Raw genomic sequence first — 144,179 nt, forward strand, 5'->3', positions numbered from 1 at the left:
CACACACATGCATATATACAAAAATAACAATGTTCGATACCATCACCAGACCATGTGCTTAGATACATTGAAAACATTTACAAACAGTCTAGAACCTAAATTAATTTCTTCAAAGGAACAGATGAACCACAACAGGTTTCGATTCCTTTTTATTTTGAACCTTCTTCAGGGGGAATATTTGTGGTAGACACGGATGCTATCAAGGCCATGTGATGTTGCTTTGTGTTCAGTTCCAATCTGCGGTGACTGTAACCTTTTTCTTCCTGCAATTAATCATTAGGCAATTCATATATATATATATTATATATATCAGGAGGAAGCATGTATCTGTTAAATATACTTCGAAACTCTTGTAAGTAGAGACTCGTTCACCTTACGTAGAGTTTAAATCTTGCATATTCTCAGCCCCGTAAAATATAAGGCTTTGGCTTGTGAGACAAATAGCCCATTTGGAAGAATAGCTCTTTTTTTCAGAGACAGTGTTCCCCCTTATGTATATTTTGATGAATTTGCCAAGGGAGATTGTGTACAGTAAAGTAGCCAGAGGTTTGTGCATGTGGAACTGGATGACCTAAGCACAGTATATACAGAGCTGGAGAACCCCTAAAAGTAAAGAATGATGATAGGCATGTATGAGTTTCAAGGGATGCGTTTCTGATTAGTGAAACACTGTTGATCTTAGTATTTCAGTGAATTAGTTCCTCGCTCATCTGTTGATGGTCCTAGTCACCGTAAAAAGTGTTGTGCCTTCCGGACTTGAATGGGTTGTGTGACTAATCAAGGCTATTTGTCCCTTCTTCCCAAGGGGATCCTCCCCCTTTGAGGCGAGGGAGGTGATCCCGCTCTGCAAGACCCCTCTCCCTAGGGGTGTGGGCAAATGGGACCTCACTGGGAGATACTCCCTCTTCAGGAACAAGGACTCCCGGTCCTCTGAGGAACTCCCTAGACCATCCACTATAGCAGCATATATGGGACTACCTGTTGTGAATAGCACTGTAATACCTGAATGTTTGGCTGAACACAAAACTGAAATACATTACTCTGCACAAGGAAAATAACCTGTCTCTTTAAGGAGAGATGCACATTTAACTGAGGAGGGAAAGCATCATAATCAGGTGAAGCCCCCTGACATCATCACTCCTTGGAGAGGCTGGGCAAAAGGAGAGCCACAGAACTCATGACTTTTAGAGAAGTCCCGAAATTCCAGAAGAAAACGCTGGAGGCTCAGCCTTTTTACGAGGACGGAGAAAAAGCAGAGAAGGGAATCATAGCCCCGGTGGTGGCATGACCACGACGACAAGATTTCTGAATTGCTGATCAAGTGGGTGAAATATAATTTTGGGTCCGGATCATTTAACCATCTTGTCTAGTGGTCCCTGCCAAATGATGAGCACGTCATCAATGTAACATTTCCATAGTTTAATATGACTTTGAGATTGATTGTGAATCGTGCAAATGTGTTGCTCTTCAAAGTGATTGACATATAAATTAGGCTAAATTGGGGACATGTAGCCCATAGTTTTACCCTCTATTTGTATGTACAATGTGTCCTAGAAAGGGAAAACCTTCTTAATCTTTGTACATCAAGTGAAAAATTATCTCTTTTTCGCTTGTAAGGATGAAAAGTGCAGTTCTAAATGTTCACTTACAATTTCCAGACATTTTTGTTGAGGAATATTGGTGTATAGAGATTCAATACCCATGCTGTTTAATACCTTATTGTCTGGATGAAAACAAGGATCTTCGACCACAGAAATAATTTGGGTGGTGTCTTTAGTGTAAGATCTCATTCTAGGTATCTTTTGTTTAAGAAACAAATCTGCATATTGTGACAGGGTGTTCTAGGACAGAGCTGTTCCCTGCCAATATTTACTTTCCAGTTTCCCCAGTTCTGAATACATTCTGCTGCTCTCCTCCAGTTCTACACCCAGAAATCTCTGGTTACTTTATCGTACACGATCTGCCATGACGATTTGATAATAATATATGTAAGTGTGTACACACTCTCTGAAAAAGAGCTACGTACTCAATACATGAGTATGTAAAATATTTTAAGTGCTGTCATTCTCCGTAATCGGATACAAGTCTCACAAGCCAAAACGTTATATTTTAGGGGGCCGAGAATACACAAGATTAATCTCCACATAAAGTAACACGAGTCTGTACTTAGAAGAGTTTAGAAGTATATTTAACACATATGTGCTTCCTCCTGATATATTAATTACATAATGATTATTTGCAGGAAGTTACCGCCCCCCACATTAGAATGAAGCACAAAGCCTCATGCCCTTCATAGCATCCGTGTCTACCACAAATAATCCCCCTGAAAAAGGTTAAAAATAAAAAGAAATCGAAACATGTTGGGGCTCATGTGTTCCTTTGAAGAAATAGTTTAGGCAATAAACTGTTTTCCAGTGTTTTTAATGTATCGAAGCACATGGTGTGATGATGATATTGAACCTTGTTACTTTGCATATGTTCATGTGTGTGATACATGTGAATTCCAGAGACCATTTACATATATTGGGGTTCATTAAGACCCAGGCATTAAGGGGTTAACGGCGCCGTGAAAGGTTGCAGCGCCGATAACCCCTTAATGCCTTACTACAAGGTCCCTTTGCGGCTCCCGACCTTAACGGCTGGTCTGGACCAGCCGTTAAGGTAGGGACGCGCAAAGGGACCTTGAAGCTAATTACGGTACCGCAATTTGCGGTACCGTAATTACCGCCTTCCCCTTTCTCATTGAGCCCTATGGGGCAAAAATGGGAATGGGGAAGGGCCAATGGTAAATGGGGAATTACCACCCCGCCAACCTTGGAATGAGGTGGTAATTCCCCATTTCACCATGGCGGAATCGGTAAATTACCAGCGTTAACCATGGCGCTAATAGCGCCATTGGTTAACGCCTGGGTTGCAATGAGGGCCATTGTATGTTAGCACAATGAATACGAATTGATCACTTTCCACATTATATGGTGATATGTGTTTTTTTGTTTGTGTGCCTTTTTACGATTAAATACACTTTATAAAAATAAATATGGACTATTGCAAGTCCACACAGAAAATTGAGTATTAGAAACACTGGGCCTCATTACAAGTCTGCCGGTCTGGAAATAAGGGTGCCCGTAGGAACATACCGGCACGGTTTCCGGACTGGCACCTTTTCCGGACTGGCAGACTATAACTGTGCCTGCTGAGGCCGTTGCACATGGCAGCTCTGACCTGCCGGACGCAACGGCCCCGGTAGGCACAGTTGGCATGGAAGCACCAGCACCGGGTCCACATTCCCATGGAGTCCTCTGGGACTGCACAGGAATGGAGACTAACGTTCTCTGGCGCCTGACATCCCGGCCCACTGAGACTCATCAGAAATTGTCTTACAGTCCGGCGGCAACCCGCCGGTAGCACTGGTGGGTTACCAGCAGGCATTTAATGAGTACTATTGTCTGGTGTACTTATATACATTGGAGGAATATAATTAAGGGTGATTTTGATAGTTTTTTAGGTTGATTGCACACCCGGTATAATCTCCCTCACAGATCCTTCAACTAGGTTTATAGGGATCATGAGGCATCAGTGTGATTGTTTAGGATCTTTGTATTCCTATCAGTATGATTGAGCCAATGTTACTGCATCCATCATTTGACATGCACCCATTTCTTTTTAGAGGTGGTTGGGTTCTGTAGATCATCCATTCAAATTGAAGCTTATTTGGGTGTTATTTGCTTACTTGTGATAACCGATACGAAAGGTGTCAAGTACATGTGGTCAAAGGGACAGTTGCCCCCATTCTCCTGGAACAATGGGGACAAGAGTGTCATTTTGCCCCATGGAGATTCTGCAACGAAAACAATAAATACAATTTTGACTGACTGACATGCTCAATTTTGCCCGAACAAACAACTTACAACCTTCTAAATACATCAGCAATGCAGGGCTTTTGTCTTCTCTCTTTCTGGGTTCAGGGCTAATGAAGTGTTAGCATGAATCTTGTAAAATTAGCAAGGGCTGCTCACTCCAAAGTAGGAAGGCCGCCTCATTAACGGATCACCTTAGCCTTCATTTGGGAGATAGTGTGGGGAAATGCGGAAGCTGTTGCGGTCACCAGAGAAGTTGGGAATCCTAAAGCAGAATTCTGCATAGACAGCTCAGCGGATTAAGTGACTTTTAATGAGATGTTTAGACTTTTCTGTAAATCCTATATTATTTTTTCCAATCACTACAGCTAAATGTGCTGTACAACCCACAGGATGGATATGGCACCCTCACCTCGCTGTGTGTGGGAATGCATGCCCGCTAGCAAAAAGAAAAAGTTGGTTCTGCCCATTCAGCGTACATCAAACGCTGGCACCACCCCGCCTGGCGATCATCATGATTTAAGGAAGAATGGATCCTTATTTGACTTGATGGATGTGATTATGCAAGATGGAATGGAAAAAGTTTAAGGGAGACCCACGCACTGCTACTGAAAAAGGTTGAGTGAACCTCTGCACAGCTCCGCTCGCTGCTCAGTGCCAAATAGAAGCCTTTGCATTCAGTGCTCCAGTGGGATCTTGCAGGACTTGCAGAAATCCAGTTATGGTGCAGAACCCATCCCATGGGTTTCGCCAGACAGGATTCTGTTTGTCAGACCAACCAAAATCATTGAATCTTCTGGAGACATTTGTTGTACTTTGGGAGGTTTGTGAGCCCAATGAGAGGACCGGATCACTTTCACTTTCTGTTTGTAGGTTTTGTTAGGCTGTAGAAGGAGCTAGAGGGCAAGCCTACAACCTAGAGGGATGTAATGGTTTTTGGTTCTTTCTTGCCAGTGCTTTAGATTTAAGTGCTTTTTGTTCTATGTATACCTTTGTTTGCCCATTTGTTTATTCATGTTTTTCCATGACTTTCCCTTATTAAAACACACCCACAAATTCCTGTCCTTTCCACTGCAACGTTCCTCTATTTGTCTCCTCAAAAAATGTAAAAAAGCTGAAGGAAATAACCTCTACCTATGACATTGCTATTCATTCTTTACTATATGTTTGTCCTATTAGACCGTATGTGATATCTTCAATTTATTTCCCTATGTGCTGACCGTGACACCCCAAAGAATAAGAAAAGAAAAACTCCTATCTGTTGTCTTCCCACTTTTTTGTGAAACCATAGAAACCTTCCCATTTGTGTGCGGACAAGATGATACTTCCTGTTTGTTTTCTTGCATTGTGTGTTGGAGCACCATACATGAATCCATTTGTAGTTTTGAGGTATTCACTGGTCGCCATTGTTATTGTCTAATCATGAAGTTGGGCAGGAATTTGGAGAAGGTTTAATAAGCTGAGGATGTTCATGTGTTTTATTTTATTTATTGGACATGTGCATGGCACCTATACACAGGAGTTTCAAGGTGCAACAAGACAATGTGGGGGGGGGGGGCAGAGGAGAAACAATAACAGTGAGGGACAGTCTTACTAGGACTTGTGACATTCGGATCGTGCAAGTGCAGTGACAATAAGTTGGGAGGTGGCAGGTCAGGGAGGAAGGCAAGGGGATGGGGAAAGGGGGTAGAAGTGCAAGGAGGAAGGGAGCTCAAGGCTGGACAAGTGCTGATGGGGGCCTGGGAGGCCAAAGAGCCAGGGGGAGAAAGGGTAAGGGTAAGATAGTTCAGGGAGACGGTAGACGAAATACAGACTGGTTGGGGAAGGGAGCCTGAGGGCAGGTATTGTTGGAGGTACTATGATAGACTGGGTTAGGAGGGCCTCGCCCCAGTAAAGGCACATAAGGGGCCAGGTGCCAGTCACAGCAGCAGTGGGATGGAGTAGCAGGGGAGGGGGAGAGAGAAGGAAGATGTGAAAAGGAAAGTCTTGAGAAGTTTCCGGAACCTGAGGAGATCCGGCTCAAGTCTGAGAGGGGCAGGTATTCCATTCCAGAGGGAGGCTCCTGCCAAAGAAAGAGATCTACCCTCCACTCTCTGCTTGGAGTAGCGTCTGAGCAGCGGAGAATTGAGCTAGAGGACTGAATGACTCTAGCAGGGGGGGATTTAGGAAGAGACAGTTGGATGTAGCGGGGTCCCAGTCCACAGTAAGCCTTATGGATGATGCAGAGTGTCTTGAATTTGATCCTAGCAGCAATCGGGAACCAGTGGAAAGATATTATGGCAGGAGAGATGTGGTCCCTGGGTAGAGGTAGAGCACTTGGAGATTAATAGTGCTCTACTAATGTTGTAGCCGTCAGACACTAACAGCCAGAGCAGGTATTGAGTGGGGTGAGTGAGGTGAGTGAGGTGGGGACTCAGAAAGAAGAGATGATGCAGGCTTAACACACATTTTGCCACAGCCACAAGAGGTGGAAATGGAGAAGACAGGGTTGACAACAACTGAGAGGGTGACACTGCCACGGGAGGAGGTGACCATGCAGGAGGCAGGTTTAGTGAATCCTCATGCACGAAGTCTTGAATTTGTCTGGGGAGGACAGGCAGACAGTACTTGACTTAATGAAGGAGAAGGGCATCATAGATGGGCTTACACTAAAGGGTTGCAAGTACTGGGTGCCATGGAGGGGCATTTGTTCCACCACCAATCTACCCTCCCTAAGTGACTGACTGGGCATTGGTCAAGAGGGAAGGAAAATTGCCAGTGGACTGAAGGCCCTCAGAGGTCCACAGAAAGTCCCCACATGTTGTGGGAGTGGCTCTCCCAGTGATCAAGAGAGTCAGAATGAGTTGCAAACGCTGCTAAATTGCACCACTGTTTGCAGCATTGAACAGATAAAGAACCATTTGAGAAAGGAATACATTGGCGTGAATGGAGGTAATCCAGACCATAATACATATACTGGACCAAATGTTGTTCCACGTCATTCTTTTTTTTCGGACTCTAGTTGCTGCAGCTCTGCCCTAAAGCCCCCAGACAACAGAAAACAACAGAAATCAAATTAATCATTTTCTTGCTGCTTTTACTCTTTTTGTTTGAATTTCGAATCCACAGCATTAAAAACACTTTAAGCCAGGAATGGATCCCTTGCATTATTGAATTCTCTTCCATGGCTGGAAGAAAGGACTGTGTTTATTTGACATTGTCGAGTCATAGGAAACATGTCTTAAGTCACCACAGATTTCAATGTTACAATTATCCAGGTTAAATGAAATAGAATCCACAAATTAAATTCTTAGGAAAAAAGTCAGGTTATGTTATGTATCAGACTAGTTGGACAGGCTAGTAGGAATGCTTGGACATCCTACTTCGTTGGTTCTACACACTTTCCACCTTGTTTTAAATGCTGGCCTTGGGCTGATGGTGTGTTTTTCTAAAGCAACTGTTCAGATGTTTGCAATTTTGGAAAAGCACAAGAAAATCGTTGATGCCATTCATTGAACATGAACATAAACCAGAGCATGTTATTAAATTTGAAACTCGGATCACGTTTTTTTCCAGCTATTGTGGTCTCATGTCTAGCAGGGACTGGACTCAAGAAAACATGTTAATCTTTGCAGCTCTCATTTCATATGGAGAAATGGAAGAAAAATGCCTGGAACGCTGCTATGTGCCCTGTTAGAAAGTGTTCATCTATCCATTAGTGTGGTTATAAAGTAGCAGGAGCAGAGGCCAACTTACAAAATAGTAGTAGCCCAAATGCTAATGTCATCTAAAACTAGTCAGTCACCATCATTTTCATCAGACACTAAAATAATGGTACCGCACCAGCACAATTTTCTGAGGGAAAGTCTGAAATAGGTGGCATGGTGACTAACTACTGGTGAGAGGGCCCGGATTTGTAGCAGAGAATTCACTTTGCTCAATGGAAAGTTTTGAAGAGTTGGATCGCTGCACTAAGTGCAAAAGAAACTACTATCTCTGATCACTGAAAAGGTGTTCTTTTGAACAGAACCGTTTTTTTGGGTCTACCCTTGGTGCCTTCTGGAACACATTCATATTACCATTGTGTGACTGATTAGATTTCATGTTAATGATAACTTCCATACACAGTTTTATCACGAAAGCAACACACATTTACAGTTGCTATATAGAGCTTGTTATGCTATTAGAAACATGCTAAGAATGCTCTCACTCCTTTGTTTAGCATTTGTATATTTTTATATTCTTGTACAGATTATGTATGAGCATTAAAAATAGTATTATCAAATAATATTCCCTCTCCAATATTAGAAATAATGCAGTTGTCCCTCTCCCCATGGTACTCAAAATTGCCACTTATCATTTGCATTGTGAACTTAGTTACAGTTACTGACTACTCTCTAGTGACTCAAAAGAATTCTAAGATTTGTTATTCACCATTTTTCCATCAACAGGCCTTTGGTCTGGTCACTAAAAAAACACAGTCACTTGCAACAATAACACATAATCATCCTCATTTCACCGGAAAATGTTACCGTTTCCGGGAAACCCGGTCTGACGGCATTGCTGCCGGATTACGGGTGCTGGAGGATGATGTTAATCCTCATTCATGGAGTCCCATTGGACTGCAGAGAGGATTTGCCGTCATTACCGGCACTGCCAGTGCCGGTGCCGGTAATTAGGGCTTTTTGTGCCTTACATCCAGCTTTGGTAACCCAGGTGCCCCAACGGCAAACCCGTAGTAGGACGGTCCAGTAAGGTGCTGGTATTTATGAATACTGGCACTTGTTTGCCGAACCGGCCGACTTAGAATGCGGCCTATTGTCCTCCTGCCTATTGAAGTGGGAGAATGGAAAACCAGACTCCCGTCCTTCACCTCTCGCGCTTGGCCTAGAGGGTCGCGGCCCAGACACCCGCCACGAGAAGAGTTTGCCCATTTACCAGATGACCAAATACCCTGGTACAGAAACATACGGATGTGTCCATCTGCCTGCCCAACAGCCCGCACTGGCCATGCCGACACCTGCGGCACGGACCAACTAGACTGAAATCTACACATCGTTAGAGATGCCATGACGACCTAGATAACGGGAAGCACCGCTGAACTATTATACACGCTGACCATTTCCACACCAATCTACACGAAGAACATACTCAGTGCTCTGACGTAGGCGACAGGCTTATTCACGGACGTGCATCTTTATTATTTTTACATAGGCTTTCAGAATGCAGAAACGCAAGACGCACCATGAGCTCATTTATAACGCTTGCTCACGCTTCTCTTGAAACCCGTTACCATCATGAGAGATATAATGGAAACACGATACTGGCCATGAAACTGTATGCCACTATAACCTAAAGCATCCATGCACTAAATGGATTACTCGTGCACCAGGCCCAAGTAGGCCTCAAGCAAGAGTTCCCGTGGACATTAACAAAGCAAAAGTCAGGTTGCTGAGCCTGCAGAAAGAACCCAGTGGAGCAACCAGCCAAGGTCGTAATGTTGCAAACCCACAGTCAAGAAACAAATCTTCAAAGGCACGATGTTGCAACCTCGCACTCCACGTACCAATGTTAAAATCATATCTGCAAATTAAACCAGACATACAGTGGAAAAACAATATTAATTGTGCAGAATTATGCCTCAAACACGGTCCCTCCCCACGTGACCAAGCCGAACCTGACGAGATGCCAAAACCCAGGAGAGAAAAGGCGTCTGGGTACCTCGCTACGAGACGCAGGCCGACACACTTGAAAGGCTCAATGGACACCTGCTACAGTGGGAACGGTCAGTCTCCCACCTATGAATAAATCCTCACATTGCCTGCACGTACCCATATTGAAACACTGTTGCAACCACAGGTGCACCGTGTGCTGGGAACAACGGTGGTCCCAGGCTGGGGAGCTCACGGATGCACCAATCAGAACATGAGGTTCTTATCTCAGACGTCAGTAACGTTAGCCAATCCTCAGGGGTCTTCATGTAACAATTCTTATGTATCTAATTGTAGGGACAACCCAGATATACCACCTGACTACATCTTAACCACTAATATCATTCTCTATATGCGTACTATACTAACCCCACCACTCGAGCAACCAATCAAGAGTGGCGATAGGTTCTTTTGGTAACTTTTTGGAATGACGCAAGTAGCGCGTCATAATGTAGTAAAAAGGGCCTGCGAGCCCCACTATTGTGTGTGTCAGGACGAACGCGTACGCTCCTTGACCCATCCCTGCCGTTTGCATAATAAACGGCAGAAGTTGCCTTGCTCCTTGTGTGTGCCTCATACTCTGTCTCGATCCGAGATATACACGGGAGGAGTTGGGGCCTCCCTGCCCGGAGGTCTGCGGACGGCCCGGCCGACCCCGGCAGAATCCCCCCCCGACAAGTTGGAGGCACTGCTGAGATCTGTTTAAGATCGACTTTTATTTTTTATTTTTCCAGGCACTCCCGTTGCGGGGAGGCCCGGCGGCGCGGCCCCCTCTGCCGTTGCCCCCTTCTGAGGACTACAGGACCATCGCGGAGCTGCGAGAGGACCGGACAGCGCAATCCGGATATTGGCCCTCGGGAGCCGGTTGAGAAGTATCCCGCCCGCGGTCGGCGAGTGTCCAGACGTGGTCCAGACGAGGGGAGGTGGCGAGCCGCTTGGAGGGGTGCACGCAGTCGAGCGGCCCTGCATCGAGGGAACTTGGTGAGCATGACACGCACAACAAGCAATGCGAAATTGTGAGGGAGGGGGCGGAAGTAAATAAGGGAGGAGGGAGGTATTGTAAAAAGGTGGGGTGAAGGTTTAATTGAGTGATGATAATGGAATGAATGGTAGTGAATTGAGTGCGAGAGAAGGCGGCTAACGTTACGCGAAAGAGGGGGGCAGGGCACGAGAACAACACGTGCAGACGCTCGCAACAAAAAGCTAACGTTACGCGAAAGAGGGGGGCGGGGCACGAAAACATCACGTGCAGCCGCTCGAAAGACACTGATTGGCCTAAATCGCGACTACGTGTGAGGGTGGGTGTGTGTGGTTTCCTACGATTTGACATTTATCATTCAATGAGTAGATGAGGTTCCCTATTGTTCGAGCAAGAAACTCGATAGGTAGATGAGGTTCCCTATTGTTCGAGCAAGAAACTCGATAGGTAGATGACGTTTCCCTGTGGGCGGTGGCTAGTTACGTAGTTGCCCAAAACGGAAGATAATTGGCTGGTTAAGCCCTCCTGTTGAGGGGCGTATCACACGCGAGGCGACGCAGCGTGCGCAGTCCGGTTATAGTATTGATGAGATTACCTTGTTCCAGGAGAGACAGGAAGACAGCTGTAGGGTTAGCGGGGTAGATTGCAAGTGTATTTTGAATTTAAAGAACATAACACGAATATACCAGTAGTTCGAAGAAATAGGTGACGTCACCAGTAGGGATTTAGTAAGATATCGTGAACACAAGAAGCTTTGGGTTTGACATTGGTGGGGAAGAGAAACATGATAAAGGAGCGGACACGGAGATAAACGATAAACGAGTGGATCAAAGAGGAGAAGGGGAAGGGGGCGTGGCTGCGCACGGAGAACGCCGGCCACGGCAAGTGTAAAGGTGGGAGGAGAACGGGGAAAAAGGACGACTGTGTAAGATCGTCGTAAGGGGTACGCAGCTGCAGGGGGCTGCGTGCGCTTCGGCCGCAGGGGGCCGTAGGGGAAGGAATATAATATAACATCATAAATATATTTGTTTTATAATTTTTTTTTTTTGTGATTATTATCATTGCATAATTTGTCAAAGGATTGTCGTAAGTCCCCACACTTGCGGGGCAAGGTAAGCAATAAAAGGTTGTATGTTGCAAACTGGTAGCAAGGGGAAGGGTAAGAAAGGGTGCGCTAGTATGTCATACGGGAGAGGGTTGGGAGGGTGGGGGAATACCCTCACTACCCCACTACAACATATATGCACCACACTGCCACCACATAGGGAGAAGTTAATTAAGTACAGCATAGAGTGGACCCAGGGGACGGACAACAAAATGTTGACACCATGGCCGCCTAAATGGTAGCTTTGACCCATATGCCCAACATTCACTATTAAACCATCTGCACAATACATACAAGGGGAAGAAGTTGGCAAACCATGTGGAGGTGTTTAACTTATGGAGGATGTTCCAGGGGTCTAGACCAGGACCAAATGGAATGTTCACTATGGGGGAAAAACCGGAAGAAAAGGAGATTAAGAAAGAAGGAACGGATGGGGAAAAGGAGAGTGAAGGAACAAAGAATATGGGGAATGAAAAACTGGGTGGAGGAAAGGTTGATAAATTAGCTGACATAAAACAGGAACCGAGCAATGAGATACCCTTAACACCGGGAGTGAAAACAGAGGGAGGAGGGTTGTACCCTTTAAGAGAATTAGGAGAAATAAAAGGACAGTTAAGGGCGGCTGAAGGATACTCAAACCCGGCATACAGCCCTCCACCATATGTGGCTCATGGAAAGATACCAATGGGGGACGGGAGGAGAGAAGAGCAGACTGTAGAGATAGGAAACGATGAGTGGGTAGCTGCACAGATATTGTTGAAATTACGAGGATCACTAACTGGAGAGGAAAGGGAGGCGGTAAAGAGAACAAACGAGGATAGTGAAAGAGAGAGTGAAATGAGGGGAGAGGAGCTGCTACGGCAGAAGGAAGAGATTTTGGAGGAAAGATTAGCTAAACTAAGGGATGAGCAGAATGAACTGATAAAACAACTTGAGGGGGAGGAAAGAGAGAGAGTGAGGAAAAGGAAAGAAGGTAAGGACGAATTGGAAAAATTAAGGGAGCAAAGTGAGGAGAGAAAGAGGGAAGCTGTAAGGGTAAAAGCAGCAGCAGAAAGGGTATCAAGAGTAGTGATGAGGGAGAAGAAGAAGGAAGAAGAAGAAAATGAAAAAGAAATGGAAATATGGAGGAGGAGGATAATATCAGAGACAGCTAAAAAATATGAAGAGGGGAAGGTAATAGAGAGTATAGTAGAAAGAGAAAGGGTGAAATGGGAAAGGAGGAGAGAGGATGAAAGGATATTGGAACAGATGAGCAACGAAGTAATGGAGGAATTAAAAAGGAAAAGAGAGGAAAATAGTAGGGAGATGGAGGAGAGGAGTGAAGGGGAGAGAGAAGAGAGTAAGAGGGAGAGTGAAAGATGGGGAGAAGTATATAAAAATAGAGAGGTAGCAACAACGTCAGCACTAAGGGGAACAGGTGGTAACAACGGAAAGGAAGAGGGAGACCTAATAGACTTAAAAACTGTAACAATAAAAGGAAAAAAGGCAGAGTGGGGGGCGCAATTTATGAATGATTTTTGTAGTGAGGATGGAAGGAAGAGTGAAAGGGAAAGCTTAGATAAGCTATACCTCACTAGAACAAACATAGATTCGCCATGGGTGAGTAGAAGATGGGAGGAGCTGGAGAGAAGTAAGGAGGAAGTGAAAAGAATGGGAGAAACACAAACTAACGAACACACGCCACCGACGCTCACCAACCAACACACGCCACCCACATCACCATCACGCTCTCTAACGCCACACCCCACATGTTCAACAACTGCACGCTCTCTGCACAGAATAAAGCTCGCACCCTTCATGGACGAAGTTACACCTTATGCATGTCGGCTTAGGGACCTCCCTAGTCGCAGGCAAGACAGGCAAACAGACGTGCCCATATTGAACACAGGAAAGGATGAAAAAAGGGGAAAGGAAGAAGAGGGAGGTAGGAGAAGAGGTAGTAAGGAAGGATTTGAAGTAGTAAAAGGAATGGGGGAAGAGGAGGGGTGTGAAGAGTTAACATCATGGAGCATAAAGGATGACACAAGACAGAATGTAATGCCACTGCTGGAGAGAGGAGGGGTTAGACCACAGTATGTACCTTGGAAACATACGGATAAGGAAAACATAAAATGTAGGCTCCCATCATTAAGTGGAGGTGCGGGTAAATGGATATATGAAATGGAAAAACACACCGCAGGACAGAAACTAGCAGTGGGAGATGTTAAGGGCCTGTTAATATCAATATTAGGGGATAGAGCGGATGACATTTGGAAAAGAGCGGGATTCCATGGGGTAACAATAACAAACACATCGCATGATGGGGCACCATTTGCAAACTGCAGACATGCGCTATGGCAGGCACTAAGAGTGCAGTACCCAGACACATCAGACATAGGAGCCATTACTTCCCGTAAGATGGGTGAGAACGAGGATCCTGTTGATTATATCCAGGATATTCAAGAGAAGTGGCGCATGGAAACTAGAGAACAATGGGACAAAACACCAGCCATATTTTATCATATACTAGTACAAGGGCTCCCAGAAGGAGTTCAGAGACAATTAAAGAAAGTAGTGGGGATGGAAGCAAAACCATGGCCGGAAATACAACTGACTATAGTACATCACTGTAGAACATGGCAAGGAAAAATGAAACAAAAGGAAGAGGACAGGAAAACAGAAGAGGCCAAATTAGTACAGAAAAAACTTACTAAATATACCATGGAAGGGGCACTAATAACTGCGCCAACACCAATGGCCCAAAGCCCAACGCAAGTAGTGGCTGCACAAAATCCAGCTCAAATAGCGCCTCCACAAGAGGTAATAGAGCAAGTGCTGCCTCTGCAATCACACGCACAGAACATGGGAGGAGGGTACCCAATGCAAGGAGCTGGGTATTATAATTATAATAGAGGGAGAGGAGGGTTTATGAGGGGAAGAGGATACGGATATAATACCCAACAACAGGCTGGGGGACTCAGAAATAACTACCAGACAGGGCAACCAGTATACCAGGACAACACAGGGAACTTCCCATGGCAAAACAGGGAACCACCCGTGTGTTGGAGCTGCGGACTATTAGGACACATGTCACGTACATGCAGGGTCAGGCCAGGAACACCAGCATGGAACGAACAAGCACAACATAGGACATCACAAGAACAGCAGGGCATACAACCACAGCAGATGTCACCACAAGGGAGTGACCAACACTATTCCCTACCACAACAACAAATAAAACAATACCTGCCACAAGTAACTGGTGCAGCGTTAATACAACCACCACCACAACCTGAACGAACGCAATTGGGTGGGGTGACGGTGTTGGGACACAACCCTTACACAGGGAATGGCCAGTCATTGTACCCCCAATAGGACAGCCCACAGACGGCCTTGGTGTGTCCCATCCTGTCAGTAACACCTAATAGTGCGGAGGAGCCACGCATAGAGGTAACGATAGGTGACAAAAAATTATCATTCCTTGTTGACACCGGGGCAACCCGGTCTTGCATAAGGGAAGGTAAGTTTAAGATGTCAGGCGAAGCCATGAACACACAAGGGTTTTCTGGGGCTAAAGGGTTGGTTCCATTTACTGATAACGTTCCGCTATCTATTGGAGATTACGATCTGTCAGTACCACTTTTGTATTATAGTGCCTCACCAGTAAACATACTGGGGAGGGACATAATGAACAGATTAAATATGACGATCTCCTTTACAGAGGATGGCATAATTTGCTCTACTCCAGGGATTAACATGCTTGCAGCACGACAGATTTTGCAAGCATACTGTGGACAGATAGCGATCAGGGCGGAGCCGGTAGACGGCGAGCTATTCCAGTACGGAACAGACATGGCATTTGCATGGATGCCAGGGATAGGAGGGAAAATATGGAGGAGACCAGCAGCCTATCTATTCCGACCAGAAACACCAGCTAATGAACTGGAAGGGAAGGTCCTTGCAGTGGACATTGAGAGCATTATTGCAACAGCTGATTATGTTGCTGTGCACGCCCAAGATAAAGAAGGGAGAGCATGGAGGGCGGTGATAGCACTAGCAGAAGGATGTAGGCTGACCCAGGTGTCAGATGAAGAGTTGTTTTCAGAAGAAAAGGAGGAAAATGAAATGGTGTTCATGATGAGTGTAGAAATGTGGCTAACAGTGGCTCACAAACAAGTGGCACAGAAAATTGCAATGGCACTTGAGGCACCCGCTGGCACACCAGTCCCATTTTTTAAAGAAGATATGTCAAAGGTGCCAAAATCATTATGGACTATTAGCCCTTATGATGTAGGATGCATTAAAAGCATAGGGGGTGTAAGGATAAAATTAAAAAAGGGTGCCATACTACCAAGAGTGAAACAATACCCATTGTCAAGAGAGGCAGATGAGGGCATATACGAAACCATAACAGCCCTTATAAACAATGGCATATTGGTCCCCTCAGAATCCCCATGCAACACAGCTGTGTACCCGGTGCGCAAGGCTAAAGGAGGGTCTTGGCGGTTCATACAGGACCTCAGACCGTTGAACAACATAGTAGAAGCAGAGTATCCAGTAACAGCAAACCCGGCCACAATTTTGTGTGGCATTCCAGCAGAAGCATCACGGTTTACAGTGATTGACCTTAAAAATGCTTTTTTCTCAATACCATTACACCCAGACTCACAAGACTTGACAAGCTTCACTTACCGAAATAGGAAGTGGAAACATACCAGATTACCACAGGGATATTGTGAATCACCTTCAATTTTCAATAGGGTAATACAGATGGATTTGGGTAACGTTGAGTTGGAAAGCACAGTGTTACAGTATGTGGATGACATAATAATTTGCAGTACAAATGAAGATAAATGTAGAGAGGACTCATTAAAAATGTTGACGATATTGGCTGAAAAGGGGTACAAGGTAGACATGGAAAAGATACAATACTGTCAGGAACAGGTACTTTACATTGGCCAACTGATATCACAACATGGAAGAAGGATTGCACCACAAAGAGCACAGGCAATATCAGGCACTCCCGTGCCACAGACTGTAAGAGAACTGCAGCAATTTCTGGGACTGTGCAACTACTGTAGAGCATGGGTATTTGATTACAGCTCTTACATAGGACCCCTGCTTGAGGGTTTGAAGGAAGCAAATAAAGGGGAGAAAAAGTTGGGATGGACTATGGAAATGAAGGAGGCATTTGATGAATTAAAAGAAGCAATATCAACTGCTCCAGTACTAGCATCCCCAGACTATGAGCGACGATTTTTTATATTTTCACATTGCGACTCAGCAGTAATGAAAGCAGTATTGGCCCAAAAGACTAGCATGGGCTATAAACCAGTAGCATTTTACAGCGGTCACTTAGATCCAATAATGTTAGGACAATTCTCTTGCGAACAAGGTCTTGCTGCAGCTGCATTTGCAGTAGAAAAGCATCATCAATAACTATGGGGTGTCCAACTACACTATTTGTAGAACATGCACTATTTGCGATATTGAATAAACCTAAGTCCACACTGACGACACAGAGGGCAACAGGTTATGAGATTATTTTGTCCAAAGCTGAACTGGCAATTGTTAGATGTAGCACGGTTAACCCTGCAAGGTTCCTAGCAGAAGTAATTGAAGAGGGAGATTACGCCCACGACTGCACCCAAGTAACTGAGATGTACTCATGTACTAGGAAAGTTGAAGAAAACGCACTAGAGGGAGGTGAGCTTTTGTTTATTGATGGGTCATCAACTATTGATCAAGGAGACGGGATAAGGAGGACTGGGGCAGCAGTAGTACAAATGATGGAAGCGCCAGTGTGTGTGGCTATTAAGTGTGTACAATTACCACAGCATTACTCTGCTCAAGCGGCGGAACTGGTTGCACTCATATTGGCACTAAAGGAAAGTTTTGATAAAAAAGTTACTATATATTCCGACAGTGCATATGTTACATCCACTGTCCACTCAGGGCTATCAAAGTGGAGAAGAAGAGGGTTTAGGAGAGCTGACGGCACTCCAGTACAACATGCCCTCTTGTTGGCTGAACTAATTGAAGTAATAAACGATCCCCAAGAACTAGCCCTAGTAAAATGCACCGCACACACCAATGGAGAAGACTATATATCAAAAGGAAATGCAGCAGCAGACGCACATGCAAAATATGCTGCATATTTTGGTGAGATATGGAACCCCACAGACTCACAGAGAGGGAGAGGGAGGGGAATAGCGAGGGAGATGTTAATAAAAGAAGGGTACACCCATCTCCCAGCCACCCAGATTATGGAGTTACAAGCGGCTGCACCAATGGCCGAAAAAGAAGTATGGGTGAAAAGAGGATGCACAATGTCACCAACCGACGCACTATGGCGCCAGGGTGGCACTGGGAAAGTTGTAATACCATTGGCATTGTTAAATACCGCCTTGAACCAATTACATCACCCTGCCCATACAGGCAAAGAAATAATAGCAGCACGAATTAGAGAAGATTGGTTCTGTCCCGAGTTAACATCCCATGTGTCAAATTTTATCAGCAATTGCCTTACATGTCAACAGTTCACGGCCGGTCATACTTTAAAGGTGATAAGAGGTACCATACCCCGACCAGAAGGACCTTTTCGGCACCTCCACATTGACTATGTTGATATGATCAACATTTGTCAAGGCAATAGATACATGATAGTAGTAGTATGCCCATTTTCTAGGTGGATCGAAGCAGGGCCCTGTTCACACCCTGATGCGTTTAGAGCAGCCAAATTTATAGTAAGGGAGGTATTCCCCAGGTGGGGAGTGTGCGAGGTGTTAAGATCAGACAACGGACCCCATCTCGCAAATGAAATGTTCCAGCATATCACATCCCTACTGAACATTAAACACAAATTTGCATGTGCGTACCACCCACAGGCTAATGGTGTATGTGAACGCCTGAATGGCCTATTGAAGGAGGCAATTGCTAAAATACAGCAAACAACAAAGAAAAGTTGGTTGTATTGCCTTCCGTTAGCACTGTTCGAACTTAGAAACAGGCCAGGGTCCGACCACCACCTCACCCCACACGAGGTGGTTACTGGACGCCAAATGCGCCTTCCCCTAACACCAACGTCAAGGGCATTCACCGACCAAGAAAGTTCTGCGAATGTGTTAGGTGATGAAATGTATCAATATGTGTCTTCTTTGATTACTAGCGTTGTGTTTGTGTCTCAACAGCTCGAGCGCACACGGGGCGGGTCCACCAGCAACCAAGAAATAGACGAAAATACAGAATTGGGAAAGGAGAACTTGTGCCAACTTGCCAAAGGTGACCACGTACTACTTCGAAATTTTAATAGAAAGTGGAACCAGCAGAGGTTCACTGGCCCCCATTTAGTAGAGGACGTATCAACAAGAGCAGTAAAACTAAAGGATAAGCGTGCGTGGAACCACCTGCATGATGTAAAAATTTACAAACTGCAGACCCGCCCCAGCGCCAACGACAGGTCCATTGGAAAAACGCCAACAACATCCCCGGCAGCGGAAGAAAACACAACCACAGACAACGACCCAATTGTTCCCTCGGAGAGAATAACGGACGAAGAAGGGGGTGATCCCCACACTGCCCACCCCATGGTCACACGTTCAAAGAGTAAAACTGCTCCCGCCATCTGAGCAAACCCCCCCCCCCATTGACTACTAAATACAATTGTAATAAAAACTAAGGACTTCGCTTGCACCAATACACATGTAAACACGTGAATGTTCTCTTTTTCTCTCGCACATACAGGAGCTGCGTAATATTGTATTGTTAAGAAAAGTTATCTAACAAATTCAGTGTGCAGGCGTAGATGGTGCTGCCAGACGATAGTTACCCAGAAGAATTGTCACACCAATTTGTATACGAAATAAAAAGGCCAACATACTTAAAAAAGAAAAGGGTACGTGTATACTACACGGCCTTCCTCCTGGCCATAGAAAATTACATGCCCCACCTCCGCCCATACTTGCCGGTCTTGAGAGACCGATCACTTAGAGTAGCGTGGGAGCAACTCTTCACCTGGGCACTGAATGACTATTTGATAGGGAGAGCTTAATGAAACAAAACTAACATTTAATAACAAGCACTTTTTGAGAATTTTTAGGCGGGCAACTTTAACGTCGCAAGAATACGCTGCCAGGACTGCAGCAAGGTAAGAGCAAAAATGTCGGTGAGGTTAGCATATGTAATAAAAATAATAGGGATTTTTATGATCACCGGAGTTTTGGCTGCCTCTGTATGGCAGTACAGCTATGCTATGAGTTTTTTTGCTGCACCCAAACCTAATGTACCCCACCTCCCTGCTGCAACAGGTGTTACGTCAGGTGGTAACAGTAACAATGAACAAAAGCGAAATAAAGTTAAACGCAGCACATACTCAGACAATAAAGGTATTGATAATTATGTACAAGATTCAGCACACGTCACAAACAACATATGGTACCAGCACATGACCCGCATTGGTAAGCAGACAACTGAGGATAGCTGTTACGTTTGCTCATTAATACCATACGCCATGAGCGCTTCACGAACATTTGTTGCCACAGAAATAGATGAAAAAACAGCACAGTGCATAATATATTTGGCCCTGTTCCAAACGAAAGGAAGATTCCAAGGAACAGTAGTGCACATGACATGGAAAACACGAGACTCATACCCATATGAAAACAACTTCCTCAAGACCTATCTGAGTTATCACAAGACCAGTTTACATGCTGAAGCATTCAGATACATAACAAGTGGCCCTGAAAAAGGAGAAACAAAGAAGGTAACACTGCAGTATCTACCATGTGATTGGTACGCCACGGAAGTTCCGGGTAAACAAGGATGCTGGGAGAGGCCATTACTGACGATAACAGGAAAGGTGTTCCTGGGTACCAGCTGGGAGATAGGAGTGGTTGGCAGCAACATGGTAACAAAAGAAACTATCTCAACCATCGAGACACACAATCATCGATGTTGGACGACATGGATCAAGTATGTACCAATGCTCACGTGGGTAGAAGAAGATGAAGACCCGATAACTATATTACCATTGACTGCGCCCAAAGTATGTTACCAGCATAAAGGAGAGGTGGACGTGGGATATAACACCAATTGTGCAAGTGTGATGGAGTTACCTGAGGGGGGAGCGGGAACAGCAGTAATAATGGACCATTATTGGGCCTGTGGAGAAAAGGCATATCATACACTGCCTCCCCTGTGGAGTGGTGTGTGCACAATGGTACACGTCAATGTACCATCACTAGTGGTACCTAAGAAGCATGTCGATGTGGCGAAATTTCCGAAAATGGATGAAGGAGACAGGAGAAGAAAGAGATCTGCACCACTCCAGAAGGAGCAAGAAAACAGGACCAACAGCAATGATACTGTCCTAAACAGGAGAAAAAGACAAGGAGAGCCATTAACAGGAAATTATCTGTGGGGAAGGTCGGAAACGGAACTAACATCAATACCGCCAGAACACAGACTATTCAGCAGAGCAGCAATGTTCTTCTCCTCAATAATACATCCGCGACTGCAGGCATACGCAAACGCAAAATGGCTGCAAATAACCAGATGGGAACTAATGATGACCATAAATTCGACAGTAAATGGGTTTAACGCAATTAAAGAGGAGCTGCGAGCTGTAAGGATGGTAGCACTACAGAACAGATATGTATTGGACCTTCTCACAGCAATGGAAGGAGGAGTTTGTGCAAAGATAGGACAATCATGCTGCACGTTCATACCTGCCAACGATGCCGACAATGGTACACTAACAGAAGCAGTTTCACAATTGGCCCAGATGCACTCCAAAATGATGGACGAAAGTAACGGCGTAAACAAGGATAAAAGCTGGTTTTCACTATTATGGTCATGGATGCCATCTTGGCTGTCAGATGGACTGAAAATAATAGTGGGATGTGCTATTTTGGCTGGAGCTGCACTGATAATAATTAGATTTTGGAAAGCCCGGAAGGCGCGCTCAACTGATGAGTTGCTGGAAATGGTGGGAATGCACCCCTTGATGCCAGCGGATGACGGCCAGCACACAGGTGTGATAATACACGAAAGGGAGAAGTTGCGCACCCAAATCATCGCCAATCATCTAGACCCACCATCAGTGAAGATCGAGAACCCAAGGAACCCTAGGAGCTACATAGGAAGATGGGTGTACTGTACTCCTGGAGGAACATGCGAATACATGTATTGGTCATTTGAAGATCACGTAAACCATTATGGACATCTCGGAGGGATAACCAAGATATGGAGAGTAAGAGGAGATAACGAGAAGGATATGTTTGTGGTCGACAAGTCGACCAGAGGGGGGACTGAAGTGGGAGAATGGAAAACCAGACTCCCGTCCTTCACCTCTCGCGCTTGGCCTAGAGGGTCGCGGCCCAGACACCCGCCACGAGAAGAGTTTGCCCATTTACCAGATGACCAAATACCCTGGTACAGAAACATACGGATGTGTCCATCTGCCTGCCCAACAGCCCGCACTGGCCATGCCGACACCTGCGGCACGGACCAACTAGACTGAAATCTACACATCGTTAGAGATGCCATGACGACCTAGATAACGGGAAGCACCGCTGAACTATTATACACGCTGACCATTTCCACACCAATCTACACGAAGAACATACTCAGTGCTCTGACGTAGGCGACAGGCTTATTCACGGACGTGCATCTTTATTATTTTTACATAGGCTTTCAGAATGCAGAAACGCAAGACGCACCATGAGCTCATTTATAACGCTTGCTCACGCTTCTCTTGAAACCCGTTACCATCATGAGAGATATAATGGAAACACGATACTGGCCATGAAACTGTATGCCACTATAACCTAAAGCATCCATGCACTAAATGGATTACTCGTGCACCAGGCCCAAGTAGGCCTCAAGCAAGAGTTCCCGTGGACATTAACAAAGCAAAAGTCAGGTTGCTGAGCCTGCAGAAAGAACCCAGTGGAGCAACCAGCCAAGGTCGTAATGTTGCAAACCCACAGTCAAGAAACAAATCTTCAAAGGCACGATGTTGCAACCTCGCACTCCACGTACCAATGTTAAAATCATATCTGCAAATTAAACCAGACATACAGTGGAAAAACAATATTAATTGTGCAGAATTATGCCTCAAACACGGTCCCTCCCCACGTGACCAAGCCGAACCTGACGAGATGCCAAAACCCAGGAGAGAAAAGGCGTCTGGGTACCTCGCTACGAGACGCAGGCCGACACACTTGAAAGGCTCAATGGACACCTGCTACAGTGGGAACGGTCAGTCTCCCACCTATGAATAAATCCTCACATTGCCTGCACGTACCCATATTGAAACACTGTTGCAACCACAGGTGCACCGTGTGCTGGGAACAACGGTGGTCCCAGGCTGGGGAGCTCACGGATGCACCAATCAGAACATGAGGTTCTTATCTCAGACGTCAGTAACGTTAGCCAATCCTCAGGGGTCTTCATGTAACAATTCTTATGTATCTAATTGTAGGGACAACCCAGATATACCACCTGACTACATCTTAACCACTAATATCATTCTCTATATGCGTACTATACTAACCCCACCACTCGAGCAACCAATCAAGAGTGGCGATAGGTTCTTTTGGTAACTTTTTGGAATGACGCAAGTAGCGCGTCATAATGTAGTAAAAAGGGCCTGCGAGCCCCACTATTGTGTGTGTCAGGACGAACGCGTACGCTCCTTGACCCATCCCTGCCGTTTGCATAATAAACGGCAGAAGTTGCCTTGCTCCTTGTGTGTGCCTCATACTCTGTCTCGATCCGAGATATACACGGGAGGAGTTGGGGCCTCCCTGCCCGGAGGTCTGCGGACGGCCCGGCCGACCCCGGCAGAATCCCCCCCCGACACTATGTATAAATATAGACCTTTGTTTCTGTAACTAGTATTTGACACAGCCACTAAAAGATGACTGCACTAAGTTACAGCCACTGTATATGACCACCTCCTGCATACCAAGAATTGTAAAATGTTTTTTGAAGCTGTATTTGACATGGCCACTAGTAAACAGCAAACTCAGTTACAGGGTCCAAAATATTCTCCTGCTACCTAATAAGAAATATAAGACTTTTTCCCTGCAACTAGTTGCTGCCAGCGAATGTGCTCTCCTAGCTCAAACGTTTCTACGATTTATCATTCACAACTGTGCAAGGGAAAAGTATTTGGTCTGGTCTCTAGAAGATGGCGCACTGGTTTTCAGGTGCAGGAGTACATTTACTCTCCTGCCTGCCTCCAAGCTAGGCACGTTGTGCTCCGCGCACGGACAAAAGATGTCATGTAAGTTGGACTTTGGGGTGTAGTGGAGTCAGTAGTAGTAAAATAAAATGTGGGCTAATCTAATTCAGTGCCCTACCTGTCCCGGGACAGAATTCTATTTTAGTTTTCTATTCCTCATCCTATTAATTGTCTACCTCTCAGTCCACTAAAGCCTAATTCCTCTCCCAACATTCATGAGTTTCAGTTTATGTCCATACAGTTTTACCCCGGTTAAAAGTGCTTAGTATTCTCTCCACATGTATCTATATAAAATAAGCTCCTTTGATAGAGAAAAAAAACAGCACAGTCATTATCTCACAGAGAAAGCACCACTTGATATTGAAAGCAGTGGTCACCAGGATGGGTGGACAAGTTCTAAACTTAGAATACATTTGCAGCTGTGCATTTCATTGCAATGCATATACAAGTCAGGATCTTGGAACATTTAGTTCGGCTTCAGTCAGGGGTGGAGCTCAAATTACAATCATTAGGGGTCGTTGCGAGGTCGGCGGTGGCTGTGCTGGTAAATACCGGCAGGACTGCCACCGGAGTCATGAATGGGCCCCAGTGGACCTGGTATTTATTAGTTCCTATGGGAATGGGGAGGACGGATGCACCGGCACCATTCATAAATGGTGCCGGTGCATCCGTCAAGGTATGCGAGCGGGTGCCGTTCAGCCCGCTAGGTCAGACCTGTCAGACTGAAAGGCACCTGCTCGCAGAACTCGTAGTTTACCAGTCAGGAAACAACGGTACCGGCACGCTTACTGGTACCGTTGTTTCCGGACCGGCAAACTTGTAATGAGGTCCATTAACTTTCTTAGGAGAAAGGGTAGTTCAAGTCACTTATTGGTTAGCTAGAATAGGTAGATGTTTCCCTGATTCTGATTGGTTTACTGCCACTGATTGCATGCCTTGAGCAAGGATGTCAACTCACACCATCCTATCAAGGTCACCCTAAGTCAGTTCTGACTTTCTTTTAACCAATCAACAATGTGTATGCTGGGGCTTGCAGGCTCATACTTTTATTATGGTGGTCTGCAAACTGCGGAACTTCAGATGGTTTCAATTATGATTCCGAGGATCCCTTCCCACTGACTGTGAAGGATTGGGTTGTTGGGAGTTGTGGTCCAAAACATCTACAAAGCCAAATGTTGCAGAGTTCTGTGCTGTTGTAATTATTGAATCTACAAGCCACAGCCCATTGTCATTTGCTTTGAAGTCAAGTGGATTAAGATGTACCCCCTGGTCACACTGGCCTATGGGGCAATAGGCCCATGGCCGAACCAAAAACACAAAATGCTGGGTGGGCCAGTTTTATTGGTCAAAGGGGGCCACTTTTTTGGCCAATGTGGCCCAGTTTTATGAGTAACTTCACTATGCAGCTTTGACCACTCTTACTGAGTAAATATTCTTTAAAATGCACAATTTGCATCGCGTTTTATCAAATAACTCCCCCTTGGGTACTATTCAGTGTCACAATAGGAATGTATAGCCATTTACAACTGTGTGCCACTTTTTAATTGGTGCACGAGACAATTCTATGGCCCAGTCCAACCCTGCCTGATAACATGAACTCAGTTGCCAATTGTGGCCTAAGTGCCCCCATTCCTGCAATTAGAAAGACAGACTTCAAAGAGTTCATTATCTGAATCCACTTTTCCAATTCAAACCTATAAGTATTGAAACATTTTATAAGGCACCACTCTTAAGAACTTCATTTTGCAAAGTTCCTTCCCATTCATTTATGTGCCACCTTAATTCTCAAAGTATGACGATAACTCAGGGGCAATGTGCTCGCCTTGGAAGCAAGACGACACGGAGCACCACAGGTTCGATCCGCGGGCGAGCGCTTAGAAACCTCTGTGTATTAAACGCGTTATAAGTAACATATCATATCACTGTACATGACACAATCGATTGATCATTACAAAAAAACTATGCATACAGGTAAAAAGCAACAAAAGGATTTGAAGCGGTAATTAATGTTTTTGAAACATAGCATAATTTGAAACGGTAACATGCTGGATGGCCTTGTATTTTGGCATGTTACCCTGATGAATAAACAGGCTGGTTATCAGTCGCCTAGAGTCCATTAACTACGTGACAAGAATTAGAGAGTATCCCCGAAAATAGTTCTCGCCAGCAGTTAGTAATTAAGTCAACACATTTTTATCACAGACTTTTGACTAAAATAAAAGACTAGGTAATGTTTTAACCTGCTATAGAAAGGGACGCTTAATTACTGAACAACATGAAAACACATGCAGTAAGTTCATCCGTACAGAAAGTGTGACCTGTGTGAAATTAACAGTTTAATACCCAGAGTAGAGCTCTATCTTAATACACAGGCATAACATGGTAAACAACTAATCTCTTGAGAGTAAATTAGACCCAGTGAATCTCATTGCATCTCTGTATCTCGGTATCTGGTCATTCCATCTAATGCCATTCCATCAAAACGTTTCCATCTAAAAAAATGTGCATCAAATGCATGTTTTTGGGGAGTAAAGGGTTAATTTTCTGTCTAGGAGGGTTTTAAAAGAAAAAAAAATGCATTCGATGCAAATTTTTAAGATGGAAAAAATGAAATGCAAGTGCATTTAGATGCAAGGAATTCGATGCAATGACCATAAACCATTAACCTCTATTGTACAGTTAAGTGTTCCATCGCCTGCTAAGTACATTATACATACATCCCTGTACATGCATGTAAAGCTTCGACCTACAGGTGTGTATTTTTACAAAGGCAGAGGAGGCGTCTGAAAACATGACGACGAACTGTCTCTGAATGAATGCCCAATTCATCTATTTGGAGAAGGTTTTTAAGTGAGACATTGTGAGTTAAAAACAGTTTATTACACCCTTATGCTGGTCACGTCATTTATGGGGGTAGGGCAGTAAGTCCAATGCCCCTTTAAAGGGTTATTTTGTTATCCACCTGAATAATAATTATAATGGTTTATTTATAACACTCTTAATACCAGAGATAGGGTCTGGATAACTTCTCGTTTGACCAAATGTGGGCCCTACTTTTTTCTGGGAACTGTACAGTGTTACATGTTTTCTATGTATCATATCTAGATGGAAATCAGTACATTGTTAAAAGAAGCAATTAACATTCCAGATAATTATAGTTTTGAACTTTTATTGCACAGTTGCATTGAAGATGATTACATTATTAGATATTTATGATGATTATTATTTTAATGTGATGTCTGATATGTATATTTTGTATTCTGTATATTTTTCTAATTTAGTTAGTGTTAAAAGGTTTGGTATTAACCAAATCACTATGAATAAAAATAAATAAATGGGGCAGTGGTCAGGTGATAAAAAGTTTCATAGGTCACCTTTGGATGCGAGGATGTTCCATATTTTGGATATACTGAAATGCAGGCCTGGGTTTCTCAGTCTCTTTACAATTATTTTTGCTCTAGGACCTTAAAATCCTCCTGAACATAGCTGTGCATTGTGGAGTCTTCTGGATCCACTTGCTCTCGAAGGATCTAGTTCAGAGTGTTCTCGGACATCATAAATCAGCTGCCTTTTCTTCCCACTAATCTCCCGCAAATAACTCTACCAGCTCTTAGGTCTGCTTTTAGGTAATGCCGTCTATTATAAATGTCCCACAGTGCCTGACAGTGGGAGGCACTGGGTGTCCATCGTTGATCTCTGTAACTTAAAACAGTTCAGAAGTGGGTTTCCCCAGCCTACATAGGTCTGAATGACAACATCACTGATTGCCGGCTGATCTAGGTTGCCACACTCATCAAATACTCTCCCTTGTCTTTCTCTGCACAAATGCAAACAATCCCATTTGCTAGCGAAGGGGTTGCCCTGGAGCATCTTGATTTCTGCCACTCACCATGACACGCGTGTGTGTGTGTGTGCATATGTGTGCGATTTCCATCTGCAATTTACTAAACGGCACAGCTGGAAGGATCCCTGTGTATATCAGAAGTTTACACCATAGTTAATGTGGAACAGTATTCTTTTAGCTCCATCATAGGTTATAAAAATCATTTGGTTTATCCATACAACACCTTGAAAGAGCCATACCTAAACTAGTAGGGAAACTGGCCTTGCTTGGCATGTACTCCTGCAAACTAGCTCCACAATGACCCCTTATTAAGCAATATCTACCGGCCGTAGAGGAGCCACCAGCACTGGTGAGCAGCCTGAACGAGCACGGCAGACACGCATCAGGACACAGGGACCGCAAGACTGCTGGGACCATGAATCACACATGGTGAAATAGCATCATCACAATGTTTCTGCAACAGGATACTGCTGTCAATCTCATTTTAGGAAAGTCCAAACAGCCTTGATATCTTTCAGTGCAAATAATTGCTCACGCTCTCTAGACCTGACGTTACTCTACTTGACAGCACAGTATTGTGCTGCATCTGTTATGATTGATTTGATCCATTCTCCCTTTCCTTCACAAAGGAGGTCAGGCCTCCCCCAAACTAACCCATCTTTGTCTTCCTTGGAGAATGTCTAAGGTCTTCTTGTGTGCTTCGCCTAGTGCATCGCCCACCAACCAAAATTAAAACCTTCTTGGCTACCGTCACCTCTGTTTCCTGGCTTTGCCTATTGTCTGTAATTTACTACCCAACAATCTTTTGCCTTTATTCACAAATTTATTTCCACAGTCAAAACCTATTCACCAGGCCCGGTGACTAAATAGGCTGTCAGATGCCATTTCCCATTGCAATGTTTTGAAGATAACACCCTGTCCTATGTGGTTTCATTAACCACACTTACCTCATTGACTTTTAGTTTGACTCCTGTTCATCGTACAATTGTAATTTTATTTTAATAGAGAGGCCCACCAAATCCCCTCTCTCATGCCTCCCGCCACTCCACATCCATAACATCAGACACAGACATATATATCTGCATCGGTCATAAGACCAAAATAAGTCGAGCTAAAAGTCAACGAGGTAAGTGTGGTTGACAAAAACACAGAATACATTTTTAACAACTGCAAGTACGACTGTAGTTCTAGCTTCTCTAAAAGAGACAGGATATGGGAGGCTGGGAGGTTAGCTCAGGGGCAACATGTTTCGCTTAGACGCAAGAGCACTCAGAGCAACACAGAATCAGTCCCGCGCTCAGAGACTGGTCTCCGGTATTGAGCGCATTATAAAAGATGAATTCATTAATTAATACAAGCACTGAGCCCTGGTTCTTATAGATTTGTCCTGGAAATATTTGACAGATGAACTGCCCAAGTCTACACTCCTTGCTTGCTGTGTAACACATGCATAATGCTTCTCACTGGATCAGATCTGAAGAGGTCCAGAACATTTCAGCATGCACTTTAGCAAAATGAATTCCATGAGCACGTGGACAATGATGATCCAGGCACCTCTAAATTGGATCTAACAAACTATTAAAGCTGCATGAGACGACAGGCACAGTTATGTATGTGATCATTGACTACTTGGGGATCTCCAGGTTCGGTCCTTAAGAACTGAATTCCTCCATGTCTTAGGATATCAAAAGCAAATGCAGCGGAATAAAGCAAAACGAAATGAGAGTTGTTTAACATCAACAAGGAATTCTCTACTCAGCATGTCTGACACCCACAAACAAGAAATGCACTGTTAAGCATTTGATGTTTGATCCTCTTTAAACTGCAGGTGTTGTGTAGCTAAGGCAGTGGCTTTTCTGGTGAATCAGAACCACAACAGAAGCAAGGCCTCTTAGTAAATGTATTCTTTCCGTAATCACAATATGAAAACTAAGTTGGATAAAATATAAAAGAAAATGAGATCCAAGTTAACAGTTTAAAGATGTGTGCTCGTGAGATGTATTCGCCATGTACATCGAATACAAGCATCCTAATATCACTTGCCAACATGGTGTTTTTCTTCTTTGCATTACAGTCTGAGCATTCCCTCAGAGGAGTTGGGAGCAGAATAATCAGGGAAAAGGTCATTCGTTAGGATTATGGGTTGGAATGTATTATGTAAATATCTGAACATTGATCTGAAACGAATTCAAGACCATGTACTTCATTTCGAGCCAATAACCGAGATGCTTGATGAAGCCATCCATCTTGCATTTATAATAACAGATTGGCTCCTGACATAAACCTACTCATGCCTTCTATATAGGTGGTAACCTCAACTCCTATGCATTCTCTTAATCATGCAGCACCCAAATAATTCATTAATGGTACACCCCTGGTATTAATAATACTCAAAGCGTTGATTCTCTTGGCCCAGTCAATGTGGCCGCTTTAAAACGAAATCAATACATGATCTCTGACCTAATGTCGACAAAACGCACATACTTTACAAATTGCAATCTGCAATCATAAGTTAAAACAAATGCTCGTGCTTAAAGTGCAATAACATGAAGACAGAAACTGCAAAGGATACAGAAATTGACAAAATGAGGAAAGAAAAAATGCGCAATCAAAGAAAACAAAAAAATAGATTGAGTAATGCCTAAAAAATACATATGCGTCACTTACTAAAATCACCAATGGTAATAGTTAAATACACCAAAGAATTACAAATGCAGCAAAAAAAGAAAGTATTTTTCGGTGTTACCTGACAAATACTCATACAACTTTCAGAATGAATTGGTCTGGGAACTGCTAACTTATGTACTCTCTTTTTCTCTTCCACCCTCAATTCAAATGACCAGGGTCCATGCCCTACTGATAAAGCCACCCCCCATGCATTGGGCAGCAGGTGGCAGTGCATTCCTCTGATTAGAATAAAAAATAAATAACTGTTTCTCTCTTTCAAGTCAGAATCGAACTCGGGCATTTCTTCTGCCCCCAAAGCGGTGTGTTTGGCATGCATCCAGGAGATGACGTTTCTTCCCACTTGTCTTCAGTGACTGTTGCAGCCACTATCCAAGATATTGACTCAACAATCTGCAAGCACATTCCTTACGCAGGTGATGAGTGGGGAGATATGACTTATGGGTCCGATAGCAACGTTTGTGGAGAATAAAATATCAGGCTTTGAGATTGCTAATGATGGGTAGGAAACACGGGAAGCACTAAACACATCGATAAGATTATGTTTTGGGAGGTAATCATAAAACAGGGAAGCCTAGATTTTCAATATAGCAACCTGTATATCATTGTCCCACTACAGTCTGCCCGTGACAGCACTGGTCCTCTGTAAAGAGAACATTACACAAATCATCAGTCTGTAATCATGTATTACAGTTGGCGGTCATGTCTCTGGGTCTCCTGTTAGATCCTGAACAAGAATCCAGCAGCCGACTTCTCTTTTTGATTGGATGCGAGAGATGGCAACCAGCTTCCATATGCCGCGCCGTTTTCTGCACACAATAATCTCTAGTTAGGAAAGGCATAGAGGAAGGGGAGCGGTGAAGGAAAATACAGAATAATAGCATAACAGAAGAGCTGGAAACCAGACAGAAAATCAGAGAGTGGAAAAGAGAACTAGAATTAAAGAAATGGCTAAAGCGGCGGAAGAAACAGGAAGGGTGGGGGAAACGAAAAGGGGAACGGGTTACATTAAGAAAGAAAACTGCATAGATAGAAATGAAAGCGAGAAAAGAAAAGCACGGTGCCTGCAGATGGAAGATACTAAAAGGTGCAAAGGCATAACAAAGACGAAATAGCGGGATGGGTAAGGACAGACAGAATATGACCCTTCCTGTACGCCCTTCCTCCCACTCTGAACCATTCTCCAGGCTGAAGTTTGTCATATATTGTCATACTCGTTGGAACATTGGGTATGTATGTGTTGTTATGACTGTGCCAGAATGCTTAGGGTGGAACCCGAGAATTTTGGGTTAAGATCCAGAACGAGGGAGTCAGTTGGCCCTAATGTTGGAGGATTAATGATGTTACTGCAGTCACTACAATGTGTACATTATGTTATTAAATACTTCTGAATTACCTGAGATGGGCTACTACTTTACTATACAGTTCCGGCATAGAGATGCTCGGTTAACATACATCATTTTAAGGCCTTTGAGTGCTCTTTTCTTTCTGACCCAGGATAGTCTTGCCATCTCATTATGATCAGGATGCATTGATGCTCCCCTCATAACAGTAAGAATTTAACAGCAGCTGCACTACTCACCTTTACAACCTATGCCCCCGGACAAGTGCTACAGAGCCAGTGGTTGGCTCCCAGATTCCCTGCAAGCTGCACTGTCTACTCCGGCATGTATGGGCTCTGTGCATCTTGGATTACACAACAGCACATTATGTTCCTTATTTATTTATTTTATTTTTTACATTTGTAAAGTGCTTAAACCCTGAGGCACCAGGGTGCTGTTGCAAGACCAGGTACATGATACAATCTTAGCAAACTAAATAGTACTTATGTAAATTCAATGTTGTTCCATTGCCCCTCTTTCCCTAATTTCTTGCTGCTACCAGACTCAGAATTCTAATCCTTACTAACACTGTGTGGATACTGCTTCCTTTCAATGTCCCCTCTTCCTTAGCATCCACTATTTCACTCTCTCTCCCACATTCTGATCTATAATGTGGCCCCCTGGACTTTGTTGTGACTGTCCTCTGACCTTTTCCTCGCTCCTTCCCTATCCCTCTCTTTCCTCATATCCAGTCACAATCTGGAATTTAGCCCTCAGCTCAGCTGCCCAAGTCCTCTGGCCTTTACTTCACTTCCCTCTTTCATTCCCTCGTTCTTTGACAGTGCAGATCAGCATAGCTGTAAACATCCCCTGAGCTTTTACTCTCTCCTTTCTCTACTCTATCCCTCTCTTTCCTCATATGCAGTGGGGATCTGGAATGCAGCCCCAGCTTAGCTGTGAACATCCCCTGAGCTTTTACTCTCTCCTTCCTCTACTCTAGCCCCCCGCCCGAGCTTTTCCTCTTCTTCTCCCTGCTCTAACCTTCACTTTCCTCATATCCAGTGCGGATTTGGAATGCAGCCCCCAGCCTATCTGTGAACATCCCCTGAGCTTTTACTCTCTCCTTTCTCTACTCTATCCCTCTCTTTCCTCATATGCAGTGGGGATCTGGAATGCAGCCCCCAGCCTATCTCTGAACACCCCCTGAGCTTTTCCTCTTCTTCTCCCCGCTCTATCCCTCTCTTTCCTCATATCCAGTGCGGATCTGGAATCCAGCTCCCAGTTTAGATGTGAACACCCCATGAGCCTTTCATTTTCTTCTCCCCACTCTATCCCTCTCTTTCCTCATATCCAGTGGGGATATGGAATGCAGCCCCTGGCTTAGCTGTGAACATCCCCTGAGCGTTTACTCTCTCCTTTCTCTACTTTATCCCTCTCGTTCCTCATATCCAGTCACTGGAATTTAGCCCTCAGCTCAGCTGCCCAAGTCATCTGCCCTTTACCTCACACCCCTCTTTCATTCCCTTGTTCTTTGACATCATGTTTCTACTGCCACATTGCTTGCTACAACAACAAATAATTATCTAAATAATTGAAAAGTAGGAAAGGAAAAAGGAAACCACACAAGTTTGCTGGTGGGGCCATTGATTTAACAGGCCCCCCACTGCAGAAAAATGCTGCAATTAACGGCACCGGTATTACCAGTGCCGGTAATTGCGACAATCTCCTCCATGGAGTCCTATGGGAGTACCTGGAATGGGGATTTACTGGCGTTTCTGCCACTTGAAATATCCCGGTAATACCGGGACTTCAGGTGGTGGAAAAGGTAGGGTCAGTTTGCCAGTATCCTGCCAGAATTACTGATGGGATACCAAACTCATAATGATCCCAAATGTATGATACAAAACACCTAAATAACTAAATAAATAAAAAATGAAGGAAAAGCAAAGAAACAAAACATGAAATTAGGTACTAAACAAACGGTAGCAGGTTTTTGTGAGTGGGTAGAGGGAGTCATTATGCATTATATGCAATAAAATACCCCATACCATGCAAATGAAGAGTATTGCAAGTCACCTCTGATGTTCTCATGCAAACCCTCAGTTGCTTTACCACTCTGATTGTATTACACTTTGGGCCTCATTACGCCCCTGGTGGTACGGTATGGATGGTGTCGGTATGGCACCGGCACCATCCATACCGTACCGTCTTATTCCGAGTTTCCCTCGCGGGTCCCTGACAGTCCGCCAGGTCTGACATGGCAGACCGTGCGGCACCCGCGAGGGAAACACATGGATGCACCGGCACCGTAACGGTGCCGTTGCATCCATGCTCCTCAACCCCATTCTGCCGTATGGGGTAGAATGGGGATGAGGAGCCCGGCATTACCGCCACCCGCGAATGGGCAATTACCGGCCCATACAACTGATAATGGGCCGGTAAGTGCCCATTTGCGGGTGGCGGTGCCGGATGCGAGTTCGGCGGTAGCCGTGCGTGTAATGCAGGCAGGGCTACCGCCGAACTCGTAATGAGGCCCTTTGTCTGTTTTACACATGGCAAGAAAAGGCAATGTTGATATCATATGTTAACTATAACGAGATTGTCAGTCTTTACATTCCTGGAACCAATAACTATTTTGCACCGGTCATATTTAGCCTTCAATTTCTTACTGAGGACTCCAAAACTCTACAATAAATTTTAACACACATTTCTTTGTGTTTTCTTTTTCCTGTAATCAACGTGCAAGCTGAATGCCTGGACATTCTGAATCCTTTCTATATCACCGCTGGCAATGAAGCAGAAAGTAATAATCTAAAATTGGCAATAATTTCCAGCCATGTTTGCTCAATAAAATATTCTCTCCCCATTCCTTTGTGAACTAATGTTTTGCAGGCCTGGGTTGATTCTCTCCCACATTGACATGACAGTACAGTGCTCACAAGCATCCTCGTCACCACTCCTGTTACACAAAAATCATGGAATATTCCAAAGGTTCACCTCAGGATTGGTTCAAGGAGATACAGTCACACCCCCAGCACTAAAAGAGCCACTTGAACACTACCTGCATCCACCCATCATACAGAGAGGCACCTGCTCAGCCTAGAAAGTTCTAGATCTGCACTCCCCACTTCTACGAGATTGCCACAAACATCTCCGATTCAAGAATCCATATTCCGGACTCAACACATCCTCAAGAATTCTTACTCAGACACGGCTACCTCTGCAATGAAGGAACTTTCTTAAACTGGAACTCGGAACTCAACCCACTTTCCTGGACTTTCCTAAACCTTCTTAAATTGTGCCTTCCTCTGATAATGAGCTCCATCTCCCTTGCCCTGGATATAAATACCCACAACACTTCAGGACCCTTACTTCTCCCCTTGCCTGGTGTTCCACCGTCATCATTTTGGTACCCCTCTATTCCCGCCTCTGGCTCCCGCCCACCCACCAGGATTGTTTACGATCACCTACACTTTATAATGTGGGGAATATGCTTCTTCTCAGTTTGGAGTGATATATTTAGCATTCCAAACTTTAAAAAACTCTATTTTTGCGCTAGGTTTTGCTAGCTGTGTACTAAAAGGTAGATTCAAAACATATTACTGTGAGTGACTGTGACTTAACCCTGACTTAAATCTGGCTAAGTCAATTCGAATCACAGCCAAGTTTCTGTGACTAAATCTAGCTTGCTCCTAACTCACAAGGAGTCATTCAGAGTTGCTCATAGTCACTTCTTTGTGATTCAAACAACCCTCTGTAGCTCCATCATAAAATTCATAGTAACTTCTTTGTTAACAAGCCCCACAAACTACAACGGAACAAATCAATCTGTGACAGTCAAGCATTTATCATTAATTCATTGTTGCTGTAAATGGAAGATGTCAGCTGATTAAGGCGGACTCATTTGGACTCTGCTGAGCAAGACTCTTTGAAATCAAAGATGAGAAATCATTAAAACAAGATTAGATTGCATCATTCTGATTGAGGAACACTGGAATCAAATTCTGTTATGAACAGGTGAAGTACAGTTGCTTCTAAGCCGAATGTAATATGTCCTCAATCTGCTCTTAAAGATGTGTATTGCTTAATGATTGCAGTAATAACATTTATCAACCGTCAAGAATGCCATTAACTGGGATTTTCGGCGGCGGATAGACTTTCTCATCAGAAAATCTGATGAAAGGGTTTTGGAGTTGGTGGAATGCAAATCATCCACTCTTGACATTTCCTGAGTGAGATTAACTTAGAGTCATTGTGAAAGAAGACAGTCTTTGTATAATGACATCAAGGTATTCAGAAGGGAAGGCGCTCTGATATATCGCAAACAATTAGAAACCTGCTTCCCCGAAGTCCAATTTTGAAAACTGAAAAGATTTCAGAGGAGTAATCTAAAACATGTGGTTTTATCAGTCATGATTAAATGTATAGCATTAGGGCAGAAATATATATGTTTCAAATCCAAGTTACTGAAATTAGTTACAGAGTCTGGACTAGTGTTGAATAGCTGGGCTGACCTTTTAGGCTGGCAGTAACCACTTTGTCCCACTGATTTACAGTATTGTATGATGACAAACAAATTACTGTTTCGCCAATGGGCAGTGGGAGCATAGAGGGGCTGCAGAGTTGTAGAAGTAGGGCTGAGTAGAGTGACCCCTTCTCCGGCAGAGCCCCGTTTTCAGATGTCTGGATCTCTTGGTAATGTTAATGTCAAAGGACATTTTTACCACGCCCTATCACCACCAGAGTGGTCCCCTGGCACTCTGGCAGCTCTGAAAAGGGGAAGGGGAGGGGTGAGTTATTGGAAATAAGCTGGAAAAGTGCAAGAGAGCAGTGATGTGATGTTGGCAGCCTCAGCCCGGTGGGTCAGTTTGTTGGGCTTGGGGTGTTTTATGGTCGGTAGTCGTTGTGTGCTGTTGTACAAGTGGTGAAGTTTGAGAGGTGTATGCGGAGGGGTGAAATTGTTAGTGGATTGGTTAGTTGGCATTGCTGTGCTTGCAAGTATGTCTAGGTGTGATGTTTGCTATCATTCACTATTCCATCTGAGTGTGGCACTTGCTAATCTTCAATATCCTATTTAGATGTGAGGCAGGCTAGTGATCATGATTCCATCTAAGTGTGGCGCATGCTAACATTCACATTTCTATCTAGATGGGATGCAGGCTAAAGCCAAGAATTCCATCTAAGTGTGACACATGCTAACATTCGCATTTCTATGTAGATGTGACGCAGGCTAAGGTTAAGAATGCCATCTAAGTGTGGCACATGCTAACATTCACATTTCTATGTAGTTGCGATGCAGGCTAAGGTTAAGAATTCCATCTAAGTGTGGCGCATGCTAACATTCACAATCCTATCTAGATGCGACGCAGGCTAAAGCTAAGAATTCCATCTAAGTTTGGCGCATGCTAACATTCACAATCCTATCTAGATGTGACGGAGACTAATCTTCATAGTTCTCTCTAGGTATGGCACGAGTTAACATTGGCAAGTATGTTAGTATGTAATACAGGCAACATTTACAGTCCACCCATGATTAGATTTAGACTGGTGGTCACAAATCTCTCTAAGTATGCAAGGTGTAAGTCTATGGCAGTCTACGTTATGGAAAGCTATGGTAGAGTGGCGGGGGCTTTCTGGAGTACAGTAATTGCTCTAGGCCCCACCCATGCCACACTTACAGTTTTTGTCGGTGTCTGTTGACTGCTGGCTTCATTGGCCTCCCCTGCTGACACCTGTAGACACGTCTTGGAGCCGCCAATGTAGGAGCCGCCCTTTTCCTTGGGGCCCTTACTTTACTTTATCACATTTATATAGCACACCATAAACCCGGAGGTGTGAGGGCGCATACAGTACATACAACATAAAGCATAAAGTTACAACTATCAGCATATGTAGGACATGTCATATGGTAGTCCTAAAAAAATGGAGTACACAGGAATAGAAACCCAACACAGAGATACACATCACATTATATGTTACACAGGGCAGAACCTCTGGGGAGATATTTGCATCTTCTTAAGAAAATGAGGAAAGGATCTACTCCCACAACCCACTAGGACACAGTCACTGTTGGGTTGTGTACACCAGTCACCCAAGACTAGTCTACGCATGATCTTCAAATCCGACAGTCCGACAACACCCGGTCCTCTGTCGAAACCAATGCAAGGACTGTATAGCGTAGTGCTTGTCTTGACTCTGTGATTTCAGCCTTCGGAATGTTAGTAATGATCAAGTTCCTATCATCCATGATGAAGTCATGGGAGCTATTGGCTTGAATTCTAGGCATATGTGATTTCCTCAGATGCAGGTTTCGCAAAGCTACCCTTTTGAAGTTGGCATTCACTTCTATTAGAGGTTTAACTGTTTTGACATCAGAAAGGGTAGTCATTAATGTGAGGGGTTTTTCTTGTCTTAACCCTTTAATTTTAGAACTGGATGTTTTCACCCTCTCCTTGGCTGCAGATGTTAACCCCTTGGATACCGGAAACATCTCAATAAGATGGACCGTTTGTGAAGCTTGGTCTCTCTGTTTCTTTTCCATGCTGACTTGACAAGAATTATCCAGTTTCCTCAATTGTGGCCAAACAGCAGGACTGTCATGCACTTTAGTCTGTGACACAACGTTCGTACCAGATTGGCGTAAATCTGCTACCCAATCATTCAAAGAGTCAACCAATAGACCCAAATCAAAAGGGCTGGTACATAATAACAGCTCTTTAGCAATACTGGTCATAAGAATAGGCCATTGTGGGGATGGGACACACACTAGCTGTGTCAACGTAGCTGGCAGAGAAGTTACATTTGTTGAATCCAAAGTATCAGATTCAGCATTAATATCCACAGAAAGAGAACCACTCACACCAGTCTTCAGTGACGGACTACTCCCACCCCCACCCTTCTCATCTAGCTCCATAGCTTTGGCTGCAGTCCTCCAATGCAGAAGGGAAATTTGCAGGTGCGAGGCAAAGCTGACACAAATCCAGAATAAGCACAAGTGGAATACCGTGAAATATTCCACTCGCAGGAGCAGAATGCCTTCAACTCCAGAGACCGACGTAAAAGCCCAGTGCTTCCTGCGGTCCCACTAGATAAACGAAGAGTGACACAGGCTTTCTGCCCACATGTGTTTAGTCCTTACCTCACAAGCCACGACCACCCGACCTCCCGGCCAAGCAATGGGGTAGCTGAAGGACTTTCTGAACAATGGGCAGAAAGCGCGGGCGGGTCCGTATGATTCTGACACAGAGCCCAAGCAACCAGCCCATACGCTGGCTCCGTGAGAAAGCTTAGAAGAAAGGCCCTATCCTATCCGACGTCAAGCCGCACAGCACCCGAATGATGCCGCCGCCTCCGACGTTCAGGTCTGATCCAACATCAACAACCAGTTTGCATAGGCAAGGGCTGCCCTGGGGGGGGGTGCTAAGAAGGGGCGAATAACCAATCATGGTTGATAGGTGGGAGGGGAGGAGGGTACCGGCCAGGGCCGGTACAGGTTGTGTTTCGAGCTGGATGAGCCAATCACAGGGGGGGGTGGGAGAGCTGGGAGGCGAATCGAGGGAGGGAAGGGTAGCCAGGAAACGGGTCTGCAAGCCGGGCCAGGTGGCCCCAATCTAGCACCAAAACGGTGCGTCCAGAAGCCCAGGAGGGTCTTTTCATGCCCCAACTCACCTGCAGCACTGATAGAATGGCGGCTGTAGGGAGTGGGGCTCCATAAGAGCCTAGCAAGGCTCAGCATTCGGCTGTCCAATCAGGGATCAGGGGCTTGGCTGGGAGGCGGGTCAAGGGAAGGAAGGGAAGCCAGGAAACAGGGCTGCAGGCCGGGGCAGAGGGCCCCAACCATGTGCCAAAATGGTGCATCCAAGAGACCAGGAGGGTCTTCTCATGCCCCAACTTTACCTGCAGTGCCTGATGGAATGGCGGCTGCAGGGAGTGGGGCACCATACGCGCCTAGCGAGGCTCAGCATTTGGCTGCCCAATCAGGGGCTGGGCTGGGAGGCGGGTCAAGGGAGGGAAGGGAAGCCAGAAAATGGGGCTCCGGGGCAGAGGGCCCCAACCACGTGCCAAAATGGTGCGTCCAGGAGCCCAGGAGGGTCTTCTCGTGCCCCAACTCACCTGCAGTGTCTGATGGGATGGCGGCTGCTGAGAGCGGGGCTCCATACGCGCCTAGTGAGGCTCAGCATTTGGCCTCCCAATCAGGGATCAGGGCTGGGCCGAGAGGTGGGACAAGGGAGGGAAGGGAAGCCAGGATACGAGGCTGCAGGCCAGGGCTGAGGGCCCCAACCACGTGTCAAAATGGTGCGTCCAGGAGCCCAGGAAGGTCTTCTCGTGCCCCAACTCACCTGCAGCGTCCGATGGAATGGCGGCTGCAGGGAGTGGCGCTCCATATGAGCCTAGCGAGGCTAATCAGAGGATGGGGCTTGGAGGCGGGTCGAGGGAGGGAAGGGAAGCTCTTCAAAGCTCGGTTTAAACTTCAGTTACTTGCTAAAAAGGAAGCTCCTTTTGCCCGCCCACATCCTCCCTACCCAACTTCACCACTCACTCCAGTGATGCTAAATAATGTCACTTTCTAGTACTTCATAAGCTCCTCTTTAGTTTGAAGTGTTGTCTCTCTTAGGTACATATTACCTTTGCAACTCAACTGTTTCTTATATATATATTAGTTTGTTTTTTTTGTCCTAGTATATATCCCACTTTTTTACACCCCCTCATAAACTGTCACACCAGTTGTTGTCATCCTTGTGCTGTTGTACAGGCACCATTCAGTGTAATGCCTATGCCATCTGTAAATGCTTCATTGTAAGTCATTTTTAATTGAAATTGACATCTCTGTTCTTCAAATAAATATAAATATAAAATATGTTTTATGTATGGGACGCGTGTATGTATGGAATTTATAAAGCACACCTAGCTGGCACGCCACATAGGGGATGCACCCATGCACTTTCAAGCAAGGCGCTCTGCTAGCCGGGGAAATTGGATGAGTAGGGAGAGCAATGGTGGCTCCAGAGGTGTAGAAATATGGCCAAGTAGAGTGATCGCCTTTCCCGCTGCCTTATGCTGATAAAACTCTGTGATCAGCTGCATGGTCATTTGCCACTGTATTCACAGAAGGAGGTCTGCTGTATCTGAATAACTTGAATACTGAATTGTGACACTAGGCAGGTTGCACTCCTTTGTTGCTGTGAAGTAGGGACAGTATTATCGATGATGTTCCTTCTGCTTATTTTCTCTATGCCCAAGGAATGCGTCTGTGCATATTATGCAAACTAGTGCAACATGCTACATGACTTCCTGAGCACAAGTGCAGCCTCAAAGAACAGTGTTGTCACCAGCCTTTTCTGGTGGCCTACGCCACTGTCCTGAGCCAACAGGGGCTTCAAGGTGGTGTGAATGGCTGCCGGTTTTCTTTTGGTGGCCACTCAATCGCAACCCACAGAAGGTCCCTGGCATAGAGCCAGGCTGCATGGTCCCATCCTGGTTTTGGAAGGGTTCCACTTAGAAGTCCAGTGGACTTTCATTGCCTCTTCAATGTCTCTTTATGTGAGGGGGTGGGGCTCAAGGCAGTAGGCCACACCCCAGTACAGCATATTAAGCTCCTCCTTCATGAGATGCTTGACCTTGCTGCATACCCCCTCATTTTTGAGTGGAACGACCCCGTGCACACGAGGAAATGCCCCTGTGGGAATGCGTCTGCACCCGTTTGTCACTGGAGCGTTAAGCGTTCTGTCATGCCAAATCACCCATGTGTCATAAAACGCGACTGATTTTATAAGCTTTTCACTAATCAACCCGTTGCTCCACAGGCGCATATTGCATAGCATAGCCCAAGCAGTTGCATCATGGGCTCCCGCTAGGATTGAATGCTGTAGGGACACTAAGCATTTATGGTCTGAGCGTGACGCAGATACTTATAACACCGAAGGCTCACTTCTGAAATGCACTTCATGAGGGTCTGCCTAAAAACCTTCTGTAAACATTCCAGTTTCTGCCTAGCAATACTGCACTTTTGGTTCTTGTAAGATACCAATATTTTAAACAACTCTTTTTTTAAACTACAATAGCTATGTGTTTGAGACGAACGTCAGTTCAAAGTGCGCACACGGACGAATCTAATGCTAATTGGAAAAGCATTTTTATGTCTAAAACAAGGCTTTCACCGTTCAGTCCATCTAGGCAACCATGGTATCCCTTATAGGTTCCTGTTATCACATCACTATAGCAATCACCCCCATGCCTAAGGGCCTACCGGGATGGTAACGGCCTGCCATCTGACGGTAGGTAGGTCCGAGCAAAGCGAGAGTCTCGGTGAGGGAGCAGGGTCATTACTGGCCCAGTGTGCTGCCGACAAGGGGGTGATAGCTATCACATCCCGGAGCTCCGTCTGGGGAGCCACTAGTCTTCCTTTTCAAGGGGGACGCGCGATCCACATATTATGGAAGCCCAGCCTCCCATAAAAAAACAAGATGGCCACCTCAATATGCATAGAAAAGGGACAATATCCCTTTTCTATTTTTCAGTTTCTATGGTGGCACCTCAAGACAGGATCCGGGAGCCGGAAACCCCAGCAAGAAAGTGTGGTTGAGTGATTGGGTGATGGCAGGCATAAGGGGGGCAGGGAGAAGGTGGGAAGTGGACTGGGGCCAAGGTGCCGAGGTACTGAAAAAGAAATAGGAGCAATGAGCAAAGGGTCTTAGGTAGTTGATAGAAAGCAGGACGGGGCACTGGCATTTCTTGTTCGAGTTTCCTGATTGGCTGAGCGCTCTTCCGCAAGTGCATATACATATTTGCAACTCCCAAAGAAAGATCCATAGGCAACATGTGGCTCTCTAATGTTCTGGCTTGCAACACCCAACAGCCAATGCCAGTGTGGCCAATTGTGAGGGATCATGGGAGTCATAGGTCAAAACATTGGAAGAGTCAAAGGTTGTCTATAACCGCAGCATACTATAGAATTCGACCCCCAAGGCTTGCACGAGATTTCAGTGCTATTGCCAGCCCTAAATATAACATTAGGCCTAATTTAAGGTGATCTGTAGTATGCAACATTGAAATAAACATATAAAGCTGCGAGAAAGGAGTTGTAGAGCAATGTCTGTCAAAATGATGGGCAGCATTTAATTTGGCAGGGAGGCAAACTGCACCACACACTACCAGGACATTTTGAAATCCAGAAGATTTACGCACTAAAGGTCCAGCTCTCGGGACTGTATTATATAGAAAAAACGGTTTAACTGAAGGGAAGCTGCTTTTTAATTTACTTTCTCGCTCATCTTGTCCGGGCTCGCCCTTGTTTTATGTCCTAACTTTATTGCGATGGTGCAGTCCCCTTTTGGCTTAGCCTCTGTAATTCCATCAAGATTACAGATAATAACTTCAGGTATTAAGGTAATCGTTCATAGGAGACGCTAGTGAATCGAGGGTCATTTTTTGAAAAGGATTCCTCCCATTTGGAAGCAAGAGAGAAGGACTAGAGTAAATGCATTCATCGCTCAAATATATATATAACAGGGCTAATTTCTTAGGGAGAGAATGTATCTAACTGTGAAAAGGGGGGACATGGGAGAAAAAACAATAACGGTCCTACTAAGCTTTGTGTCTTTCGGATCAATCAAGTGCAGTAAGAAGAAGCCCAGGGGGTGCCTGGGGCTAGGCGAGTGCTAAGGGAGGGCAAGTGGCAGGGAAAGCAGTTAGTGCAGGGAGTTAAGGTTCACTTACTAAGGGCAGGGCTGGACCGGGTTCCGTAGGGGTGCAGGCACCATCAGTCTAGTCCAGGGGAAGGGGGTCTTAGAGGGCAGTGCAGGTGGGGGGGTGGGTCAGTGGAGACCAAAGTGCTGGGGTAGACTGGGCCAGGGGGGCCTGGTGCCCTGTAGGGCTCATAAGGGGCCAGGCAGCCAATACAGAAAAGGGGGGGCATTAGCAGGGGAGGGAGAAGGAAGAAGAGAAGGGGAGGGTCTTGAGAAGCTTCGGAACTTCAGGAGATCTGGCTCAAGCCTGAGCGGGGCAGGGAGGCCATTGCAGAGGGAAGCTCCTGTGGAAGAGAGAGATCTACCCCCTACTCTCTGATTGGAAAAACGTCTGATCTGCAGGGAGTTGGAGCTAGAAAACTGAAGGGCTCTAGCAGGGAGGTATTTAGGGAGAGAGAGTTGGATGTAGCGGGGTCCCACACCCCAGAAAGCCTTGTGGATGATGCAGAGGGTTTTGAACTTGATCCTTGCAGCAACCAAGAGCCAGTGGAGAGATTTTGGGGCTGAAGAGATGCGGTCCCTGGGCTGGAGGCCAAGGATAAGTCTCACAGTGCTATTCTGGATTAGTTGAAGGGGGCTAAGACAGGATAAAGGCAGATTGAGGAAGAGGCTATTGCAGTAGTCCAGTCTAGAGAGGACCAGAGCTCTGGAGATGATTTGTTTCTGGGGGAAGGTGAGGAAAGGGAGAATGCCTCTGAGGAGGTGCAGCTGAAAGTGGGCCTTCTTGGCAAGGTACGCGATGTGAGGAGAGAAGGAGAGAGAGGAGTTGAAGATGACACCAAGATTTTTTGCCTCACAAGAGGGTGAGGGGAGTGGACCCATGGAGGGAGGCCAGACAGTAGGAGGGAAAGAGGTCAGCTGCGGTACCCATAAGAAGGATCTCAGTCTAACTGGCATTAGGGTAGAGATAATTAGCAGCGCACCATGCTTGAATGGCAGCCAGGCAGTCATGAATGAGAGGAGGCAGTGAAGGGAAGTTTGAAGGAGAGCTGTCTGTCGACTGCATAACACCGGAAGTGAGGAGAAAAGGCAGTGATCAGGTGTGCCAGAGGAGCAAGGTAGATGTTGAAGAGCCACGGCGCAACGATAGAGCCCTGAGCAATGTCGCAGGAAAAGAGTGTGTAGAGGAGGAGCCAAGTCCCTCCACCAGAAGTCCCGCCCCCGTTCTGCCTATATGTTGGCAGCCGGAAATTGCGACATGCGCAATGCCAGTAGTGGTGCCTTTATCGCGAAGAGTCCTCGAAAAAAAGGTATCCATTGAGAAAACCCTATATGATGTATCCCTGAAGAAATGACGGTGTTCTGAAGGAAGTTCCGGAAGAAGTGTGAAGATTACTGAAAGAGAAGAGTGGTGATGTCACATGAAGCAGAAATGATGCACCCAGAAGAGATGTCAATGAAGAGAGTTCATAGACCTTATAGAATTTGATGGTGAAGTAAAGAATTGAGCAACATTTTGGGAGCAAAGTGAAGATTGTACGTACGGAGAAGCACTGAAGACAATGCAAAGCTGTTTTATAATTGTACAGATGCAGTAACGCAATGTAGACCAAGAAATCATAAGGCTGGCTATAAGCAGTGAATAGACTGTAGGTGGTGCCGCCAATATATATGTATGTGTGTATAGAATCTGGATGTTCCACGACGCATTTTAGCAAACTTGGACCCCGTGAACAGAAGGGTTGAAAGTGTGGCGCTTTTGAATAAAACAGCTGATGGCGAAGGATGATTTGAAAAGGCTTGCCTGGCCCAGTGTCAAGAGTCAGGGCCGCCAAAAGCCTGGTTATCTACTTGAGGAGATACAATAAACGTGGGAAACGAGCCAAGCTCCTGTTTGAGGTGCAATGGGAAAACAGTAGAAGTGCCAGGTTTTGACTTTGCATTAAAAGATTCACTGGGAGGGGGCGCAAAGGCCATGGCTGCCTCAAGACGCTGCTCCCGCTGTAGCTGGGCTGTGCAGAGGGATTGAGCCCCCCCGCCACTCCCCCATGGGACAACCACGGTCCGTTAATGCAGTGAACCCCCAGGGGTCCCCCCCGGGCGAAGGAGCGATGTCAAAGGACCCCCGGGTGCCCGATATTGATGCCTCGCGGCCCAACAGGAAGAACCACGAGCAGCCTGAACGGTCCCAGGGCTGCCTGAGGAGACGCGGTGCACTGGAGCCGCGGAAGCCTGCAGGCGCGCCCAGCCTCTCCCCCGGCCCCCACTTGCATGGACACTGGTGAACTGGTGAGTAATCCGCTGGTGGGGGCCCGCAGTGCTGGAAGACGGCACCGGTGTGAAGCGGGTGCCCCTCCCCCTGGATGGCGGCGCTCTGCGCCACAGGTCCGGACCTAGCGACAGAGAGGCAGCCCGCCCAGCATGGGCCCCGAGCGCAGAATTGAGTGGCAGGGACACCAAGGCCCCATCTAGCGGACCCTGTGGAGATCCACTCGAACATAGACACGGTTGGAGCTTGCGAAGATCAGGAAGGTGAGAGGGACCCGCCCCAGGCCCAGACACTGGTGCGGCTCCGGCGGGAGGAGGCTTGAGCCCGCAAGACCCTCTAGGACACAGGAGGGCCTGCAGAGGGATACTGCGGCTGCTGGGCGATCGCCCCCCCTTCCCCTCCTGCGGGCAATTAAAGGGTGCAATACCCCAGACCCCCTGAACAGCAAGACCTCAAAGGCTGGGGGCCCCGAGCATAGACCCCTGCACTGGTGGTGGCCCCTGGAATCCTTCCCAGGGTGTGTGCCCGCCAGGAGGCGAACCCGGAAGGGGACACGGTCAGCAGGAACAGACTAACGCGCCGCGGGCGCTGAGCCCCCCCGGGGGCTCAACCTGGAGCTCTGCCCGGGCAGAACCCGGTACACATTGTCTCCCCCCACCCCCACCGCAGGAGCAGCGGGGGGTACCTGATGACCCCAGACAGAAATAAAAGGGCGCGAGGCCCCCACCTGAGGCCGGTGGGGCGTGTGCCCGCCCTAAGGCCACCCCACTGGAAACGGTCTTGTCTGAAGGTGAGAGGGTGGACTCTCAACTGGGTCCTCGCACTTGCCCCCTGGGGGGCGCCGGCCGGAGGAGGGAGAGGGGAGGCCTGATGAGCTGGCACAATACTCTGCAGGAATATCGATACCAGGAGACCAGAGGGGAGAGCAGCGGCCCGGAACAAAAAAGCAGAATGGCCCAGTCAGAGACCTCATCCCCGCCTATCTTCACAATGGAAAAGGGTTTTGCCTCGGTCCTGCAGGAGATCAGGGACATGCGAGCGGACATTGTCCAGAAAATGGAGCAAATGGACCATAGGGTGGACAAGGTTGAAGATAGATTGCTACAACTAGAGACCAACCAATCCTCATCAACGACCCAAGAGATGGAAATGGCCCTGAGACTGTCCGCCCTAGAAAAGAGGGACGAGGAGAGGGCCAGGCAAATGGATGACTTTGAAAATAGGGAACGGAGGAACAACCTCAGGATTTTTGGGGTTCCGGAGTCGGAGGGAGAAACGGAAAGAGATTTGACCCGGGTGGTGAGAGACATCATCACCCTCCTCTTCTCGGATGAGATGACGACCGAACCAACGTTTGATCGGGTGCACAGAGCGGGAGGCAGGGCAGGGGGCCCCCGATCCATATTGGTCCGTTTCCACTACTATACCGAAAGAGCGAAGGTGCTGGAGGAGGCCAGGAAGGCGTGGGAGATAACTTATAATAATGCACAGGTGTCCATTTTCCAGGACCTCTCCTCATATACGCTGGCCAAACGCAGGATGTGCCGCCCTCTGACACAATTGCTAAAAGGGAAGGGGGTGCGCTATAGATGGGGGTACCCCTTCTCCCTCAACTTTGAATACATGGGCCAGTGAACAACCCTGATCACAGAGGAGGACATAAGGGGGGGCCATCCAAGATTACATATCAGACCCAACCCTGCGGAGGGAACCCACAGGGATGGCCGCGGAGGGTGCAAGAGGGTGCGGGCCGAAGGGAGAAAGGAGAAAAAAGACGGGCCCGTGGAAATTCAAAGAGCTGAACCCGCCGTCCCCCGCGACGGACAGGGAGGGAAACGACCCCGAGCACGGAGGGGTGGGCCGGCCCGACCCGGGGGGGGACTGGGAGCTGACAACCAAACCGGAAGTGAAGAGAGGTTTGGGGGAACCAGGTGAGGATCTCAGATTGAGAACATAAGGACCGACCTGGCCTGAAAGCAAGTTGGCATTAAGGACCAGGGGGTCCAAGAACATACAGGCCCTCCTTGAACAGAATGTATGTAGGTTCTCTGGGGAAAGGGGCTCGGGGGGGGGCTCAAGGAGGAGTGTATTTCGACATCAGCCCAGCCGGAGGCGGCAGGCTGGTGGTCCGGCCAGTTACCAGCAATGGTGGAACTATTTGGCTGGACGCCGGGTGGTGGCGAGGGGGTTGAAGGAATAGTTGGGGTTGTTAAACTTGGAGGGGGGCCAGGGGGCAGTTGGGGACAGGTTTCAGGCCCACCTGGGGGGTGGAGGGAGGGGTCACAGGGGATCACAATACAGTACAAACGGACCTGGGAAGGAACGGTGCAGAGAGGATGCTAACCGGTAGGAAGTTGGTCCTAGACAATGGCTGAGTATCTGCCGGCCATGGGTGTGGGTTCCCTTAATGTGCGGGGGCTGAACACCCCAACCAAGAGGTCCTTAGTCTGCAGGGAATTTAGGAGGGCAAAACTTGACCTGCTCTTTCTCCAGGAAACTCATTGGGCTCGGGGGAAGGAACCAAAGCTGCGGGGGGTGGGATCGGGGAGGTCATCAGCGCATCCCACAAAACCAAGAAAAGGGGGTGGCCATATTGCTAGCAAGGGACATTGGCTTTGAAGTAGAAGCCACGTTGAAGGACCCAGAGGACCGATACCTATTGGTAAAGGGCTCCCTGCGGGCCTCCCCCATGATTCTGGCGGTGGTGTATAGCCCCAAAGAAGGCTAGGCGCAATTCTGGGAGGAAGTGAAGGATAGATTGAAACTTTTTGTCCACGGGATGATGGTGGTGGGGGGGGATTTCAACATGGTCCTGGACCCAATCACTGATAGGAGACGCTTGGGGCCCCAGCCCACTAGGGCTGCAGACAAAGCCATGGCCCGCACCTTCCAGAGGGTCAACACAGAGCTGGGCCTGGTGGACACCATTCCGAAGCCCAGGGATGGGATCCCCTCTTTCACATACTACTCAGCAATCCACACATCATACTCCCGCATAGACTACATCTTAGTCGACGAACCCCTACTTCCATATGTCTCTGGCCATAGGGTCGACCCAGTCCCTTGGTCTGACCATGACCTGGTCCGCACAACCATAGTGGGAGGGTGGCGGAGTGGTAGTAAGGGGCGGTGGAAATGTTACGACTCCCTGTTGAAAGACGAAGTCCTGGCACAGGAAGTGCTGGACGCCATCATGGAGTATTTCAAGCTAAATGACAATGGCGAGGTGGACACGCATGTGCTGTGGGATGCCTTCAAGGTGACCATGCGAGGAGTTCTCATTAGAATGGCAGCCCAGAAAAAGAGGGAGAGAGAGGCCCAAGAAAAGTCCCTGAGAGATAAAATAGCCCAGCTCCAGCCTGGTGGCCCCCCAGAGGAGCCCCTAGAGAGGGAACAAATTGCCTCCCTGGAAGACTATAAACTCCAGCTGAAAGACCTCCTGCTGCATAAGACTGAGCGGAGTCTCCAAATGGTGAAACAAAAGTATTATGAGAAGGGGGACAGAGCCGACAGAATCCTGGCTTGGAAGTTTAGGGAGGTCCAGAGAAGCAGAACGGTGAAGGCAGTGAAGAATGAACGGGGATCACTAGATCATGGCACCCCAAACATTGGAGCGGCCTTCCGCCGTTACTATGAACAGCTATACTCGTCAGAATATGACAGGGATGATGCTCGGATTGAGGGTTTCCTGGACTCCATCCGGGTACCGGCCTTGACAAGTGAAATGGCAGAGGGTCTGGAGGGTAGGGTGACGGAGGAAGAGGTGGAGCATGCGATTAGTGGGATGAAGGTGGGGACGTCCCCTGGAGAGGACGGCTTCTCAGTATACTTTTACAGGAGATTTCGGTCCACCCTAGCTCGACACCTGGTAAGGGTTTTCAACGCGGTCCTTGAGGGGGGCACTTTACCGGAGACCATGATGAGGGCCATAATAGTGGTACTGCCCAAAGAGGGCAAAGACCCCACTGAATGCTCCTCCTATCGCCCGATATCCCTTCTCAAATTAGATGTCAAGATCCTGGCCAAGGTGGTGGGTAAGCGGATGGAGGGGATAATGTCCAAACTGGTCCACGGGGATCAAGTGGGATTCATAGGGGGCAGGCAAGGCTCGGACAACATCAGGAAGACGATAGACCTAATCCACCATGCCCAAGAGTCAGATCTCGAGGCAAGTCTGCTTTCCCTGGACTCCGAGAAAGCTTTCGATGGGGTAGAGTGGAGGTACATGGAACTCCTCCTCCGGAAAATGGGTTTCGGGGCTCACATCAGGAACTGGGTATTCGCCCTATATCGGGCCCCAACAGCGAGAGTACAGATGAATGGAGAACTATCCGATTCATTCCCCCTTATGCGGGGGACACGACAGGGATGCCCACTCTCCCCTTTGATATATGTCCTGACGATGAAGCCCCTTGCCATAGCGGTGCGTGCCCACCCCGATATTAAAGGGATTAAAAGAGGTGAGGTGGTGTTCAAGCTCTCCCTGTTTGCCTACGAAATCCTGGCATATTTGGTGGAGCCCAGCTCCTCGCTCCCCCCTCCTGTTCCTGATGACGACCTTTGGGCAATTCTCGGGGCTAAAAATAAACACATCAAAGTCAGTGTTACTCCCTATGAGGGTCCGGGACCCGGGGCTGGATCACCTGGATAGGTGTGGGGGGATTGTGGTGGGGAGGGACTCCATTAGATACTTGGGGGTGCTCCTAACCCGAGACCTTTCAAAACTGGCCTCGGCGAACTATGGCCCCATTATGGCGGGGATTACATCGGACCTGAGGTGGTGGGGTGGAATGATCCTATCCTGGTATGGGCGCATGACGGCGGTGAAGATGAACATCCTGCCGAGACTGCTGTACCTTTTTACGGCACTCCCAATGGGGGTCCCCGACCAAACATTTCGAGACCTACACAAGGCAGTTTGTGAGTTCATATGGCAGCGGAGGACCCCGAGGATGGGGAGGGCCACTCTAACGTTACCAAGAGAGGAGGGTGGTTTCGGGCTGCCGGACTTTCTTGTCTACTACCGGGCCGCCCAGCTGCAGGTCCTGATGGAGCACATGAGGGAGGGGATGGGCACCTACTCGTCTTATCTGGAGGACATGGATGCCCACCCCCTAAAAGTGCACGACCTTCTGTGGATGCCGTGTAAACTCATCCCGAGCAGACTGAAGGCCCACCCAACCTTGGGAGTACTTTGGTCAATCTGGAGGGAAGGGCCCACGACCGCACACCTCACTTCATGGCCCTCCCCGATGTCCTCCCTCTGGGGCCACCCACTCAAACTTGGAAGCAGGGGATTCAGGAATGCCCAGTCCTGGTCAGATGGTGGGTTGGAATGGGCAGGGCAACTGTTCAAGGAGGGCGAGTTTCTCGACTACGAGGAATTGTGTGATGCTCTGGGGCCGGGGTCTCTCTCAGTTTTCGAATATCTGTGCCTGAATGGCATCCTCTGCGACCAGACATGGGGCCAGAACTTGCGGAGACAGCTGACCCCCTTTGAAAAGTTATTGGACGCGGCTACAACAAGGAAGGGGCCAGTGTCCAAGATGTACCAAATATTGAATACCGTTAACTTGGAGGGGAGGAGAGGGTTTCACGGGTTTTGGAATGACTTAGCGGGAGAGGCGCTCACAGAGGATGCATGGTCCAGAATATTCAAAATAGCATTTCACGGGAACCTATTCACGTCAGACATGGAGCATAACTTTAAGATCTTACAGGGATGGCACAGAGACCCGCTGAAACTATCAAAGATGTTCCCAGGGGTGTCCTCCAGATGCCCGAGAGGATGCGGCCAAGTGGGGACAAGGGGCCACATGTGGTGGTTCTGTCCTAAGGTACAGGAGCTCTGGGAGAAGATAAGGGGGTGGATGGCGGAGGTCACCGAGGAACTACTCCCACTGAACCCGTTGACGATGTTGTTGGGCCTCCCACAGGAGGACGCAGAAATATACAGGTACCCTAGAATGTGGGAAACAATGTTGTGAGCAGGAAGAGTGGCCCTAGCACAGAGGTGGAAGAGCCCGGAGGCCCCCTCTAAGGAAGACTGGCTAAAAAAACTTAAGAATATGTTCCTCCTGGACAAACTGACGCCCATGGTCAATAATGAATCGAGTACCTTCCAGGCAAATTGGTGTGGGATTTACCAGGCATGGGGGTTGTACGCCCACTGATGCTAAGAAGTCGCCCAGATGTGTGAGGGGTGGGTAGTTCAGGGAGCGCCACTCAAGGACAAGGGCGCAATCCATGGCCCAAGGGTCAGCGGAAGCAACTCAGCCAACACTGACGCGAATGTACAGTACAGCTCCCAGGCACCGAACGAATGAGTACAGATGACAGCTCCTGTGGTTGGATTTTTGATGGGACACTGATCGGGGGGGAGGGTCGGAGTTGGGGTGGGGGGAACGGGTGGGTGGGAGGGGGGGTGTTCCGCGGATTTGACGACGGTGTTAAAAGCTATATTCATAATGTTCCCAGCTTTGTTATACTAGAAAAATGCTAATAAAACCAAAGTTTAAAAAAAAAAGAAGCGCCAGGTTTTATTCATCTAATAGTATTAAATGCAACGAAAGAGCGCAAAACACGGTCTCCTGTCACATGGTCAAGTTGGAAATAGACTTTGGGGCGAGCTACACCGAGGCCAGAAGATAAGGCCATGATCACACTCCCTTTTATTCCCAGAGACAAGGGGCTATTGCAAGGCTGAGTTCAAAGACTAATTGACTGGCCCACAGCAAGAGTGATGATTGATGTTGGGCTAATTGGGAGGGAGGCATGACCAAGCCAACCCTCCAGCACCTGGGATACAAGCTTGTGTTCTGCTAGCGAGTGGAATATTCCAGAAATGTACAAGCGTGCCAACCAATTGTAGAAGGCCACGTATCAAGGAGCCCAATAGTTTGAGAAGCCAATATAACATTGTTTATTAGTATGACACAGAAGATTACTTGCGCTTTCAGTGGGCATAACCATCCACCTGACCTTAGAGATCCAATCACAATCCCATACCCCATAGAAAGTATACTTAGATGTTCTCTTTAAGCCTATCATAAACCCCTGTAGGTTTTCTTTTTTAGCCACGTCGTATGAAGTCAGCGATGATGTAAGTAAGTTATTAGGGGCTGTGGGGTTGAATGATTGCTTTTTTAGGAGAGGGAGAACCCAGGCCTCTTTAAGACTAGTGTGCATTATGCCTGAGGCAAAGGAGGCATTGACGAGGGAGTGATGAGTGGTGTCAGAGCTTCGGTGCAGTCCTTGATGGTAGGGGCGGGGCATACATCCCCTTTGCACTTGGGTGGCTTAAGGCTTTTTAAGATGGCCATGACTTGTGGTTCTTTGACTGGTTGGAAGTGACATTTGGGGAAGGTGGGATGGGAGTGGAGAGAACAGTAATGGGCGAAGGGGTTGTGCTTAGTTTAGCACAGATTTATTCTTGTATAGTGGCCAGATTGCTGATCCTGCATTGTGTATATTTAGGCACCATGCGTTATCCTTGATGGTAGGGGAGTGGGGGCGGATGTTTCGAGGTCTCTGAGGATGGTGAAGATTTCCTTTGAGTCTTATTTTGCATTGGCAATTATGAGGTTGAATGAGGTGGATGTTTCAGGGTTGATGGCTAGTTTGCAGGCTTTGAAGGCTGAAAGAAACTCTAGTTTAGTGGGGTCTGAGTTTTTTCCCCCAGCATGATTCTGCTGTCCGTTTTTGTCTTTGAGACATAGTAGGTGAGGGGTATACCAGGAGTTAGGTTGTCGTACAGATTTGGCCTTTCGTTGGGTCAGAGGGTCAGCAGTGTCTACTGCTGAGGTTAAGATTGTGTTGTAGAGATCTGCAAAGAGATGTGGGTGTTCCATGTGGGAAGGTTCCAATGTTATTGTGGGCAGCAGTGGCATGGTGTGGTCTTTAGAGAGCTCATGTGAAATGCTATGTGAAACTATTATTCATCTAATAGTATTAAATGCAACGAAAGAGCTCAAAACACGGTCTCCTGTCACATGGTCAAGTTGGAAATAGACTTTGGGGCGAGCTACACCGAGGCCAGAAGATAAGGCCATGATCACACTCCCTTTTATTCCCAGAGACAAGGGGCTATTGCAAGGCTGAGTTCAAAGACTAATTGACTGGCCCACAGCAAGAGTGATGATTGATGTTGGGCTAATTGGGAGGGAGGCATGACCAAGCCAACCCTCCAGCACCTGGGATACAAGCTTGTGTTCTGCTAGCGAGTGGAATATTCTAGAAATGTACAAGCATGCCAACCAATTGTAGAGGGCCACGTATCAAGGAGCCCAATAGTTTGAGAAGCCAATATAACATTGTTTATTAGTATGACACAGAAGATTACTTGCGCTTTCGGTGGGCATAACCATCCACCTGACCTTAGAGATCCAATCACAATCCCATACCCCATAGAAAGTATACTTAGATGTTCTCTTTAAGCCTATCATAAACCCCTATAGGTTTTCTTTTTTTAGCCACGTCGTATGAAGTCAGCGATGATGTAAGTAAGTTATTAGGGGCTGTGGGGTTGAATGATTGCTTTTTTAGGAGAGGGAGAACCCAGGCTTCTTTAAGACTAGTGTGCATTATGCCTGAGGCAAAGGAGGCATTGACGAGGGAGTGATGAGTGGTGTCAGAGCTTCGGTGCAGTCCTTGATGGTAGAGGCGGGGCATACATCCCCTTTGCACTTGGGTGGCTTAAGGCTTTTTAAGATGGCCATGACTTGTGGTTCTGTGACTGGTTGGAAGTGACATTTGGGGAAGGTGGGATGGGAGTGGAGAGAACAGTAATGGGCGAAGGGGTTGTGCTTAGTTTAGCACAGATTTATTCTTGTATAGTGGCCAGATTGCTGATCCTGCATTGTGTATATTTAGGCACCATGTGTTATCCTTGATGATAGGGGAGTGGGGGTGGATGTTTCGAGCTCTCTGAGGATGGTGAAGATTTCCTTTGAGTCTTATTTTGCATTGGCAATTCTGAGGTTGAATGAGGTGGATGTTTCAGGGTTGATGGCTAGTTTGCAGGCTTTGAAGGCTGAAAGAAACTCTAGTTTAGTGGGGTCTGAGTTTTTTTCCCCAGCATGATTCTGCTGTTCGTTTTTGTCTTTGAGAAATAGTAGGTGAGGGGTATACCAGGAGTTAGGTTGTCGTACAGATTTGGCCTTTCGTTGGGTCAGAGGGTCAGCAGTGTCTACTGCTGATGTTAAGATTGTGTTGTAGAGATCTGCAAAGAGATGTGGGTGTTCCATGTGGGAAGGTTCCAATGTTATTGTGGGCAGCAGTGGCATGGTGTGGTCTTTAGAGAGCTTATGTGAAATGCGGGTTAGGGATGGATGTAGAATGTGAGTAGTGGTTTTGGTTTTTCTGAGGTAAGCGATGGTGAATGTAATGATGTGGTGGTCTGTCCACAGACATGGGGAATTGGATTTGATGGTGATTTGACAGTTGAGGGCGGTGACCCAGTTCAGGGTGAAGCCCTTTGAGTGGGTAGGATCATTCATCAGTTGTTGGAAGTTCATTACTATTAAGGAGTTGGATATGGAGATGGCTGGGAGGTCAGAGGGGTCATTGAGGCCTAGCTTGAGGTCGCAAGGAAAGTGGTCTTGATATTGTCCGCAAGGATATGGATAAGATTTTCTTCCAAAGAGAGTATGGGTCTTGGTGAATGGTAGATTATGTGGATGGCGATGCTGCTGGTGGGCAAGGTGGTACTTTTGAGTGAGAGGATGTCTCAATTTTCCTCAATGGATGTGTAGAACGGCCTTATGGACAGGGAGTCTTTGGCCAGTAGAGCTACTCCACCTTCTCCAGTGTTTGGTCTAGCTTTGTGAAAGAGTGTGTAACTTGGGAGGATGGCTAGGTGTAGAGCTGGGCCAGAAGATTCAAGAAGCCATGTTTCTGAGATGGCTAGGTCGTCAAGGTTGTGAGAAATAAGGAGGTCGTAGATGTCTCGGGTGTGGGCAGTCACAGAGTGTGCATTGATCAATGTGCACTTCAGTGATGGGGTTTTACCATTCAAGTGGCTGTGAGGCCATTTAGATCTATGGTTGGCGTGAGTAGGCATTTTCCCTGATGGTGGTGTAAATTACAGTTAATTATAATTGGTTATTTATAACACACTTAATACCCAGAGGTTTCTTAGTGTGGACCCGGGGATCAACCCTGTTTTGCTCTGCGTCGTCTTGCTTTCGAGGCTAGCGTGTTGCCCCTGAGCTATCCTCCCGAGATGAGTATAGGGTCAGTATCATTAGGGACAGGGGGGTGGGTGACTGATTATTTGATTGCTGCCCTAATCGTGTTCATAAGGTCTTCCTGAGTGCTGAGAGTAGTTTGTAAGGGGAGTGAGGGTGGTATAATGTGGGGGCACAATCATCAGCAACAGCATCAATATGTATGGGGACATGAACAGTGGGGGCATCAACAGTGGAAGCAACACCAATATGCAAGAGGGCATCAGCAGTGGAAGCAGCACCAATATACATGGGAGCATCAACAATGGAAGCAGTGCCAATATGAATGGGGGTATCAACAGTGGAAGCAGAACCAATATGAAGGGGGCATCAACAGTGGAAGCAGCACCAATATGCAAGAGGGTATCAGCAGTGGAAGCAGCACCAATATACATGGGAGCATCAACAATGGAAGCAGTGCCAATATGAATGGGGGTATCAACAGTGGAAGCAGAACCAATATGAAGGGGGCATCAACATTGGAAGCAGCACCAATATACTTGGGGGCATCAACAGTGGAAGCAGCACCAATATACATGGGGCATCGACAGTGGAAGCAGTACCAATATGCGTGGGGGCATTAACAGTGGAAGCAGCACCAATATGCAAGGGGGCATCAACAGTGGAAGCTGCACCAATATGCATGGGGGCATCAACAGTGGAAGCAGCACCATATACATGGGGGCATCCCTGTTAAGATGGATTTCTGAACTCTGTCCTGGAGGGGCAGAGGTTCAGAAGGCCAGCCTAGTTTCTTGGAACAGGGTAACCTCTGGACAAGCCAGACCAATCAGAGTAGCGATCGCGGAGGTCAAGACTAGGTCTCAAGAGGGGTGAGGGTGACTGAAAGCCCGCAATGAGCACACAAAGCAAGGACACTTACAAATTACTCCAAGCAGGTGTTATATTAAAAATATATACACATTGATTACAAGGCCTTTGTAATATTGACCGTAGCGAGAAATCACAATAAAACTCAAGTAAACCAACACATACCAAACCAATACAATATATATACAAATACAAACGAGTCTAACGAGTTAGATGCACGAAATGTGTAGACTACCTAGATGGGGAGGAAAACAGGCAGTGCGAATAATAATTAGACCCAGTCCGCCTTCAGAAACTAAACTAAAAGGAAGTCTAAGCCCTACGAAGAGTGGAGCCTTGTGCTCAAAAGTACCTGCACACGCTGGTGCCAACAGGCAAAAAAGCTGGGTCTCTTCGAGGGAATCAGGCAGTTTAGTTCGGTGAACAAATGAAGATGAACCGAGCTCCGCGACTCAAGCACAGCCTCCACTGTGGGCAGAAGCAGAGCGCGAGCATGGAAAGGCGTGCTGTTAGACACAGCGGGTAAAAGCTATGGGCTCCTGCAGGAGTGCGACCAGTTCGTAGCGATGCTACTTACCGGTCCCCGATGCAAGCAGACCCAGGCTTCTCCGCATCAGTTTCAGTGCTGGCAGGTTCAGATACGAGCAGGGGACATCTCGGAGTCGTGTAGATTCCGCAGCAGCAGAAGTTGAGTTGAGGACGTCCCAAACGCAGTGAACCCGCACAGTTTGTTACCACAGCAGGGCAAAGGAGCGGCTGTGTGTATTTCAGCCAAATGTACACTACTCACTTCAGACCTGGGAATGCCAAGTGTACGAATCGTGTGAGAGTGACAAGGACTCGTAATACAACACAACCTGACGGCGGTTACACAGCAAGACTCCTGAGTAGGCTGATCAGTCTGCTGAATGGCCCAGAGACACTTCCAAAGGCTTACGTGCAGGAGATGGTGAAGATGCCGAGAATAGTTGTTCCCACTATTCCAACGGTCGAAGTACCAGTACAGGCCTTCTCGTTCGATCCGAGGTAGAAATGGTTTCACAAAGAGACAGCAGTGCAGAGGAGCAGTCCTTCAGCGGGTCACCAGCGATTCCTTGGTTCAGCCTCATGGTTGCAGGATACTTGGCTCCTGTATTCCTTCATTCGTGAGAACTCAGGAGATCGACATGGTAGTGGTGTTTCCAGCCCCCTCTTATCCACGGTTCTCTTCACGCCAAAACGGAGGGGACCCAATGGAAGATCTGCTCACAAAACACTCACACCATACGTGGACCTATCACGGACCACGGAGGTCCCAGGCATTCACACCACCCTAGACCCTCTGGCACCCAGGATGTGTATTGGGATCAGACATCCCACCCCACATCCTGGAGGCACACACAATGCCTGTAGAAGCCAGCAAAAGCATCTGTGTTTCGCGGGAAAGTACATGCCCAAATAAGGAAGGCCCCGGGTCGGCTCGACCTGGGGAAGGTGAAGGGGGCAAGATGGTCAGCGGACAGGACAACGAGCCTCGTGGTCTGGCCATTTTGGGAGCCAGGCCACCATTTTGGGCTAAGCGCGAGAAACGCGCTTAAACGCCAAAAGGAGCTCAAAAACACAAAGAAACGATCGCTGCCACCAGTCCCGTCCGTGATTCGCTTGCACCGTTCGTTAACAATCCCAAGAGAGTATCTAGGGCCTGTAGTAGACTAGAGACCCAAGAGAGCAGTAACTTAGCTTACAGTGCCCTCTTGTGTCACGTTGCGCGAAAGCTGCAACATGATAAAAGAACTACGGAAAACGACATTTCCCGGTACTGACTGTCTTAAGGGCATGTCAGTTTCCCCATAAGAATGGAGCGAAAGCCCAGAGGAGTGCGGCAGAAGGCTGCACTTCTCTGGCAAAGTCTAGATCCTGGTGAAAACAACAGCAAAATGTTTAGGGGTTGCCACATGGAAGGAAAATTACCCACAATTAAGAAATCTTTCCTAACACTCGCCCCTCCCAGACTATGGACAGGGGGAATTTATCCACCCCTGGATGAGTCTCTTGTTCAGGTCGGTTAAACATTCTGGACAACCCATCAGCATTGCTATGTTGGACACCTGGCCTATGCTCAATAGTGAAGTCGAAGCCTTGTAGACTTATGGAACACCTAAGCAACTTTGGATTCTCTCCCTTCATGTTCATTAGCCACTTTAAGGGCTTATGGTCAGTTTGCACAGTGCAGTGGGTCCCATAGAGGTAGGGCCTCAGCTTCCATAGGGCCCACACAACAGAGAAACATTCTTTCTCCACTGTGGACCATCTGAGCTCTATGTCCTTAAGCTGGCGACTAATAAAACCAATAGGGTGTTCCTTACCCTTCTCATCTACTTGTGATAGTACAGCTCCTATCCCAGTGTCAGAGGCGTCCGACTGCACAATAAAAGGTTGTTGATAATCAGGGGCCCTGAGGACAGGGGCCTGGCACAAGGAGTCTTTTAAGCCATTGAAGGCCTTCTCACACTCGTCGCTCCAAGTTACCTTCTTGGGTTTCTTCGGAGTAGTGAGGGCAGTCAGAGGGGCAGCTATGGTGCCATAGTCTGCCATGAAGTTGCGGTAATACCCCGTGAGTCCTAAGAAGGCTCTCACTTGGGTCTGTGTAGTGGGGGTAGGCCAGTCTTGTACTGCTTGTACTTTACTGGGAAGAGGCTGTATCCTCCCTCCACGTACTTCATGTCCAAGGTAAACCACTGAGCCTTGTCCAATCTGGCATTTACTAGCCTTTATGGTCAAGTGTGCTTTCTGAAGAGCCTGGAGCACAATCCCGAGGTGTTTCACATGGTCTTCCCAGGTGGCACTGAAAACTGCTATATCGTCCAGATATGCAAGACAGAATTCGTCCAACCCATTCAACACATGATTCACAAACCTCTGGAAAGTGGCAGGTGCATTTTTCAACCCGAACGGTATTACCCTGAACTGGTAAAGGCCGTCTGGAGTAGAAAACGCTGTCTTCTCCTTGGCATGTTCTGCTAAAGCTATTTGCCAATAGCCCGCAGTGAGGTCAAACGTGCTGAGGTACTTGGAGGCACCCAAAGTATCCACCAGCTCATCTGTCCGAGGCAGGGGGGGTGCATCTGTCTTGGTGACAGCATTCAGAGCCCTGTAATCCACGCAGAACCTCAATTCATAAGTGCCTGCCTTTGGAACCAAAACCACAGGGCTGGACCAAGGACTACTAGAGGGTTCAATCACCCCAAGGTCTAACCTGTTGTTGACCTCGGTCTTAATGTAAGACCGTACTTTGTCTGACATCCTGTATCCCCTACTCTCGGTAGGTACACTGTCTCTTGTGTCTATGTTATGTTTGCACCAAGGTGTCAAACCAGGCGACTGTGAAAACAGGGGGGAAAACTGCCTAAGCAAACTTTTCACCTCAGCCTGCTGATTAGAAGTCAGGTGAGGGGCCACTCGGACACCCTCAAAGGAGCTATCTGAAGGACTGCTTTGGAACAGGTCGGGGAGAGGTTCAGACTTCTCTTCCTCAACATCTGAAGCCAATAGCAGTGCTGCGATTTCGACTCTTGGGACGAAAGCCTTCAGCCTATTTACATGGAACACTTTTGGAGCCTGTCCAGGCCTTCCAAGGTCCACTAAATTGTTAACCTCACCCAGGGGCTCCACCACTGTGTAAGGGCCTGACCATTTGTCCTGTAAAGCTCGAGGCCTTATGGGATTCATGATCAGGACTTGCTGACCAGGTGTAAAGTTGATGAGGGAAGCTTTCTGGTCGTACCAATGTTTCACCAGCGCTTGTCCTGCCTTCAATTTATCACTAGCCAAGCCCATCAGAAGTACCATCCATTTTCTGAGCCCCAGCAAATAATCTACTATGTTGGTAGTAACAGGGGGAGTGGGCATCTCCCATCCCTCTTTGACTATGGCTAAGGGTCCCCGTACAGGATGACCGAACAGAAGTTCGAAGGGGCTGAAGCCAACACCCTCCTGTGGTACCTCTCGGTAGGCAAACAGTAAGCATAGTAAAAGAAGATCCCATTTTCTTCTCTGAGGTTCTTCCAGAGCCCCAATCATGCTCTTTAACGTCCTGTTGAAACGTTCCACCAGACCATTGGTCTGGGGGTGGTATGCAGAAGAGAACTTGTAGGTGACCCCACATTCTTTCCACATAGCCTGCATATACTTTGACATAAAGTTGCTGCCTCTGTCAGACACAGCTTCTTTAGGGAAGGCAACCCTAGTAAAGATGCCAAGTAATGCTTTTGCAACTGACTTGGCAGTTACAGTTTTCAATGGGATGGCCTCAGGATATCTGGTAGCATAGTCGACTAGCACCAAGATAAACCTATTGCCTGAGGATGTCTGTGGGTCAAGGGGACCAACGATGTCGATCCCTACCCTTTCGAATGGTATTCCCACAACTGGGAGTGGTACCAATGGAGATGGCCTCAGGATATCTGGTAGCATAGTTGACTAGCACCAAGATAAACCTATTGCCTGAGGAAGTCTGTGGGTCAAGGGGACCAACGATGTCGATCCCTACCCTTTCGAATGGTATTCCCACAACTGGGAGTGGTACCAATGGAGCTTGGATTGTTGAGTGTCATGATGCCCGCTCCCGGGGAGCCGGTTAAAGCCCTGCGTCCCCGAAAGCGGACATCCAGTCCCCAAGGAAGGACCCAGCAACCCCATATAGGGGCCCTTTGGACAGTGTCCTGGCACCTATGGCGCCAGTCTCATAAAAGACATCAGTCCTGGCGCCATAGGTGCCAGGCTCATTATGCGAGTGCTTGGGTGCACTTACCTGATGCAGACCATGCTGCAGGATCCCGGCCTCCTAGAGGCCTGAAAGGAACTACTTTACCTGTGGGACTAATTTACCATCCGGGCGTGGTCGGGGAAGGATACATACCTGATTGGAGGAAGGATAAATACCTGGAACTTCTTCCAAGGCTATTTAAACCCCACCCGAACAGCCACACGTGCTTTGCGTTGTTCTGCATCTAGCAGCTGGACGCTCACCGTGTCTGCTCCTGCATCCTGATTTCTGCCATGCCTGCCAGCATCCTGGATCACCTGCAAAGGAAGAGAAGAAGAGAACAGAAGAAGGAAAAGTCCTTACCTGCTAAATCCGCATCCCGGAGACATCTCGCCGACAATCCTGAAAAGGAAGACTTTTATTTAAAAGCTCATCGCGTCGATCGCTGCAGCGCCGCATTCCACTCACCTTTACAGGGCGCCTCAATGTTCAGCAGCGATCATCCGGATTCGCAGTCACGCCCCAGCGCCTAGGGAGAAAAAGACCAGAACAAAAGGTGAGAGAGAGAAGGGAATAAGGAAAGCTAAATCTCCATGTTAAGACTTACCTGTTGATTCATTCCCTCTTCATTTCGGGTCCGCGCCGCATCCTGGCATTTCCGGACCCCGGCCCCTAAGGGGAAAAAGAGACATCAGCGTTAATGAGCGAATGAAAAGACATTACCAAAAAACGCTCATTAAAGACTTACCTGATTTCTACAAGGATTTCATCTCTCATCTCGGGTCGGTGCCTGTTCCCCAGCATTCCGTACCCCGGCCCCTATGGGGAAAAAGACACTAGCATTAGTACATTAATGCATGGACACAAGGGGAACCTCTTATCAAAAAACTTACCTGGAAGCCAAGCAAGTTTGGTTCTCACCAATCTGAAAATCCAGTGAAGTAACTGGATACCAACGCGCCCCTGCATCAGAAGCAGGATGGAGAGCTCGTCCTTCCAGACCCTAAGGTGAGACGCTACGAGGAATCACAGAAGGGTTTCGAGGAGGGTGTGAGGGGAAAGTGGGAGGCCGATTGCATTACCCCGCAGACAGTTAATCCCCTTTTTTCGCCTACAGAAGGATACTTCTGCGAGCAAGACAAGCCAGATTTGGGGGGCCCGGTCCAGTCCGTCTTCCGAACCCTGTGCATCACCTTAGAAGATGTCACAGCAGCGCGAACCAGGCCAGCGCCTCTGTGGGAGTCAGGTGAGCGTTACAGAACGCGAAGCCTTCCTACAAATTCCCACCCAGGCGCTATGGAAAGTTCTGAGACTGATCAGTAGGCCCAATTACTGGGGGAATTACGGGCCGAAGTACATGCCGCTCGTCAAGAGACTAATGCCCTCAGGAGGGAATTAATAATATCAAAGGAAAGAACTGATGACCTGGCCAGACAGCTTTTGCAAGGTCAAGCTGGGCAAACTCCTCTACCCGGTTACAGAGGGAACCCCGCTCCTGTGGTTTCCAGTAACCCTGTGCAGATTAATCTACCTGGAAACATGCCGCTGGCCCCACCCGAACGCTTTGCTGGGGACCCCAAACGATTCGCCGTATTCATGAATCAGTGTCGTTTGCACTTCCTATGCAGACCTGGGGCCTTCCCTAATGATCAGACCAAGGTAGCCTTTGTATTGTCATATCTCAGTGGCTGCGCTGCCGATTGGTCAGTTCCACTGGTTACTCAAGATGACCCGATTCTCCGTGATTTTCAAAGGTTTCAAGCAAGCATGGAAAGGTTATTTGCTCGACACTCTCAGGGGCAGGCTCTGGAACGAACTTCTATCCCTGCGACAGGGCAATCAGGACCTCCTATCCTATATTGCAACCTTTAATAGACTAATTGTGGAAACGGGATGGCCAGAGGATAAAAGAGTCACGTTGTTTTATCGAGGCCTACGCGGAGAACTTAAAGATGTCTTGGCCCAAGTTGTAAATCCGCCCAAGAATGCACAGAGTATATAGACTTAGTGGTCCAATTGGATCACAGACTTCAAAACAGAAAAGCAGATCGGTCCAGGTTTGAGACCCGGGTGTTGGTCAAGACCCATGCTAATCCCAAGGGAGTTGATGTCTCTGACCCTATGCAAATTGGAGGGGTTAAAGGACCGTTAACTCAAAAGGAACGTGAAAGGAGGCGGCAGTTATTATTATGTCTTTATTGTGGGAATTCTGGACACTTTCTACGAGATTGCCCGGCAAAACCGCCCCGAAAGGCGGTAGGAGCCGCTGATAAAAACCATGAAGACTCTGTTTCGGGAAACGACTGTCATGATCTCTGCTTCCAAAAGGTCAGGGTTTTCCCAACTCCCTTGGAAGCAGATCCATAACCCAGGTTCCGAGTGCCAACCAGTCCCAATTGGGACGTTTTGGACCCAGTCCTGGCGCCAGTGGCACCATGCTCATAAATATGCCCAGTCCCAGCGCTGGAAGCGCCGGGCTCATAATGCTTGGGTGGACTTACCCACCCTGCTGCTTACTTGCCTGCCAGTTGAGTCTCTGATCCTCTTCTGTTTGGAACTACTTTTCCTGTTGGGTGGGGCAGGAGCCACTCCCTAGATTCAGAACACTGGAACTCTTCTGGAAAGCAGGAACTCTTTTCTTACCTAGGCGTGGCTGTGGAAGGAGACACCTAAGCACTACAGGAGGCTATTTAAACCACACCCGATGGATGAATCTTGCTTTGCGTTATTCTGCATCCTCAGCAGCAGAACGCTCATCGTGTCTTCTGCATCTGATCCTGGGCCTAAGGAAAAAGGCTTACCATTCTGAATCCAGTCTTCAGCAACACCTATAAAGACAAGAAAGAACAGGTTAGCATTACGGTCTTCAGTGACAGCTCTTCACTTACCTGGTCCATCGGCTGTCACCAACGCCCCGCGCTGCATTCCGGCATCTGAAAGACAAAGGCTTACCTACTCTTCGTGCGCTCCGGAAGTCTTCACACTGCATTCCAGCATCTAAAAGACAAAAGCTTACCAACTCTTTGCACGCTCCGGAGGCCTTCGGCGCTGCATCCCGCATCTGAAAGACAAAACAAGGTGCTTTTAAAGACATTGGGGAACTTTAATACTCACGTGCCATTACCCCTTTCCACATCTAACCCAGTGGGTATTCCGGCACCCTGCAGCCGCCCCGAACTTGTACCTGCAAAATAAAAAGACAGTTAGAGCGCATCGTGAAGCAGACAACACGCGCTTACTTACGTGCTTCCAGGCGCTTCTATTCATCACACGGGCTCCATCTTCAACTCACTTCAGCCCGCCATCCGCCATCGCCGGAACCCTGCAAAACAAGAGACATCATTACTAAAGACTTTAAAGACATTAGAATTACTCGAAGTTTACCGTTCGTGCAGTAAACGACGGACAGCAGTCCTCTGAAGTCAAGAGGCCTGCTCCCCTTATCCAGTGAAGAAACTGGTTACAGCACCCTGCCTCGAGGCAGATGGAGAGCACGGCGTTCACTTACCTAAGGTGAGAGCGTTAACCTTTGGGGTTCTACAGGAGAAGAGAAAGGGAAGAAGAGAGAGACATTCAATAACCCAGTTCATTAATCCCACATTTTCTATCTGCAGACATCTTACCCTTCAAGCCAGACATACAGTGCACAGAGGTCCAGCCCAAAGAGCCAGCCGTGTGTTACACATCACCTTTGAAGATACGGTATACGCCCAGTCAAGACCGGCGCCTCTACGGGAATCAGGTGAGCGTTACAGAACGCAAAGCCTACCACAAAACTCCCGTCCAGGCGCTATGGAAACCTCAGATACCGACCAGCTAGCCCAGTTACTTGGGGAACTAAGGGCAGAAGTGCATGCATCCCGTCAGGAAACGAACGCTCTAAGAAGGGAACTGATTATTTCCAAGGAGCGAACAGATGATCTCGCTAGACAATTGCTACAGTCACAAGCCGGACAGATCCCGTTACCCGCATCTGGGGGAAATCTTCCTTCTACATCCTCTATGAATCCAGTGCAGATCAACCAACCTGGGAATGTACCTCTGGCTCCGCCCGAACGATTTTCTGGTGACCCAAAGAGGTTTGCAGTATTTATCAATCAGTGCCGGTTGCATTTCTTATGCCGGCCAGCAGCCTTTCCAACTGATCAAGCTAAAGTAGCTTTCGTGCTTTCGTACCTTAGTGGCAATGCGGCAGACTGGTCGATCCCTCTAGTAAATCAAGATGATCCGGTCCTCCATGATTTTCAAGCTTTTCAGCTCAGTATGGAAAAACTGTTCGCAAGACATTCACAGGGGCAGGCCTTGGACAATGAGCTTCTTTCGTTGCGACAAGGTAATCAAGACCTTTTGGCTTATATTGCGTCTTTCAACAGACTGATAGTGGAAACTCACTGGCCTGAGGACAAAAGGATTACGCTGTTTTATAGAGGTCTACGCGGAGAGCTCAAAGATGTGTTAGCCCAAGTAGTGAATCCCCCACAAGATTTTTCGGACTATATAGACTTAGTCGTTCAAATAGATCACAGACTGCAGAACAGGAAGGCTGATCGTTCCAAGTTTGATGCTCAAGTATTTTCCAAACCGCCAACGCCTTCCAAAGGAGTAGACTCCGGGGAACCCATGCAAATAGGGGGTCTGAAAGGTCCTCTAACACAAAAGGAGCGGGAAAGGAGAAAACAGTTGCAATTATGCCTCTATTGCGGAAACTCAGGGCACTTTCTTCGAGACTGTCCGGTGAAACCTGCCAAGAAGGCAGTAGGAGCTGCAGTTACCAAAGTTACAAACTCTGAGCAGGGAAACGACCTTGCCCGACAAGAATAGAGGTCCTCTTGCCGAGCGTGAAAACCAGTTCCGTGACCTCGCATTTCGTGATACCTATGGTCCTCATTAGCCCTGATAATCCAGATCGATTACATGCAATTGAAGCTTACGTCGACAGCGGTGCCATCGGCAATTATGTGGATCATGAAATGGTTTTGAGGATGAATCTAACTCTTTGTCCCAAGGCTGTAAAGGACGTCATTACTACGGTGGATGGTACGGAGATAGCCTCCGGGCCAGTTACGCATACCACTCAAGAAGTGACGCTAGTAAGTCAAGATGGACACCATGAGAAGATCGTGTTCGATGTGATCAAGGCCCCTCAGTTTCAGATTATTCTAGGAATACCTTGGTTAGAGAAACACAATCCTCTGATCGATTGGCGAGCAAGAACGGTCCAGTTTCCAGAATGTGTCTCTATTTGTCACCCTCCACCTGGTGTTGCACTGGCAGCAATTTCTTCAGAGACTCCCCAGTTACCTCCCGAATACCTAGAATACCAAGATGTTTTCCGGAAGGATCAGGCTAACTCTCTACCTCCTCATAGGTCTTATGACTGCCAGATCGACCTGATACCTGGATCTACTCCTCCTTGTAGTAGAATTTATGCCCTCACCGAGCCTGAGAACCTAAACCTTCGACAATACCTGGATCAATACCTGGCAAATGGGTTTATTCGTCCTTCCAAGTCCCCTGCTTCTTCAGCTTTGTTCTTCGTTCCAAAAAAGGAAGGAGACCTTAGAACTTGTATAGATTATCGCTCCCTGAACCAGATCACCGTTAAGAATAGATATCCGTTACCTTTGATCCCTGAACTCCTGGACCAAGTCAGAAAAGCATGCATATATACAAAGCTGGATCTTAGAGGAGCTTACCACTTGGTACGAGTAAAAGAGGGCGATGAATGGAAGACGGCCTTCCGCACCAAGTATGGGCTATTTGAATATCAGGTCATGCCCTTCGGACTTTGTAATGCCCCGGCCGCCTTTCAATATTTTATGAACGATGTCCTCAGAGAGCTCATAGATGTGTGTGTTGTTGTTTACATTGACGACATCCTCGTTTATTCTTCATCGGAATCTGAACATCGGAAACACGTGAAAATGGTCCTCGAAAGATTGCGTCAACACAAACTTTTCGCTAAGTTGGAAAAATGTGTTTTCAACGTGACTGAAGTTGAATTCTTGGGATTCATATTATCACCTGGCGGAGTGCGTATGGATTCAAAGAAGGTCGATGCAGTTCTCAAATGGCCATCACCATCCTCCGTAAAAGGTGTTCAAAGCATGTTAGGCTTCGCTAACTTTTACCGCAGGTTTATCCCCGAATTCTCTCGAATAGTCCAGCCCATCACTGCCTTGTTAAAGAAAAACAAACGTTTTGAATGGTCTACCGAGGCGGAACAAGCTTTCCAGGATTTGAAGACTAAATTTATCTCTGCACCAATCTTAAAACACCCTCACCCTGAACTCCCCTACATCGTGGAAACTGATGCTTCAAGCCTTGCCATGGGGGCAGTTCTATCACAAAAGGACCCGGTAACCAATCAGTTGCATCCCGTGGCATTTTGGTCCCGCAAATTCTCGCCTCCTGAAATCAATTACACGATTACTGACAAGGAACTTCTGGCTATCAAGTCTGCCTTTAAGGCTTGGCGGCATTATCTGCTGGGGGCCCGACACACCGTTACTGTGATTACGGATCACCGAAACCTGCAATGTTTGAAAACCGCAAAAGCCCAATCCTCTAGACAACTCCGTTGGGCATTATTCTTTGCCGAGTTTGACTTCATAATTACCTATCGACCTGGTACAAGAAACGGTAAAGCTGATGCCCTTTCTCGGATGGGAGTGGAAGAACACTTGATCAACCCTAAACCTGTACCAATCATTCCCGAACAAAGAATTCTGGGTGTAATCGCCACAGAATCCATAGAGGAAGTTAAGGATAAAGCCAGGCAACTTGTAACTCCAGCAGACATACAGAATTGGCATCTGCAGGGAAAGGACTTGGCAGTAAAGGACAACTTATTGTATTTCCAAGAACGATTATACCTACCCAGCACAGATTTACAGAAAAAAGTAATCTCTTGTTATCACGATTCTTTAATGGAAGGACATCCCGGTATGGCCAAGACCTCAGAAAAGATCAAGCGCTACTTCTGGTGGCCGTCTTGGAAAAAAGATATCAGAGACTTTATAATGTCCTGTGGAGTATGCGCCCAAAACAAGAGTCAAAAGGAAAGACCAGCAGGCCTCTTACGCCCTATTGACATCCCACCTCGCCCTTGGCATACGCTTTCTATGGACTTCATCACCGATCTACCTCCATGCTCCGGATACAATACGATTCTAGTAATCGTGGACTTATTCTCCAAGATGGCGCATTTCATTCCGCTCAAAGGCTTGCCAACAGCAGCAACTCTGGCCTGAGAATTTCTCGAAAACATCGTCCGACTGCACGGTTTTCCTTCGGTTCTAATTTCGGATCGAGGTAGTCAATTTATTTCTCATTTTTGGCGAAGTTGCTGTCGGTCGGCTCAAATTGATGTGAGACTATCGACCAGTCACCACCCTCAGACCGACGGACAAACCGAGAGGACCAATCAAACTCTGGAACAGTATTTACGCTGCATGCTGCAACAAACTGAAAAAACTTGGAAAGACATCCTTTGGATAGCCGAATATGCCTACAATATCTCTGTCCATTCGGGAACTGGGAAAACCCTGTTTTTTCTTTTGTACGGCAGTCACCCTCGAACCTCGGAGTTGGATCCCCTCCAAGATCTTGAAACACCAGCAGTAGACTACCTGCATTCTACAATCACCCAAGCCTTTAAGGAAGCTGTTTCTCACCTTCAAAGGGCTAAAGAACAATACAAGAAAGGAGCAGATCAACATCGGAAGGAAGCCCCTCAATATCAAGTAGGGGATCAAGTCTGGTTATCCACCAAATATCTACCTCTAAAAGGGCCATACACATTCAACCCAAGATACCTTGGTCCCTATTCCATCACTACCATAGTAAACCCAGTAGCGGTCAAGTTGGACTTGCCCCCGCACATGAAGATACATCCGGTCTTCCACGTCTCTCTATTAAAACCTGTGCAACCTCAAACCCGACTAACCAAATCTCCAAAACCTATCCTAGTTGATGGAGAACTCGAGTTTGAAGTCAAAAGCATTCTGGACTCCAAGATCTCCAAATCTAAACTATTCTACCTAATTGACTGGAAAGGCTACGGTCCTCAAGAGAGATCCTGGGAACCTGCTGAATATGTCCACGCTCCTCACCTAATCAAAAGATTTCACCGAACATTTCCTGACAAGCCAAAACCCCCGGAGAAGCCTGGTTTGGGAGGGGCCTTGAGGGGGGGTACTGTCATGATCTCTGCTTCCAAAAGGTCAGGGTTTTCCCAACTCCCTTGGAAGCAGATCCATAACCCAGGTTCCGAGTGCCAACCAGTCCCAATTGGGACCTTTTGGACCCAGTCCTGGCGCCAGTGGCACCGCTCATAAATATGCCCAGTCCCAGCGCTGGAAGCGCCGGGCTCATAATGCTTGGGTGGACTTACCTGCAGCAGACCATGCTGCTTACTTGCCTGCCAGTTGAGTCTCTGATCCTCTTCTGTTTGGAACTACTTTTCCTGTTGGGTGGGGCAGGAGCCACTCCCTAGATTCAGAACACTGGAACTCTTCTGGAAAGCAGGAACTCTTTTCTTACCTAGGCGTGGCTGTGGAAGGAGACACCTAAGCACTACAGGAGGCTATTTAAACCACACCCGATGGATGAATCTTGCTTTGCGTTATTCTGCATCCTCAGCAGCAGAACGCTCATCGTGTCTTCTGCATCTGATCCTGGGCCTAAGGAAAAAGGCTTACCATTCTGAATCCAGTCTTCAGCAACACCTATAAAGACAAGAAAGAACAGGTTAGCATTACGGTCTTCAGTGACAGCTCTTCACTTACCTGGTCCATTGGCTGTCACCAACGCCTCGCGCTGCATTCCGGCATCTGAAAGACAAAGGCTTACCTACTCTTCGTGCGCTCCGGAAGTCTTCACACTGCATTCCGGCATCTGAAAGACAAAAGCTTACCAACTCTTCGCACGCTCCGGAGGCCTTCGGCGCTGCATCCCGCATCTGAAAGACAAAACAAGGTGCGTTTAAAGACATTGGGGAACTTTAATACTCACGTGCCATTACCCCTTTCCACATCTAACCCAGTGGGTATTCCGGCACCCTGCAGCCGCCCCGAACTTGTACCTGCAAAATAAAAAGACAGTTAGAGCGCATCGTGAAGCAGACAACAAGCGCTTACTTACGTGCTTCCAGGCGCTTCTATTCATCACACGGGCTCCATATTCAACTCACTTCAGCCCGCCATCCGCCATCGCCGGAACCCTGCAAAACAAGAGACATCATTACTAAAGACTTTAAAGACATTAGAATTACTCGAAGTTTACCGTTCGTGCAGTAAACGACGGACAGCAGTCCTCTGAAGTCAAGAGGCCTGCTCCCCTTATCCAGTGAAGAAACTGGTTACAGCACCCTGCCTCGAGGCAGATGGAGAGCACGGCGTTCACTTACCTAAGGTGAGAGCGTTAACCTTTGGGGTTCTACAGGAGAAGAGAAAGGGAAGAAGAGAGAGACATTCAACAACCCAGTTCATTAATCCCACATTTTCTATCTGCAGACATCTTACCCTTCAAGCCAGACATACAGTGCACAGAGGTCCAGCCCAAAGAGCCAGCCGTGTGTTACACATCACCTTTGAAGATACGGTATACGCCCAGTCAAGACCGGCGCCTCTACGGGAATCAGGTGAGCGTTACAACGACTCCACCCAACAAGTGTAGGGGTCTGCTTACCGAGCTTGAAAACTAACTCTCAGACCTCGCATTTCATTGTGCCAATGGTTCTCGTAGATCCAGAACAGCCTAAGCGGTTGCATGCAATAAAGGCATACATCGATAGTGGGGCTATTGGAAAATATGTGGATCGTGAATTGGTCTCTAGGATTAACCTCCCTCTCCGTCCTAAAACCAGCAAAGATGTCATCACCACAGTCGATGGAACTGAAATTGCCTCTGGACCGGTAACACATTCCACTACTGAGGTGATTCTTATTGGTCCCGACGGCCATCGGGAGGGTATTGTGTTTGATGTAATCAAGGCTCCACAGTTTCAGGTTATTCTTGGAATCCCTTTGTTAGAGACACATAATCCTCGAATTGATTGGCGAGCTAAGAGAATAACCTTCCCGGATTGTACACAAACCTGCTACCCAGAAAACCTGAAGATTAATCTAGCATCTGTAACCTCTGCCTCCATGCAACTACCTCCGGAATACCAAGACTTTCAGGACGTCTTCCAAAAGGAACAGGCCAACACAGATCATACGATTGCCAAATCGATCTGGTGCCCGGTGCACAACCCCCTTGTAGAAGGATTTATCCCCTTACCGAACCTGAGAATCTGCATTTGAGACAATATTTGGATCAATACCTAGCTAATGGTTTTATTCGCCCGTCAAAGTCCCCGGCATCCTCGGCTTTGTTCTTCGTGCCCAAAAAAGAAGGCGACCTTAGAACTTGTATCGATTACCGCGCATTGAACCAGATAACGGTTAAAAACTGTTATCCTCTGCCTCTGATCACTGAACTCCTTGACCAGGTGAAGGACGCTTGCATATACACCAAGTTAGATCTCCGGGGGGCTTATCATCTGGTACGAGTTAAAGAAGGCGACGAATGGAAAACTGCCTTCCGTACTAAATACGGATTATTCGAGTATCAGGTGATGCCTTTCGGATTGTGTAACGCGCCGGCTGCCTTCCAATACTTCATGAATGATGTCCTTCAGGAACTCATCGATGTTTGTGTTGTCGTATATATCGATGACATTCTGGTGTACTCCTCTTCGGAATCTGATCACAGAAAACACGTCAGGGCAGTACTTGAAAAACTGTGCCAACACAAACTATTTTCTAAATTGGAGAAATGTGTTTTCCATACCACAGAAGTCGAGTTTCTAGGTTTCATCCTGACACCCAAAGGAGTCCGAATGGACTCAAGAAAAGTGGATGCCATCCTCAAATGGCCATCACCTAGCTCTGTAAAAGGGGTTCAAAGCATGCTCGGCTTTGCAAATTTCTATCGCAGGTTTATCCCGGAATTTTCACGCATGGTACAACCCATTACTGCACTCTTGAGGAAAAATAAACATTTTGAATGGTCTGAAAAAGCCGAGCAGGCCTTTCAGGATTTAAAAGCTAAGTTTACCTCTGCACCTATATTGAAACACCCGCGTCCAGATCTCCCTTATGTCGTCGGGACTAACGCATCCAGCCTAGCCATGGGAGCTGTCCTGTCCCAAAGAGATCCCGAAACCAACCAACTGCATCCCGTAGCATTTTGGTCCAGAAAATTCTCGGCACCCGAGGTTAATTATGCAATCACGGACAAAGAACTGTTAGCCATTAAGTCCGCTTTTAAAGCCTGGCGGCATTATCTGCTTGGCGCTCGACATACCATCACAGTGATCACCGGAATTTACAGTATTTGAAAACCGCCAAGGCTCAGTCATCATGGCAGCTCCGATGGGCTTTGTTTTTCGCTGAATTTGATTTCGTGATTACCTATCGACCTGGCTGCAAGAATGGCAAAGCAGACGCCTTATCCCGAATTGGAATGGGAGAATCTGATACAAACTCAGAACCAGTACCAATAATTCCCAAACAGAGGATTCTAGGCATGACTTCGTTACAGACGCTTGAAGACATTCAAGCCAGAGTGAAACAACTCCTGGACCCTACAACCTTACAGGATTGGATACAAAAGGGATAAGACTTTACCATAGATAATGGTTTACCTTATTTCCAAGGACGCTTATTCCTGCCACATAAGGAATTACACAAACTAGTTATTTCTGGGTATCATGATACATTAATAGAGGGACACCCCGGTATTGCCAAGACAGAGGAAAAGGTGAAACGACAATTTTGGTGGCACTCTTGGCGAAAAGATGTTAAATCTTTTGTGATGTCCTGTGATGTTTGCGCCCAAAATAAAAGTCAAAAGAAAAGACCAGCCGGTCTCCTTCAACCTCTAGACATACCGCCAGCACCCTGGCACACCCTATCAATGGATTTTATTACGGACCTGCCTCCTTGTTCGGGGTACAATACTATTCTGGTAATTGTGGATTTGTTTTCCAAAATGGCCCACTTTATTCCTTTGAAAGGTTTACCTTCAGCTTCTGTCCTAGCCAAAGAATTCCTCGAAAATATTGTTCGGCTACATGGATTCCCATCTATACTAATCTCTGACCGGGGAAGCCAATTCATTTCCCACTTCTGGTGCAAATGTTGTCAAATGGCGCAGATCGACTTAAGATTATCGACCAGTCACCACCCTCAGACCGATGGTCAGACCGAGAGGACAAATCAGACCCTTGAGCAGTACTTACGGTGTATGTTACAGCAATCTGAAAGCAACTGGAAAGACATTCTTTGGATAGCCGAATACGCATATAATAATTCGGTACACTCTGGAACTGGCCAAAGTCCTTTTTATACTTTGTTTGCGCATCACCCTCGAACCTCAAACCTTGACTCACCTCAGAACCTCGGAATGCCTGCAGTAGAACATCTGCATTCTACAATTACCCAAGCCTTCAAAGAGGCAACTACGCATTTACAACAAGCCAAGAGAAAATACAAGGAGAATGCTGATCTACATCGGAGTGAAGCACCTCCGTATCAGATTGGGGATCAAGTGTGGTTCGCTACCAGACATTTACCACTCAAAGGGCCTTGAACTTTTAACCCAAAATATCTGGGACCTTATTCTATTACGGCAATAATTAACCCAGTGGCCGTTAAACTTGATTTACCAGCTAGTATGCGAATTCACCCTGTTTTTCATGTGTCACTTCTGAAACCAGTGGTACCCGGAACCCGACTACTCAAACCTCCAGAACCTATTCTAATAGATGGGGAGCCCGAATTCGAAGTGAAGAACATTTTAGACTCAAAAATGTTTAGGTCAAAACTGTTCTACCTAATTGATTGGAAGGGGTACGGACCTCAGGAGAGGTCGTGGGAACCCAGCGACCATGTGCATGCACCTCGATTAGTCAGGAAATTCCACCGACTCTTCCCAGACAAACCAAAACCCCCAGAGGGAACAACCTTGAGAGGGGCCTTGGGGGGGAGTGCTGTCATGATGCCCGCTCCCGGGGAGCCGGTTCAAGCCCTGCGTCCCCGAAAGCGGACATCCAGTCCCCAAGGAAGGACCCAGCAACCCCTTATAGGGGCCCTTTGGACAGTGTCCTGGCGCCATAGGCACCAGGCTCATTATGGGAGTGCTTGGGTGCACTTACCTGATGCAGACCATCCTGCAGGATCCCGGCCTCCTTGAGGCCTGAAAGGAACTACTTTACCTGTGGGACTAATTTACCATCCGGGCGTGGTCGGGGAAGGATACATACCTGATTGGAGGAAGGATACATACCTGGAACTTCTTCCAAGGCTATTTAAACCCCACCCGAACAGCCACACGTGCTTCGCGTTGTTCTGCATCTAGCAGCTGGACGCTCACCGTGTCTGCTCCTGCATCCTGACTTCTGCCACGCCTGCCAGCATCCTGGATCACCTGCAAAGGAAGAGAAGAAGAGAACAGAAGAAGGAAAAGTCCTTACCTGCTAAATCCGCATCCCGGAGACATCTCGCCGACAATCCTGAAAAGGAAGCCTTTTATTTAAAAGCTCATTGCGTCGATCGCTGCAGCGCCGCATTCCACTCACCTTTACAGGGCGCCTCCATGTTCAGCAGCGATCATCCGGATTCGCAGTCACGCCCCAGCGCCTAGGGAGAAAAAGACCAGAACAAAAGGTGAGAGAGAGAAGGGAATAAGGAAAGCTAAATCTCCATGTTAAGACTTACCTGTTGATTCATTCCCTCTTCATTTCGGGTCCGCGCCGCATCCTGGCATTTCCGGACCCCGGCCCCTAAGGGGAAAAAGAGACATCAGCGTTAATGAGCGAATGAAAAGACATTACCAAAAAACGCTCATTAAAGACTTACCTGATTTCTACAAGGATTTCACCTCTCATCTCGGGTCGGTGCCTGTTCCCCGGCATTCCGTACCCCGGCCCCTATGTGGAAAAAGACACTAGCATTAGTACATTAATGCATGGACACAAGGGGAACCTCTTATCAAAAAACTTACCTGGAAGCCAAGCAAGTTTGGTTCTCACCAATCCGAAAATCCAGTTAAGTAACTGGATACCAACGCGCCCCTGCATCAGAAGCAGGATGGAGAGCTCGTCCTTCCAGACCCTAAGGTGAGACGCTACGAGGAATCACAGAAGGGTTTCGAGGAGGGTGTGAGTGGAAAGTGGGAGGCCGATTGCATTACCTTGCAGACAGTTAATCCCCTATTTTTGCCTACAGAAGGATACTTCTGCGAGCCAGACAAGCCAGATTTGGGGGGCCCGGTCCAGTACGTCTTCCGAACCCTGCGCATCACCTTAGAAGAGGTCACATCAGCGCGAACCAGGCCAGCGCCTCCGTGGGAGTCAGGTGAGCGTTACATTGAGCCACTCTTACCAGATAACTGGCAGGAGGCACAACTCCTGCAGTGACTTTCTACTTGCACCCCCATCTTGGGCCAGTAGAAGTGCATGGATAACCTTTGCTTGGTCCTCTTAATACCAAGGTGACCAGCAAGGGGCACTTCATGTGCCAGCTGCAGGAGGAAGGGTGTTACAGCAAGGGGAACCACCAACCTCCTATGGTCTCCTTCTGTAGACTCTGTGGGCTCACTATACAGGAGTCCACATTCCCAATAAATCCGATGCGTCCCAGAAGGTTCACCCTCAAGCTGGGAGCAGGCCTGTCTCCTTAGGCCTTCCAGAGATGGGCACTCACGTTGGCCTTTACTGAATTCTTCCCTGTCAGGACCACCTTCTACTAACAAGTCTTTTAGTTCAGGATAGTCGTTGGGGTCAAATACTTCAGGCATCGCCACCTCCTCGTCAGGCCCGGGCGATTGACCAACTTCCTCCACCGCAGTGGTAGGCGAGCTCGGGGGAATGTTCTCTTTCCCTCGTCTTCACTTGCTTACTCCTTTCGCCTTGGGTTTCCCCTTCGGCTGGGGCGGCGTATTAGTCTTAGCCAATGCTGCCTGTGTGTGAGAACGTGTGCAGGGTCTGTCGGCAGTGTCTCCTACGAACCCTAAAGCTCTGAGATCATTGCCTAACAAGACCTTTCCTGGGACGTTTCTCTGAATGCTCACTGGAATCCTAACTGCTGTACCATTTAAAGTAAGATTTACAGGTATTACTGGAAACATGCGAGGTGGGCCGTCAGCCAACTTAGTGGGCATCAGAGTAGCTCTGGCAACTTCCTCTGAGTCTACCAAGGTAGAATCCACTACAGTTCGACTGCATCCACTAACCCTACGAGCTGGAGTATCCACTCCATTGATCAGCACACTGTCTTTAAAGTAGTGCTTGGTATTATCTGGAATCCTAGCATAAGCCTCTGCGACTTTAGGCTCCCAGGAACCCAGGGAAACTAAAACTACCTCATCTTCTATCCCGCTGGGGAAGGAGTCTGAGGAGAAGGATGCTCCTGTAATCTCTTCTTCCTCGTAGGAGGAGAAGGCCAGATTAGCGGAGTGGACCCCCAAAGGTTTAACCTTACACCGGGGATCCCCCTTCACATGGTCAGTTGCTCCACAAGCAAAACAAGATCCATTGGGTCTGTTTACATAGGGAGGCTTATGTAACCAGAGTTCTGTTTCGGAGGTTGACCTCCACTACCCTGTGAGTTCTCTTGTGTCTTAGCCTTATTTTTCTTTTCGTGGCCCTTTTGAGAAGAAGATTTATCAGATTCTCCACCCTCCTTATCTTTGGACTTTTTCCCTTCCTCCTGCTCACCAGGATGAGTTTTGTCCTTATGGGATACTCAATGTGACACCCATAAATCTGCGGCAATGGCCAGCTTCTTAGGATCTATCTCCTTCGAATTGGCCAAATGCTGCTTAAGCTCCGGGGAAGAAGATGCAAAAATATGTTACAGCATGACAAGACTTATCATGCCTTCAAAGGTAGAAACCTTATAACCTTCGACCCAGCCAGTCAAGTTTTTTAAGGATTCGGTTACATAAGATACCCAAGTACCACCTTCTTTCTTCTTATACTCTCAGAATCGTTTTAAATATTGGGCAGGAGTCTTTCCAAACTTTAAAATGAGAGTTTGCTTTAACATTGCGAAATCCGCTCGCTCAGCCTTCGACATTTCCATAATGGCACTACAGCCAGAATGGGGCAGTCTGCTGAGTAATCAGGCAATCTTATCAGCATTATCAACTTGTTGAACTTCGCATGCATACTCAAATGTATTCAGCCAGTCCATAAAGTCATTCTTTTCCTCATACACACTGAGCAGATCTTTTGGAAACCGTGGATGAGAGGAGGCCCAGACCCATGTCCAGGACCCTTGGATCTATTTGCAACCTGAAGCTTGGCCAGTTCCAACTGGTGATCCCTGTCTTTCTGTTTTTCGGCCTGTTCGATTTTTAGTTTGGTCATGTTGAAGCTCCTTCTGCCTAAATACCAGTTCTTGCTTCTTGAATTCAAGCATGGCCTCCCCATCAACACTGGCAGAGGAAACATTAGACATCTCATGCTCCCTTTCCTCGTGGTCGCGGTGGACCAGTGCAGCGGCAGAACCATCGGTTCTACCAGTGAGAGCAGCCCCACCTCCTTCTGCACTGTCCTCAGAAGTTATAGCGTCAAGCTGTGCTTCTTGCCACGCCACGATTCTTTGGATCGTATCCATTTTGGTGCCTTGAGAGGAGACACCTCTCTCCGCACACATCTTTTTCAATGTTTCGGATTTAGAAGCATTTAAAGTTAACAAGGTATTTGTTTCCATACTGTACGATAGGACTATGGCCTTTTAAAAGCTATACTATGACAATTCACTACGTGTCCTGGTAGGAATAACTTGAAATGCCTTTGCTCGTGCGCAACACTGGATACCTTCAGTCGTATCCCACCACTGTACACCAATTTGTTAAGATGGATTTCTGAACTCTGTCCTGGAGGGGCAGAGGTTCAGAAGGCCAGCCTAGTTTCTTGGAAAAGGGTAACCTCTGGACAAGCCAGATCAATCAGGGTAGCGATCGCGGCGGTCAAGACTAGGTCTCTAGAGAGGTGAGGGGGACTGAAAGCCCGCAATGAGCACACAAAGCAAGGACACTTACAAATTACTCCAAGCAGGTGTTATATTAAAAATATATACACATTTATTACAAGGCCTTTGTAATATTGACCGTAGCGAGAAATCACAATAAAACTCAAGTAAACCAGCACATACCAAACCAATACATATACAAATACAAACGAGTATAATGAGTCAGACACACGAAATGTGTAGACCACCTAGATGGGGAGGAAAACAGGCAGTGCGAATAATAATTATACCCAGTCCGCCTTCAGAGGCACCTAACTAAAAGGAAGTCCAAGCCCTACGTAGAGCGGAGCCTTGTGCTCAAAAGTACCTGCACACGCTGGTGCCAACGGGCAAAAAAGGGCGGTCTCTTCGAGGGAATCAGGCAGTTTAGTTCGGTGAACAAATGAAGATGAACAGAGCTCCGCGACTCAAGCGCAGATTCCACTGTGGGCAGAATCAGAGCACGAGTACGGAAAGGCGTGCTGTTAGACACAGCAGTGAAAAGCTATGGGCTCCTGCAGGAGGGCGACCAGTTCCTAGCGATGCTACTCACCGGTCCCCGATGCAAGCATACCCAGGCTTCTCCGCGTCAGTTTCAGTGATGGCAGGTTCAGATACGAGCAGGGGACGTCTCAGCAGCAGAAGTTGAGTTGAGGATATCCCAAACGCAGTGAACCCGCACAGGTTGTTACCACAGCAGGGCAACAGAGCGGCCGTGTGTATTTCAGCCAAATGTACACTACTCACTTCAGACCTGGGAATGCCAAGTGTACAAATCGTGTGAGAGTGACAAGGACTCGTAATACAACACAACCTGACGGCGGTTACAGAGCAAGACTCCTGGGCAGGCTGGTCAGTCTGCTGGATGGCCCAGAGACACTTCTGAAGGCTTACGTGCAGGAGATGGTGAAGATGCCGAGAATAGTTGTTCCCACTATTCCAACGGTCGAAGTACCAGTACAGGCCTTCTCGTTCGATCCGAGGTAGAAAGGGTTTCACAAAGCGACAGCAGTGCAGAGGAGCAGTCCTTCAGCGGATCACCAGTGATTCCTGGGTTCAGCCTCGTGGTTGCAGGATACTTGGCTCCTGTATTCCTTCGTTCATGAGAACTCAGGAGATCGACATGGTAGTGGTGTTTCCAGCCCCCTTTTATCCACGGTTCCCTTCGCGCCAAAACGGAGGGGACCCAATGGGAGATCTGCTCACAAAACACTCACACCATACGTGGACCTATGACGGACCACGGAGGTCCCAGGCATTCACATCACCCTAGACTCTCTGCCACCCAGGATGTGTATTGGGACCAGACATCCCAGCCCACATCCTGGAGGCACACACAAGGCCTGTAGAAGCCCGCGAAAGCATCTGTGTTTCGCGGGAAAGTACATGCCAAAATAAGGAAGGCCCCGGGTCGGCTCGACCTGGGGAAGGTGAAGTGGGCAAGACGGTCAGCGGACAGGACAACGAGCCTCGTGGTCTGGCCATTTTGGGAGCCAGGCCACCATTTTGGGCTAAGCGCGAGAAACGCGCTTAAACACCAAAAGGAGCTCAAAAACACAAAGAAACGATCGCTGCCACCAGTCCTGTCCGTGATTCACTTGCACCGTTCGTTAACAATCCCAAGAGAGTATCTAGGGCCTGTAGTAGACTAGAGACCCAAGAGAGCAGTAACTTAGCTTACAGTGCCATCTTGTGTCACGTTGCGCGAAAGCTGCAACATGATAAAAGAACTAAGGAAAACAACGTTTCCCGGTACTGACTGTCTTAAGGGCATGTCAGTTTCCCCGTAAGAATGGAGCCAAAGCCCAGAGGAGTGCGGCAGAAGGCTGCACGTCTCTGGCAAAGTCTAGATCCTGGTGAAAACAACAGCAAAAAGTTTAGAGGTTGCCACATGGAAGGAACATTACCCACAATTAAGAAATCTTTCCTAACAATCACAACAATGGTAGCAGCAACAATATGCATGGGGGCATCAACAGTGGAAGCAGCACCAATATGCTTGGGGGTATCAACATTGGAAGCAGCACCAATATGCAGGGGCGTCGACAGTGGAAGCAGCCTCAATATGCATGGGGGTATCAACAACGGAAGCAGCACCAATATACATGGGGGTATCAGCAGCAACAAATTAACAGTTTTTTTGACTGACAGGCAATCTATTAAGCAAATTGCATGTGCAGTGACATTTCTGGCAGGTATGCAAATGCTACACTTGTATAATGTTACATTTAATAAAAGTCTCATAGTAAATGTTGACAGACGTTGTTGGTGATAGTATCGTACTTAACTGCATGTTGGATCGACAGGGAACAGACGATGGCAGGTAGTCTTTTGAGTAGTCATCATTGTTCTTAATGAACGTGCTATGGGCGGCTTGTGACTTTGTGTTGCGCACCATTAGAAACAGGTTCAAGAGGGTGTGGGTGGGCGTATATCGGCTGTGAAGTGTTTACCTCCAAAGTCGGTGTGTAGTACTTGTATGACTGCAAACAGTATGCCCACTTGCAGCTGCATTCCGGGGGGGACTGACACCTGTTACCAGAGTGCATGTTGTACTCTGCTATTAATGTTTCCATCCGTGCCAGTGATTTCTCTGTTGGTGAGTTTTGAAATGGTTTGTTGACAGTTGAGGATGCTTGGTTTGTTGTACTTCCAGACGTTGACACTGGATGGTTCATATCTATTTCCTTGTTCCATATGCGAGATGACATGCTGAACATTGTCTTTACATTAATGCAATGCATGTCTTTGCAAGTTCAGATTGTTGCTTTAGGTGTGATGCTGTGGTTGCCAGACAGGTGGGTACCTTGTCCAGGGAAGTCGAATGCACTCACGATGGCACTTGTCGTGGTGTATTTGGTGGCAGGGAGTCTGGCACTGTTTATGGTGTGTTTTTTCCCTTGTCCTGTTGTGAGCAGGTCTGGCTTCATGGGTGAGTGGTTGTATGCTTGCTGTTTTTGCATGTCAATCAGGGGGGCACTAGTTGAAGTGGGGATTGTTGTGAGGGAGGCTGTCACTCTAGGGCATTTATTGGTGAGCTGTCATGATGGTGCCCATCCTGCTGCATGGGTGTAGGGACACATAGTGGTGGGAGTCTAGTGTGTGATTGCTTGCAGTTTTTGCATGTGTTTGTTTATTTTATTTATAATGTTTTGCCTGCTGCATTGCTTTCCAATTCATGTCATGTCTACCCACTCTGGCAATCCATGTTTGGTACTTCTGCCCCTTCTGGGGCTGGTGTCCAAAGAGAAATCCACACTCAGTACAGCATTGCAGGCCATGTGGGGGATGCCATGTACATCACAGACACCAGGCACACGCCATGGGCTTGGTGTTGTTGTTTCCCATGGGGCACGACAGCAGATATACTCTTGACTGCTTCTCAGAGCATCTGAATACCCCCTTCAGTTTTCAGCACAATCGTTACCATTCAGTCCAGTCCATGTGAACTCTGCCTTGCCTTCCTCTTGCCGTTCCCTACTCCCTTTTGTGTGGCAGTCTCCTTGGCCTCCTTTTCTCATGTCTTTCTCTTGTCTGCTTGTCTCTTTTATTCCAGTTGCATGGGTGCCTTGCCTTCCTGTATGACTGCTGCCTCTTTGACCAGCTGCCTTGTACCAGATCCTCTCTTCACTGCAATCGATGAGATGTTTGCATTCCATCTTCTTGGAATTTCCATCATCGGCTCCCCTGCCAGTGTTTACTGCACTGTCCTGTTGCCACGTTAATCAGGGGAGACCATTGTGGCATTGGGAGTGCTTCCAAGGGGATCCTGGGTTTCCAATCTCTCAGTGATCTCTATTTGGGAGTCCTCTCAGTGTCATTCTGACTCAAGCCACATCAGTGTGTTCACAATGTCCCGTCACCAGGACATGGGGTAGGTGGTGCCTGCTCCTTCACTGCATGGCACTCTGGGGGGCAGGCAGTGTGGGTGTTGTGGGTGGGGAAGGTGTCACTGTGTGGGGTGATTGTATTGCATGTGACAGAGGTGTGTGGATATGAGTGCATGGGTGCGGTGACACGCGGTGATGCATGACACTCAGTGGGGCACATGTTGGAGTGGTCAGGGATTTTGTTGCTTGTGTTGTGGGCTTTGTTGTGGATAATGTAGGGTGACTTCAAAACAGACATTGAATTGACAGCCCACTTTTTCGGGAAGTGCATAAGCTTTGTTTTGTGTACAAAATATGGAAATGGTGACAGGGTATTATTAGTCCACTGCCACAAAGCTCTCTTTCTTATTCTTAGGAAGCAACGCTTTATGACCATGTAAGTCATCATGTGTGACACATTTCATGTACATTGTTCATACACCACCCTCATTGTATACCGCCTATTTACATTCTCATATTCACATATTGTCCATTCTCCCATTGACTGTGTTATCTTGTCCTCCAGCTTTTTCACACATGGGTGATTGCCTCTTCACCTTGGGTCACTATGAAATTATTGTTTACTCTTTCAGTTACTCCCCCCTACCTTGGGATCTACCCACGTGATGTGCACACGACCGTCAACAAGAAATCAGTAGACTACTTCAGGGTCAGCCTGGTCCTTGAAAACAAGGAGACAGTTTTGTCATCCCAGACACATGAGCTCCCCCATGAGGCCTCCCCACTGCAATCTTATTGACGTTGGCATCACCCTTTGCTCTCCCTGGTACGAATAATGGGCCTTGTTGTTCTCTGTTTCCCCCTTTGTCTGGTACTCCTCCCAAGGTGTAGTTCTGGGGTTCCTATATGTCCCAATGATCCATCTGATTCATGATGTATTTATGTTCTTTATCCATGGTCGTCTGGTGATTGAAATGGGATGAGCATTAACCTGGGGGGCACTGGTGTCCTAAATCACAGCTCATGTTTTGGCAACTCTGGACCTCTGCCCTGGCTCCGGTGGGTATGAATGTCATAATTGGCAACAGCCCTACTCCCTTTTGACTGCTTACATTCTTGTAACTTGATATATTTGTATGTGTGTGTACGTGCGTGTTCACACACTTGCCTGGGGGTTTTGATGTGATAGTCAAGCTAGAGAAGAGGCCTTGTTCTGTGTTTCACACGCAGCTTTCTGTATATCATCCACAGGCAATGTATTGTACTTGACACTTTGGCATAGCAAGTGGTTCTTTCCACCTACATATGTATGTGCTTCTGCAATAAATGTCTCTACTGCAAGTCACCTCTACAGACATTATTCCACCTCCCCCTATATGCACTCCTGTGCATTCCCCACATGGTAGTGTTCATTCCACAATGTTATTCATTTGGGTGAGGCTGGGATCTGAAAGTGCTTCCCAACAAAATAATTGATTCTGTTGTTTCCATTTGCTATTATTATTTCATTTATTTATTGGAAATGTGTACGGCAAATGGTGTTTCAAGGCGCCACAAGACAAAAAAGGGGGGGGGGGACAAGGGAGAACAATAACAATAATGGCCCTACTAGGCCTTGTGGCATTTGGATCATGCAAGTGCAGTAACAAGAAGTACGAGGGAGAGGGCAGGGGGGATGCCGGTCCGCACGAAATGTGAAGTGATAAGGTGGGAAGGGAAGTGCAGGTTAAAGAGGAGAGAGTGCAAGTGAAAAAGAGGGTTTGGGGGAGGCAGGGGGTGCCACAGTGGCTAGGCGATTGCAATGGGGAGGCCAGGAGGGCAAGTGCCAGGGATTGCATGGGGTGCAGCGGTTGAAGGTACACATGCTAAGTGCGAGAAAGGGGTAGACTGTGTGGGTTGGGGCTGGTGCCCTGTAGAAGCCAGAGGGATCTTGGCAGCCAGTTACTGCAGCAGACAGGGGTGTTAGCAGAGGAGGAGGAGATAAGGGAAGCAAGAAGAGAAAAGGAGGGTCTTCAGGACTTCCAGAACTTAAGGAGATCTGGCTCAAGCCTGAGAGGGGCAGGGAGACCATTCCAGAGGGAGGCTCCTCCGCAGGAGAGAGATCTACCCCCCAATCTCTGCTTAGAGAAGTGTCATATCTGCAGAGAGTTGGAGCTAGAAGACTGAAGGGCTCTGGCAGGGAGGTATACAGAGAGAGGTGGGCACAGCAGGGTCTAATGCCCAAAAAAGCCTTGTGGATGATGCAGAGGGTCTTGTACATGATTGTAGCAGCAACCAGGAACCAGTGGAGAGATTTTAGGGCTAGAGAGATGCAGTCCCCTGGCTTGAGGACAAGGATAAGTCTTGCAGTCCTATTCTGGATTAGTTGAAGGTGGCGAAGGGAGGATAAAGGAAGACTGAGGAAGAAATTGTTACAGAAGTCCAGTCTAAAGAGGACCAGCGCTCTGGAGACATTGAGTTTCTGAGGGAAGGTGAGGAAAGGGAGATGCCTCTGAGGATGTGCAGCTGATATTGGGCCTTCTTTTCAAGGCCGCAATGTGAGGCGAGAAGGAGAGAGAGGAGTCAAAGATGGATTACCAGGAATTAACTGATTCCGAAATGTCCGAAGGAGAAAAAAAATGATAGTTATTTTACCAAAAATGTTGTCTCCCCCGGACATTTCTGACAACCCACTTCCCCTATGGCTTTACTCACCTGTGGGTGGCACACCTCCTTGTGGCTGCCATCCCCTGCATCCCTCTGCAACGCCGGATCCCTTCACTTGTGTGCATGGGAACCGGTATGGCAAGTTCCTCTTTTCTTTTCTTTACTTCATATCTTTATTCCAATGGGTGCTGGGGACACCACAGCAACCTCCGCTGACATTATAGTGAGCAAGGGTGCTGGGGACAATCCCGCAGCCCCTGCTGCCCTTGCTCACTATGAGGCCACCGAATGGGGCACTTGTTAAAAAATGTCCGACTGTACACAATTCTAACAAATCTCCAATTTGTTTTTTGTTTTTTTTACAATGATATGGATCCCGTCAAAGATGAAACCAAGGTTTTTTGCATCAAAAGAGGGTGATGGGAGAGGACCCATAGAGGGTGGCTAGAGGTTAGGAGGGAAGGAGGGAGCTCTGGTCCCAATAAGAAGGATCTTAATCTTACTGGCATTAAGGCAGGGATTATTGGTAGCACACCACGACTGAATAGCAGTCAGACAGTCAGGGATGAGAGAGGAGAAAGAGGAGGCAGGAGAGGGAAGCTTGAAGGAGAGCTGCATGTCATCTGCGTAACACTGGAAGTTAGGAGCAAAGGAGGAGATCAGATGGCCAGTGGGGCAAGGTATTGAAGAGCCACGGTGAGAGGATACATCCTTTAGGGACACTGCAGTTGGAAAGTGTGATAGGGGAGAGAGAAGTTGAATCTGGGGAGGTCAGTCGGAGAGCAATGAAGTCAACCAGTCCAGTGCTAGGCCCATGACGCCAGGGGTGGCACAGTGCCAATTTGTCAGGGTGGCATGATTGACCATGTCGAAGGCAGAGCAAAGATCCTGAAGGATAAGAAGGGATAGAGAGTTGGAATCAAGATTTGAGAGCAAGTCTTCACGGGTCTTTAGTAGAGCAGTTGCCGTGTCACTGGCTGCTCTCAAGCCAGACTGGTGTTCATGGTGACAACCAACAGATTCATTGTTTTGGATTAGTTGGGAGATGACCAGCTTCTCCAGGAGTTTGCCCAGGAAGAAGGTAATGACGATAGGGCAGTAGTTAGCCAGGCAGGAGGGGTCGGCAGAGGGCTTTTTGAGGAGAGGATGCGCAAGGGAGTGCTTGAGGGATAGCGGGAATGATCCAGTGGCAAATGACTGACTACAGAAATCAGCCAAGGCTGGTTCAAGGGAGGCAATGTTGTTCTTGATAGTTCTAAAGGAGCAGGGAGCACCTGTTTGGAGGAGACTTTCATAGAGAAGACTTGTCTAGAGACCTCATCCGGTGCTAAAGGAGAGTAAGAGGGAAGGGGAGAGGGAGGACAAGGGAGGCCTGAGTGCCGAGGAGTGAGGAGGGAGGGGAGTAAAGGATAGTGAGGACAAGATGTCCTGAGTTTTGGTTAAGAAGTGGGAGGCCAGTGAAGTACAGAAGGTCAGGGATGGCAGGGGAGAAGTGGAGACTGCAGTAGGATTCACAAGTTTATTGCAGATTTTAAATAGTTTGCCTGTGTTGTTAGTGGCTTCAGAGATGCATGCTTGGATATGGGCCCTCTTCTTGGAGCAGATGGAGAGTCTGTATTGCCTTTGCAGAGGCCAGTCTGTCAGATGATGTGCCTGATGCTTGCCACTTCTGCTCAGCAACTCTACACGTTAATTTCAGAAAGGCTAGATCAGAGGCATAACAGGTGTTGCGCTTGGAGGCAGACTTCATATAGATCCTCATGACAAGGGCAAAGATGTCCAGGGTGTTGGTGATAGAGAGGTGAAGATTAGCAAAGGCAGAGTCAGTGTGGGAGTCCATGGCAGGAGTGGGAGGGGGTATGAAAGTGGAGGCAAAAGCAGCAACTGACACTTGCTTCATCGATCGAATGATGGAGAAGGAGACTGTCAGAGCAGGCAGAGGCTTAGCCGGGGAACCTAAGAGATCCATCTGAGAGGACAGGAGAGCATGGTCAGACCAGGAGAGAGGTGTCGTGAGAGGATTGGAGATGGGGATGTCTGCTGAGATAAGAGCATCCACGGTATATCTGACTGAGTGCATTAGATCATAGGGATGAATGGTAAGGGCAAGAAAGTCACAGAGGCTGAGGAAGAGTGCTGTAGCTGAATCAGGACAGTCAAGGTGAATATTGAAGTCTCAGAGGAGGAGCAGCTTGGAGGTGGAGGCAAGAAGAGAAGAAATGAGGTAAGACCACTCCAAGGGGAAGAGGGTGACCAGACCAGGGGTCCTGTAGATGGTGGTGAGAGTCAAGGAGAGGGTTGGAGAGATGCCAAGCCTGCAGACTAGGCATTCGAAAGGAAGAGTAGGTGTGAGTGGGATTTATAGTAGCATGGACCCATTCATGGAAGATCAAGGCCATTCCGTCTCCAGACCGGTTAGGTCTGGGCTTAGAGAGGGTCTTGTAGCCCTCAGTGAGGAGTGTGTCAAAAGCAGTGACAGAGCTGGCAGTGAACCACATCTCAGTGCGAGCGAGAACATTAAGGTCAAAGTCTTCACTAAGGAGACAGATATCAGAGGAGTGTTTAACAGAAGAGAGTTAAGGGGAGCTTGGTGAAGCTGGGTTCCAGCTCTGAAGGTCTTCCCAGGAGGAGTACAGGGATGTGGTATGCCCGTCAGTGTTGGAGAAGGGGCAAGAGGAGTGGCAGACAGAGGAGTGGCAGGAGAAAGAAGGAAGTTGTTGAGAGACGGAAGACACCTATCAAGAAGGCAGAGGTTGGGCTGAGAGCCCTGGGCCATGACAGTGCCATTCTGATAGACATTAATGATGCACCTAGAGGATGAGAAGCATGCAAAGTGTACTTCCCATCTGGTGACACCATTAATGGGCAATGAAGCAAAAGGGGAGAGGACAGAGACCATGTGGGGAGTCTATAGGTCTGGAGAGCGAGCGACAAAGAGGATGTCTGTGAGAGTATGCCTGGAAGAAACATTGACATAGGAGTCAGTGTTGGGCAGGCCTGAATCTGACACCAGGAAATCTTTTTTGAATGTTTTCCTTCCAGGCTTTCAGAGAAAGTTAGGGTAGGTGACAGAGTAGCAGTTAGCGTAAATAGGAGGGATGGATAGCACCATGGAGGGAGAGAGCAGCGAGATGGAAAGTGGGAGAGAGAAACAGAGAAACAGCAATGCGCAGAGAAACTGCACAATGCATAACAAACTCACCAGGGGGCCTAGGAGCAAGACAGTTGCAGACAAGTCAGGTGCACCAGACATCCCAGGTTGCCAAACACATAATGGGTAGCTTGATACATGGACAGTCTCCACTTATTAGATGCTTGGGATGCTTCCCCTGACCGAGAATCTAGCTGCTGCTCTCTGCTAAATTAACAGCAGCTCTCCAAGGTAATACCTCATCCAAGCCACCTCTGTGCTCTGTGGCATGGCACTAGGTTCACCATACCCCCCTCCTTCCTGGTATATGCCTCCATTACAGTTTGCTTAGCCTTTCCCTTATTTTGCCTACCAGGCATAAATGACTGCACCTAAGGGAGCCAAGAAGCAGGCGCCCCACTTACCGAGTCTTGCAGGGGTTCCCATTATCAGGGCAGCACCAGGGGATGCAGTACTTGCCCCCATACCTCACAGAGCCCGCAGTGCATCTGGGGCCTCACACAGCTTGCCCCAACAGAGCAGGCACCATCTTGCTTTTTCGGTGCGCTCCGTGGTGTTCACGCTAGGAGTGCCAAATGAAGGGCAGCTGGTATCAGAGCTGCAGTGCTTCAGTGCTACATAGACTCAGATCCTCAAATCTCGGCCACCATAAGTTCTTCTTTCAACAGTTTGGTAAAGGTGGTGTGCCTTGGCTCATAAACTGCTTTCCTACTTGTCCTATTATGATGGCTGCACTGTTCCAGTTATTTGCCAAATCATGTGGTTTCTGCAGCTGTCAAACCGTTAATGCAGCCCTTCTATGTAGCACAATCCCTCGATACTTTGCTAAGCCCAAAATATTCATCCAAAATGGCCACTGCTCTTGCCCATAGGGACTTGACCCATGTGTTAATCTATGTCACAAGTGGCCCAGCTGCTTTGCTCTCAGACAGCGTTCCGAGCACATATTAAACGAGAGCATTTGTAACGCAAATGACAAATTCAATTTGAGGCAGAGCGTGCCATGCTAGGCTGTTCAGGTCTTTCCTGAAGGAGAAGTGATCCAGTATCCCACTGGCGCACTGCTATCACAGTGCTGTGCCGGGATCAAATCGCAGAGTGCAGCGAAGGCAACAGGAAAACGTGACGTGGTGAATGAACACAAGAACCGACAAGCCACATGCAATCCACAGAAGGGACCGAAAGGAGAAAGCTTGCAATTATCTGCACAAAAATTTAAGGCAATATTTTGTTTCTTTTTTAATCAAATGTTGAAATGGTCTGGGGATTTCCCTGATCGAACCTGGCAGACTTTTCCCATGCGGACCATTCCTTTTCTCCCTTGAACAGTGTGTGCCTTTTAATCAGAGAGATATGTCTGTGAGGGAGATGCAGGTCATGGTAAGGTTAGAGACGTTTATTTCCTGGTGTCTGTGTGTTAACACCACACATGCCTTCACCCATGCCCCACCCTAGTGATTGCACTGGATTGACTCGGCTGTTATGACTGTGCTGGCGTTTGGTGCATGTTATTTTATGTTGAGTGGACACACACACTTTGCCTCTGGCAGACACACATTCTCAGGGAATTGTAATGGACACAGAGGATATGCCCCAATTCATCATTGAATGGCACCATGTCTGTGGCCTCACTGTGTGCACTCCACAGGGACAAGTTTTCATGTAAAGTATGATTGCACCTGCTGGTCCAGCTGGTTGCATGCAGCCTCTCTCTGTGCCCTTTGGCCAACCAAGGGCAAGGATGGTGCCTGTGGCTGAGGGTGATGCCCCACCTGCATATCAACTGGTACGCCGCACCGTTACATTGTGCAGGACACATGCTGTGACAATGACTTTACAGACTATTGATGGGGCATATTGCAATACCCCACCAGAGTGGTCTAGGGAGTGGAAACGTGACTTCAGCACCCTCAATGTGTGGTCCACTATACTCCTTTTGGCCACATGTGCAGCATTGTATCTTACCTGAGCTGGTGTCACGTCTGGGTTCTAGTCAGGAATCTGGTCTCGGTTGCAGATTATCATTTATAATTGTATTTCTGAATAATATAATCATTATCCTGGGGTAAGGGCACTAGTTTGTTGGTTTGTTCCTTAACTACCTTGTTTCCAGAAGGAGAGTTCCCCAATCCATCATGGTGGAGATGGAGCTGGTTGCTGATTGGTGCAGATTGACACTTGAAGTATAAACAGGCATTCTAAACTGCCTTTCATTGTCCAGGAAGATGAACATAGGAATCTGAGAAGATGTACTAAGCGGACATCTGTGTGGGACAAGACATCCAGTAAAATTGGTGGGAGCGAAACATATCTAATGAAAACAGTGTGTGAAGCATTCATTAAGAAAGGACTTCCAGTGCTTATTTTTGGAATCTAAAAGTATAATATAGTTTAGGTTATTAGATAGAGATATCAGTAATTTGAATTTGAAAAGTAATTCTCTTCATGTTAAGGCATTGTTACAAGCAAGCACGGTTACGTATTTTTGCTTGTTTTCTTTCGACGCGCGTTCCTCACGCCACAGTTAAATTCACGGTTCAGACTGTGAGGTAGTGTCTGAAGTGTGTCATTTCAACACTGTTTTTTCTGGTGAATTTCAATCGTCTTCAAAAGGCAATCATTTAGTGCGTGCCGATTAGAAGTGAGTCTTGGAACGCTTACCCATAAAGTAAGAGAATTTTTGTTTTCTGAATCAATAAGCATGCATGCACGAAGACGGAACAGGGCTCATATCTCATATTTTTTTCTAGTCATTGGACAGTGTTTCGCAGCAAAGACAATTTTCTTGCGCACATGCGCAAAGGTTTTGTGAGTAGCATTACAACGAGAAGAGATCTTGGAAGTGATTCTCTTGCTACGCTAGTATTTGAAAGTGAAAAAACAGTGATTACGCCTTTAGCGTTTAATGACAAAGGTACTCTTCAAGTTCTAAAGAGCTCCAGCAGAGAAATACAGTTTAAAGACTGGTGAACCAGTTTACAGGTTTTTGTTCATTTAGATATAAAGCTGCAAATAGTTTGATCTCAAGTAAAAGGAGTTCAGTCTTGGAATTGAATGGGAGTACCTATTAGCAAGATAGCACGCTCACTGCTAAAGTTAGAAGGAACTATTTAGTAACTTCTGATACAAGGTTGGAAGTTACACATTCCTGTGAAGTTTTTTCTTCAACTACTCAAACAACTTATTCATACCTCCTCTCGCCCTCTGCATATCCGTGCCTAGACATAGACCAGAATCTGTGTTTCTTTTTTATTTTCTTCACTTCCCCTTTCCCCTGGAGAAGTAGGGACTTCAGCTGTTCCATAAGTCAACCGTTGACCACACTCTACTGGGGGTCTGCAGGGTTCAGCAGCTTCTGTGGACAAAAACATTCAGGAACAGACAGCTGATGTGGCAGGATTCCCGTATGGCGTAATTATGAACATTGATAGAGGGTGGGCACTGTCCCCTGAAAATATTTACACAATTGTTATTGGCACTTATTGTCATGGCCTCTTGGTCAGTGTGTGACCCACATGCATCCATGCATGTGCGTGCCAGTTCATACTCACCAATGGCAGTAAATGTAGCTGCCTTGCATGCTGCCAAGGAAATTGGCATTTACTTGCATGATCACTCAATTTGCATCACAGACGACCTGCACATTGACGGAATGCCGGTGCTTGCGATTGTGGTATATGTGGTCTATCATTTGCGGGGCTCTAGTGCAAAATGTGTACAGTCTATGGCTCCAAGTACACGTGGGAAGTGTGCAACTGCATAGTTATGTTGGCACTCACTCTGTCTTTCATGCAGTCTTCTCTGCATATATATGTGCCTATGCAGACATGCATGTGATGTAATGCAGGCTAAGACCTGGTGGAGACATCAGCAATGTGTGGTCTGTGATATCCCACCTACTATGGCAATGGCACGCTGGAAGGAGCCAGTGGTAATTAAATGTAGTGCTGTCTGCACCTTTCCATGGGGGATAGGAGCCTGGGAGCAGATGCTGAGTGATTCTAGGTCTTGCTCCCACTCCCTCACAAGGTCTAGGATGATATGGGATGGGAACCGGTACCTGGCATAAACCTGGTCATCAGGTATCCCAAACAGAGTATCCCAAGGCTGTGCAGATCCCTCAACTGCAAAAAGCAGGTACCTGGTGGACTCAAAATCCCAGTATACTCCTAAACTAGTTAGGGATCCCCAGGCCTGGCCACCCCCCTCCAGCAGAGCGCTCGCCTCTATGCCATCCTATTACATTCTGATTTCCCTTGATTTGTTCTCGCAATTTCTTCTACATTCCCTCGAAGGTCCCAGATCACCTCCAGCCCTGACACTTCTTATCATATTTGGATCTGGTCATTAGTTCCTGATGGTCCGGGGTGGGAGAACCCAATGCAAAACATCTGACCTATTGACTTCAATAAGGAACAATGCGGGATACCAATCTTCCCAACCCTGTTCTGATGACTTTCCATACTGACCATGCGTATCTATAGTTGGTATGGAAAGATAAAGGAGTGCAAAACGGGAGTAGGGAACAGGGCAGAGGTAAGGGTGAAGGAAAGCAGAGCATGGGGTGGAACCCCCTTTAAGAAAAAAATGAAAAAAGTTAAAAAAGTTATCAAAATTGGAAGGGTGGCCATATGGTTCAGTTTTCTGGGATTCCCTAAAAAAAAGTGCAGTTCGCATTTCTGACATACAACCCGAGATCCATATTTTAGCACATACCAAGGCAGCCTAGCAACCATCTCATGGAATGAAGGCCTCTCCCCAGGACCCGTCTGCTGTGTATTGCTGTATCACAAGAAGCATATGCATGACCCACTGGTCACTAGCCACAATAAACTGTACTGGAATAGGACTTACACATTTGACATTTAAAGTCTATAACATATTAATCCTCATTCTTGGAGAACTGGGGGTTGGATGATTATTGTAAAAATACCTGCAGTATTAGAGTTGATAATGAGATGAGAATACATAGCTTAGTTTGATAACAGCTGACTGAGCCAGGGTTGCTAATTTTATTATTTCCTTTATGGGAGTTTTTGTAAAGTTCCCCTGAGGAAGGCTCTTAGAGAAAATGTATTACCTTAAAATAAGTAAATGTTGACATAATGTAATCAGACTGGCTGGAAGAAATAGACTCTTAAACAGAAACCTTGATCGTTGCTTCCCCGCTTTACATAAAATGCAGTAACTCATTGACAATAAAATGTTAAAAATCCTCATCTAAAAATTCGTGTTCATGGCAGTTGCTTAATGTGTCCTCAGAATGTTTCAATTTCTGTGTAATGGCTGCCAGTTCTAAATGCCTCTCCTTCGGGCGAGTTCTATTTAAAACAAGTATTGGCAAAACCAATTGTTTTAGTGTTTGCTATTATTAATTACATTTTTAATTTTGTGGCATTGGGGATAATGCAAGCTTGCAAAATAGGAGGCACTGCTGTGTGAGGGGATGAGAACAGAATGTGTGTGAAAGAGAGAGAGAGAGAGACAGACGGAGCGAGCACTGGTATTCACAGAAGCGTTTTATAATGGTGCAATCCCATAGGAAAATGTAGTGTGAATCAGGCATGTCTGAAGATGCCAACGATGTGACCGGTCAGAGAGGATGCCAGCGAGGAGATGAGAGAGAGAGGGTGAAAGTGAGAGTGAGAGAAAGAGGGTGCAACTGTGACACTGATGGTGAAAGTGAGAGAGAGAGGGTGCAACTGCGACACTGAGGGTGAAAGTGAGAGAGGGTGCAACTGCAACATTGCGGGGGAATCTGAGAGAGAGGGTACAACGGCATCACTGACGGTGAGAGAGAGAGAGGGTGCAACTTGCGACACCTAGGGTGAAAGTGAGAGAGAGATTGTGCAACTGTGACACTGATGGTCAAAGTGTGAGAGAGAGGGTGCAACTGCGACACTGTGGGGGAAAGTGAGAGAGAGGGTGCAATGGCAACACAGAGGGTGAAAATGAGATAGAGAGGGTGCAACTGTGACACTGAGTGCGAAAGTTAGAGAGAGAGGGTACAACTGCAACACTGAGTGTGAAAGTGAGAGAGAGAGAGAGGGTGCAACTGCGACGCCGAGGGTGAAAGTGATTGAGAGAGAGAGAGGGTGCAACTTCAACACTGAGGGGGGAACTGAGAGAGCGGCTGCAATGGCAACACAGAGGGTGAAAGTGAGATAGAGAGGGTGCAACTGTGACACTGAGGGTGAAAGTGAGGGAGAGAGGGTGCAACTGCGACACTGACAGGGAAACAGAGAGAGGGTGCAACGGCAACACAGAGGGTGAAAGGTAGATAGACAGGGTGCAACTGTGACACTGAGTGTGAAAGTGAGAGAGAGAGATGGTGGAACTGCGACACTGAGGGGGAAAGTGAGAGAGAGGGTGCAACTGCAACACTGAGCATGAAAGTGAGAGAAAGAGGGTGCAACTGTGACACTGAGGGTGAAAGTGAAAGAGAGAGAGAGAGAGAGGGTGCAACTGCGACGCTGAGGGTGAAAGTGAGAGAGAGAGGATGCAACTACGATGCCGAGGGTGAATGTGAGAGAGAGAGAGAGGGGGCACTTGCGACACCAAGGGTAAAAGTGTGAGAGAGAGGATGCAACTGCGACGCTGAGGGTGAAAGTGAGAGAGAGAGGGTGCAACTGCGACGCTGAGGGTGAAAGTGTGAGAGAGAGGGTGCAACTGCGACACTGAGGGTGAAAGTGAGAGAGAGGTAAAAAAGCGACACTTAAGGTGAAAGTGAAAGAGAGGGTTCAACTGCGACATTGAGGGTGAACGTGAGAGAGAGGTTGCAGCTGCGAGACTGAGGGTGAACGTGAGAGTAGAGTGAAGCTACGTGTGAAGAGAGAGTGTGAGTTGATGGGTAGGATGCGGGGAGGGAGAAAGGGTCTGCCCAAGGAAGAATAGAGACACGTACGGAATTGCTAGAGAGGGTTTGCAGGCAATGGTTTAGTCTTGATGAACTGCTCAAGTCCCAGGTGGCCGTCAAAGCGGCTCTCAAGGATGCGAGCATCTGCCGCCTCCAACATGTAACAAGGGAAAACACCTCACAAAGCAGCCGCATAGAATCCTGCTGAGACACCCTTGGTAGACCTTCAGTGAGCTAGTTCCAACGATCCGGGGGTGGAGTCCACATAGAACCTGGTGTTGCCTCTCAGGATTGCCTAAAAATAAGGGACCTGTCATGCAAGTGATCGCCTTCCTCAGGCCAATAATTCAGCTCTCAATAAGCAAAGTGCACCACCCTCTTATCCCTGCACCCCCATATATTGCTGCATTATCTGCCACCTGCCACCAGATGTAGTCGGCATCTTTGCCACATCGATTGTGAAGCATTTTTCCCTGCTACACTCCTTGAGCAGTGCCAGCCCAGTGCCATGGCATTTCCGTCCTCCCCAGTATGGCACCATCCACAAAACGCAATATTGGCACTTAGGACCCAAGCATCGGGGGAGAATCCGTACTGGAGTCTTGGAAACCACCAAGGCCAAGGGAGTGTTGTGCACCCAGGCAGAGTTCTTCTTAGGCGGCAACCAGGTGACCTTTAAGAGGTCAGGGAGCATACCACTCTGTGCCAAAGAGTCCACGATGAAGAATCACCTACTGACACAAATGCTTCCTTCCTTTACTGAAAATGCTGAAGAGGAAGCACCCTCGTATTGTCCACATATTTCCCTTTAATATGGACAAGTGGAGGCACAGCTCAGTGGTGTGCACCGTCTCTCTAAACGCTGCGTATACCTGGGCAATTATTTCTTGGCTATTCACCAAAGAGTTCCTCCTGGTGAGGACCATTTTCCTATATAATTTTGCTGCAGTGTCAATCAGGAACATAGGTCTGCAATCTGCTGGGGAACCAACATCACCTTATAAAAAAATAGATTTGAATGATATCTGTCCCTTTCCTTTCTGTCCAACTCTCTGCGGGTGAGCCGTTTTCGAAGCAGAGATTTGGGGATAGATCTCTATCCTCTGCAGGTGCCCCCCTCTGGAACAGCCTACCTGCCTCTCTCCGCCTTGAGCCGGAACTCCTTCAGTTTCGGAAACTCCTCAAGATCTTCCTCTTCTCTTCTGCCTTCTCTCTCCCGCTCCCTTGCTAACCTCCTCTCTCTTTCTCTCCTGGTTCACTCCTCCATCTCTCCCCTAACCCTTTTCAGCTTTACTGACTGGTCCCCTGGCTCACCTCCAGAGCCTCACAGGTCCGAAGGTCCCCCGACAGTCTTTTCACTTGCCTCTGGGCCTCTGCACTATGCTCAGCACTACTTCACTTTCAGCATTAGTTCCATAAGAGGGGTAACCCCTACTGCACTTTCAGCATATGTTCCATGTGAGAGGGTACCATTCTCCACTTAACCCAGGGCCCTGCTGGACTGCACACTTGTTCCCTCTGCCGCCTTTGATTGCGCTTCAGCCTGTAGACTTGCATGACCTGAATTGACTAGGCCTAGTAGGTTCTGTCTTGTCCCCCCTCTGTTGCCCCTCCCTAATCTGGTTACACCTGTTACACTTCATGCACTTCCACTAGGAGAAATGCCATCAGGCCTAGTACGCCAGTTACTTTTTTGTTACATAATTTGGAAACTTCAAGACTTAAGAATGACTACTGTATATCCTTGCTACCTTCCCGCCTTGAAGCGCTTTGAAGCACTTCACTGGTGCATAAGCGCCTTTCCAATAAACAATTACAAATTACAATTACAATTTCCATGACCAGGAGAGGGCATTTGTTTCCAAAACTGCATCTCAAATGAACAGGGGCCCAAATAACAGCTCTGGAGCCAAAGTAGATATGCTGGGCTCACAGAATGTCCCAGGGCTTAGTGTAAGTTCTCTTTTATAGCTACAATTACTTCTCCCAAAAACAAAAGACAGGCTTGGTCCTGCTAACATAGATTCAACTCTTCCCCTCTGTAATCCTCTAAATTGCTTTTCCCACATGGCAGCGTGTCTGTGTCTACCACCCACAATGCCTCAAGCTACGAGCCCCCAGAAAGCGCTTGAGTCTTTACTGACAATGACTTCCTCCACATCCAACTATGGATGGCAAACAACTGCCTTCTTTTTAGATCAAACCAGGTTTTAATATTCCGTCCTGATTCAGATGTTCCTCCCCCGTTCCCCTTAGCTGCTGCCATTCCCTTTTGACTTTGAGGCAATTCCTCTTGGCCTCCTATCAGTCCTTGTCTAACCCTGGATCCCTTTACTTAGGAGGCACTGGCTTCCTCGCCTACCCTCACAGCAGCTTAGGGCATTATCAAGCCATCATAAGCTTCTAAGTGTTTAGCACCCACCATCCCCTTTGCTAGGATACCTTCTAAATGCCTCCACAATTCTCCAATTTTGCAAATCTCTCAATATTTGGCTTTTTCAACAACTCCTAATCCCAACAGACACATACACAAACTGACGCAGAGTCCTCAACTCGCGGTACTGCGCTACTGTAAAAGAAGCCATGCAAGACGCTGGCTACCAATGCCCTGTACACCACTCCGCTGCTCTCGAGCCAGGTGCTTGTTATACTCTAAACTAAAGAAATATAAACTAATGGATAACTCATTCATAAAGCACAGGCAGGCCCCCATTCTAAATCTGTCGCTTTGTCATATTAGTAATGTTGATGCAAAGCATGGGTTTGTGTGCACAACGCCAAAAGGGCAGTATGTGACACATAACAGTGCTTTGCCTGGAAGCATGAAAAGGTAGGGGCTTCTGAGCTTTGGCAAAGTGCCCTACATTATGACTGCGTGGCAAACCTAGCAACAGACTGTCACTGAGACACAACGTTCCCTTCCGTTACAGTCAGTCAGAAGTTTCGCAAAATGCTTGAATGATGTCTGTGTCTTCTCACAAAGAGCCCTCTTTGGGCGCAGAATTAAAGGACCACCTGGGGAGAACAATAATGAGTGGGATGGTCTCTTAATGGCCTCTGCAACAAATGACTGAAAGAGCTGTTGGAAAATGATTGGAGTGGGGAAACATAGAGAGCACAACTTTGTGGATTGCCTATTATGAGAATCTTTATAATGAAACAAGAACTCCCTTTAGCAGGATTGGGCAAGGTCAACTGAGGATTAAAGATCATGGAGATGAAGCCCACCTACTTCTTTCCTTGAATGAGGTTAGGGTTGTGCTCCTGTCCCAAAACACTGGCAAGTCCCTAGGGCCTGACATGGTTCCTATTGACCTGTTTAGTCATGAGGTGGATATATGGGGTCCATATCTTGCAAAACTTTTCATCGTGGTGCCTGCAGAAAATAGGGTCCCACCTTCCTGGACTCAAGAAGGAGGATAGGGTGTCTTCTGTCAATTATAGGCCCATCTATCTCCTTGATGGGGGTGGAAAGTGTGTTTTTGGTGCACCTAGAGGCCTGGATCTTGGAAGCCCAGGTCCTAAATCGCCTGAAGGTGGGGTTCCAGCACAACATTAGCACTATGGATCAATGCTAGGAACAGAGAAATGCAAATGTATATGCTACCTTTGTTGACCTAAAAACAGCTTTCAATAGGGAGCCAAGAGTACAATTATGGACGGTCTTATAGGACCTGGGTATGCCACCACCTTTTCTGAGAGCGGATCAGGCATTATACACAGATAATGGAACCATAATCAGACATACCCTGATGGGCGAACAACACAATCAGGCATACCCTTGATGGGCGAACAACACGCATGTTAAATGTGGAAATTGGCGCAAGGCAAGGTTGTGTCCTGGCCTCCAGCGTATTCTGTTTATTTATTCATTTAGTGATCGATAACCTGTTATCCAGGCCAACCTAATTTGGCGGATGAGAGAATTATGATTCTCTTGTTCGCTGATGATGCTGTTCTGCTCTCGTTAACTTGCAAGGGACCTCCAACCCAGTTGAACATCTTTGAAGAATTTTGTTCAGAAAATGGATTTGGAATAAATGCACAAAAGACAATATCAATGGTATTTAGCAGGTATAGATCAAAGATGATCCCCAGACTTGTTATGAACTTGAAAGATGGTCCCATCAAACAATTACTCTGGTATGATTATCTGGGGGTTAGGGTAAAAACCAATTGTACTTGGGCTGACCAAATTGACCGTGCTGCACACAAACTAACCAGATATTGTGGTGCTATGTCTAGATTTGCACAGGAGCATGGCGAGGATGCGATAAGCGCCACTATGAAAGTTTACAAGGTGCAAGCTACTCAAGCCGCATTATATGATGCCGAGCTATGGGGCATGAGCAACATTGATACATTACAGGTTGCAGAGCCTAAATTCTTGAAATTGTCTCTGGGGTTGCCTGTGAATGCTCCACATATTATTAGGGACCTACCAGCCCAGGATGGTGGCCCAAACCTTGCTTGATTTGTGACCTTAAATAGTGACTTGATCGTAATGGGGTGGAGCAATCTTTTGTCCAATCCTGAAACATTTTCAATGAAGGCTAAAGTGAAACTGAAATTAGCACATGCAAACAGATGGGAAAGGGACATGTCTCTTAAGCTAGCAGGATTGAGTAGCTTAAGTAGTTACTCACTTTTGAAAAAAATCGCATAGCTTTGAACAGTGTTGGAGCATGATGCAACTGAAGCTCATGGGAGCACTCGATATGAAATTGAGAATAGCCATTCTCCCACTGGCAAGCTTGAGAAACAAATGCAATGAGGATAGCCTGCCAGATGGGCCACATTGTCCGAACACAGTGGAAAGCGTAATTCGTTTCATGTTTCTTTGCCCAAGGTGTCTTGATATTAGGAAAAAGTACAGGAAACCTCTTCTTAATCAACATAGTTTTAGAGGAGTTAATGACGCTTTTAAATTGTGTTTGAGGGGTGAGAATCAGTTGGCAACACACTGCTTGCGGAACTATGTGCTGTAGGTATGTAGGAGAAGGTCGAGGTCACCAATGTCTTAACCAACTTTCTCCTTTTACGGCCCAATCTATATTGATGCATTTAATTGTGTTTTTGATGACAAGTGTGTTGTTATCTGAGGATTCACATTTTAATATGGGCAAGTTCGGTCGCGGGTCAGGACCATTAGTCTTCTAAGTGGAATGCACTGTATTATGTGGTTTTAACCATTTTAGTCTTCCATTTTAAATGTACCACTCATTTTTTAGCACTACTGTACACATTGAATGGGACCCAGCACGTGTATGCTGTTATCTGTAATGATTGTGCTTGTCTTTTACTGTGTTTAGATTTGTGTTGTAGGTTGATTTATGTGACTTGTATGACCTGAAATGGACCCATCGGATATATGGTGCAATTCTCAATGATTTTACCTGTCTTTTATTGTGTTTATGTTTGCGCTGAAAGTTGTTTTATGTGACTTTATGGTCTGATTGGGCCAAAATAAAGTTATACGAAACGAATAACGAGTGGAAAACAACGTTTGTGCTGTGAGGCCCACTTTCCGTAAGGGGGTCCCCTCTACACAGGAGATTTCATAATAAGTAAGCATTGAAGACAGACTCATGAAGGGCTCTAATAGAGTCTCATTCACAGTTGGGGGGACAGAAACAGTTGTCTTCACACGTACATATGTTTCTGCTTGTGCCATAGCCAGTGTTCTTTTCCCACTCCTTGCGCAAGCTACGGTCAATTGAAAAATTGCTCAATAATTTAGAAAGTGTGGGTGCATTGATTTTTTTTGACAGTTATGGGAAGAATTAATCGTCCAGTTACATTTATTTCATGTATAATACAAATAGCCTCACTGGTTGGTGATTTGGTATTCATCAACCAGATCTCATTTTACAAATTCATTCTCAATCAAGCAGGACCTAATCCCATTTGGATTTTCCATGCAAGGCGGCAGAATATGCATGAGGCCGCCTGACAAGCGAAGGTTGACACCCACATAATGAGAAGGTTATGCTGCCAGTTTGACATGAATTACACGGCTTAAAGTTGTTTTGAAAAGCAATGTTTCCCACTTTCAGAGGGGGGTTCAGAAAATGTATGAACATTTGTCCGGCAATTTGCGAGCACTTGAGGCAGTTAATCAAAGAGTGTAGCTCTTTGGGGAGGACTCCTTTTTAACTTTTGTCTGACAAACTTTCCCTTTCAAGTGATGTTGCATTTTCAGATTTCATTTCACACAGATCACACAAGTATTCTGTGAAAAAGAACTGGAGGCTTGTTTATAAAGCCAAAATGCTCTAAAGAAATGGAGACCACACAACGTGTCTTCAATACCATCTAGTGAGCAAAACTCGCGTCAATTTCCATCTTCTGACTCACTAGGATGCAAGGCCCTTGTTTCTTTGAAAATGCACTCTTGTTTCATTCTTGCTGCCAGCTGTGCGGGGGACCCCATGTGCATAGCTTTGAGCCGTGGCATCTGTTAATTCAGAGTTTCAAAATCAGGATTGCCTTACTGCCACAGGTTCTTCAGGCTAAATATAATGGAACACCAAAAATGAACCTGGGCGAAATGAGATCAGAACATCTGTACACATTTAAACAATACCAGGTCTTGTCAAAAAATATATATATTTATTTATAAACAATTTACACAAATATTTATTGTTCTCAACATACCCATTTAAGCACCACCATTCATTCCATCATTCATTCACACTCTCCCTGTACATTTCAATATTCCACACTTGTGGTACTAAGACCACCTAGAACCAATATATTAACAAACATTTCAACACCTCTTGGTGATTACAGTAAGTGTTAATACAAAAACAAATAGCATCCTGCTTATTTGCTGTAACTCAACATATGTTTCGGTCGTCACAATAGGCCCCTAATTAAAGCCGGTAAATATAAGCGACCTTCTTCAGGAGACGGATGGTTCTGTTGCAACCACTCCGAAATGTCAAAAGGTGGAGGATGTCATCAAACCTCAATCTACAACCAAACAATATACATAACATCAGAATTCCGATCTCTTATTTGTTTAGACACAGATATATCTTGTGTGTATATCTCAGTTTATGTGTATACAGATTGGCACTCACCTCCACGTGAAATAATGGAGACGCGTGTCAACGATGGACTAAATCCTGCAGTGGTGCTAGATAACTCTGCGCCTATACTGCAACGTAAGAGGAGGACAAAGCATTTTAGTAAGCCTGCCCTATAAACAATACACCATTGTATAAATGGTCTGGACACACTGTCTTACCTGATCAAAGATTCAGGTATGGGGGTGTCTTGCGTCTTTAGTCAATAAATCCAAAGAGGAAAAATCCCTGTTCTCGCCTGAAATGCAACACAGAGACTCAATACTCAAATATTTTCATCTTGACCACACTGGAGGTAATCAAAACCTCCTATCAATTCGCCTCACCTCATGTGCCCGCAGAAATGTTCTAATCTGGTACCCCAGTTTTTTCTCACTGCGCGGTGATTCCAGTTCAATGTTCCTGAAGGGTTACATGGAACAAAACGTCATGCTCATATATGTAACTAGCTCAAAGCATTATCAAGGTTTTTTTAATGCTGTTGTCTCACTCCCCTGCCCCTCCCCACATAGAGTTTTGTGGAGGAAACAGATTAAAATTCCCTTTATGAACCTTTGTTCAATCATGCTGGAGTTCTATAACAACCCCACTCTCATATTAGGCTTTTCTGACCCTAAAAATAATAATGGGTCAGCGTGCACAGTGACTGCCAAACAGCTTCTAATGCTTATGGAAAAACACACAACTGCTGCCTTAACTGGGCTCCATGGCTGTTCAAACGCCTCTATACGAGTGAAAAGGGGAAAAAACAGACACATCCAGCATCTGTTTACATGTGCTATGCATGCTGATTGTCAGCAGAAATGGAATTGAAAGGGTTGAGTTTACCCTCGCACTCTCTCTCTCTCTTCAAAACTGCAAACAAACTTTGTGGATTTAAACACTCAAACCCACACACACATTTCACTTACCATGGGTTCCTTCTCTCTTGTCCTGCACACACTCCAAATTTCGTGCTGTTTCCTGGGCGTGGCTTCCTTAAATATGCCATCAACATGGTGAAAAGACTCTTGAGCCCCAATTCCCAGAGGCCTCTGGGCAATGTAGTCCCTCCATAAGCAAAACATTTTTTTCTTTTTTTCTTTTTCCTTTTTCATGAACCAAATAGTGTTTGTTTGATAAACCTGGAGGTACAATGCAGCACGAAGGATGAATTACCTCACCCTATTACGTGCATGAAACAATAAACGCTGCTATACCATGATTGTTTCTGTTGGTGAACAGAACTGTTAAGCCCCGGCTCCCAGTGACTTATGGGCATTGTAGTCCCTTCATGGACAAAAGTTGTTTACATGAACAAACATTTTAGATTGTGTAAAAATAGCAGTGCAGCACGAGGGATGTTAAAAAGATGCATTACCTCACCCTATTTCGTGCATAGACCAATGGGTGCTTTTTTCTTTTTCCTTTTTCGTGAACCCAATAGTGTTTATTTGATCAACCTGGCGAAACCATGCAGCGTGAAGGATGAATTACCTCACCCTATTACGTGCATGAAACAATAAACACTGCTATACCATGATTGTTTCTGTTGGTGAACAGAACTGTTAAGCCCCGGCTCCCAGTGACTTATGGGCATTGTAGTCCCTTCATGGACAAAAGTTTTTTACATGTACACACATTTTGGATTGTGTAAAAATACATTTTAGATTGTGTAAAAATACCAGTGCAGCATGAGGGATGTTAAAAAGATGCATTGCCTCACCCTATTTCGTGCATAGACCAATGGGTGCTTATGCTGCATGATTTTTACTGTTGGTGTATGCGGCTCATTCCAACATCCGAGGTGATCCTTGGGTATAGCTTGCTATTGTGGGTCATGGCCACTCACCTTCAGTTCATCCTGGATTATGGTGTGATCTTTCATGACTTACTAATGGACACAAACGCCCTTCCCCCTCACGGTGGCAGGAGGCGCCTTCGCCACAACCAATATTGTCAAAATCAAATATGGGTAAACCAGAGTCCAAATGAATGTGCTGACATGCCATGCCCTTCATATATATTTATCAGATGGCATATATATAAGAGGTTCACCATATAACTGATATAGAACCGTGCTCAACCAATGAGAGCAGAGACCATGTCTCTAATCCAGTTACCAGTTTGTTCCACTCTATGGAAATATTCAAACCATTTTTAACTGAGTCCAAAGAGTGAATCCATCTTTGTTCTAGTCTGTGTAACATAGTGGACATGTCGCCTCCTCTCATGGGGGTCTTGATGCTTTGAAGTACAAACCACCTAATATCCTTGTCAGTGTGCCCCAATTTAGAGAAATGTTCAACTAAAGGTTTATCTTGCACATTGTTCCTTATGCACGAACGATGTTCCGATATTCTCTGGCGTACCTCTCTCATAGTTTTTCCTACATATACAAGATCACATGGACATTGGATAATGTATATGACGTTTTTGCTCAAGCAATTGGTGTGATTTTTAAAAAACCACTCCTTCTTGTTGCCATATTCAAATGATTTTTTTGTAGAAGTAAATTGGCACGCCACACAATGGCCACATTTGTGATGTCCCATGATGGGTTTCAAACCCCATTGGTTCATCACTGTTTTGTTATCTTATTGTTCTTTATATGTGTGGACCAGTTTTTGTCTGAGATTCATGTTGCGTTTAAACCCAAACATTGGTTTCTGTGCCAGACTCCCTGGGCATTTCACCAGATGGCAATTCTTATTGACACTCCTCTTGATCAAATTGCTTATTGGGGAAAATGTAGACACACAGATCAATCTGTTATTCTTTTCTTTGGTCTTCGTTAATAGACAGGTCTCCCGATGTGTGTTGAGGGCTCGTTTATAGTGTTGTTTCACCAACTTTTTTGGATACCCTCTATCCATTAGTCTGTCCTTCAATTTCACGGAGTGGTTCACAAACTCGTTTTTTTGTGTGCAATTTCTCCGGATGCAGAGAAATTGACCGTATGGTAGATTTTGTTTAAGACCTCCCGGGTGAAAACTCGAGTAATGTAGGAGTGTGTTTTTATCTGTGCTTTTCCTGTGTAATGTTGTTTCCAAATGATCTTCTTTCTTTTGGATCACTAGTTCCAGAAAACTTACACTCACTTTGTTCCACTCCATTGTGAACTTAATGTGGGGATCACATGCATTAACCCACATGTGGACGGCCACCAGAGATTCGGTAGAACCTCTCCACACAATGAACACATCGTCTATGAACCGTTTCCACACTCTCAAGTGTCCCCCAAACGGCTGTTGTTCAAAGCACATAAGGGTCCCAGTACAAAATTATGTTCAAAATCAGCCATATATAAATTTGCCACATCAGGTGCAAAGGTGGCACCCATACTTACCCCTCTGAGTTGTTTATATAAACTTTTCTTAAAAAGAAAAAAGTTTTCACACATGGCCAAATGCCCACATTCAAGTATGAAGCCCGTTGGTGGATTTAATGGTGTTTCTCTTGTATCGAGGATTTTTCTTAACACCTCCAAACTCTGCATCTGCGGGATGGACGTATACAATGATTCAACGTCCATCGTCACTAAAATGTCATTTGGTTCCACGGTGATGCTTTCCAGCATGTGGAGCATATGGGTCATATCCTTTATATATGCAGGCATTAATTCAACAAATGGTTTCAAAAAGAACTCTGTATATACAGATAGGGGCTCTAACAATGAGTCAATGGCAGAGACTATCGGTCTCCCTGGTGGGTGCTCTGCATTTTTATGCACTTTTGGAAGTACATAAAATGCCCCTTTTCTTGGGTGAACCTTACATAGGAATAGTTGTTCTTCCTCACTAATCCATTCTTCATTCACCGCGTGTCTCATCAGATTTCCTATTTCCTCTTGTAGAGCTTGCGTAGGGTCATGATCTAATTTTCTATATGCATCCCTGTCTGCAAGGAGCCTCAAACATTCATCTTCATACTTCTGAATATCCATCAACACGATGCCACCCCCTTTATCAGCAGGTTTAATAATTCTAAGGGGATCTTGACAGAGCATTTTCAATGCTTCTCGTTCGTGTTTATTCAGGTTATCTTGATGGAAATGTTTCTTCTTGATAGCCTCCTGCACTTGTTCCCTCACAATGTTTTCAAAGGCCAAGATTTCGGGGGGGCACACGTGTATGGGAGGTGAAAAATGTGATTTAGGTTTGAGCCCTGTGACGTTCTTTACTTCTTCACATTCTTTCTGACCGTCTTTGTTGCCTGTTGATGTACTCGGTAAAAATACCTCAAAATAATGTTTTAATCTGATTTTACGAAAGAAACCTTGTAATTCCATTTCACACTTGAATGGATCCACTCTCGCTACTGGGACGTAGGATAAACCCTTCGACAGTAGTTTGAGTTCAATATCAGTCACGTCTTTAGATGATAAATTGAAAATCGGAATTTTATCTGGGTTCACTGATTCTGGTACCACTGCCTCGTACGGACTCCTGGTCCAAGTTGTTGTCTCGCTCTCGGCCGGCCTCTCTGGCCTCCTCTCCGAAAAAAAACGGGTTGTTGTCCCTGGATGTTAGATAAATTTGCACCACCTTGTGGTGCACCTGTTTGGTCCGAGTCACTAGATGAGGCAGAGGAGTGGAGAAATTTACAAAACGGTTGGGCCTTCTATTATAAGGACCTGAGGTGGTCTCTGTATAGAATCCTGTGCGTAAATAGGGATAAGTTCTTTCCTCTTTGTAGTTATTCAAATCTTTTTTCAATTTGTTTTTTTTTTTGTCCGAATTGAACTGTTTGAATTTTTTAATTTCCTCTTCTATATTTGCTAGTAACGCTTTTGAATCTTTTATAGATTGATTTTCCACAAAAACTTTTTCTAAGCCTTCTAGCTCTTCGCTTTATGCCTTGGCCTCCTCTTCCGCAGTCTCAACTATAATAATCATCAAATCTCTTGAACACTTATTGCATACTCCGCTAAAGTTTTTTTGAAATATTATGTTATCAATAAACAGTCTCGGAATTATTTTTACCTGCAAACCCTCCGGTATAATTCCACCTTTCAAATATTGCAGCATAAAGCTGCCATGTAATTGAGTGCGAGCTAATTTCTTTTTTTTCTGCGTGATGGTGTTTAGCTCATCTGTCCCATCCGGGATCTTTTCTACTGGTGTTTCATTCTCAAACAGAGCTGGAACGTCCAGGAGCTTCTTATAATGTTCATCGGAGAATGAAACAATATTCACATTCTCCATTTAAATAGAGCTCAATATTTTAGCTACTTATAATACGTTTCCCTTCAGCCAGTGGGCTGTACATACAAAGTTTCATAATCGGGATTGCCTTAATGCCACAGGTTCTTCAGGCTAAATATACTGGAACAACAAAAATGAACCTGGGCGAAATGAGATCAGAACATCTGTACACATTTAAACAATACCAGGTCTTGTCAAAAAATGTATATATTTATTTATAAACAATTTACACAAATATTTATTGTTCTCAACATCCCCATTTAAACACCACCATTCATTCCATCATTCATTCACACTCTCACTATACATGTCAATATTCCACACTTGTGGTACTCAGACCACCTAGAACCAATATATTAACATACATTTCAACGCCTCTTGGTGATTACAGTAAGTGTTAATGCAAAAACAAATAGCATCCTGCTTATTTTCTGTAACTCAACATATGTTTCGGTCGTCACAATAGGCCCCTAATTTAAGCCGGTAAATATAAGCGACCTTCTTCAGGAGACGGATGGTTCTGTTGCAACCACTCCGAAATGTCAAAAGGTGGAGAATGTCATCAAACCTCAATCTACAAACAAACAATATACAAAACATCAGAATTCCGATCTCTTATTTGTTTAGACACAGATATATCTTGTGTGTATATCTCAGTTTATGTGTATACAGATTGGCACTCACCTCCATGGGAAATAATGGAGAAGCGTGTCAACGATGGACTAAATCCTGCAGTGGTGCTAGATAACTCTGCGCCTATACTGCAACGTAAGAGGAGGACAAAGCATCTTAGTAAGCCTGCCCTATAAACAATACACCATTGTATAAATGGTCTGGACACACTGTTTTACCTGATCAAAGATTCAGGTATGGGGGTGTCTTGCGTCTTTAGTCAATAAATCCAAAGAGGAAAAATCCCTGTACTCGCCTGAAATGCAACACAGAGACTCAATACTCAAATATTTTCATCTTGACCACACTGGAGGTAATGAAAACCTCCTATCAATTCGCCTCACCTCATGTGGCCGAGTCAAAAATGTTCTAATATGGTACCCCAGTTTTTTCTCACTGCGCGGTGATTCCAGTTCAATGTTCCTGAAGGGATACATGGAACAAAACGTCATGCTCATATATGTAACTAGCTCAAAGCATTATCAAGGTTTTTTTAATGCTGTTGTCTCACTCCCCTGCCCCTCCCCACATAGAGTTTTGTGGAGGAAACAGATTAAAATTCCCTTTCTGAACCTTTGTTCAATCATCACTGGGAGCTGGGGCTTAACAGTTCTGTTCACCAACAGAAACAATCATGGTATAGCAGCGTTTATTGTTTCATGCACGTAATAGGGTGAGGTAATTCATCCTTCATGCTGCATTGTTCCTCCAGGTTTATCAAACAAACACTATTTTGTTCATGAAAAAGGAAAAAGAAAAAAAGAAAAAAATGTTTTGCTTACGGAGGGACTACATTACCCAGAAGCCTCTGGGAATTGGGGCTCAAGAGTCCTTTCAGCAGGTTGATGGCATATTTAAGGATGCCACGCCCAGGAAACAGCACGAAATTTGGAGTGTGTGCAGGACAAGTGAGAAGGAACCCATGGTAAGTAAAATGTGTGTGTGGGTTTGAGTGTTTAAATCCACAAAGTTTGTTTGCAGTTTTGAAGAGAGAGAGAGTGCGAGGGTAAACTCAACCCTTTCAATTCCATTTCTGCTGAAATCAGCATGCATAGCACATGTAAACAGATGCTGGATGTGTCTGTTTTTTCCCCTTTTCACTCGTATAGAGGCGTTTGAACAGCCATGGAGCCCAGTTAAGGCAGCAGTTGTGTGTTTTTCCATAAGCATTAGAAGCTGTTTGGCAGTCACTGTGCACGCTGACCCATTATTATTTTTAGGGTCAGAAAAGCCTAATATGAGAGTGGGATTGTTACAGAACTCCAGCATGATTGAACAAAGGTTCATAAAGGGAATTTTAATCTGTTTCCTCCACAAAACTCTATGGGCCTGATCACGACTTGGCCATTACCGCCGGCGGTATTACCGCCGGCGGTAATAGCCCTACCACCGAACTGCCCGGCGCTAATAGCGCCAGATCACGAGTTCGGCAGTAAAGTAATTCCCCATTCCCCATTGAGCTCATTTGGGAATGCCCCATTCCCCATTGGGCTCAATGGGGAATTTTCGTGCTCTTACCGCTGGCGGTTTTCTCGCCGGCAGTAATAGCACGCATTTTTGGCAGATTTCCCCCCAGCTCAGACCTGGGGCAAAATCCGCCCAAGCCCTGATTCGGCGGATCCTTAAATCCGGCGGTATTAGCGCTACCGCCGGATTTAAGGGTTACCGCCGAAGTCGTGATCAGGCCCTATGTGGGGAGGGGTAGGGGAGTGAGACAACAGCATTAAAAAAACCTTGATAATGCTTTGAGCTAGTTACATATATGAGCATGACGTTTTGTTCCATGTAACCCTTCAGGAACATTGAACTGGAATCACCGCGCAGTGAGAAAAAACTGGGGTACCAGATTAGAACATTTCTGGACTCGGCCACATGAGGTGAGGCGAATTGATAGGAGGTTTTGATTACCTCCAGTGTGGTCAAGATGAAAATATTTGAGTATTGAGTCTCTGTGTTGCATTTCAGGCGAGAACAGGGATTTTTCCTCTTTGGATTTATTGACTAAAGACGCAAGACACCCCCATACCTGAATCTTTGATCAGGTAAAACAGTGTGTCCAGACCATTTATACAATGGTGTATTGTTTATAGGGCAGGCTTACTAAGATGCTTTGTCCTCCTCTTACGTTGCAGTATAGGCGCAGAGTTATCTAGCACCACTGCAGCATTTAGTCCATCGTTGACACGCGTCTCCATTATTTCCCATGGAGGTGAGTGCCAATCTGTATACACATAAACTGAGATATACACACAAGATATATCTGTGTCTAAACAAATAAGAGATCGGAATTCTGATGTTATGTATATTGTTTGTTTGTAGATTGAGGTTTGATGACATCCTCCACCTTTTGACATTTCGGAGTGGTTGCAACAGAACCATCCGTCTCCTGAAGAAGGTCGCTTATATTTACCGGCTTAAATTAGGGGCCTATTGTGACGACCGAAACATATGTTGAGTTACAGCAAATAAGCAGGATGCTATTTGTTTTGTATTAACACTTACTGTAATCACCAAGAGGTGTTGAAATTTATGTTAATATATTGGTTCTAGGTGGTCTGAGTACCACAAGTGTGGAATATTGACATGTATAGTGAGAGTGTGAATGAATGATGGAATGAATGGTGGTGTTTAAATGGGGATGTTGAGAACAATAAATATTTGTGTAATTTGTTTATAAATAAATATATATATTTTTTGACAAGACCTGGTATTGTTTAAATGTGTACAGATGTTCTGATCTCATTTCGCCCAGGTTCATTTTTGTTGTTCCATCTGTTAATTCAGACCTTCCAGGATTTTGCGGCATGAAACGGTAAATTTTGCGGCATGAAATAGCACATTTTGTAGCACAAACCTTTATTTATTGTGGCATTTTTTTGCGGGACATTTTCTATTATCTGGAGGGTGTTAGATTGCCACATTGTAGGAAAGAGGCAGAATGCAAGGCTAAAAGAGAGTCAGGGTGTCATTATTATGTATCTTTTGTATTCATTTAATAGGAAGAATCCCGAATCTGGCTTGGCAGCACAGTTTTTCAATTTTGCCGCAAATAGATTTGCACTTCAGACAAACAAACCAAAATGTACCTTTCACCACCAACCCACCCCTTCCCCTAGTTAACTGCTTGGTCGCTGCCGCTTCCCCTCCAACCCTGCGGTGTCAGATCAGTCCTTCTAACGCAGGATGGATCTTACGTCGCAGGGTCCCTTTTTAGTTTTTTGTTTGTTTTTGTTTTCAGTCCCCCATTTCCAATTTTGAGAAAGCGGGGGCTACCCCTGCAACCTCCAAGGCCGAAATACTGAACATAAGGAGCGGGTGACACCCCATTAACCCCTGCTCCACATGTTCGGTATTTATAAAAATCGATCGAATGGTACTGGCGAAATAGGTCAAATTGTACCATTCGATCGATTTTTGGCGTTCAAAATGGGTAGTACCTTGAATAGAAGCGCTCTCCCGACAGTGATCTGCAAGCTCCCAGCAGGTCCACTGTAAAATGCGACACAAAAAATGCATTTCTATCCTGTTTGAGGAACAGAAATGCAAGCAACATAGCAGCGGTTCATATACCTTAAAAAAATGCATGACCGGGTCAAGAAAGACCCTGGGGGTCATTGTGAGGTTGCCGGTCCAGAAACAACGCTACCGGCAAACTTGCTGCTACCATTTTTTCCGGACTGGCAAACTACGAGTTCTGCAAGCGGGTGCTTTTCAGCCCGCCAGGTCTGAACTGGCGGGCGGAACGGCACCCGCTCGCAGACCTTGATGGATACACCAGCACTGTTGCACACAGTGCCGGTGCATCTGTCCTCCCCATTCCCATTGAGTCCAATGGGAATCAATGGGAATGGGAATTTTCTTTTTTCCAGCATCTGGCTGGAGGGACTGCCAGAACAAAAATGACTCCGGCACCAGCCGTGCCGTTTTTACAGGCACGGCTACCGCCGGACTTGAAATGAGGCCCCCTGTCATGCATTGGCACCCCCAGCTCCCATGCACGTAGGGTTGCCTACACTTTCTGCACATTTAAAAGTGCATCTTTAGGATGCGCTTTTAAATTGGCAGAAACGCCCCCTGATTTACTCAGAGGTGAAAAAGGCGATCTGAATGGGCGTGTAAATAAAATCCACAAGGGACACCTGAATGGGCACATTTTAATAGGATTGGGCTGCTCTTTTTCTGGGCGCAAGTGATGAGATGTGTTTGCGCATTTAATTTCTTGCATTGATACCTTTTGAGAATCTGGGACCCTGAGCATTTTTTTTTATTGTAGTTTTTGCTTTTTTTTTTGCAAAAATGTCAGTTTTTGCTGCATATTGCGCTAAACGGCCGTTTTTGCAGCATTTTGCGGGATCGCAAAATCGCTATCAGCTGGAAGGTCTGGTTAATAGTAACAACAACATTTTCCAAAGGCACTTTATGCCAGATCCTCCCACAGGGGAGTGAGACAACAGCATTAAAAAAACCTTGATAATGCTTTGAGCTAGTTACATATATGAGCATGACGTTTTGTTCCATGTAACCCTTCAGGAACATTGAACTGGAATCACCGCGCAGTGAGAAAAAACTGGGGTACCAGATTAGAACATTTCTGGACTCGGCCACATGAGGTGAGGCGAATTGATAGGAGGTTTTGATTACCTCCAGTGTGGTCAAGATGAAAATATTTGAGTATTGAGTCTCTGTGTTGCATTTCAGGCGAGAACAGGGATTTTTCCTCTTTGGATTTATTGACTAAAGACGCAAGACACCCCCATACCTGAATCTTTGATCAGGTAAAACAGTGTGTCCAGACCATTTATACAATGGTGTATTGTTTATAGGGCAGGCTTACTAAGATGCTTTGTCCTCCTCTTACGTTGCAGTATAGGCGCAGAGTTATCTAGCACCACTGCAGGATTTAGTCCATCGTTGACACGCGTCTCCATTATTTCCCATGAGGTGAGTGCCAATCTGTATACACATAAACTGAGATATACACACAAGATATATCTGTGTCGAAACAAATAAGAGATCGGAATTCTGATGTTATGTATATTGTTTGTTTGTAGATTGAGGTTTGATGACATCCTCCACCTTTTGACATTTCGGAGTGGTTGCAACAGAACCATCCGTCTCCTGAAGAAGGTCGCTTATATTTACCGGCTTAAATTAGGGGCCTATTGTGACGACCGAAACATATGTTGAGTTACAGCAAATAAGCAGGATGCTATTTGTTTTGTATTAACACTTACTGTAATCACCAAGAGGTGTTGAAATTTATGTTAATATATTGGTTCTAGGTGGTCTGAGTACCACAAGTGTGGAATATTGACATGTATAGTGAGAGTGTGAATGAATGATGGAATGAATGGTGGTGTTTAAATGGGGATGTTGAGAACAATAAATATTTGTGTAATTTGTTTATAAATAAATATATATATTTTTTGACAAGACCTGGTATTGTTTAAATGTGTACAGATGTTCTGATCTCATTTCGCCCAGGTTCATTTTTGTTGTTCCATCTGTTAATTCAGACCTTCCAGGATTTTGCGGCATGAAACGGTAAATTTTGCGGCATGAAATAGCACATTTTGTAGCACAAACCTTTATTTATTGTGGCATTTTTTTGCGGGACAATTTCTATTATCTGGAGGGTGTTAGATTGCCACATTGTAGGAAAGAGGCAGAATGCAAGGCTAAAAGAGAGTCAGGGTGTCATTATTATGTATCTTTTGTATTCATTTAATAGGAAGAATCCCGAATCTGGCTTGGCAGCACAGTTTTTCAATTTTGCCGCAAATAGATTTGCACTTCAGACAAACAACCCAAAATGTACCTTTCACCACCAACCCACCCCTTCCCCTAGTTAACTGCTTGGTCGCTACCGCTTCACCTCCAACCCTGCGGTGTCAGATCAGTCCTTCTAACGCAGGATGGATCTTACGTCGCAGGGTCCCTTTTTAGTTTTTTGTTTGTTTTTGTTTTCAGTCCCCCATTTCCAATTTTGAGAAAGCGGGGGCTACCCCTGCAACCTCCAAGGCCGAAATACTGAACATAAGGAGCGGGTGACACCCCATTAACCCCTGCTCCACATGTTCGGTATTTATAAAAATCGATCGAATGGTACTGGCGAAATAGGTCAAATTGTACCATTCGATCGATTTTTGGCGTTCAAAATGGGTAGTACCTTGAATAGAAGCGCTCTCCCGACAGTGATCTGCAAGCTCCCAGCAGGTCCACTGTAAAATGCGACACAAAAAATGCATTTCTATCCTGTTTGAGGAACAGAAATGCAAGCAACATAGCAGCGGTTCATATACCTTAAAAAAATGCATGACCGGGTCAAGAAAGACCCTGGGGGTCATTGTGAGGTTGCCGGTCCAGAAACAACGCTACCGGCAAACTTGCTGCTACCATTTTTTCCGGACTGGCAAACTACGAGTTCTGCAAGCGGGTGCTTTTCAGCCCGCCAGGTCTGAACTGGCGGGCGGAACGGCACCCGCTCGACGACCTTGATGGATACACCAGCACTGTTGCACACAGTGCCGGTGCATCTGTCCTCCCCATTCCCATTGAGTCCAATGGGAATCAATGGGAATGGGAATTTTCTTTTTTCCAGCATCTGGCTGGAGGGACTGCCAGAACAAAAATGACTCCGGCACCAGCCGTGCCGTTTTTACAGGCACGGCTACCGCCGGACTTGAAATGAGGCCCCCTGTCATGCATTGGCACCCCCAGCTCCCATGCAGGTAGGGTTGCCTACACTTTCTGCACATTTAAAAGTGCATCTTTAGGATGCGCTTTTAAATTGGCAGAAACGCCCCCTGATTTACTCAGAGGTGAAAAAGGCGATCTGAATGGGCGTGTAAATAAAATCCACAAGGGACACCTGAATGGGCACATTTTAATAGGATTGGGCTGCTCTTTTTCTGGGCGCAAGTGATGAGATGTGTTTGCGCATTTAATTTCTTGCATTGATACCTTTTGAGAATCTGGGACCCTGAGCATTTTTTTTTATTGTAGTTTTTGCTTTTTTTTTTGCAAAAATGTCAGTTTTTGCTGCATATTGCGCTAAACGGCCGTTTTTGCAGCATTTTGCGGGATCGCAAAATCGCTATCAGCTGGAAGGTCTGGTTAATAGTAACAACAACATTTTCCAAAGGCACTTTATGCCAGATCCTCCCACAGGGGAGTGAGACAACAGCATTAAAAAAACCTTGATAATGCTTTGAGCTAGTTACATATATGAGCATGACGTTTTGTTCCATGTAACCCTTCAGGAACATTGAACTGGAATCACCGCGCAGTGAGAAAAAACTGGGGTACCAGATTAGAACATTTCTGGACTCGGCCACATGAGGTGAGGTGAATTGATAGGAGGTTTTGATTACCTCCAGTGTGGTCAAGATGAAAATATTTGAGTATTGAGTCTCTGTGTTGCATTTCAGGCGAGAACAGGGATTTTTCCTCTTTGGATTTATTGACTAAAGACGCAAGACACCCCCATACCTGAATCTTTGATCAGGTAAAACAGTGTGTCCAGACCATTTATACAATGGTGTATTGTTTATAGGGCAGGCTTACTAAGATGCTTTGTCCTCCTCTTACGTTGCAGTATAGGCGCAGAGTTATCTAGCACCACTGCAGGATTTAGTCCATCGTTGACACGCGTCTCCATTATTTCCCATGGAGGTGAGTGCCAATCTGTATACACATAAACTGAGATATACACACAAGATATATCTGTGTCTAAACAAATAAGAGATCGGAATTCTGATGTTATGTATATTGTTTGTTTGTAGATTGAGGTTTGATGACATCCTCCACCTTTTGACATTTCGGAGTGGTTGCAACAGAACCATCCGTCTCCTGAAGAAGGTCGCTTATATTTACCGGCTTAAATTAGGGGCCTATTGTGACGACCGAAACATATGTTGAGTTACAGCAAATAAGCAGGATGCTATTTGTTTTGTATTAACACTTACTGTAATCACCAAGAGGTGTTGAAATTTATGTTAATATATTGGTTCTAGGTGGTCTGAGTACCACAAGTGTGGAATATTGACATGTATAGTGAGAGTGTGAATGAATGATGGAATGAATGGTGGTGTTTAAATGGGGATGTTGAGAACAATAAATATTTGTGTAATTTGTTTATAAATAAATATATATATTTTTTGACAAGACCTGGTATTGTTTAAATGTGTACAGATGTTCTGATCTCATTTCGCCCAGGTTCATTTTTGTTGTTCCATTCAGACCTTCCAGGATTTTGCGGCATGAAACGGTAAATTTTGCGGCATGAAATAGCACATTTTGTAGCACAAACCTTTATTTATTGTGGCATTTATTTGCGGGACATTTTCTATTATCTGGAGGGTGTTAGATTGTCACATTGTAGGAAAGAGGCAGAATGCAAGGCTAAAAGAGAGTCAGGGTGTCATTATTATGTATCTTTTGTATTCATTTAATAGGAAGAATCCCGAATCTGGCTTGGCAGCACAGTTTTTCAATTTTGCCGCAAATAGATTTGCACTTCAGACAAACAAACCAAAATGTACCTTTCACCACCAACCCACCCCTTCCCCTAGTTAACTGCTTGGTCGCTGCCGCTTCCCCTCCAACCCTGCGGTGTCAGATCAGTCCTTCTAACGCAGGATGGATCTTACGTCGCAGGGTCCCTTTTTAGTTTTTTGTTTGTTTTTGTTTTCAGTCCCCCATTTCCAATTTTGAGAAAGCGGGGGCTACCCCTGCAACCTCCAATGCCGAAATACTGAACATAAGGAGCGGGTGACACTCCATTAACCCCTGCTCCACATGTTCGGTATTTATAAAAATCGATCGAATGGTACTGGCGAAATAGGTCAAATTGTACCATTCGATCGATTTTTGGCGTTCAAAATGGGTAGTACCTTGAATAGAAGCGCTCTCCCGACAGTGATCTGCAAGCTCCCAGCAGGTCCACTGTAAAATGCGACACAAAAAATGCATTTCTATCCTGTTTGAGGAACAGAAATGCAAGCAACATAGCAGCGGTTCATATACCTTAAAAAAATGCATGACCGGGTCAAGAAAGACCCTGGGGGTCATTGTGAGGTTGCCGGTCCAGAAACAACGCTACCGGCAAACTTGCTGCTACCATTTTTTCCGGACTGGCAAACTACGAGTTCTGCAAGCGGGTGCTTTTCAGCCCGCCAGGTCTGAACTGGCGGGCGGAACAGCACCCGCTCGCAGACCTTGATGGATACACCAGCACTGTTGCACACAGTGGCGGTGCATCTGTCCTCCCCATTCCCATTGAGTCCAATGGGAATCAATGGGAATGGGAATTTTCTTTTTTCCAGCATCTGGCTGGAGGGACTGCCAGAACAAAAATGACTCCGGCACCAGCCGTGCCGTTTTTACAGGCACGGCTACCGCCGGACTTGAAATGAGGCCCCCTGTCATGCATTGGCACCCCCAGCTCCCATGCACGTAGGGTTGCCTACACTTTCTGCACATTTAAAAGTGCATCTTTAGGATGCGCTTTTAAATTGGCAGAAACGCCCCCTGATTTACTCAGAGGTGAAAAAGGCGATCTGAATGGGCGTGTAAATAAAATCCACAAGGGACACCTGAATGGGCACATTTTAATAGGATTGGGCTGCTCTTTTTCTGGGCGCAAGTGATGAGATGTGTTTGCGCATTTAATTTCTTGCATTGATACCTTTTGAGAATCTGGGACCCTGAGCATTTTTTTTTATTGTAGTTTTTGCTTTTTTTTTTGCAAAAATGTCAGTTTTTGCTGCATATTGCGCTAAACGGCCGTTTTTGCAGCATTTTGCGGGATCGCAAAATCGCTATCAGCTGGAAGGTCTGGTTAATAGTAACAACAACATTTTCCAAAGGCACTTTATGCCAGATCCTCCCACAGGGGAGTGAGACAACAGCATTAAAAAAACCTTGATAATGCTTTGAGCTAGTTACATATATGAGCATGACGTTTTGTTCCATGTAACCCTTCAGGAACATTGAACTGGAATCACCGCGCAGTGAGAAAAAACTGGGGTACCAGATTAGAACATTTCTGGACTCGGCCACATGAGGTGAGGTGAATTGATAGGAGGTTTTGATTACCTCCAGTGTGGTCAAGATGAAAATATTTGAGTATTGAGTCTCTGTGTTGCATTTCAGGCGAGAACAGGGATTTTTCCTCTTTGGATTTATTGACTAAAGACGCAAGACACCCCCATACCTGAATCTTTGATCAGGTAAAACAGTGTGTCCAGACCATTTATACAATGGTGTATTGTTTATAGGGCAGGCTTACTAAGATGCTTTGTCCTCCTCTTACGTTGCAGTATAGGCGCAGAGTTATCTAGCACCACTGCAGGATTTAGTCCATCGTTGACACGCGTCTCCATTCATCTTTAGGATGCGCTTTTAAATTGGCAGAAACGCCCCCTGATTTACTCAGAGGTGAAAAAGGCGATCTGAATGGGCGTGTAAATAAAATCCACAAGGGACACCTGAATGGGCACATTTTCATAGGATTGGGCTGCTCTTTTTCTGGGCGCAAGTGATGAGATGTGTTTGCGCATTTAATTTCTTGCATTGATACCTTTTGAGAATCTGGGACCCTGAGCATTTTTTTTTATTGTAGTTTTTGCTTTTTTTTTTGCAAAAATGTCAGTTTTTGCTGCATATTGCGCTAAACGGCCGTTTTTGCAGCATTTTGCGGGATCGCAAAATCGCTATCAGCTGGAAGGTCTGGTTAATAGTAACAACAACATTTTCCAAAGGCACTTTATGCCAGATCCTCCCACAGGGGAGTGAGACAACAGCATTAAAAAAACCTTGATAATGCTTTGAGCTAGTTACATATATGAGCATGACATTTTGTTCCATGTAACCCTTCAGGAACATTGAACTGGAATCACAGCGCAGTGAGAAAAAACTGGGGTACCAGATTAGAACATTTCTGGACTCGGCCACATGAGGTGAGGCGAATTGATAGGAGGTTTTGATTACCTCCAGTGTGGTCAAGATGAAAATATTTGAGTATTGAGTCTCTGTGTTGCATTTCAGGCGAGAACAGGGATTTTTCCTCTTTGGATTTATTGACTAAAGACGCAAGACACCCCCATACCTGAATCTTTGATCAGGTAAAACAGTGTGTCCAGACCATTTATACAATGGTGTATTGTTTATAGGGCAGGCTTACTAAGATGCTTTGTCCTCCTCTTACGTTGCAGTATAGGCGCAGAGTTATCTAGCACCACTGCAGGATTTAGTCCATCGTTGACACGCGTCTCCATTATTTCCCATGGAGGTGAGTGCCAATCTGTATACACATAAACTGAGATATACACACAAGATATATCTGTGTCTAAACAAATAAGAGATCGGAATTCTGATGTTATGTATATTGTTTGTTTGTAGATTGAGGTTTGATGACATCCTCCACCTTTTGACATTTCGGAGTGGTTGCAACAGAACCATCCGTCTCCTGAAGAAGGTTGCTTATATTTACCGGCTTAAATTAGGGGCCTATTGTGACGACCGAAACATATGTTGAGTTACAGCAAATAAGCAGGATGCTATTTGTTTTGTATTAACACTTACTGTAATCACCAAGAGGTGTTGAAATTTATGTTAATATATTGGTTCTAGGTGGTCTGAGTACCACAAGTGTGGAATATTGACATGTATAGTGAGAGTGTGAATGAATGATGGAATGAATGGTGGTGTTTAAATGGGGATTTTGAGAACAATAAATATTTGTGTAATTTGTTTATAAATAAATATATATATTTTTTGACAAGACCTGGTATTGTTTAAATGTGTACAGATTTTCTGATCTCATTTCGCCCAGGTTCATTTTTGTTGTTCCATCTGTTAATTCAGACCTTCCAGGATTTTGCGGCATGAAACGGTAAATTTTGCGGCATGAAATAGCACATTTTGTAGCACAAACCTTTATTTATTGTGGCATTTTTTTGCGGGACATTTTCTATTATCTGGAGGGTGTTAGATTGCCACATTGTAGGAAAGAGGCAGAATGCAAGGCTAAAAGAGAGTCAGGGTGTCATTATTATGTATCTTTTGTATTCATTTAATAGGAAGAATCCCGAATCTGGCTTGGCAGCACAGTTTTTCAATTTTGCCGCAAATAGATTTGCACTTCAGACAAACAACCCAAAATGTACCTTTCACCACCAACCCACCCCTTCCCCTAGTTAACTGCTTGGTCGCTGCCGCTTCCCCTCCAACCCTGCAGTGTCAGATCAGTCCTTCTAACGCAGGATGGATCTTACGTCGCAGGGTCCCTTTTTAGTTTTTTGTTTGTTTTTGTTTTCAGTCCCCCATTTCCAATTTTGAGAAAGCGGGGGCTACCCCTGCAACCTCCAAGGCCGAAATACTGAACATAAGGAGCTGGTGACACCCCATTAACCCCTGCTCCACATGTTCGGTATTTATAAAAATCGATCGAATGGTACTGGCGAAATAGGTCAAATTGTACCATTCGATCGATTTTTGGCGTTCAAAATGGGTAGTACCTTGAATAGAAGCGCTCTCCCGACAGTGATCTGCAAGCTCCCAGCAGGTCCACTGTAAAATGCGACACAAAAAATGCATTTCTATCCTGTTTGAGGAACAGAAATGCAAGCAACATAGCAGCGGTTCATATACCTTAAAAAAATGCATGACCGGGTCAAGAAAGACCCTGGGGGTCATTGTGAGGTTGCCGGTCCAGAAACAACGCTACCGGCAAACTTGCTGCTACCATTTTTTCTGGACTGGCAAACTACGAGTTCTGCAAGCGGGTGCTTTTCAGCCCGCCAGGTCTGAACTGGCGGGCGGAACGGCACCCGCTCGACGACCTTGATGGATACACCAGCACTGTTGCACACAGTGCCGGTGCATCTGTCCTCCCCATTCCCATTGAGTCCAATGGGAACCAATGGGAATGGGAATTTTCTTTTTTCCAGCATCTGGCTGGAGGGACTGCCAGAACAAAAATGACTCCGGCACCAGCCGTGCTGTTTTTACAGGCACGGCTACCGCCGGACTTGAAATGAGGCCCCCTGTCATGCATTGGCACCCCCAGCTCCCATGCACGTAGGGATGCCTACAATTTCTGCACATTTAAAAGTGCATCTTTAGGATGCGCTTTTAAATTGGCAGAAACGCCCCCTGATTTACTCAGAGGTGAAAAAGGCGATCTGAATGGGCGTGTAAATAAAATCCACAAGGGACACCTGAATGGGCACATTTTAATAGGATTGGGCTGCTCTTTTTCTGGGCGCAAGTGATGAGATGTGTTTGCGCATTTAATTTCTTGCATTGATACCTTTTGAGAATCTGGGACCCTGAGCATTTTTTTTTATTGTAGTTTTTGCTTTTTTTTTTGCAAAAATGTCAGTTTTTGCTGCATATTGCGCTAAACGGCCGTTTTTGCAGCATTTTGCGGGATCGCAAAATCGCTATCAGCTGGAAGGTCTGGTTAATAGTAACAACAACATTTTCCAAAGACACTTTATGCCAGATCCTCCCACAGGGAAGTGAGACAACAGCATTAAAAAAACCTTGATAATGCTTTGAGCTAGTTACATATATGAGCATGACGTTTTGTTCCATGTAACCCTTCAGGAACATTGAACTGGAATCACCGCGCAGTGAGAAAAAACTGGGGTACCAGATTAGAACATTTCTGGACTCGGCCACATGAGGTGAGGCGAATTGATAGGAGGTTTTGATTACCTCCAGTGTGGTCAAGATGAAAATATTTGAGTATTGAGTCTCTGTGTTGCATTTCAGGCGAGAACAGGGATTTTTCCTCTTTGGATTTATTGACTAAAGACGCAAGACACCCCCATACCTGAATCTTTGATCAGGTAAAACAGTGTGTCCAGACCATTTATACAATGGTGTATTGTTTATAGGGCAGGCTTACTAAGATGCTTTGTCCTCCTCTTACGTTGCAGTATAGGAGCAGAGTTATCTAGCACCACTGCAGGATTTAGTCCATCGTTGACACGCGTCTCCATTATTTCCCATGGAGGTGAGTGCCAATCTGTATACACATAAACTGAGATATACACACAAGATATATCTGTGTCTAAACAAATAAGAGATCGGAATTCTGATGTTATGTATATTGTTTGTTTGTAGATTGAGGTTTGATGACATCCACCACCTTTTGACATTTCGGAGTGGTTGCAACAGAACCATCCGTCTCCTGAAGAAGGTCGCTTATATTTACCGGCTTAAATTAGGGGCCTATTGTGACGACCGAAACATATGTCTGTAACAGATGGAACAACAAAAATGAACCTGGGCGAAATGAGGTCAGAACATCTGTACACATTTAAACAATACCAGGTCTTGTCAAAAAATATATATATTTATTTATAAACAAATTACACAAATATTTATTGTTCTCAACATCCCCATTTAAACACCACCATTCATTCCATCATTCATTCACACTCTCACTATACATGTCAATATTCCACACTTGTGGTACTCAGACCACCTAGAACCAATATATTAACATAAATTTCAACACCTCTTGGTGATTACAGTAAGTGTTAATACAAAACAAATAGCATCCTGCTTATTTGCTGTAACTCAACATATGTTTCGGTCGTCACAATAGGCCCCTAATTTAAGCCGGTAAATATAAGCGACCTTCTTCAGGAGACGGATGGTTCTGTTGCAACCACTCCGAAATGTCAAAAGGTGGTGGATGTCATCAAACCTCAATCTACAAACAAACAATATACATAACATCAGAATTCCGATCTCTTATTTGTTTAGACACAGATATATCTTGTGTGTATATCTCAGTTTATGTGTATACAGATTGGCACTCACCTCCATGGGAAATAATGGAGACGCGTGTCAACGATGGACTAAATCCTGCAGTGGTGCTAGATAACTCTGCGCCTATACTGCAACGTAAGAGGAGGACAAAGCATCTTAGTAAGCCTGCCCTATAAACAATACACCATTGTATAAATGGTCTGGACACACTGTTTTACCTGATCAAAGATTCAGGTATGGGGGTGTCTTGCGTCTTTAGTCAATAAATCCAAAGAGGAAAAATCCCTGTTCTCGCCTGAAATGCAACACAGAGACTCAATACTCAAATATTTTCATCTTGACCACACTGGAGGTAATCAAAACCTCCTATCAATTCGCCTCACCTCATGTGGCCGAGTCCAGAAATGTTCTAATCTGGTACCCCAGTTTTTTCTCACTGCGCGGTGATTCCAGTTCAATGTTCCTGAAGGGTTACATGGAACAAAACGTCATGCTCATATATGTAACTAGCTCAAAGCATTATCAAGGTTTTTTTAATGCTGTTGTCTCACTCCCCTGTGGGAGGATCTGGCATAAAGTGCCTTTGGAAAATGTTGTTGTTACTATTAACCAGACCTTCCAGCTGATAGCGATTTTGCGATCCCGCAAAATGCTGCAAAAACGGCCGTTTAGCGCAATATGCAGCAAAAACTGACATTTTTGCAAAAAAAAAGCAAAAACTACAATAAAAAAAAATGCTCAGGGTCCCAGATTCTCAAAAGGTATCAATGCAAGAAATTAAATGCGCAAACACATCTCATCACTTGCGCCCAGAAAAAGAGCAGCCCAATCCTATTAAAATGTGCCCATTCAGGTGTCCCTTGTGGATTTTATTTACACGCCCATTCAGATCGCCTTTTTCACCTCTGAGTAAATCAGGGGGCGTTTCTGCCAATTTAAAAGCGCATCCTAAAGATGCACTTTTAAATGTGCAGAAATTGTAGGCAACCCTACGTGCATGGGAGCTGGGGGTGCCAATGCATGACAGGGGGCCTCATTTCAAGTCCGGCGGTAGCCGTGCCTGTAAAAACGGCACGGCTGGTGCCGGAGTCATTTTTGTTCTGGCAGTCCCTCCAGCCAGATGCTGGAAAAAAGAAAATTCCCATTCCCATTTATTCCGATTGGACTCAATGGGAATGGGGAGGACAGATGCACCGGCACTGTGTGCAACAGTGCTGGTGTATCCATCAAGGTCTGCGAGCGGGTGCCGTTCCGCCCGCCAGTTCAGACCTGGCGAGCTGAAAAGCACCCGCTTGCAGAACTCGTAGTTTGCCAGTCCGGAAAAAATGGTAGCAGCAAGTTTGCCGGTAGCGTTGTTTCTGGACCAGCAACCTCACAATGACCCCCAGGGTCTTTCTTGACCCGGTCATGCATTTTTTTAAGGTATATGAACCGCTGCTATGTTGCTTGCATTTCTGTTCCTCAAACAGGATAGAAATGCATTTTTTGTGTCGCATTTTACAGTGGACCTGCTGGGAGCTTGCAGATCACTGTCGGGAGAGCGCTTCTATTCAAGGTACTACCCATTTTGAACGCCAAAAATCGATCGAATGGTACAATTTGACCTATTTCGCCAGTACCATTCGATCGATTTTTATAAATACCGAACATGTGGAGCAGGGGTTAATGGGGTGTCACCCGCTCCTTATGTTCAGTATTTCGGCCTTGGAGGTTGCAGGGGTAGCCCCCGCTTTCTCAAAATTGGAAATGGGGGACTGAAAACAAAAACAAACAAAAAACTAAAAAGGGACCCTGCGACATAAGATCCATCCTGCGTTAGAAGGACTGATCTGACACCGCAGGGTTGGAGGGGAAGCGGCAGCGACCAAGCAGTTAACTAGGTGAAGGGGTGGGTTGGTGGTGAAAGGTACATTTTGGGTTGTTTGTCTGAAGTGCAAATCTATTTGCGGCAAAATTGAAAAACTGTGCTGCCAAGCCAGATTCGGGATTCTTCCTATTAAATGAATACAAAAGATACATAATAATGACACCCTGACTCTCTTTTAGCCTTGCATTCTGCCTCTTTCCTACAATGTGGCAATCTAACACCCTCCAGATAATAGAAAATGTCCCGCAAAAAAATGCCACAATAAATAAAGGTTTGTGCTACAAAATGTGCTATTTCATGCCGCAAAATTTACCGTTTCATGCCGCAAAATCCTGGAAGGTCTGCTTCTAACGCAGGATGGATCTTACGTCGCAGGGTCCCTTTTTAGTTTTTTGTTTGTTTTTGTTTTCAGTCCCCCATTTCCAATTTTGAGAAAGCGGGGGCTACCCCTGCAACCTCCAAGGCCGAAATACTGAACATAAGGAGCGGGTGACACCCCATTAACCCCTGCTCCACATGTTCGGTATTTATAAAAATCGATCGAATGGTACTGGCGAAATAGGTCAAATTGTACCATTCGATCGATTTTTGGCGTTCAAAATGGGTAGTACCTCGAATAGAAGCGCTCTCCCGACAGTGATCTGCAAGCTCCCAGCAGGTCCACTGTAAAATGCGACACAAAAAATGCATTTCTATCCTGTTTGAGGAACAGAAATGCAAGCAACATAGCAGCGGTTCATATACCTTAAAAAAATGCATGACCGGGTCAAGAAAGACCCTGGGGGTCATTGTGAGGTTGCCGGTCCAGAAACAACGCTACCGGCAAACTTGCTGCTACCAATTTTTCCGGACTGGCAAACTACGAGTTCTGCAAGCGGGTGCTTTTCAGCCCGCCAGGTCTGAACTGGCGGGCGGAACGGCACCCGCTCGCAGACCTTGATGGATACACCAGCACTGTTGCACACAGTGCCGGTGCATCTGTCCTCCCCATTCCCATTGAGTCCAATGGGAATCAATGGGAATGGGAATTTTCTTTTTTCCAGCATCTGGCTGGAGGGACTGCCAGAACAAAAATGACTCCGGCACCAGCCGTGCTGTTTTTACAGGCACGGCTACCGCCGGACTTGAAATGAGGCCCCCTGTCATGCATTGGCACCCCCAGCTCCCATGCACGTAGGGTTGCCTACAATTTCTGCACATTTAAAAGTGCATCTTTAGGATGCGCTTTTAAATTGGCAGAAACGCCCCCTGATTTACTCAGAGGTGAAAAAGGCGATCTGAATGGGCGTGTAAATAAAATCCACAAGGGACACCTGAGTGGGCACATTTTAATAGGATTGGGCTGCTCTTTTTCTGGGCGCAAGTGATGAGATGTGTTTGCGCATTTAATTTCTTGCATTGATACCTTTTGAGAATCTGGGACCCTGAGCATTTTTTTTTATTGTAGTTTTTGCTTTTTTTTTTTGCAAAAATGTCAGTTTTTGCTGCATATTGCGCTAAACGGCCGTTTTTGCAGCATTTTGCGGGATCGCAAAATCGCTATCAGCTGGAAGGTCTGGTTAATAGTAACAACAACATTTTCCAAAGGCACTTTATGCCAGATCCTCCCACTTCTAAGCACTGTATTAATGGCGGATGTTATTGTTACCCAAATTATTGGCACTAAATATATGACTTTGGGGGATGAAACAGTAGTCAGCAACGCCAGGATTTTAACGACTGCGGAAGTGTAGGTTTGCCCCATGTGAGAGGTGAACGCATAACCCTTGAGTTATCCTCAGGAGCATACCATATGATGGAATCAAACACTACTCCTTAAAGCCGATTGCATAATGCAGGACAATTTCTAGCCAACTTGGGCCCAGGGAGACACATAAGAATGCCCCCCCGCCCCACTGGCTCACGTCACTCCCAAACTACACCTCTGTCGTGCGACAAAACCCCTCCTCAATATGAATAAATAATTGCTATATAAATGATCTGGTTTCATTACATTGTAATTCATGTACTTTACTGAAGAATTCAAATGTGGGAAACACAGCTGTTGCTGCCCAAGTAAATGGTTTTTCTGTCACCTGCTCTTAGGGAAGGCCTTGCCTGAATGCAGTTTCAAACTGTCTGTACTGGCACGCTGTGGTGTGACCAGCCTGCCGGGGCTTGAGGGCCCACTAATCACTGGCCCTGTGCTGCAGGTGTTCTGTTTGTACCACCTCACATGTATTTCGCAAGGGGCAATACTAGACTAACCATATGAATTATTTTCTGATAATAGGTTATCATTCCAAGATGGACAGTCTGGTACACTCTTATTGTACTCTTTCACAATATCTCTCTGAGAGTTGGAAAGGTGACACATAGCACCAAGGAGGATTCCTGTATGCCTTTGCATTATATCACAGAGCATTGCAGGAACATAACAGTGATCAGAGATCTCTACATTTGATAAACAAGTCTGTGATAAAAGGATTGTATGTGTGAATCTCTAAATGCATGACCGATGCATGGCTTGGTACTTACATCACGGTTCACAATACTCACCTTAACATTAAAATGTGGGTAACTATGAATCATACATGCTAATTTGGACAGCTTAATATTTGGATGCAAGTATAAAATGGCTGCAACATCAGCCACTCAAATGAGGTACAAGGGCTCTTTTGATTCTTGTTTCTGAAGAATTTTAGAGGAGGAAGGACTGGGTCCCAACCCCAATGTAGAAACATCTTTTTGAAATATCTACAGGTAGGGCAGGATACCGCACAAGAGAGTCTGAATAAACAATGCACAGAAAGGATTGTACCTCTTTCAAACTAGCCTGACCAGTAATAAGCTGATGAAGCGTTTTAAACAAAACCGGTTTCTAATGCATGGTAAATGGTCCACAACCTCTGCACTATTACGCAGGCCTCAGGGGTTATTTCAGCAAAAAAGAGCAGGCCCATGATCTAACCGAGCTGGCATTAGCATTTTATATTACTGCTGCCATGCATCAAGTGAAAATCATGGTGTGGCAGTGTAGAGAGGGCGTTTGGCCTAGTGAATGTACAATTTGAGGCACATTCTGTGATTGCTATATGTGTTTAAGTGTGGGCACAGTATGGCATGCTCGTCAGAGCCACATACACAAAACATTCCGGTGTGTTAATGTATGAACATTGGGCACATCAGACAACAACAGGTATATATGCTGTTACATAGAGGAGCACCATATAGATGCCATTACCCAAGAGTGTGGTGACTTGTGCAGCGCATACATTATTTCTGCAAACATCACTGCATTGATTTACCATGTACTGCTGTCTGCATGGTGACACACAATGAACCCTGATTTCCTAATCAAGGTGCCAAGTCACATTGAGGTGCACTCTGGTGTGTGTGGTAGGCAGTGGCTGGCTTATTTAGAAAATTAAAAGACCTTTGATGCTTAGCTGATGCATTTAGTCCATGTTCCAGAGCAGCCACTAGAATACGTAAGCAAGAAAATGACAGTTAACCTTCCCAGGGATGCGCCATATGCAACTAAAAAGTGATATACAAAAAAAACAACGTTTTGGTGTGTCAAATAAAGAGACATGAAAATAAAGAAAATAGTTTTAATCTTCTGTGTGGCACGTTAATTCTCTTTGAAGAATGCATAGGTTTGGTCAGCTAACTGATACGTTTGCTGGCATGGTGAATAAAAATGCCCCATGTTCAGTTCTTAATACTGAAATTTTAAGTAGATACTGTATAAAAACTATGGCTTGTTAAATGAGCCAACACTTATTCGTTGCCCCATTTGAAATGCTGTCAGCACAAAGAATGAGGGGGACTGGGTGTGTGACTCCAGAGCATCTCACACGCTGCGTTTGGAATATGCATGCCTTTGTTTGCATATTCCGAACGCATCACAGTCGGCAGAGATCAGCCAGCTGCACATTGCAGAGGAGCACTCACCAGCACAGTAGGCTGCTTAATCTGGTTGTCCGGCAAGCCCGGAAGCAGCATTCTGGGTGAGCCCTTTACGGCGCCCCCCCCCCCTCCTGAGCTCTTTAGCTCTGCACCCCGGGCTGTCACCCGCGCAGCCCGGGCCAAGAAACAGGGCTGGCATATTGAGCATTAGGTGCCCTCCTCTTTACAAAGGTAAATCTAGGACATTTTGCGTTAGGGGTCATTTTAAAGTTAAAGCCGGGCTGCACAGCCCAAGCCTTTGAGGACTACACCAGCCACAGGATCCCTCTGTGAACAAAATGGATGTGTGTAGTCTTCCTGGATGCAGGATGCGATAGGCACTTTGTCCCTGGACTCCTCTTCAATTTTTTTTATAAATCAGGGTTTAGGGCCTAAAGTGCTTGCCATCGACATGTCTAATCGTGTTCATCACATAAAATGTCCTTTGACATGATTTGATACCCTGCATCTCAGTAGGCCACCTCCATCATATTTATGTCTTCCCATTGTCAATACGCCTAAAAGAAAACTAACTGCACAACTCCACTTTAGATACATTGGGCCTCATTACAACCCAGGCGGTAAGTTCCCTACTTTACCACCATGGTGTAAACTCTGTTTACACCATGGTGGATGGCGGATTTACCGCCCCATTCCAAGGTGAGTGGGACGGTAAATCCCCATTCCCCATTTACCCTTCCCCATTCCCATTTTTGCCCCATAGGGCATAATGGGAGTGGGGAAGGCGCTAATTACGGCACCGTAAATTACGGTGCCGTAATTACCACCAAGGCGGGTTAGCGCCTTGCATTTTAACGCCTGCTAAAAGCAGGCGTTAAAATGGTAATCAGCCGTTAAGGGTTAACGGCGCCGACGGCGCCGTTAAACCCTTAACGCCTGGGTTGTAATGAGGCATATTGTGGCACTAGACACAAACAAAAACTGCAGATGTACAAGGTTTGTCCATGCCCAACTTGTCACATTATCTACTGCCCTGCAGCCCCAAGTGCGTTTTGATGTACCATGCAGTGTCTAAGCTTATACATGCTTTTACAAACTTCATTGTCATTGTGGGGTGAAGTGCTGATGTGCAGCAACTTGGACATAGCCTGACCTAGGACATTTTCAGCTACTTTCGACAATACAGTATGTGGAATTCAAAATGAACGTGTTTGCTCTGCTGATGCAGTCCTTATGCCTGTGCTGAAAGGTGGTGGGGTCAGCGAACTTGTGTTTGTAAAAAGCAGGCAGGAAGTGCTAGTGATTATCGCTGTCCTTGATGCCTCTAGCGGGTGTTTGAAGTCAATACATTGGCAATCAAATACTGGATATCCCTTGCAGACTGAGAACTCTCAAGCAATTCTCAAGTAGCAGAGTAAGTAGGGTTACCAGATAACTCCTGACAAGTTCTTGAAAATAGATATTAATAGAAGCAAAGTACATGCCAACATACTCATTTCATTTTATAGAGGGTTGTCCAGCCTCAGATGGCACTCCTGATTTGGCTATTATAAATCGAGGACTGGAAGAATGATAAATAAAAATGAAAAGACTCAAGCAATCTGTCCCTAAAAAATGATTTGGGCATACTTAAAAAGCGAAAGCGTGCTGAGAAAGAAACCAGCAGTCACAAAGCCTTCATGTTAACATTTTTCATTGACTACAGAATGGGAGTCGTGTGCTGAGGACTTCTCTATTGTACATCAACCACGTCTCTCTGAAGAGCTCTTTATATTACACAAAGAATAGTTATTAATACTGATCTGAGAGGCAGAGTTGACCAAAACCAAAGAAAAAGAGCCTTGGAGGCCCACGCCTTGAAAAATAGCATGGTTATTTGGGAGAGTGTGATATTTGACAGGTGGTGGGTCTACAGTGCCTGGGTTTCCTTATTTTGAACCAATAAAAACATGCAATGTTAGTAAACACAAGTGTCTTAAATCCATGATTTGAACATGCTATTATTCCAAACAGAAAAAAAGTTCAACAATTTTTACATTTAAAATATTATAGGGAAGATTATACAAATTGAAAAGAAAAAAGTGAAAGAAAACACAAATCAAAAGTCTTCTGTACGAAATCAGGATGAATGCATGAATCCTATAGATGAATCAATCAATTTCAAAGCCGGAGGGTCTACCTTCCAACACTTCGCACCCAAGAACTGGAATGCCCTGCCCACCTCACTAAGGAATGAAAAATCCTGCACCACCTTTCGCAAAAACCTAAAAACCTTTCTATTCCGTTAATGTTTCAAACCATCATGCATAGTTATGCTTGCACTGTAACCATAGCAAAGCAGCTTATCATTCTGCATTTAGACACACTCGGTCTCTCTCCACCTGTTATATTCACCACGGCACTCAAAGCATTTATTCTTTTTTTTACTATAGAAACCGAATGTTTCATCATACCTATGTTAAGATCAAGCCTGCTGTAACAGCGCCACAATGCCTCAGGGCAGCTCTGTGCGCTTTATAAATGCAAATAAATAAATAAATAAAATGTATATTGAAATGTAAAACAAATTCTGTATATCAAATAAAATATCTTCTTAAATCTCAACAAAAACATAGTACGGAGACCAATAATGGGCCATTGGAGACTTAAAGTATCTTTTTAATAATGCCCACTAGTTCTGACGCATGGCATCCAGAGTCCAATGACTGTGTCTTTATTAGGGCAACAATCAAGAAAGTCTCATATTGAATGACCTCACAGACAAGCATACTGAATTAGGCATAAAGGTCTCCTTTGATTCTGTGCCCCTGCAAACATAAATGAACAAACATATCAATGAAACATGATGAAGTATATTTAACCACACGTGTCACTGGGACAGTCCGCTCCCGTTTCAATCCTCACCTTAGAAAATGTGAATTTCCATCAATTAATTCTTACAAAATATCCAAGAATGACATGTTAAAATGGAATCTAACAAAAAACAATACAAAATATTGAAAAAATCTACAAAAAAAATGAAATCACACACAAGGGATAAAAAAATAAGCTATTATTTACCTCCTAAAAGAGCGCAGGATAAAAAATGAAAGCAAATCCCGATAAATGCTGGAAATCACATGCAGTTCAATCTCTGAATAAAAAATAAGAAAACAAACTAACTTGTAAAATCAATCCTTTGGAATAACTAATTCGTTGAAAGTGTTGACAGATGTTTTACCTCCTTTGTCCAAATGTCATTAGAACAAGGAGAACATGTGTGCCGGCATGCATCTAACAACCAATAGGTTGCACATGCCATAACCCAGATAGAACTACCTGTTCAACAACCAGACTAAACACACTGTTTGCTAAAAAATGTGCAGGAGGGCCCAACACCCTCCCTAGGGTCTTGACATCTCTGGATCACGAAAAGCATTTTTGAGATCAAGTATGGAAGCAGACAAAGACTCAGTCTGGATTTCAAATGCTTCTTTATTCTTCAGGGTACAGCAAGGCACGATACAGCAGTTCTCACACATCAGAAACCCAGAATTTCTCAAATAAGCTCATAATTTTCCCTCCTTATATTCAGTTTACAATTGGCACAGCCCTTTATTTTATAATTCAGTTCATTTTTATTGGTTTAGGTACTTAAATACAGGCCCTCTCCTCTTCTAGGGTTGGTTGACTGAAATGTCACTCACCAAGCTCCCATGCCATACCTACGCATGCAACAAATTAAAATTGGGTGTGATACACTTGACCTTTTCAATGATTCCTTTGAAGTATCAAGAGAGAAGATTTCTGACCTGAGCCCTGAGATATTTTTAGAAAGCAACACCATGTCTCCCTTTCACAGAAGCCCAAGTATGGGCATCAGCTGTGTGCCCTCTCTGTCAACTCAGCAACTGTTGCTATCTGACCAGATGTCTGAGCTCATTGCTATCTTCCCTTGAACACTACATGGCTCCTCCGGCCCATCACTGTCAAGATTATAGCCAAGAAGTCCAGACATTATGTCCTTGTCTAGTGAACTCTCAGTGAACTGCTATGAGGTAATTCTTTCATTATTTCAGCATGATTTTACAAATGTCCACCATCTTAGAAATTGCCTGACTTTGCCTGGTTATCACAAAATTGTGGACCGACCTATTCTTGATCAGAACTTGGTACCTACTCAGATTTGAATCTACATTTTTGCTAATGGATCCACCAGGGGGCGCCGAGATGTGCTAAAGCACCTCTGTCTGTCTCTCCCTTCGGGCCAGCTATATGGGACCTGAGCTCCCCCTTATACCCTAGAGAGTGGAGACCCGACCCCACTGAAGACCGTGGGAACCCGGGTGCATATGCTGGAGGAAACCCCAAACTCTGGAGGTGCGGCATAGCCTGAGAACTGGCCACGTTCCCTTCGGCAGAGTCCTGCATGCCTTGTCACCCGCCTGCAGCACCACGTCTCCTCTGTCGCTGCTGAGGTGGGGGAGGGGACTGGAGCCTCTGCCACTGGAGCTTGTACCTGTTTGTGTGCTCCCGCCTCGCTGGTGCTGCCAATGCCACTGCAAACGTCTCCCCTCACCCACCTGCTGGAGCGGAGTGGCGTGCAAGTGGGGCACCACGGGTGATGGTCTGAGGCCGAGGCCTCCCTGCTCATCTCTTCGGCCTGAGAGGTCTCGATCCCCGCCAGCTCCCCCTGCTTCTGGAATCATTGCTGCAAGATTTGTCTGGAGGGGGCTTGCCTCAGCCTGTGCGTTGCAGGCTTGGTGGCTGTGGGTGCCCGTGTCTGTTCTTGGCTCCCCCCACCCCCGCTGTGGGAGTTCAGCACGGGCCACCGTTGCCTGGTGGGGGTCCCAGTGGCACATCTGCTCTGGCCAGATAGGGACTTCTCTGTGGACAGTGTGAGTATCCCTCACCTTTTGCAAGCCTGGGGGCCCCTAGTATCATGGGAACATCAAGGCCCGGATAGAGCTCAGCGGATCCAGGTCCTCCGGGGGGTGGATGGTCTGCCCCCCCAGTGTGCTGCGAGTAAGAACCCTCCCCTGGCCCCGCTAGATGGGGTGATATCTGCAAAGGGGGGTAACCTGGAGCCCACACTGGTGCCCGCGTTGTTGAGTCTGGGGCAAAAGGAGGAGCTGAGTTTATTGGAACTGAGTTTATTGGAGCCATCCTGCCCACCACGCTGGTTGCACTGTGTAGCCCATCTCCTGGTCTCCTGCTGGGACCCGCGTGTAGTTGGATTTATGTTCTCTGGGCTTCTCAGTGCGTCTCCCTCGCAAGAAGGTTGTTGGCACAGTACTGTCTTCCCACGCTGCTGTCTTCGGGTCCATACTACCGGGCATGCTTCCAGCTGTCTTAGGTATCATTCCACTTGGCAGGCCTTCGCTGACTAGCTTCCTCGGCTGCGTGGGATGTCCTGGTGTGGAAAGTCGTGCTTCCTTGTCTTCTGCCCCCCCACCTCTTTGCTGCTCTGCCCGGGGTCTCCATTCAGCCCATTTTTGACACCGCCAGGCGGTCACCTTGAACTGCACCCTCGGTAGGCTGTGGCCCCTATGAGCTGGTCAGAATCCCTCCAGAGGTTCCGCCGTACGTCTACCAACTCTCTTCACTCCCTGGACATGGCAGCTCCTCCACAATCAGAGATAATTGATGCCAACTTCGTCACTAAGGGGATGGCTGCTCTTCTGGAGGAAATATGAGGTTTTAGGGCGGACATTTCTGTGAGACTGGACACTCTTGATAAAAAGGTTGACACCATTGATGACCGAGTCCAGGCCCTGGAAGCAAGTGCGGCATCAATTGATGTCCTTGAATCCCAGTTTGATATGCGTCTGGTAGAATTGGAGAGAAGGGAGGAGAAATGGGCATTGAAGCTGGATGATTTGGAAAACAGAGAACGTCGCTGCAATCTACGATTCCTGGGCTTTCCTGAGCGAGAGAGTGAAATGCAAGCAGATATTCTCAAAGCTGTTGGTGCAGTGGTTAGCTCATTATTTGAGGGGGTCAACACCAATGAACCAACCATTGACAGAGCGCATAGGGCGGGCACCTCAAGTAGAGGCCCCAGATCTGTCCCTGTGAAATTTCATTATTTCTCAGAGAAGAGCAAAATCTTGGACCTGGCATGGCAGAAGGGCCCGATTGCGTGGGAAAACACTCAAATCTCAATTTTTCAAGACAGGTGGGGGTATCCCTTTTCACTGTCATTTGAATTTGAGGGCTACAAATATGCCTTGGTCACGGAAGAAAATATTCGCAGAGTATCTCAGGAACTTCTTGGTGATTCGGGCGCTGCATCCTCTGAAGTGGACCGGGAGAGAGTCCTATCAGGGCCTCTCAAAGCCAAGCCATCAGTGGAGGGACGCAAAGTTCGAGGTCACAGAAAATTCAGAAGAGTCACTCCGGCCTCGCCAGGCTCAACTAATGGTTGATGGTCCCTGGCCTCAGAAGTACTGCTCATATCGGAGGGAGATGATCTGGATTTTGGCGACCTGGCTTGTTGATTCTAGGGGGGTCCCGGTATGGGGCCCGCATTGCTCTGAAGATCATGGTCTGCTTGTTTTGACGGCTAACTACCAGACTACTGTTTGCGGGGTTGTTGCCCTTGGCGAGTGTTGTGCAGGGGGTTTCAGATATCCATGTGCTTGATTCATTAAGGAATGTGCATGTTTTGTTCACAGTGTGTTTTATGGGGTGTGGGGAGCTCTTGTTGTTGTTGATGCTGAGTTTATTTGCACGTGGGGGGAGACACTGGTGGCCTGAACTAGTATCTAGCTGTTGTTGTTCGGGGTCCCTGCGTTCAGGGGAGGTTGGGTGTATGGTGGAGAGGCTGTCACGTCCAGTTTTCGGAAGTTGTGTCTTTAAGCTGTTGAGGCTTCTAGGTGGTATGGGTTCTACAAGGTTCTGCATGGGTAACTATTGGGCACAGAGGCAGGGTGCTGGGACAGACAAATGAGGCCCCCTAATGGGGGCAGAGAGATATTTCCACTTTTTCAATGGGTGATTCCCTTCAATTCTTGACTGTGGGGTCTCTGAATGTGCGGGAATTAAACTCACCTACCAAGAGGTCGCTGGTGCTGATGGAATTCACTAGGCTCAGCTTCATTTACTCTTTTTGCAGGAATCCCATTGGGTTAAGGGGAAGGAACCGAGCTTTAGAAATAGGGCCATACAGCACATGTTCAACTCCCCATACACCGCAAACAAACGCAGGGTTGCAATCCTGATCTCCCCTAAAGCCCACTTCTCCCTCCAAGGCCCAAGGATCTGACCCAGAAGGTCGATTTATTATGGTCAAGGGCGAAGTGAGAGATAGGTTGTTCGCTCTGGTGTGCATATATGCCCCGAATGAGGCGCAAGATGTTTTCTGGGAGGTGCTGGGGGAGACAATCAGGGGATTTACCGAGGGGACCCTATTGGTGGGTACGGACTTCAACATGGTACTCTGTCCAGATAAGGATAGGAAATCTCTTAATCCATGCCCTGATTTGCATCTCCAGGGGAAGTTGGTGGCTACCTTCCGTCGGATCAATTGGGAACTGGGACTAGTGGACGATCCATACTTCACTTTCTTCTCTAAACTATACTTAGCGTTCTCTAGGATTGATTATATCCTAATAGATTCCTTGCTCCGGGACTATGTCTCGGAATTTGGGGTAGAAGCTATCCCGTAGTCGGACCATGACTTGGTTAAGATCAGCTTGGGTGTTCCCTCTCCCTCCCCTCCTGGGTCTCGATGGATGTGTAACTACACTTTGCTGCAGGATAAAGAGTTGAGACAGTCCCTTCTGGCTGCAATCAAAGAGTATTTTGTCATCAATGAAAATGGGGAGGTGGGTGTTATGGGAGTGTGGGATGCCTTCAAAGCCACGATCAGAGGCACCCTTATTGGGATGGGCTCGAGGAAGAAGAGGGATAGGGACATTGAGCAGAAAAAGTAAAGAGAGCTAATTGCTGCTATTCAACCAGGGGGGAAATTAAAGTCGAAGATGCTCCCAGGCAAGTGGGTGGAACTAATAAAACTTAGAACAAAATCGGCCGTACTGCTGGTGGGCCAGACGGAAAGAAAACTAGCCTTTTTAAAACAGAAGTACATGCAGAAGGGGGAAAAGGCGGATAGGATTCTAGTTTGGAGGCTTAGGGAACTCAGAAACAGTAGAAGATTGAATTCCATCTCCTCCATGGTAGGGGAGAAAATTCTGAAGGATGGCCTGATAGCAGAACAATTTAGGCAGTACTAGGAACAACTGTATGCATCAGAGTCCAGGGGATTGTACGGATGTGGACCAATTTTTAGAATCCCTCCCCATTCCGCGCCTCCTTCCCGAGAGTGCTGACTCCTTGGAGCTTCCCATAACGAACCAAGAAAAGCGAGACAACACCAGGGGACAATGGTTTCATAGTTTGCTTCTATGAGATGTTCCGCTCCACCCTGGCCACGTTCATGGCTAAAATGTTTAATTCCACTCTTGACGCAGGAGCCCTTCCGCACTCCATGATGTCTGCTCTCATTGTGGTTCTCCCCAAAGAAGGGAAAGACCCTTCCCTCTGCCAGTCCTATTGGCCCATCTCCCTTCTCAAAACGGATGTGCAAATCTTGGCTAAGCTCTTAGCCAATAGACTGGCGAAACTCCTTCCGTCCTTGGTGCATGGAGACCAGGTAGGCTTTATCCCTGGTCGCCAGGGGTATGATAATGTGAGGAAAACGCTGGACCTCATGTATGAGGTGCTCAGAAAAATGGGCCTGGGAGACAAATTTGGTGGGTGGGTCTTAACCTTATATAATGGCCCTGTTGCGAGAGTTCTGGTTAATGGCTCGACCTCGGCACTCCTGCCTCTGTCCAGAGGCACCTGCCAGGGGTGCCCCTTGTCCCCCCTCTTATATGCTTTGGCAATGGAACCTCTTGCCATTGCGATCAGGGCACACAGCGGGATCTCGGGGTGCAGTGTGGAGACTGTGAATTTAAACTATCACTGTTTGAGGATGACATTTTGGCTTACTTGACCAATCTTAAGGACTCCCTTCCCCAACTGCTTAGCCTCATTAGACACTTTGGCTCCTTTTCAGGGCTTAAGGACAATGTGTCTAAATCTTGCATAATGTCGATGGGTGCTATAGACCACGCAATTTATTGCAAATCTGAGGTGCTGGGAATGAGAGTAGAGCGGGAAGCTACTAGATATCTAGGCACCACTATCCCCAGAGCTCTCGGTAAACTGTTTGAATCCAACTGCCCCCCAATTATTGCTAAGATTAGCAGCGATCTGGTACGCTGGGCTCCCCTCACTCTCTCATGGTTTGGGAGCATGGTCACGGTTAAAAAGAATATACTGCCCCGACTTCTCTATCTCTTCTCGGCCCTTCCTGTATTATCCCAGAATCTTTCTTCAACTTATTGCAGCCCAGCATCCTCCGCTTCATCTGGAATGGCAAGAGAGCAAGAGTGAAATTTTCAACCTTAACTCTTCATAAAACTTTTGTTAGCTTTGACCTCCCTGATTTTAGGTTGTATTATAAGGTGGCACAGTTTCATGTGATGTTGGAGCATATGAGAGATGACCTAAGAACTTATTGGACTTATGTGGAGGAAATCCAGACCCACCCGAAAAAAAGTTAGGGATCTCCTTTGGGCCCCCCCAAAATCCCTTCCAATGCATTTTGGATCTCACACAACGCTGGCTGCCCTGTGGGCGGCCTGGAAGCCAAGCAAGGATAACAAGCGGCCTCTACTTGGCCTTCCCCCCTGTCTTCTCTCTGGGACCCCCATTTAACCTCGGGTCTAGGAGTTTCCGTGAATCTCAATCGTGGTCTGATCAGGGGTTGGAAAGAGCGGCTCAGCTCTTCCACCAGGGTGCTTTCATTGAATATGTTCAATTGTCTGAGGCGTTGGGGGACAAACCTCCCCCCATCATTGAATATTTGCGCCTTAAGGGGAACCTTAACCATGCTAGTTGGCTAGCCGATATGACTCGCCCCTTGACTCCCTTCGAAAAGATTTTCGTGAAATCCACATCCAGAAAGGGCTCTCTTTCTAAGATTGACATGGTCCTTGTCACTTCTAACTTAGTGGGCAGACAGCCGATTAAACAGATATGGGAGGAAAGATTGTGTCTAACTCTTGAGGATTCTACCTGGAGGGCAATTTTTAAGGCAATCTTTTTGGAGACGTTATACACCTCTGCCATGGAGCATAGCTTCAAGATTCTCCACTCTTGGCATTAGCCCCTTGTCGCCCTATCCAGGATGTTCGAGAAAGTGTCTCCAATGTGTCCTAGAATATGCTCACACTGCGGGACCTGGTACCACATGTGGTGGGAGGGCACGGTTATCCAAGTGTATTGGTCCGAATTGCTTAGTTGGATCAAAGGTATAGTAGGTTCAAGCCCGTCCCTTCTCCCCCTGGAGATCCTTTTGGGTATGCCCATGCCTGATTCTGAGCTGTATACCTTCCCAAAGGTGATTGTGGCCATGTTGAGAGCGGGGAGGCTAGCCCTAGCGCAGAAATGGAAGAGCACCTCAACGCCCTCCAATGACTAGCATTGTTTCTTTACTCAATTGTTCGGACTTTTTTCGCCAGGCGTTTCCTGGCGATGCCTTTGTATGTTGAAATGCTTCACAAAAACAAAGTAAAAAAACAATGTTTTGCTAACTATAATAAGCATGTACTACTTGACATACTCTCTATAGTGCAAGACATTTTGACCTCACAAAATAGATCGCCCTTCAAAGCGCTTTTCTGAAAGGCACTATATTTCTGATTTTCACAGTATTAGAGTCATTGATCAACCCAACAAGTTATCGGCATTCGGTTTGAGGGGGAGGGAGGGCTGCTTTCTGTATGAAAACAACTCAAAATGTCAGTCCTACTGGAATAATAAACACAACATTTTTTGCAAATAAGTTATTATTGTGGCTATTTGGGAAGATTAAATCGGTAGACCAAAGAATTTATGAAACGTGCTCCCATCTTGTGCATCCCACTTCCAAAGTCAAAATCCACTGAATCCAGCATATATAAAATATATTCACATTTTAAAGTTAAAAGGCACAGCTATAATTATATACTATATATGTTTTATCTTTACTTTTGAGCCATTATCAAGCACCCAACCTAAATTGAAGTTAAACATGGCCATAAATGTCAAAGAATATTGATACAAAAAAAATAATTCAGAGTTCACAAATCATACTAGGGCAAGACAAATTCCAAATGTTTGCCCATTCCAACAATTCTTTAAATCCTGAATCATGTGATCCCAAATTGTATACACAACTCTGCTTCTTCCTCAATAACAATCTCTGAGTTGAACCCTCTGTTTGGTCCACATTCACTTTCTCCAATACCCATGAAGACATCCTCTGTAGAGTATTACCTTCACAGTGGAATGCAAATGGGGCTGCTAGGTTCCCTGCAGAAATATTTGGTTGATGCCTATTCACTCCAAGGTTTACTGACCTGGATGTCTTACCCACTGATATCTTCTTCCAGGGGCAGATGACTAGATAGACAACATTTTGGTGGTACAAGGTGTTGGTCTCCAGGTACCTTACAGGTAAAAAAAAAAAACATGACTTGCATTAAATGTACAACAAGGAAAATTATCCAGTAGTTAATAGAACATTCCACATTCCAACCTTAATAAACGTACCAACGTCTTTTTGATGTTGGTTAACTTCAGGCTTGTAACTTTCATTTGAAAACCTGAGCTTCTCTCTGTATGTCCCTACTGGTCGAACAGTTCTATCAAATTGTCAACAACTGAGTATAGGTTAAACTCTATTTCAGATGGGGGGCAGGTGCAAGTGGATCTAAGCCCCGCCCACCTGGTGCCTTCCTGCCTGCCGCTCTTTTTCACCACTTAGCAAGCCCCACCCAACTGGTGCCTTCCTGCTTGTCGCTCTTTTTCACCACTTAGCAAGCCCCGCCCACCTGGTGCCTTCCTGCTTCCCGCACTTTTTCACTACTTAGCAAGCCACGCCCACCTTGGTGCCTTCCTGCTTGCTGCTCTGTTTCCCTACTTAAGGAGCCCTCGAGCTTCTTTTCCTTTGCAGATGGGAGCAGGTGCAAGTGGATCTAGGTCACCTGGCCTAAACCCACCCACCTGGTACCTTCCTGCCTGCTGCTCTTTTTCACCACTTAGCAAGACCCGCCCACCTGGTGCCTTCCTTCACCATCACTGTCTTGTGGCCAATGCTGGATTTGACTCTTATGGACTTCATTCATTCACGGTGCGTCACTCTTTCTCAACTCTCATGCTGGACTTCCTTTTTCATCTTGTACTCATGGTGGCCTTGAATCATGCTGTTCTCATCTTCATCTTGTATCCTGGCTTGCAACATTATGTGTTACTACTGACTTCTGCAATTGTATTCGCTCTCCATTCTTGCTTCTCCACTCTTTTTGACTGCTTACTCTCTTTTCTCTCCTCCTTTCCCTTCTCCCTTTTCCTATCTCCTCCCCTTACTTTCTTCTATGCACTTACTCTATCAGAATTGTCCCTGGACCTAATATGATAGCAACCTCGTCTGTTTCCTCCACCCTCCCATTACTGTTTTTTCCTCCCCACAACCCCTCCAGCACTATCTGAAATGTCGTCAGGCCTAGTATGATAGTCGCTTGTTTTGTTCCTCCCCTCCCTTTCTGCACCCCTCTCCCTCACCTTTTGTTTTTCTCCGGCTCTACCAGAAATGTCGTAAGGCCTAGTACAGTAGTCATCTGTCTGTTTCCATTTCCTTCCCACTCTGCCCCTCCCTTCCTTATCTATATCTTAGCTCTTGCACTATCTGAAATGTCGTCAGGCCGATTACGATAGTTAATTTCACATCCTTACTGTTCATGGCTTGCAAGAATGTGGTTGTATTTTCCCTTGTTCCCTCCCTTGCCTTGAAGCGCTTTGAAACACATTGTGTATAGGCGCTATATAAATAAACGATCATATCATATCATATCATATCATATCAATGCCTTTTGATGCTGACTTAAGAACGATAAAGTCACATTTACTTTTCTATACAATATTACGTATGTACAATGATTTCTCTGCATGCGGTGAGTTTGAGGAAAACGTTTATTGATATACCTTTAGCCCCGCCGGCTCTGTTTCAATTGCGGTTATGTTTTTTTGTGGAACATGAAATCAGCCTCCTGATCCCATGGTCCAACACTGGCAACAGTAGAATACTACACATCTCCCTTCCTAACATAAAGCACACACAACACAAAAGGAAGACTATGTAAAATTGTGGAAAAACTCTGATAAACAGCAGAATCTACTCAACATACTCATCCAGAAACGCTGGTCTCTTTCTTTTCCTTCTTGAACTATTCGTCTCACCAGTTATCACATTCTGCCCAAAATAGGTGACACAGGCATGATCAGTCACCCTTCTCTTTATCTCTCACACCATCTTGGGGCTGTACAGAACCCACCCTTACCACATCCTCACAACTCACACCACACGTGCACCTGCTCTACTCATATTCCACACGGTCCCATCAGATGTCCTAACAGTACCATGCATTATTTTTGTCACCATTATGGGTCAAGACCATGTCAAACCATTCTTTTGCAACCCAGTAGGTAATTTAATCTGAACAAACTACCCCTTTGAAACATTGCATACCTTGACTGCTGTATGTTCATTATAAACAGCTTTATTCCTTTCCTGCCCTTTGCTTATACTTTTCCTGACACTCTCCAATTCCACTCTACTCACATGTGATCTAAAAAGCCATACTTTACACATTCTTGTGTTGGGTTTCTTCCCTCTGAAGACTTCTAATGTAGACACACCTGTAGTGGAATGTGGTGTGAACCTGTAAGCTACAATAGCGTCCCTCCCTGCTTTATTCCAGTCCCTCCTTTCTGGTATGGCACCATGGATACTTTCCTTTATCACAGAGTTAAACCTCTCAACTAATCCATTTGTCTAAGGATAAAACACATAACTCATGCAATGTTCTATTCCACTTAATTTTGGAAAATTCTTCTTTTCTGTAGATTCCAACTGTACTCCATTGTCAGTTACTAGAACTGTGGGATAGCTGTCTCTCTGGAAAACTGTTTCCAAAAACAAAATGATGTCACTGGTACATACATTATACACTCACTGTACTTTTGACCCACCTTGTTAAAAAATCAATTAGCACCATGCAATACTCTTCTCTCAGTTTACTCCTCACAGGACCAACAATATCAAAATGAACTCTCTCCCATAGCTCAGTGGGAATAGACATTATGGTCATAGGGGTTGACCTACTAACTCAACCATTACTGGAATTCTCATATGCTCTACAATTCCTGATCATTCTTACAATCTGTACACTCATCTCCGGCCACCAATAATCTTGTCTGACTACCTGTCCAATTTTAAGCATGCCTTGGTGACCTTCATGTGCTGCATTCAACAGTTTCGCCCTCACCCGTTTTGACAGAATAATTTGGTCACCTTTTAACACAAATTCATTCTCCAAATGTAACTCATTTTATACCACTTTAATAGCCTCTCACGTTAACTTCCGGACCAACACTTTGTTCATGACTCTGTCTTCCAATATCCTCTTTAACTCTTTCAGCATCTTATCTGAGACCATTGCTTTATCCTACTCTTCTTTTGAAAATGTACATTGCTCTACACTGAGCACTTGCTGTCCATTTTCCTCTTCTTGAAATGCCTCTACCACATTTGTCATTCTTGACAAACAGTCAGTTGCCTTATTTGGAACACCTGGAACATAGCACACAGTGTGGCTTTCTGCTCTGCAGTCTCACGGGGGCTTCTAAGTTGAACGGACAGCTGGTGGTCTTCAACAACAGCGTGGCTACTAGGTGGGGCACAGCCTGCCGACACCCGCTCATCAGCAGTGAAATGATCACCCTGCATACAGTGAGTCTGAGGAAGACGTTAATTGTAATATCTTTAGCCCTGCCGGCTCCTTTTCAATTACTGTTATGTTTTTCTGTGGAACATAGAATCATCCTGCTGATTGCAGGACAAACAATATCAAAGCAGCAGTTGAAACGGAGACGGTGGCAATAAAGGTATTACAATAAACGTGTTCCTCGAATCCCATTCTCATTGCCAGTGAAATGAATACCTTTAGCCCAATCGGCTCCGTTTCGACTGCTGTTATGCTTCTCTGTGGAACATGGAATCAGCCTACTTATTCTATGTTGCAACACTGGCAACACTAGAATGCTACAGTATATTTGACTTTAATGAAAGAACAATTTTTACTCCAAAAATATCATTTATAACTTGCTAAAACTAGATTTAAACTTTAAATTACCATTGGCATTGCTCAACCTAGCTATGAAAGATTCTGATTTTTTACAGAACCATTTCATATTAGATAAATGTCATCAATAAAGCACTCATCGAAAACTAAATGATCAAGATCAGCTTGGATAGACAACTAGCACTCTATCTAACATCAGCTCTCTCTTCTCTATTTAACTTTTTGTTGGGAACCAATATTTAATTGATTGTACAACATTTTTTATCAAAACCTTTTCCTGGAGTCAAATGTTAATGTATAAAAATCACACTAATTACATTTCAAATATTGAACAACTAATACAATTTAAAAAACGTGTAAAATCACAAAACATTGAATTGTTGCTCGACACTAATGAAACATACACAGTTTTTACAAATTGCACTGACACTTAAAGAAAGTTTACAAGAATGACTT

The sequence above is a fragment of the Ambystoma mexicanum genome, chromosome 11, assembly GCF_040938575.1.
Source record: "Ambystoma mexicanum isolate Mex_15411 chromosome 11, UKY_AmexF1_1, whole genome shotgun sequence".
Taxonomy (NCBI): Eukaryota; Metazoa; Chordata; class Amphibia; order Caudata; family Ambystomatidae; genus Ambystoma; species Ambystoma mexicanum.